General features: G+C 40.5%; 24 protein-coding genes and 3 pseudogenes across 46 annotated transcripts in view; 12 read left to right on the top strand and 15 right to left on the bottom strand.

The window, feature by feature from the left end:
• Window positions 1-2,077, bottom strand: part of LOC140801851 (uncharacterized) — a 3,488-nt gene extending 1,411 nt beyond the window's left edge. For 2 of the 3 annotated variants that reach the window (XM_073157190.1, XM_073157191.1), the window contains exon 1: window positions 1-2,077. This exon is cut by the window's left edge and continues 94 nt beyond it. In XM_073157190.1, coding sequence (XP_073013291.1) covers window positions 265-1,605 — 1,341 coding nt within the window. In that variant the 5' untranslated portion in view covers window positions 1,606-2,077 and the 3' untranslated portion in view covers window positions 1-264. The other variant, XM_073157193.1, reaches the window with a different exon arrangement.
• A 303-nt stretch (window positions 2,078-2,380) lies between these two features.
• Window positions 2,381-5,478, bottom strand: LOC140801850 (pentatricopeptide repeat-containing protein At2g03880, mitochondrial-like). The gene has a single exon (XM_073157189.1). The coding sequence runs from the start codon at window positions 5,412-5,414 to the stop codon at window positions 2,625-2,627; it is 2,790 nt and encodes a 929-aa protein (XP_073013290.1). The 5' UTR covers window positions 5,415-5,478; the 3' UTR covers window positions 2,381-2,624.
• A 6,616-nt stretch (window positions 5,479-12,094) lies between these two features.
• Window positions 12,095-15,448, top strand: LOC140801738 (2-carboxy-D-arabinitol-1-phosphatase). Its single transcript, XM_073157005.1, has 9 exons — window positions 12,095-12,448; window positions 12,574-12,679; window positions 12,858-13,074; window positions 13,163-13,281; window positions 13,714-13,812; window positions 14,326-14,379; window positions 14,456-14,554; window positions 14,641-14,748; window positions 14,919-15,448. The coding sequence occupies exons 1-9, from the start codon at window positions 12,132-12,134 to the stop codon at window positions 15,291-15,293; spliced, it is 1,494 nt and encodes a 497-aa protein (XP_073013106.1). The 5' UTR covers window positions 12,095-12,131; the 3' UTR covers window positions 15,294-15,448.
• Window positions 15,449-19,536: 4,088 nt separating this feature from the next.
• Window positions 19,537-20,439, top strand: LOC140802216 (uncharacterized). The gene has a single exon (XM_073157659.1). It carries the CDS (start codon window positions 19,537-19,539, stop codon window positions 20,437-20,439), a length of 903 nt encoding a protein of 300 aa, XP_073013760.1.
• Window positions 20,440-22,460: 2,021 nt separating this feature from the next.
• Window positions 22,461-24,888, top strand: LOC140801994 (fructose-bisphosphate aldolase 1, cytoplasmic-like; annotated as a pseudogene).
• Window positions 24,889-26,289: 1,401 nt separating this feature from the next.
• LOC140801553 (cytochrome P450 77A1) lies at window positions 26,290-28,151 on the top strand. The gene has a single exon (XM_073156707.1). The coding sequence runs from the start codon at window positions 26,405-26,407 to the stop codon at window positions 27,953-27,955; it is 1,551 nt and encodes a 516-aa protein (XP_073012808.1). The 5' UTR covers window positions 26,290-26,404; the 3' UTR covers window positions 27,956-28,151.
• Window positions 28,152-30,016: 1,865 nt separating this feature from the next.
• On the bottom strand, window positions 30,017-33,011 carry LOC140801727 (stress-response A/B barrel domain-containing protein At5g22580). 3 transcript variants are annotated; one of them, XM_073156978.1, is made up of 5 exons: window positions 32,936-33,011; window positions 31,378-31,426; window positions 31,140-31,246; window positions 30,736-31,050; window positions 30,017-30,288 (listed from the first exon to the last, which is right to left on the bottom strand). In XM_073156978.1, exons 4-5 carry the CDS (start codon window positions 30,852-30,854, stop codon window positions 30,096-30,098), a joined length of 312 nt encoding a protein of 103 aa, XP_073013079.1. In that variant the 5' UTR covers window positions 30,855-31,050; window positions 31,140-31,246; window positions 31,378-31,426; window positions 32,936-33,011; the 3' UTR covers window positions 30,017-30,095. The 3 variants fall into 3 exon arrangements, with proteins under 3 accessions (XP_073013079.1, XP_073013078.1, XP_073013080.1); XM_073156977.1 differs by having other exon boundaries at window positions 30,736-31,246; XM_073156979.1 differs by having other exon boundaries at window positions 30,736-31,426.
• Window positions 33,012-33,260: 249 nt separating this feature from the next.
• On the bottom strand, window positions 33,261-34,600 carry LOC140802054 (uncharacterized). The gene is made up of 4 exons (XM_073157465.1): window positions 34,282-34,600; window positions 33,925-34,035; window positions 33,704-33,784; window positions 33,261-33,565 (listed from the first exon to the last, which is right to left on the bottom strand). Exons 1-4 carry the CDS (start codon window positions 34,540-34,542, stop codon window positions 33,491-33,493), a joined length of 528 nt encoding a protein of 175 aa, XP_073013566.1. The 5' UTR covers window positions 34,543-34,600; the 3' UTR covers window positions 33,261-33,490.
• A 1,007-nt stretch (window positions 34,601-35,607) lies between these two features.
• LOC140801726 (1,4-alpha-glucan-branching enzyme 1, chloroplastic/amyloplastic-like) lies at window positions 35,608-46,478 on the bottom strand. 3 transcript variants are annotated; one of them, XR_012111505.1, is made up of 22 exons: window positions 45,992-46,478; window positions 45,500-45,654; window positions 44,913-45,163; window positions 43,929-44,027; window positions 43,473-43,515; window positions 43,273-43,332; window positions 42,937-43,017; window positions 42,557-42,673; window positions 42,236-42,319; window positions 41,655-41,776; window positions 40,912-41,031; window positions 40,709-40,838; window positions 40,507-40,617; window positions 40,090-40,218; window positions 39,717-39,820; window positions 39,420-39,564; window positions 38,548-38,695; window positions 38,312-38,458; window positions 37,289-37,366; window positions 36,573-36,728; window positions 36,187-36,261; window positions 35,608-36,104 (listed from the first exon to the last, which is right to left on the bottom strand). XR_012111505.1 is itself a non-coding variant. In XM_073156975.1 (22 exons), the coding sequence occupies exons 1-22, from the start codon at window positions 46,110-46,112 to the stop codon at window positions 36,018-36,020; spliced, it is 2,517 nt and encodes an 838-aa protein (XP_073013076.1). In that variant the 5' UTR covers window positions 46,113-46,478; the 3' UTR covers window positions 35,608-36,017. The 3 variants fall into 3 exon arrangements, 2 of the variants coding, with proteins under 2 accessions (XP_073013076.1, XP_073013077.1); XM_073156975.1 differs by having other exon boundaries at window positions 38,312-38,412; XM_073156976.1 differs by having other exon boundaries at window positions 38,312-38,412; window positions 45,792-46,299.
• Window positions 46,479-48,245: 1,767 nt separating this feature from the next.
• Window positions 48,246-51,426, bottom strand: LOC140802181 (tyrosine-protein phosphatase RLPH2-like). The gene is made up of 4 exons (XM_073157620.1): window positions 50,781-51,426; window positions 50,486-50,553; window positions 50,182-50,361; window positions 48,246-48,776 (listed from the first exon to the last, which is right to left on the bottom strand). Exons 1-4 carry the CDS (start codon window positions 51,307-51,309, stop codon window positions 48,618-48,620), a joined length of 936 nt encoding a protein of 311 aa, XP_073013721.1. The 5' UTR covers window positions 51,310-51,426; the 3' UTR covers window positions 48,246-48,617.
• Window positions 51,427-51,530: 104 nt separating this feature from the next.
• LOC140801820 (neutral/alkaline invertase 3, chloroplastic-like) lies at window positions 51,531-55,710 on the top strand. Its single transcript, XM_073157134.1, has 7 exons — window positions 51,531-51,728; window positions 52,277-53,020; window positions 53,371-53,536; window positions 53,640-53,851; window positions 54,125-54,618; window positions 54,705-54,753; window positions 55,159-55,710. Exons 2-7 carry the CDS (start codon window positions 52,358-52,360, stop codon window positions 55,480-55,482), a joined length of 1,908 nt encoding a protein of 635 aa, XP_073013235.1. The 5' UTR covers window positions 51,531-51,728; window positions 52,277-52,357; the 3' UTR covers window positions 55,483-55,710.
• A 122-nt stretch (window positions 55,711-55,832) lies between these two features.
• Window positions 55,833-60,210, bottom strand: LOC140801819 (serine/threonine-protein kinase KIPK2-like). Its single transcript, XM_073157133.1, has 3 exons — window positions 59,944-60,210; window positions 57,656-59,466; window positions 55,833-56,850 (listed from the first exon to the last, which is right to left on the bottom strand). The coding sequence occupies exons 2-3, from the start codon at window positions 59,257-59,259 to the stop codon at window positions 55,992-55,994; spliced, it is 2,463 nt and encodes an 820-aa protein (XP_073013234.1). The 5' UTR covers window positions 59,260-59,466; window positions 59,944-60,210; the 3' UTR covers window positions 55,833-55,991.
• A 1,339-nt stretch (window positions 60,211-61,549) lies between these two features.
• LOC140801725 (probable glycosyltransferase 2) lies at window positions 61,550-65,538 on the bottom strand. The gene is made up of 2 exons (XM_073156974.1): window positions 63,682-65,538; window positions 61,550-61,786 (listed from the first exon to the last, which is right to left on the bottom strand). Exon 1 carries the CDS (start codon window positions 65,070-65,072, stop codon window positions 63,723-63,725), a length of 1,350 nt encoding a protein of 449 aa, XP_073013075.1. The 5' UTR covers window positions 65,073-65,538; the 3' UTR covers window positions 61,550-61,786; window positions 63,682-63,722.
• A 321-nt stretch (window positions 65,539-65,859) lies between these two features.
• LOC140801744 (large ribosomal subunit protein P2B-like) lies at window positions 65,860-67,841 on the bottom strand. Of its 2 annotated transcripts, none has more exons than XM_073157014.1 (4): window positions 67,755-67,841; window positions 67,339-67,427; window positions 66,475-66,704; window positions 65,860-66,136 (listed from the first exon to the last, which is right to left on the bottom strand). In XM_073157014.1, exons 2-4 carry the CDS (start codon window positions 67,424-67,426, stop codon window positions 66,110-66,112), a joined length of 345 nt encoding a protein of 114 aa, XP_073013115.1. In that variant the 5' UTR covers window position 67,427; window positions 67,755-67,841; the 3' UTR covers window positions 65,860-66,109. The 2 variants fall into 2 exon arrangements, with proteins under 2 accessions (XP_073013115.1, XP_073013116.1); XM_073157015.1 differs by having other exon boundaries at window positions 67,630-67,774.
• Window positions 67,842-67,976: 135 nt separating this feature from the next.
• Window positions 67,977-70,143, top strand: LOC140802028 (protein BUD31 homolog 2-like; annotated as a pseudogene).
• Window positions 70,144-70,840: 697 nt separating this feature from the next.
• On the bottom strand, window positions 70,841-73,113 carry LOC140801813 (uncharacterized). The gene is made up of 3 exons (XM_073157112.1): window positions 72,893-73,113; window positions 71,704-71,779; window positions 70,841-71,378 (listed from the first exon to the last, which is right to left on the bottom strand). Exons 1-3 carry the CDS (start codon window positions 72,899-72,901, stop codon window positions 71,017-71,019), a joined length of 447 nt encoding a protein of 148 aa, XP_073013213.1. The 5' UTR covers window positions 72,902-73,113; the 3' UTR covers window positions 70,841-71,016.
• A 1,510-nt stretch (window positions 73,114-74,623) lies between these two features.
• LOC140802206 (uncharacterized) lies at window positions 74,624-76,048 on the top strand. Its single transcript, XM_073157649.1, has 2 exons — window positions 74,624-74,920; window positions 75,135-76,048. The coding sequence occupies exons 1-2, from the start codon at window positions 74,680-74,682 to the stop codon at window positions 75,899-75,901; spliced, it is 1,008 nt and encodes a 335-aa protein (XP_073013750.1). The 5' UTR covers window positions 74,624-74,679; the 3' UTR covers window positions 75,902-76,048.
• Window positions 76,049-77,854: 1,806 nt separating this feature from the next.
• On the top strand, window positions 77,855-79,156 carry LOC140802215 (uncharacterized). The gene is made up of 2 exons (XM_073157658.1): window positions 77,855-78,092; window positions 78,361-79,156. Exons 1-2 carry the CDS (start codon window positions 77,855-77,857, stop codon window positions 79,125-79,127), a joined length of 1,005 nt encoding a protein of 334 aa, XP_073013759.1. The 3' UTR covers window positions 79,128-79,156.
• A 1,955-nt stretch (window positions 79,157-81,111) lies between these two features.
• LOC140802186 (uncharacterized) lies at window positions 81,112-82,573 on the top strand. Its single transcript, XM_073157628.1, has 2 exons — window positions 81,112-81,419; window positions 81,650-82,573. Exons 1-2 carry the CDS (start codon window positions 81,176-81,178, stop codon window positions 82,357-82,359), a joined length of 954 nt encoding a protein of 317 aa, XP_073013729.1. The 5' UTR covers window positions 81,112-81,175; the 3' UTR covers window positions 82,360-82,573.
• Window positions 82,574-85,151: 2,578 nt separating this feature from the next.
• On the bottom strand, window positions 85,152-86,943 carry LOC140801724 (cytochrome P450 94C1-like). The gene has a single exon (XM_073156973.1). The coding sequence runs from the start codon at window positions 86,789-86,791 to the stop codon at window positions 85,271-85,273; it is 1,521 nt and encodes a 506-aa protein (XP_073013074.1). The 5' UTR covers window positions 86,792-86,943; the 3' UTR covers window positions 85,152-85,270.
• Window positions 86,944-92,322: 5,379 nt separating this feature from the next.
• LOC140801928 (uncharacterized) lies at window positions 92,323-97,143 on the bottom strand. Of its 3 annotated transcripts, none has more exons than XR_012111553.1 (14): window positions 96,838-97,127; window positions 96,492-96,603; window positions 96,274-96,386; window positions 95,442-95,564; window positions 95,175-95,347; window positions 94,788-94,863; window positions 94,532-94,618; window positions 94,301-94,381; window positions 94,170-94,202; window positions 94,006-94,059; window positions 93,761-93,802; window positions 93,026-93,161; window positions 92,824-92,894; window positions 92,323-92,742 (listed from the first exon to the last, which is right to left on the bottom strand). XR_012111553.1 is itself a non-coding variant. In XM_073157314.1 (14 exons), the coding sequence occupies exons 1-14, from the start codon at window positions 97,015-97,017 to the stop codon at window positions 92,623-92,625; spliced, it is 1,344 nt and encodes a 447-aa protein (XP_073013415.1). In that variant the 5' UTR covers window positions 97,018-97,143; the 3' UTR covers window positions 92,323-92,622. The 3 variants fall into 3 exon arrangements, 2 of the variants coding, with proteins under 2 accessions (XP_073013415.1, XP_073013417.1); XM_073157314.1 differs by having other exon boundaries at window positions 93,026-93,104; window positions 96,838-97,143; XM_073157316.1 differs by having other exon boundaries at window positions 92,856-92,894; window positions 93,026-93,104; window positions 96,838-97,143.
• A 5,399-nt stretch (window positions 97,144-102,542) lies between these two features.
• On the top strand, window positions 102,543-103,189 carry LOC140802255 (uncharacterized). Of its 2 annotated transcripts, none has more exons than XM_073157717.1 (2): window positions 102,543-102,603; window positions 102,816-103,189. In XM_073157717.1, exons 1-2 carry the CDS (start codon window positions 102,543-102,545, stop codon window positions 103,070-103,072), a joined length of 318 nt encoding a protein of 105 aa, XP_073013818.1. In that variant the 3' UTR covers window positions 103,073-103,189. The 2 variants fall into 2 exon arrangements, with proteins under 2 accessions (XP_073013818.1, XP_073013817.1); XM_073157716.1 differs by having other exon boundaries at window positions 102,548-102,680.
• A 2-nt stretch (window positions 103,190-103,191) lies between these two features.
• LOC140802254 (probable aspartyl aminopeptidase) lies at window positions 103,192-109,013 on the bottom strand. The gene is made up of 10 exons (XM_073157715.1): window positions 108,775-109,013; window positions 108,578-108,671; window positions 108,360-108,495; window positions 107,258-107,530; window positions 107,020-107,170; window positions 106,629-106,868; window positions 106,189-106,321; window positions 105,647-105,828; window positions 105,106-105,218; window positions 103,192-103,429 (listed from the first exon to the last, which is right to left on the bottom strand). The coding sequence occupies exons 1-10, from the start codon at window positions 108,952-108,954 to the stop codon at window positions 103,321-103,323; spliced, it is 1,611 nt and encodes a 536-aa protein (XP_073013816.1). The 5' UTR covers window positions 108,955-109,013; the 3' UTR covers window positions 103,192-103,320.
• A 430-nt stretch (window positions 109,014-109,443) lies between these two features.
• LOC140802047 (CAAX prenyl protease 2) lies at window positions 109,444-118,506 on the bottom strand. Of its 10 annotated transcripts, XM_073157458.1 has the most exons (12): window positions 116,314-116,365; window positions 116,121-116,208; window positions 114,578-114,848; window positions 114,244-114,448; window positions 112,226-113,686; window positions 112,089-112,151; window positions 111,775-111,996; window positions 111,561-111,672; window positions 111,337-111,408; window positions 110,709-110,771; window positions 110,448-110,528; window positions 109,444-109,859 (listed from the first exon to the last, which is right to left on the bottom strand). In XM_073157458.1, exons 5-12 carry the CDS (start codon window positions 112,472-112,474, stop codon window positions 109,726-109,728), a joined length of 996 nt encoding a protein of 331 aa, XP_073013559.1. In that variant the 5' UTR covers window positions 112,475-113,686; window positions 114,244-114,448; window positions 114,578-114,848; window positions 116,121-116,208; window positions 116,314-116,365; the 3' UTR covers window positions 109,444-109,725. The 10 variants fall into 10 exon arrangements, 2 of the variants coding, with proteins under 2 accessions (XP_073013559.1, XP_073013560.1); XM_073157459.1 differs by lacking the exon at window positions 112,089-112,151 and having other exon boundaries at window positions 113,596-114,448; XR_012111580.1 differs by lacking the exons at window positions 109,444-109,859; window positions 110,448-110,528; window positions 111,561-111,672; window positions 111,775-111,996; window positions 112,089-112,151 and having other exon boundaries at window positions 110,708-110,771; window positions 113,596-113,686; window positions 116,314-118,506.
• An 837-nt stretch (window positions 118,507-119,343) lies between these two features.
• LOC140802048 (germin-like protein 2-4) lies at window positions 119,344-120,162 on the bottom strand. Its single transcript, XM_073157460.1, has one exon. It carries the CDS (start codon window positions 120,160-120,162, stop codon window positions 119,521-119,523), a length of 642 nt encoding a protein of 213 aa, XP_073013561.1. The 3' UTR covers window positions 119,344-119,520.
• Window positions 120,163-122,434: 2,272 nt separating this feature from the next.
• On the top strand, window positions 122,435-132,101 carry LOC140801921 (uncharacterized). 4 transcript variants are annotated; one of them, XM_073157296.1, is made up of 16 exons: window positions 122,435-122,801; window positions 123,233-123,775; window positions 123,905-124,136; window positions 124,411-124,712; window positions 125,751-125,930; window positions 126,357-127,133; window positions 127,235-127,329; window positions 127,447-127,509; window positions 127,590-127,678; window positions 127,782-127,847; window positions 128,109-128,783; window positions 129,436-129,510; window positions 130,036-130,106; window positions 130,203-130,260; window positions 130,704-130,896; window positions 131,168-132,101. In XM_073157296.1, the coding sequence occupies exons 2-16, from the start codon at window positions 123,375-123,377 to the stop codon at window positions 131,860-131,862; spliced, it is 3,972 nt and encodes a 1,323-aa protein (XP_073013397.1). In that variant the 5' UTR covers window positions 122,435-122,801; window positions 123,233-123,374; the 3' UTR covers window positions 131,863-132,101. The 4 variants fall into 4 exon arrangements, with proteins under 4 accessions (XP_073013397.1, XP_073013398.1, XP_073013396.1 ...); XM_073157297.1 differs by having other exon boundaries at window positions 122,441-122,801; window positions 123,905-124,142; window positions 125,766-125,930; XM_073157295.1 differs by having other exon boundaries at window positions 122,441-122,801; window positions 123,905-124,142; window positions 127,238-127,329.
• A 1,208-nt stretch (window positions 132,102-133,309) lies between these two features.
• LOC140802083 (uncharacterized) lies at window positions 133,310-134,939 on the top strand (annotated as a pseudogene).
• The last annotated feature ends 477 nt before the right edge of the window (window positions 134,940-135,416 follow it).

The raw sequence follows: 135,416 nt of genomic DNA, 5'->3' as shown, positions 1-135,416 counted from the left end.
TGGGATAACCAAAAGCACAGCAAAGATATTGAAAGAATCACATAATTGAACTGACCAAGACGCAATTATCCGCTTCTGCAAAGAAGGCAGATGTTATATCAAATGTTGCGAATCATCAAGTACATATAAGAACTTTTGACTGAGCAGAAATACTAAGCTTTCTCCAAGACCACTGATTTAAGTGATTCTTTCTATGAACAAGAGAAGGTGGCAAGGACGAAGGACTCCTCTTTGCGAAACAAAACTGATTCAATCATTGTGCTCTCAAAAGATTTTCTTTATACAACTTATTAATCCTTTGCCAACAACTTCATTCAGTTTCACAGGGATTGATCCTCCACTCTCAATGGTATCTGTTCCAACTGGTGAGGCCGTGGCCATAAGAACAAGATTTTCGCCATTTCCAACATCTAATTCATATAACTCGCAAAAAACCTCACGAAAAGTTGCAACCATCCTTCCATAGAAAGATCCATCTGAAGGAATAACGTTCACTACTACAACTCCCTGCTCATGAACAGCCGACTTCACAGCCAAAATAACATTCATTTGCACAAACTCCAGTGGTGGTGCACTTACGCCATTCGTAGCATCTCCAGCATCCAAATCCACCATAATGGCATCAAAATCGGAAGAATTATTGATCATTTCAATTCCATCACCGACACAAACACGAAGGAACTCATCTTCTATCAACCCAAAATGCCGCCTTGCGACGCCAAGAACGACATCATCTGCTTCCACGCCCAGTACATCAAAACCAAACTGGGTTCTTAGAGACATGAGAAGAGCACCACCGCCGACTCCAACACAGAGAGCTTTCGGTCTCAAACCCAACCGAACTCGCTCCTCGACAGCCGTGGCAATAAGAGACAGGCCCGCGACCATCGGCGCGAGGTAAGGCTGCACCAGAGATCCCACCTCCGGCCGCAATGACCCAAACTCCAATGTTGAAATAGACGACGAAGAACTTTGTGGAAGAAGACGCACCTGGGTCTGAACGAGATTGGGCATCCGCTTAAATCGAAGCCTCCGCCGTAGCTCCGGAGGGCTCGGCGAGCGATCAATCGCCACGTCCTCCACCAGCATCTCCCCGACGACGGGGCCGACTAGGGTTTCAACCGGGACGATCCGAACCACGTCGTCGTCGAAAGAGAGGAAGGGGATTTGGGGTATGCCGTCGACGAAGCTGGCCTTCGGGCAGAGAGCAAGGAGGAGGGGTAGAAGGCTACTCTGGAGAGCATCCGAATCCGGATCCGACTCCGACTCGGGTAGGGGACTGGAATAGGATGTGAGAGTAGCTGGTGAACTGGACGGGGTGTTCCCGGCGAGGACGAGGCGGGACAAAGGGAGGTCAAGGGAGAGGAGGAGTTGGAGGTGGCCGGGGGCGGTGGAGAAGATCCAGTCGTCCTCGCGGCCGAGGGGAACGAGCAACGCGGCGATCTGAGGGTGGGATGAGGATGGGGAAGGCGAGTCGAGGACGGCGATCCGGAGCGGGTCGCCGTAGGGGTTAGGTGGGTCGGGAAGTGGGTTGGGGAAGGTGAAGGAGAGGAAGCGGGAAGGTCGGAGGTGTTCGAACTCACCGGGTTCCAGGCGGGAGCCCATCGTTTTATTCCGAATGCTGGCGAGGTACTACCGGGTTTATAGTTCATAAATAAATGGACCAAGTTAATCTCTTCTGGGCCATATCTCTGGTTAAAAGCACCGCCCCATTCATAAATTATAAGAGGAGAAAGGCTTTCTAAATTTATTATAAACTCCTAATAATCCTTTTCTCCACCATTTTTTTCTTCTTTTTTTTCCAACCAAATCCCAGCTAAACCGATCGGGAGCACTCGTATACGATGAGCCTCTTTAATCGTCTGACGATTATCGCATTTGGCCACCAAATTCGAATTCTTGGAAAAGCTACTAAGATCCAACACAATTATTATGATGCAACGAAAAGAACACATAGATGATATAATAAAGTGGGCATTACTTTCACTGAGATGGAATAATATTGCCACACTTTGCAGAGCTAGAAGCGAAGAGATCTTACAAGAATTAACTCTTTTCCTCAAGAAAATGTACTTTTGAAAGTATAGATTCTTCATATTGACCTTTGAATATATTCTACACCAATAAAGTCTTATGATTCATCTAGCATATGAAACCACACAAATAAATGGGAAAAAGGTTTGCTTTCAGGATCTTCTGTTGTACATGGACTGATATCTCTGAGATAAGGCCAACTTGATGAATGGAGGATACCCTCCATTTTCCTTTCCTGAAAACATCCAATGCTTCTTAAGTGTTAATGAAGCACATTTCTTATCCATCTCTCTTCAGAAAATTTCAGCAGCAAATAACTCAAAAGACAGTAAGCCATGAGACTCCCTTGCCAACCAAAGAAATTGAATAACTAATGTCAATATAAACTAATAACACACCAGACGGAACAGAAAAAAAATGCAATAGCTGATCTCTCCAAATCTCATCCAGCGATTTATGGCAGAATCCACCCTGATGAGCTTAAAGCTATCTCCTTGAGTAAAATAGTTCAAACATTCAACTAAAAATATTTGAGCAATAAACCTTATGGAATAGAAATCAATTCTCATTCCACACATATATTCACAAAATCACCAATAGTCTCCACAGGAACATATTCCATCTCTAAAATGGTGAAATCTGTTTCCATCCCTGATGTCAATATCTCTATCGGTGGCCTGGGACACAAACTTGATAAAAGTATGACAATCACCACATATCCTAAGGTTCTTCATGACTTGTATAGGTGTGCCATTTGGTGTAGCGAGGAGGCCGTAAGCAACAGCAAGCTTCTCACTGTGGTGGAGAAGAGCATTCTCCTTCTGCTCTTCATCCACATCATGGAGAACATAATTTGTGTCAGGAACATAACCTGTAGCTCTCAATCTGCTGTACAACTCCTTCAGAATAGCATATATCTCTTCCATCTGCTCGTGCTGCTTATCTCCTGTCACAAATGAGTGCATTTTGTTCTTTATCTGCATCCAGCTGCAGCCTGGCTCTTTTGTTACACCTCGTTCTCTCATAAGTTTTCTCACCTCTTCAACCTCATCCCACATTCCAAGAGAGGAGAAAATGTTCGATAGTAAAACATAATTACCAGAATTCTGTGGCTCCATATCAAAGAGCCTCTCTGCAGCCCTTCTACCAACTTCTGCATTCTGATGAATTCTGCAGGCACCAAGAAGTGCACCCCAAACAACAGAGTCTGGTTCAATTGGCATGTTTTCTATGAATGCTTCTGCTTCATACAGATGACCAGCCCGACCAAGAAGGTCCACCAAGCAGGCGTAGTGCCCTTCTACTGGCATGAGCCCATAGTCTCTGGTCATTGACTTGAAATAATACCACCCTTCATCTACCAACCCAGCATGGCTGCAAGCACACAAAAGTCCCACAAATGTAACCTGGTTTGGCAAGTTTCCTTCAGACTTCATCAGCTCAAAAATCTCAATGGCTTCTCTACCAAAGCCATGCTGAGCACAGCCAGCAATCACAGAGTTCCATGTGACAATGTCACGCTCCTCCATTTGATCAAAGACCCAAAGTGATTCCACACAGCCACACTTGAAATACATTGTTATCAAAGCATTACCCACAAAAAGATGCAAATCTTGGCCTAGTTTGACTGCAAAGGTGTGAATTTGCTGACCTAGCTTAGTGGCACCTAGGCTCCCACAAGTACTTAAAATACTAGTTATTGTTGGTGAATTGGGTAGTACTCCTTCACCCAGCATTTTGACAAAAAGTTGCATTGCTTCATGCCCATGCTCAGCCTGTACATATGCAGATATTATTGACGTCCAAGATACAACATCCCGAATCGGCATCTTGTCAAATGTGATTCTGGCATCCTCTAACATATAATTTTGTGAAAATGCAGCAATCACAGAGTTCCAAGACACAGTATCTCTTGCTCTCATCCGGCTAAAGACTTGAGCTACATCTTCCATGGTTTTGCACTTGGCATACATAGTAATCAAGGAATTATTAACATATGTATTGAACTGAGATCCCGCTTTTATTGCCAGCGAGTGTAGTTGCCTTCCAACCTCGAGAGCTTCAATGTTAGCACAAGCAAAGACACTGCTAGTAAAACTGGAAAGGCTAGGCAACATCCCACTCCTATGAAGCTCCTGCATTAGGTCCAAAGCTTCTTTACTCTTTCCATTTTGGGCATATCCAGAAATCATTGCTGCCCACGAAATTGAATTTCTAAAGGGTGTTCTATTGAAAAGATCTTTTGCTTCATCAAGCATGTTGTTCTGTGCATACCCGGTGATCATGGCATTCCAAGACACAGCATTTGGATTAGGTATCTGTTCAAACAAGAGTCTTGCCTCATGAATCCTGCAATTCTGAGCAAACCCTGTGAGCAGTGCAGTCTGACAAGCAATAGACTTCTCAGGATCTCTCTCATAGAGAGAAAAGGCATCATCGAGGCGTCCAACATGTGATAATGCAGCAATCATTGTCGACCATGAGTACTCATTCCTCTCCCTCATACCCTCAAAGAACCTCATTGCCGTGTCTAATCCATTACTGTCCCTTGTGTACACATTTAGGATTGCAGTCCCAACAACCACATCCCCCTCAAAGTCAGTTTTGAATGCTAGTGAGCGAAGGCTCTCCAACACCTTCAGGTTGCCAATACCCATTACTGCAGAAACAGCAGCAGCGAAGTTGGCCTGGTCTGGTCTCACACCATTGTGGTGCATCTTGCAAAAAACACCCCAAGCCTCTCTATGTTCGTCAATCTGAACATACCCAGAAATCATTACTGTCCAAGAGACCAGATTCTGCTCCGGCATCTGATAAAAAAGGATCTGTGCTTCTCTCATTTGATGATTGTGGCAGTACCCGGTTATCATAGAGTTCCAAGAAGCAATGTTCTTCTCCGGCATTTCATCAAACAACCTCCGAGCCATATTGATGTCTCCATTCTGCACGTACCCACTAATCATCGCATTCCAAGACACAGGATTCCGCTCAGGCATCGAGTTGAAGAGGAACCTGGCATCGCCCAAACGCCCGCACTTGGCATATCCGGAGATCAAGATTGTCCACGTCCTAATGTTCTTCCCCGCGAAGGAGTCGAAGAGAGAGCGCGCCTCCTCAACCATGCTGTTCTGGCAGTAGCCAAAGATCATGGAGTTCCAAGTAACGACGCTTCTGCGAGACATTCCATTGAACAACTCGCGCGCTTCCTCCACATGTCCCAGACGAGCGAGCTCCTGTATCCTGGCGTTGTAAGTGGAGATGTCTAGCACCGGATTCCACTGGCTTGGAAGTGTAGAAGTGGAAATGAATCGAAGAAGACAACGAGCCATTAGAAGGGAAGATAGGTGACAGTTTCTCTTCCATCTCAAGGCAACCACCATGAAACTGGGGAGAGTAACGAAAAGACGGTCGTTGGCCGAGAAATGCTGCGATTTTCCAACTGACCGTAAGTCAATATGTCAATATGACGGTTATGACCCAGATACTGCAGCGGAATAACGAAAAGACGGTCGTTGACCGTGAGTCAATATGTCAATATGACGGTTTTGTCCCAGATACTGCAGCGGAATAATTAAATCGATGACTCCATCATCATTACTGCATGGAGAAGAAGACGACGAAAATAAACTAAATGAGCTCTTGCGAAACAGAAGACGACGGAAATAGGCCCCCAGCCCCTGCTGGAGGAGAAGACGTCCACCTAAGAAGGGCCACGGCGTCCAAGCCAGCCAAAGAGAAGGAAGCCAACCCGCCCCCGGGACCCGAGCAGACAAACCACAGAACCTGGGCCTCAGTAGCAGCCGGCAACAGGCGGCCAAAGGAAAACATAGGGAGGATCCCGGCTGAAATACTTGCCAAACTCAAGCAGCAAACGACTGACTGTGTCATCGTCGACCCCGAGGTGTTGGCCAAATGCAGGGAAAAATGGAAGCGCACCCTCTTTGGGAAGTTCCTGGGCAGAGGACTTCCCCTAGAACGACTCAAAAACATCCTCGCTAGACTATGGTGCGGCATCTCTGGATTCTCCGCCTCTGACATGGATAATGGATTCTACGCGTTCCGGTTCGACAAGGATGAAGACATGGACTACGTGCTGAGCAACGGCCCATGGACGATCACCGGGAAAGTCCTGAAGCTGATACCATGGCAGAACAACTTCAGACCCTCCCTAGCAGCGTTTGACACTGCTCCGACTTGGGTCCAATTCCATAACCTCCCAAAGGAATACTGGGAGTTGGAAGCTCTCATCCGGTAGCGGCTTACTTCGGGAAACCTGCGGGTGTCGACGAAACAACCATGGATCACACCGAAGCCATTTCGCTCGCGTATGCATCGAAATCGATCTCTCGCGGCCGCGAAAACGATAGTGTGGCTTGGCCCAAAAGAAGACGAGCTAGAACAGACGATCATCTACGAAAGTATCCCGGACATACATTACAAGTGTGGAAGGATAGGTCACAAGGAAGAACGATGCAAGGAGCCTAGCAAGGAAAAGGAAACAACCGGAGCGAGCGGTCGGGCGAAGCAACCAAGGAAGAGGTCCTTACGGGTGAAGGAACCACTCCTGTAGGGCCGGAAGCGGCTCCGGCTAGCTCGTCTACGGCCCATGGCTGACGGTGCAAAGGAAGGCCAATAGGAGGCCGCGGGCGAGCAACTAAAAGTCAAGGAGACGGTGCGGCCCGCCCTGTGCGCACCCATATGGCATACCCAACCAAGATTAGGGAGATCACGGCGACGGCAAAAAGCGGCCTGGCTGGCCACCCGGCCAACATGCTCCGTCAAACAACCCTAAACACCACCAAGAGGCCAAGAGGAAACCGCCTAACGGCGGCCCTCGAACAGAGACGGAAAGAGCACTCCACGGCCACAAGCCCGAGCGCGGTGCGGCTCGTACCCCAAGGAAGGCGAAGTACACCAAGAAGAGGAAAGCGGCAAAGCCGCGCCAGGGGAGAACAGCGCCACACACTTTCGAGGCCCTCAAAGAAAGGCGTCCAAGCAAGCTCCTAGACCCAGACGTGAGAGTAACCCTGCTCCATCCATGCAAGCAACCGCCAGGGAGGAACCCACACCCGACACGTGGAATGCTCATTTAATTGGAAGCGATGGCAAGGCGGAAGAAACCGCAGGCTCACATGCATACGTCGAGTCTGTCCAAGCCAGCAGGGTGGCCACCATAAATGGGATTGACATCCGCCTGGGCTCTGGCCACGCTGGGTCCGTTCGCTCCGCGTACGTCAAAACCATCCGAAGCCAGACCCATCCGTCCACGTACCCGCGAGAGATATTTCAAGACGGCATGGCAAGCTTTCGGACCACGCCGGAGCCCTCCAAGGACCCCAGCTCTCAGGCTAGCCACGAAGGATTAGTGCTAACCGTCCGGCAAGCTCTCCTACCGGCCCAACAGCACAATGCCGAATGCAGCATGGACGAGGACGATACCAACTTGCAACTCGCCCTGGTGGACCCAACCACGTCCATGCACTCAGAAGCAGTTTCCATGGAAACGGACGGCAATGCAGTCGAGCCAGCAGCAGCAGGCGCGGAGAGAGCACCTACCTCTAAGCGAGGCAGGTTACACTAAGGTCCCCCACACCTCCAATAGTTTAATTATGAATAAGGCCTTGATATGGAACTGTAGGGGTGCCATGAAAAAAGAGGTCCTGGATAGATGCTAGGGATCTCAACCAGGGAGCACAAGATGGAAATTCTGGTCCTCCTTGAAACACATGCGGGACCAGGCCAAGGCGACCCACGGTGGCCAAAGGCGTGGGGAGATGCTGGTCTTGGTTCTCGGTGCCGCGGTAGGAAGCTCGGGGGATCATCATCTTGTGGAAGACCAAGCTGGGATGGGTTGATATCCTAGCAACCTCACGCTATGCCGCACACCTCGTCTTCACTTCCAAGACCAGGCAACACCACGCTCATGTCGGTGGTCTATGCAAGTAACATCCCGAGAGAACGGCCCAACACCTATGGGACGAGCTCCTCCAGCTCGCCACCATAAACATTCCTTGGGTGGTGGCAGGGGACTTCAACGCCTACCTCAGCATTAACGAGAAGAAAAGTAGCGGAACGATCGAGCTCGGCCCGAAGGGAAAAGCTTTTGCCGACTTCATCGAAGCTGCTGGTCTATGCGACCTCGGCTTCGAGGGGCTGCCCTACACGTGGTGCAATAACCAAGCTGGGAGCCGACGCATATGGGTGAGGTGGGACCGAGTGCCGGCAAACACCGGATGGCTTGGACGGCACCCAATGGCCAAAGTCCGGGCATCTCGACCGCACGACCCTCCGACCATGCACCTCTCCTCCTGTCAACCCCGCTGCCCAGCCCTCCAACCGAGCGTCCCTTCCGCTACGAACTGCTCGGCTAGATTACAAGGAGAGCGAGCGGATAGCGAGGGAAGTGTGGGTTGCGGAAGCCGCGGAACCCCATGCACACCTTCACCCACAAGATCCGCCAACTCCAAGCAAAAATGGCTTATTTGGAGTCGGGACGCGATGGCGACCTTGAAGCCAAGTTGGTCGATATCTGTCAGGAGCTTAAGGTGTCAGAGCAGCTGGATGCCGCCGGAAACCTTCCAGCTGACGGCCTCGGCAGACTCCGGAGCCTCTACCACCATAAGGCAGCCCTCGGCGGAGACGAGATCAGCAACATAAAATGGCTGCAGAGATCGAGACTCCAATGGGTTCAAGAAGGCGATCGCAACTCCAAATTCTTCCACCTCACGGCGACGATCCGACGTCACCGCAATAGGATCTCCGGCATCTTCCAAGACGACGGAAGGTGGGTCCAATCCAAGGAAGAAGTGGAGGCGGCCTTCCACGCGTTCTACTGCAGCCTATGGAGCCCGATAAGTTCAAATGATCCCCAACCCACCAGCTGGCCATCCCTGCCTAGGATAACCCCGGACGAAGCTGAGCATCTCACCGGTGCAGTATCTGAGGCAGAAATAAAAAAAGCCCTGTGGAATCTCCCTCGGGGCAAAGCTCCGGGCCCTGATGGTCTACAGGTGGAGGTGTACATCAAGTTCTGGGATGTCATGGGCAGCGGCCTCTACGAAGCCATAAGCCACTTCTTCCGTCATGCCACCTTGCCCCACCACTGGGGCAGAACCCTAGTAACCCTAATTCCGAAGAAGGACAGCCCCACCTGTGTAAAGGACTTCCGCCCAATCTCGCTGTGTAATGTCAGCTACAAGATCATCTCCAAAATCCTCGTGGAACGCATGAAAGCCCTCCTACCCAAGCTAGTCGGGCCGGAGCAAGCGGCCTTCATTGCGGCGAAGCATCTCGACAATACGCGGCGCCCGGAAATAGCCCATTCAATGCACCACAACGAGAGGAGAGCCACCGCCGCGATGCTCAAGCTTGACATGGAGAAAGCCTTCGACCGCGTCGGTTGGGCAGCGGTGCACCGACGCCCGACTAGAATGGGTTTCCCTGAGCAATGGTGCAAATGGACCATGGCTTGTGTTACCTCACCGAGATTCGCGTTCCAGATCAACGGACAGCAAACCGAGTGGCTGCTGCCACACTGCGGGCTGCGGCAGGGCGACCCATTATCGCCATACCTCTTCATCCTGGTCTCCCAAAACCTGACGAGTCTGCTCAATGAAAAGACTACTTCAGGCCATCTTCAGGGCTTCAGAACGGGGAACGTCCAGCTCACCCATATGCTTTACGCGGACGATCTGCTGGTCACAGCACAAGCCACGCCCCTCACCGTGTCGGCAATCCTCGACTGCCTAGAGAAGTACTCCCGGCTGACAAACCAGAAGGTAAACCTCGATAAATCTGAGCTTTTCCTGCCACAATGGATCAAAACAGAAGAGAAGGAGACTATCTGCAACTCCCTCGGACTCCGACCGGCCTACATGCCCTTCACCTACCTAGGTGTCCAAATCTCAGGCCAACGTATCAAGGTGAAGGAACACAGCCACCTAGTCGATCGGGTGGCGAAGAAGCTCGCGGGCCGGAAAAGAGGTGTTCTCTCGATGGCGGCGGAGCTCACGCTCATCAAGGCCACCATGCTAGCGATCCCCGCACTTGGATGGGCAGCACGTGGTTGCCGGACTCAGTCTTGGAAGCCATCACCAAGAAAGCCAGAGCTTTCCTATGGGAAAATGGCAACAGACGTGATATGCACCTCATCAGATGGGACACAGCCACGCGCCCTAAGGAAGAAGGCGGCCTGGCCATTCTAAAGCTCACGCAGGCCCGCACGGCACTCGCCAGGAAGCTGCTCTTCCAAGTGCTGAACCAGGTAGATAAACCATGGGTTCGCATCCTAACGGCAAAATACGGGGTGCTAAACCCATGGGATCCGAACACGCCTCCCAAGGCCTCCTGGGTATGGCGGGCCCTCTCCAGAACTGCCTTAGCCATGCGAACAGGCTGCCGCAAGCTGGTGGGCAACGGCCGATCATCCCGGGCGGCTGTAGACCCATGGATCACTCCAATCCCGTGGACCCGGCAACCGCGCTGCATGCACCCTAGCCTGCTGGACGAGAAGCTGCTAGTGAGCGACCTGAAGGGCTGGCCAGGCGAAAGACTACTGTCGGACGCCGGGCCGGACCTAGCCTTTGAAATCACCTCGGCTCTCTCGATAAGGACCGAAGAGCCAGACAGATGGATCTGGTGGCCACACCGGGAAGGAGAGCCACGAGCTAAGTCCATCTACACCCACCTTCAACCCGGCAGCCAGCCCAGCTGGGATGGGTGGCGAGCGCTGTGGCAGAGCCCGTTGGCGCCGCGGGTTCACCTGTTTATTTGGAAGCTCTGCTGGGGCAGACTGCCCACCCGAGCCTACCTGTATGGGCTCCGCATCGGGCCAGACGAGAAGTGCGCCCTGTGCGGCATACACCCGGAGACGACAGACCACCTATTCTTCTCATGCGGATACGCGTTGGAAGTGTGGGCCCTGCTAGCTCAGGAGCAAGCCGGGACTCCAACCGAGATAAGCCACGTCGGAGCTGACTGGCTCTGCGACGAAACTCAGGACCCTGCTTGCAAAGCCTTAATTACGGCAACCCTCTGGACGGTGTGGAAACAGCGGAACGCGCGGGTATTCCGAGGCAAAAACGACACGGCGCAAACGGCAGTCCGTAGGGCGGTGCAACTTGCTCGGGACTACGCCAAACCAACCCGGCAACCGCCCAAGCACACTAGACCACGGACCGAAAGCAAATGGGTGGCCCCACCCCCTGGCTGGACCAAAGTGAATGTGGATGGCGCCCACGCACCGGGCGACTACCAAGCGGGAGTTGGAGCTGTGCTCAGGTCAGCAGACGGCGCGCTCCTGCAGGCAGCTTGGGAGCCCACACTGGCCGGTTCGGCCTTACAAGCCGAGGGCATGGCCCTCCGGCTCGGGCTAGTCCTAGCTAGGGACCAAGGGCAGGTGGTGGTAGAAACCGACTCTCTCGAGCTGGTGCGGATCATGAAGTCGGAGCTCGGGCGCCCCCGGGAGCTCGAAACCTAGTTGCCGAGTGCAAATCACGGCTCGGCTCTCTCCCAAACTATCGCCTCACCCACACATACCGAGAAGCCAACCGTGCGGCCGACTGGGCGGCCAAACGGGGCAAGGCTGCGTCACTCTCCGTCCGGCTAAGGCCGGGGGACCCCATTCCCGCGGAACTTTGTAACCGACTAACTTTCGACGCCTTAACCCCACTTGGGCGTTAAGCCAGTTTAATAAAGCTCTTATTATCAACAAAAAAAAAAAAATCATTACTGCATGGAGGCTTAAGATATGATAGTCGACGATTTCGCACCTCAACTTGCCGAATCTAGTCTGAAGTAGGTAGAGCAGGAAACATGACTTGGAGTATGAGATTATGAGTATCATAAGTTTAAAGTCGGCAGTGGTTAACTCAAACTGCCGATGGTGCAACATTGTGATCTTTTGCCAACGACAAAATGAAGATAGCCAAGAATAATAGATAAATCTGCGGAAACAACATGAGAGGTGGAAAAATATTGCCAATTAATAAGTTCTTAATTATTATTTTTTTAAATTAGTCCTTTAAAGGTCGATACTTTACCGCCTTCCCTTTCTACCCCTAGCCTACGGAAGAGGAAGAAGCAGCTTTCTTCCCAAAATGCTCTCTTTGGTTTGCCATCCTCCTCTCTTCTACGGCGCCGGCCGGACAAAACCTAGAATTGCCGGGCCCTCTTTCTCGAGCTTGCGGGAGATGGAGAACTCACTCCCGGACCTCCGGCCGTCGGCTCCACAGTTTCCGGCAATCCGGGAGGCGAAGAGGGTCGCGCTGGTGAGGCACGGGCAGAGCACGTGGAACGAGGAGGGTCGAATCCAGGGGAGTTCAGACCATTCCGTTCTCACGCCCAAGGGCGAATCGCAGGCCGAGACCTCTCGACAGATGCTTCTTGGCGATTCCTTCGATGTCTGCTTCACCAGGTCCTTTCCCTTCTTCTCTTCTTCGAGCTACCGTTTGCTTCCCTCCTTATTCTGCGGTAATTATTCTTATCCATGAATTTGATCGATTGAAGTTGGCTCCTTTGGGTTCTTTATATTGTTTCCAGTCCCCTGATTCGGTCCAAGAGAACTGCTGAAATAATTTGGGGCGCTCGGACGGAGGAGATGATTTCAGAAATAGACCTGAGGGAGATTGATCTCTACTCGTTCCAAGTTAGTCTGGATTCAAGTCAGATTCCAATTTCATTCAGGAAGTCTGTATTGTGATGTAACTAAGTACTGAACTTCTATTTATCTTGCAATGCACGCATTTCATTTATTTATTTATAGACGATTTATTCTTTGGTTCCTTTGCTGAGGTTTTCAATCCTGTTTGATTCATCAATTTCAGGGTCTTTTGAAGCATGAAGGGAAGGAGAAGTTTGGGAGTGCGTATCGTCAGTGGCAGAAGGATGCTGCGAACTTTAGCATTGACGACCATTTTCCAGTAAGAGAACTATGGGATCGTGCAAGATGTAGTTGGAATAAAATTTTAGCGCATGAAGGAAAGTCAGTGCTAGTTGTTGCTCACAATGCAGTTAACCAAGCTCTTGTTGCCACTGCGCTAGGTATGATTTATGTTTTATTCATATTTGGTTATAAAGTTGAAGTTAATTTTGCTTAAAGCAAATTTCATGCGCTTTTATGCCCATTCAGGACTTGGCACAGAGTACTTTAGGATTCTACTCCAGAGTAACTGCGGAGTGAGTGTGTTGGACTTCATCCCACAGATTCATGGTGGCAGTACAAATATATGCCTTAATCGGTTAAATCAGGTGCTTGAAGCATCCTAAATCATTTATATATCAAATTATAATATGCTGAAGTTGGTTTAGAGATGTCCCACTAGCAGAAGCTAAAAATATATGATCATACCACAAGGTTTCTCAGAGTCATGCTTTGCTTTGTCAGCGACTGGTGTTACAGCAGTTATCATTACTTATGAGGTCTTAACTGATCATAAATACTAAATAATAATGCAGTGGCTTGTAAATAATTTCTTTCACATTGCTGATAACTCATGAAAGTAGAACTAAGAAAATATTTGCATGGTATCCTGCCTCCTATTTTACTCTGCAGCCTGCCCAACTATATGATTTTACCATTTCTTCCGTTGATGCCTTGTAAATGTCCTTATTTACATCATTTTGATGGTTTTTTACATAAATGAGTTTACACTAGCAGCTTATGGTATGGCATTTTCACAGACTCCAAATTCTCCCATTGCTGCTGGAATTTCCGCAGGAAGAAAAAGCAACAAGAGGATCATTTTAGTCTGTCAAGGAGCCACACAGAGCAATCCTGAGGTACGGAGGAGGTTGCCTTTCTATTGTTGGTAGATCATGCTTTTGAATTATCAGTAATCCCTGAGATACAGATCTGTTCTCCAGTAAATTACTCCTTTCACAGTTTTTTTTTCTCCAGTGGTTGGTCACCATTTAGCAAATGGTTCTCGAGAGCTAGGTATACTAGGGTCTGTTTATTAGGTTATGCAGTGGTAGGATGGTCTTTTACTTGCACAAGTCCATATAACTTGAACACATCATGTGCATCCGCATAGTTTGTTCTTGTCAACGACGAGATCTATTTTCATCTTTTGACTTCACACAATGAGACATGCTTATGCCCTGTATTTTCTGCATGACTACAGCCTTGGTTTAATGCACTTCGAAGCAGACAGCTGTTTTCCTTTCCCAGTATATTCTCAGGAAAAAAAAAATCTATGTGATGTTTTTATGAATTTGAAGTAGCTCATTTAACACTGTTGCACTCTTAACTTTCCTTTTCTTAAGCAACTAACCCAATATTCTTAAAATCAGGTCAGTTTGCCCAATATGGGATATGAGCCCATGAACATGCTTGGAGTTATACAGGTAGGTCAATTTCGATAAAAATTCTTGTATATTGTGGTGAGGAATTGATTTATGTGCTGTTTTGGAACAATTGCAGTCCCAGAAGACTGCAGAGCTACTTCTAGACTTGAAGGTGGATTGCATTCTCTGCAGTCCACGAATAGCCTCAGTTGATACTGCCATGGCTATAGCTGAGGTGATTATTTTATTCCAAAACTCTTATCAAATAGGCTTCACATAATGGTAATTCTGTTCAACTCAAAGTTGCGGGCCTGATTGCAGGTTCAAGGGGCTGCAGATTGCTTAGGCGCTGACTGTATTCCTCGTGATGTTGAGGTGAAGAAGATACTAGACCTTGAAATTGAACCTATTTTTCAGCAAGCATGGAAGGTTGAGTTCAATTTTTCTCACTTATTTGGTTGCAATTTATGACCAGTTACTATGTACTATTAAACTTCAAAACACATCTTCATATATTATTGTGTGGAAACTATACATCTGATTCGTGAATGCCCAATTGGGTTCTTAAGTACTAACATTGTTTCTCTTTTTCTCAACAGAAATCAACAGGAACTATAATATTTCAATCAGGTTGGTTGAATTGCTTAGATGATGGGGTCTTGCAACAATTATGGAACAAGTCAAAGAACGCTTGGCAAGCCTTGCTGCATGAATTGTTCGATGAATCAGTAACAGATAAAAATTTGGTGGTTGTGGGGCACCCTGCAGTCCATACAGCACTCATAAGCCATTGCCTTAATTTGACAATGGAGAAGATGACATCGTTTCATCTAGATGCTGGTAGTGTCAGTGTAATTGATTTTCCAGATGGACCAGTGGGAAAAGGTGTGATCAGATGCACCAATTACACTGCACACTTAGGGAGATGGTCTATACCTGTGACAAGATCAACAACAAATGACGAAGAGTTCTAGATGAATATTCAGGCATTGGTCTTCTGTTTCTACATTAATCATTTGTAATTCTGAAAATATAAACATAATCTTTCTAATTGATGTACATAATACTGTTCTGATACTAAGGAATATTAATCATTTGAAAGGTGGGCTTCATTCAATGTTGGAGAAAATACTAGCCTTCTTTGCTCCCTGCTTTATTTTAGTACTTAAATGCATTGTTCATCAGGTCGAGAAATGGGCTAAACTATAAACTAAAAGGTTGCTCAGTTGCCTTGTCTCGCAGTCTTTATCTCTATTCTACTTTACATCGAGAAAACTTTTCCTTTTCACTACTGCGGTTATCGAAACCCAGCTGCTTATAGTAGATGACTGGAGAACATATATCCAGCTGCTTATAGTAGATAAATATAATTTACTTTATAGAAGCTTTGCTTTTCTTTTTCTTTTTCTCCACAAAAGATCTGCCGGGTTTGTGGTTAGATAATATTGGTCAAACCTTTTATAATAAACCGAATAATTATCAATACCTCTCGAATTGTTGGTCAAACCTCTTATAATAAACCGAATAAAGGGACCAATATTCTTTATTTCAGAATTGTTTTTTCCTCTATAAAATGCTTCATACATCAGGACTTACAGATATGTTGAAAATTAAATATAACAGCTGACATGTTGGTACTTGCCAATTGACAACAACACATAGGAAATCACCAAGGAGTTTTTTTTTTAATCCAACTATGTGTCCTATGATCCATTGAGCTCACTCAAGTTGTCTCTCTTTCTAGTAGTCAGTGAAAAGCTCTCCGTTTATTCCCCACCCCCTCACAAGAGAGTAATTGAAACGTGGAGCTTGTCTTCATCTAAGTTTCAATGATCCCTAAACGTATGGACCATTTTTGGCAAGGATCTTTAACTTCCCTTGGGAATGCCAATTTTGGCAGCTACCTTTATTTTATCGATCAACTCTCTTCAGCTGCAACCTGTGGGTTCTGTCTCTCATATTTCAGGGTAAATGTTTTCCTTCCTGCCTCCAATTAATTCATTTATCAATAGTACCTAACAGCATTCAGTTCGTTGTCTACTGATCATAAAGTTGTCGACCGGAGTGCCAGAAACGTTGCATTCATTTCCAGCCTGCTCTGGTTATAGGACAATTATTGGTTGGGACTACTGTAATATATGATTCTGAACATTTAATCTCCGAGTAATCTCATTTTATTTTGGAGTGTTTGCCAGTTAATCCTAAACTATTTGTTTTGCTGTTCTGACTTCTAAATAGCCCTCCAGTCCAGTGTCATAAATGAAGTTTGAGAATTTTACATCTCCCTCTATTTCTCTAAGTAATATTGACTGTAATGTTACTACTTTTATACAGATCATTTGCTGAAATCATGCTAATCTCTTATACCAATACAGGACTTCATTAGTTCATTTACTGAGATCATGCTAGGATTTTAATAAGTGCAATCAAATGTAGTTTGATCTGGGGATGGGGTGCTGCACATGCATTTGGTAGATGGGATGCCACAGGTTTAGTTTGATCACAAGGATTTTAGTGAGATATAGCAAGGAAGGTGCTGCCTTTTTATGAGAGAGAGTTCTAGGCACAACCCCAGTCTTGAAACAGGGTATAGATGGAACTATGAACGTGGGGTTGTTGGCTAAGAGTATTAATTTAGCTAACTGATATGAACTAATATATATATATATATATATATATATATATATATAGTCAACGGTTTCGAGAGAAAGGGGAGTACTAGATAGGCTTCAAGGTGCACTTGGGTATTAATAATTTGCTAGGGGACATCTTACTCCAGCATATATTAGTGTGGGCTGTCCCCAAGCTCATAAATAACTAGTCTCATTTTATAATATAGTAACTTAAGAGACTTCCAATCAAATCCTATATGCAGAAAGTGACAGCATTTGTATGAGTCATGCGGTCACCCGTTTGCAGTAGAGGCCTTGAATTATTAGAATAGGAGATTAATTATTAACCTCATTGCATACGAAAGCATGCTGATGTTTTACTTTATCTTTATCTGACCTCCCATTTGTTTTATCCCTTCTATGCCGTGAAGCTGGTTCTTATTACTTTATTACTTAGTATAGAGTAATTGTAGAGAAGAATATGATATTTGGTGTATTTATTTCCAAGTGTATACGGATTCTAACTAACTTTATTGCTAGGTTGCTCTTTATTACTTATTGCAGGAAAACTAAGCAGAGCGTACAGGAGCAATCAAGGACAAGGGATCATTGACTTCGCGGTGTGGTTGATTCACCTGCTTCTGACCTACTCTGTTAATCGCATTATTTAATTCTTCTTCTTCTTCTTCTTTTTAATCTTTTTTAAAAAGAGCATTCCTTTTTCTTGAAAGGCAGCGACTAGCACCAATCTCTCAACCTATTGTTCTACAAGAAAATGAGGTCTGATCTAGACCACAAGCTATTTGGCTGCAGTAAATTAAGACGAATGCTCCAAATGCTACCTTTTGTTTCCTAGTATCTTCAGACTAAGAAGCTCACCTGCTTCTACCACCTACTTTTGAGAAGCAAAACAGTTAACAATCCGGCAGGAAAAAAAAGAAAGTTTTTTTTTTTTTTTTTGTTGGTAATACAAGGGAATACGCAAACTGGTTACTTATAATTTTCTTATGCGTCTGGGATCTACCTCGTATCATTTGGTCATTTACCTTTTACCTTTCCTCCTTCACCAGGGTCACAGTCGAACTAGTTTTCTTCCTCACGCATATTTATCTCCTACTCGTTGACATGCACAAGGTCGTTCCTGATCAGAAGATGGCATGTACCAGACTCGGTCTTTCCTCATTACTTTCCGGTGGTTGTATGCAGAGGTGAGAATACCATCTCATCATGCATTTTGGGTTGTTGTTGTCGTTATAGTAGTACTTAGATAAACCTCTGTCTCTTTTTTAGTTTTTAGTTTTTTTTTGGCTTCGCTTCATTACTATATTATCCCTGAAAGTTAGGAGAAGTCGAGATGAAAAAATAACTAACTGCTAACCTCTGTTAACTACTGCTCTGAGTTTTTAGGAGAGGAGGTCGTTTTCCTGGCAGATTTATTTGACCATCACTGAATGCTTTGGACAGAAGCATTTGATTGCAAGTGACTAGGAAATTATTTTTCCAACTTACTCGATTGCATAGCAGGCTCCCACATGAGCCAGGGCTCCAATAGCCAGGCCGAAGGCTGTTGGAACTTAGCATAAATAAAGGATCTCCCACCAAGTGAAATGATGATATTTTATAATACAAAGTATATAATCAAACACCTCTGTACATATTTTGTCAGCTTTCTCCTAATATCATATGCAAATCTAATCTCGTTCCCAGAAGAAATCAAAGATTGATCTGAATTTACTATTCCAGTATCAACATCTTCGATTTGTCACTTCCTGCGTTGACGACTGAAGAGAAAGTTGCACGCTATATTGCTATGCACTCTGCTTTATTTTACGCCAGAAGAGCAGCCAGCAGCCATGTGAACATTAATGTCAACCAAGGCAAGTGACAATAGTTAGAGGGAAAACACAGCAAAACCATATGACGACATTAATGATAAAATAAAAAGTAATAAGAGCATGGAATAGAAATAGGCAGTTTTTATTTCAAGGTTCCATCCAAGCTCATGTACATCTATCTATCTGCCCTTTCTAGATGTCTTGGCTTTGGGGTTGGTGGATCTGCTCCCAGTTTTTAATCTTGGTGGGCCCCTACTCTACTCTTGGCCCCACCACCCCACCCCCCTCTCCAACCCCACATTGATGAGCCCAATCCAACACTGCACCACCCTCAGGCCTCAGGATTCAGGAATCAGGATGATCAAGGTAAGATTACAGTAGTATCACATAATTCTCCTCCTTAATATTATATATATATATATATATATATATATATATATATATATATATAACAAGAAAAGGAAAGAAGATATGATAAATGTCATTAGGGTAAATAAGGTATAATTTGGATTCTTCCTTCCTGTTACAAGCCAATGTACGTTAAATTAATTCGACCGAGTCCGATACAAATTAAAACCCCTTCTTTACATTAGCAATTGTGTTCTCTCGTTTCTTGTTTCTTGTTTGGTATTTTGGGTTTTGGAATCTGATGTGATACGCAAAAGAAAGGAACTCAAAGAAGAAGAAGAAGAAGAAGAAGAAGAATGGTGAGCAAAGCGAAGAAGACCCTTTTCTCGAACCACCATCACCAACTTCTCCTCCCTCCCTCGATGAAGGACTTCGCCTCCTGCTTCAGCGACCACGCGGTGCGGGTCTCCGACGTGTCGTGCTCCGGAGGCAGCGGCAGAAGCAGCTCCTCCGTTCTCGTCGACATCAAATCCAGATCGATCCAGAGCGCCGTCACGTGCCTCTACCGTACCCGCCTCTCCTCCTCGAACAAGGACCTTCTCGTCCGGCTCGATTGGTCCAAGGGCCACCTGGGCCCCACCCTCTCCGTCGGTGTCGACGACGACCCCTCCCTCCACCAGTGGGAGCCCAACGCCATGTCTTGCCAGCAGTTGCGCAAGAAGAAGGGCACCCGGACCTTCACCTCCGGCAACTCCAACGTTGCTCTCTTCTGGGACATCTCCTCCGCCAGGTACGGATCGGGCCCCGAGCCCATCGCCGACTTCTACGTCGTCGTCATGGTCGACGCTGAGTTCGCGCTCTTGCTCGGGGACACGAGCGACGAGTGCACCAAAAAGTTCGACAGCGCCACCCCGGCCGCCAAATTCTCGATGGTCGCAAGAAACGAGCAAGTCCTCGGCCATGCCTTGTACTCTACCAAGAGTAGGTTCCGCGAGGACGGAAGAGAGCACGAGATCACGATCAGCTACAACAACAATGAATCGGAGCTCTCCGTGTGCGTGGATCGGAAGAGAGTGGTGTACGTGAGGAGGCTGATGTGGAACTTCCGAGGCAACCAGACGATATTTATCGACGGATCTCCGGTGGACATGATGTGGGACGTGCACGATTGGTGGTTTAGCAATTCTTCCGGTGGGTGCGCCGTGTTCATGTTTCGGACGAGGAGTGCGTTGGAGAGCAGGCTGTGGTTCGAGGAGGAGGTGCTCCATAAGCAGCAGGGCGTCTCTGGATTCTCCTTCCTCGTCCAAGCATTCAAGACCCCTTGAACAGATCTCTTTCGACTCTTTCTTTGTGATTTGATCTCAGAAATATGAGCAATCTTTACACATTCTTTAAGGATTAGGATTCGTTTGTTTGAATTAAAAGTTGGAATCAAAGAGAGTGAGTGAGAGAGAAGATGGTAGTTGATCTGAGCTGCAGAATTGTGAATGGTAGATAAATGAAGGTTTTTTTTTCAGAAAATTTAGAGAGTTCCGATGTGATAGATACACTTTTTCAGAAAATTTAGAGAGTTCCGATGCAATGCATTAGCCACCACTTCATCTCTTTTGTCTCCTTTTCTTTTCTTTTTTTCTTTGATCATGCATGCATACAACTGAGCAACGTTTCAAGATCTGTGCCTCCATATGTTCCATTCCTTGTCCTTCTCTCCACTGTGATATATCTCTGTCTTTTTCATGTCGTCTTCGTCTGAAGAAAGATTTACAGGATTCATATTCCCTCTTTTTTTTTTTTTTCTTTTTTGTTGCATTTTGTTAGAAATAATATTGTCAATAGAGATAAGGATGGACAGTCACCTTCATGTTTTAAGATTGCAATGTCAAGTTGGTTCTTGCCATCAATTCTCCCTAAAGATGAGTCTCTTTCTGCAACTCTCAACCTTTACTTGAAACCTCAACTGCTTGAAACAGTCCTGGAAGGATGTTTCACTAAGAAAGAACATCTTGTTGTAATGGTTCTCTCCTTTATTGCCATGACTCGTGAGAGAAAGTGACCTGTCTCAGAATCTATCCTCTTTTAAACTAAATACAAACAGGGATATATAGGATGTGATATTTGATGCCCCATGTGGATTCAAATCAATATCTCTGTCATTTGATTGATACTAGCATTTGTGATTCTCAAATTAAAAATAGAATGTTGCCTAATTGATTGCCATGTATCTTAAAAAATGCCTTACCATATATTTAACTAACATCTTGACCTTAAAAAATTGCATCATCTAATTTCATTCAATGATGTGTAGGAAACAATGGTATGATGTGGCCACCAGAAGCAGCCGGCAGATTCTTCTCTTATGTATGTCTGCATTGCAGTGTTACAATTATTAACAACTGTAATGTGGACAGTATCACAATGGTTCAAGAAAGAGTCCAAATATATTCATTGCAGTATCTATAAGCTCAAACAGCAAATTTTACATTAGCTTTCAGTCTAGGGACCAGAAATGATCCAAGGTATTGAACATTATACGCATGATAAAGACAGTTAGCTGGAAGGGTAGAATGATAATGGACAACCAGCAGTACAAATAAATGATAGAATAAATCAATAAGAGAGGCATGCAATTGGCGATTCTGCGGGTCAGCATGATGCGCGATGGGATTCTGGATAAATTTCTTGAGGGCTTTTAGCTGTTCCTATAAACTTTCCCTCAGCAGGAGAACGAACGAATGTACTGACATCTGAAGTGCTGCTGTTGTTTTGTTTGGTCCCCAAGATGGGAAGCTCATTAGCTGCAGCTTTACCAACACCTATAAAACCTCCCGTTACTCTGGTCTGTGACATTCTACCCAGCAGTTTGCCTTTCAGTATAGAATTATTAACGGCCCATCGTTATAAAGATCTTGCATTTATTAAACAATAAACATTGCGAATGCTACGTTTTGTCTTCGCACCGCCCAAAAGGTTTCGTGTCAAAGTGATGCTACGTAAGCTGCATCATTTTTCTCTCCTTTTTTATTTCATGTTGCAAGGTTAAGATCTCTAATTCCAAGGATAGAAAGTGCTATAATTTAAAGTGTCAATTCCTTGCATTATAGTAACATAAAGTTCTGTTCAATATAGTTATCGTGGTAATTCGACGTGAGAAGTATGAAACTCTGAATCATTTGAATCGTCCATGCGTCAAAAGCGGATGCTAATCTTGTTGGACCTTGGGTTAGTGAGATTCTATATGGGCCTTTAGTGGGCTGTAGAGAGGCCCTATCTTGATTCGAGATGACCGTATCCCCGAAGCTTCTTCTTCCCCAAGCCAACTTAATGGCTGTAAATCCCTCTCGTTATAACTTATATCGCTTCGCTTTTCCCCCTCTGCTCTTCATTTACCCAGCGAAAAGAGAGTGCGAGGTGAAGAAGATCTCTGCTTACTGCGGAAATTATCATGGTAGATAGATTATTATAACTTTTGGGTCTGAAAAAGATGATGAAATCGATCTGTAAACCATATTGCTTGGATCTCACAGAAGTTTCTTTTTCTGTGTTCTTTGGCAAATCGAAGCCTTTCCCTTTTAGATTTGTGAATATGGGTTGACATATTTGTGGTTTCCTTTCCGCTTTCCGGTTTATATCTGATAGATGTTACATATTGTAGGCATGCTTTGCATAAGCAATAGGATTTCAACAAAAACACATCGGCACGGTAAATGTCACTAAATTTTCTTTTCTTTTCTTTTCTTTTCTGTTATATGGGTTTCGACTATATTACTTTATGCTCTTACGTGCTAGTTATGTCATGTCCTGGCATAATGAGGTTGATATTGTGTAAGATAATACATGATCTGCGGAAGCAGTATTTCATTGCAAATACATTGAGAATTATTATACGTTCTTAGATATCGAGCTCAATTTCTTTTGTATTTTTGCATTTCAAATTTGGCATATACCACCTAGTTCCCTTATGTACTAACAATATGGAGTTCTGGCTATCAACTAGAGATTCTACTACGCATATTTTATGATTTGCATAAACAATTAATAATCGTCCTCACGTGATATTTTATTAATTTATTTTGGCATTTGGATAATCTAGGAATCTCGTCCTCATGTGATATTTTTTCTTCAAGTTTTTGACTATTTTAAGTTTGCCATTTTTTTTTTCGTGTGTTTAATTCACATTGAAACTTAAGTGTACATTCACCGATTTATGTTTAAAAGTTTCTATCTTATTCGGAGTTTTGTGATAAAACTTACATAATCTAATATTTAAGTGTTGAAGTGTATTAGATGCATTAAAAGAAAAGTTAAGAGTGATTAAATAAAAAAAATCTAAGATTTTGTTGTAATTTTTAATATGTAATTCTTTCTGTTTTGTCTTCGGTTCAGGTACAACAACTATGTCGTCATAGATGTTGTATTCTAACTTTTTATTGCTATTTTTGTGCTATATAATTCTGAGTTGCCCCCATTTTATTGCAAAACAACAGTTATTACTTTCCCTTGCAGATGAACTTATTGCCACTGCTGCTTACATTGGCACCCCTGGCAACGGTATTCTAGCGGCTGACAAATCCACTGGTACAATTGGGAAGTGTCTCGCCAGCATAAATGTGGAGAATGTCGAGAGCCAACAGGCGAGCACTTCGTCAGCTCCTCTTTTCTACTTCTGGAGCTTTGCAGTACCTGAATGGTGTGATCCTTTTTGAGGAGACGCTTTAAAAATACCAGAAGACTGCCGAGGGAAAGCCCTTTGTTGATGTTCTCAAGGAGGGCGGGCACCGTTGAGCTTGCAGGCACCAATGACGAAATCCCAACTCAAGTCCATGACGACCTCGGCAAGCGCTGTGCCAAGTACTATGAGGCAGGCACTCGCTTCGCTAAGTGGCGTGCCGTCCTCAAGATTGGTCCTAATGAGCCTTTCCAGCTAGCCATCAATGAGAATGCCAATGGTTTGGCTCGCTATGCCATCATATGCCAGGAGAATGGTCTGGTTCCAATTGTGGAGCCAGAGATCCTTGTTGATGGTCCCCATGATATCAACTGTTGTGCCGAGGTCATGGAGCCAGTGCTTGCTGCTTACTACAGAGCACTTAACGATCACCATGTTCTACTGGAGGGATCCTTGTTGAAGCGTAACATGTTAACTTCCGGGACAGACTCAGCGAAGTTGGTACCAGAGGTGGTTGCGGAGTACACCATGCGCACTCTCCAAATTAAGGACCGTCCCAGCAGCAGTTCCGGCCACCGTTTTCCTCTCTGGTGGACAGAGCGAGGAGGAGGCAACCTTGAATCTAAATGCCATGGAACAAGCTTAAGGGGAAGAAGCCATGGTTACCCTCTTTCTCATTTGGCTTGCTCTGCAGTAGAGCACACTCAAGACGGGGGCTGGAAAAGAAGAGAACGTTGAGTAAGGCAAGGACTGTTTTCCTCTCTAGGTGCAAGGCAAACTCAGAGGCCACCCTTGGGTCATACAAGGGAGATGCTGCCCAAGGGAGAAGGGAGAAAGGAGAAGGTGCCTCAGCAAGCCTCCACGTCAAGGACTACAACTACTAATTTTGGCTATTGGGACGTGAGAGAATGTACTATCTTACAAGGAATCTTAGTTGTTTGGTTCACCCATTGGTCATTTGCAGTGCTTTAGGACCTCAGTGGTAGTTTCATGATAGGAATAAGTTGAGGTCGTTTGGTACACTGTGCAAAGTCAAGTTTGTAGACGTTTGTTCTATTTACTGCTGCTGGAATCTATTATCGGGACAACAAAACCTGCATTTCTTTCATCTATTTCTTTAATTCTCTTTCTTTTGCTTTCTTTTGTGCGGAGCATTGATGATTAAGAGGACACAAGGTAGTTTGTATCCTCATTTGTTGTATTGTGAAATTACACAATGGACATCTCACATATGAATATTGTTACCATCACCTCTCCGAGGAGGTATCTGTAATTGTCACGAACTTGGTCTTTTTTGGATATACTTCCCAGTGACTCTGGTGGTATTGGAGGTTTAGCTTATAGGTGGGATTAGTGAAAGCCAAGCAGAATAATGGGAATCGTGCTCAAATATCCTAAGCTAGATCGGCTGAAATCGATCGTTACCCACTGTTTGGGCTTTTGAAACTCGAATCACCGTCGTCTTGAATGCGAATTGTCTTGTAGAACTTCAGCAGGCAGATGGCTTAATCTCAAGGGACAAATGGCTCCAGGTGACGAGCTTGGGAGGTCACGCAGTTCCTCGTGTCACGCTTTTCCTGTTTGCATTCTTCTTCCCTATGAAACGTAAACTACAATCTTTTTTTTTTTCTTTTAAATTTTAATCCTGGACCAAAAATGCAACCGACTTTCTAAATGACCTGTCCAGACTTTTACCTTTCACCTTTCTCATCCGTTTAATTTACCCTCCCGAAACCAAATGGGTGGTTCCCTGAAAATAAACAATTCGTTAAGGTAAAAGATTTCACGGGATACGGCTTATCCATGGTTATAGCTGCTTAACATAATTATTATACGTGGGAGCAATTCACGAACGAAGTCCCTTAGACATTTGGTCCACTATCACGTGACCTACATGACCACATTGCTTTCTGAAGACTGAAGCTATGTGCTCCAGCGCCCAGCGCCCACTGTGTTTGCTTTCCTTATAACCCTAAATCTTAAACTAAGTAACAAAATTTAAATCTCTTCTAGAAGTAGGGTAGAGGAATTAAATTGGTAAACCCAAAAGAGATGCCTCATAAATGATATTGGAGATTTGGAGCCCATCTCTTGCTTCCTCTAATTCTCGTCTATATTCATTCAAATTTCTATTTCCAGTAATACCCCTTCGATGCTCTCCATACAACCCTTCCCCTCCATCTATCCACTATAACTCCCACCAACAAACAGAGGCTTTAAATGTCGATCCTATCTGTAGTAGGGGCGGCGGATTAGAAGGATTTAGAACCCTGCCCCTTTAATTTAATTATTAGATCAATTGGTTTATATTCCCGAACCTAATTATATTAAAATTAAACCCGTTTAAAGCTTCAGGATTGGTTTGGGTCAAAATCAGTTGTGGCTTTCTGTTGTCAAAATGTACTCTCCCAACCAGCTTCGTAGTAGCTGGTGCGGTGACGGTGCAAGAACACTCATATAAATGGTTTCTCCCCAACCATATTTTCCAGCAATACACTACGCGATATTTATTGCAATCCCCCAACCCCTTGTCTCTACTCTCTACTACATCTAACACTCCCCCTCTCCTCTCTTCAGTCCTCACCACCACTACCATCACCATAGCCATCGCCATCACCATCGCCATGGCTTCTCTTCTTCTCACCACCTTCACGGCCACACTTGCCATCCTCCTCTCCCTCCTTGTCGTCTTACTATTCAAACAGAGTAGAAAGCACAAAGGGCTCAAACTCCCACCTGGTCCTCCGGGTTGGCCTATAGTGGGCAACCTCTTCCAAGTGGCCTTCTCGGGGAAGCTCTTCATGCACTACGTACGCGATCTCCGCAAAGAGTACGGCCCGATATTTACCCTCCGCATGGGCGTTCGCACGTTAATTATCATCAGCAGCGCCGAGTTGGCCCACGAGGCCCTCATCGAAAAAGGTCAACTATTCGCCAGCCGGCCAGCAGAGAACAAGACCCGAAACATCTTTAGCTGCAATAAGTTCACCGTCAACTCCTCCACCTATGGCCCAGAATGGCGTTCCCTTCGCCGCAATATGGTCTCCGGCATGCTCAGCAATTCTCGCCTCCGAGAATTCCGCCCCGCGAGGAATTGCGCCATGGACCGCTTCATCGAGCGGCTGAGATCCGAGGCCGCCGCTTCATCCGACGGCGCCTCGGTGTGGGTCCTACGGAACGCTCGCTTCGCGGTGTTCTGCATCCTCCTCTGCATGACGTTTGGCATCCTCGATCTCGACGAGGAGGAGATCGTCCACATAGATGCGGTTATGAAGCGGGTGCTCCTAATCATCGGGGCCCGCATGGACGACTACCTCCCGTTCCTGCGCCTCTTCTTTATTCGGCAGCATGCCAGGGCGGTCGCGGTTCGCCGTGAGCAAATGGAGACCTTGGTCCCACTAATCGACCGCCGCCGCAAATTCCTCCGCAGCCCATCTACCGACTCGGCGGAGGCCCAGGCGCAGGCCCCATTCTCCTACCTCGACTCGCTCGTCGACCTCCGAGTCGAGGGGCGGGACTCGGCCCCGAGTGACTCCGAGCTGGTCACGCTCTGCTCCGAGTTCATAAACGGGGGCACGGACACCACCGCCACGGCCATTGAGTGGGCTATGGCCCGCATAATCGAGAGCCCAAGCATCCAGAACCGCATCCACGAGGAGATCACGGCCCATGTAGATAAGTCTCGGCCCGTCGACGAGAAGGACACAGAGAACATGCCGTACCTCCAGGCATTCGTCAAGGAGCTACTCCGGAGGCACCCGCCCACTTACTTCTCCCTCACCCACGCCGCGACCCAGCCCAATGCTCGACTGAGCGGCTATGATATCCCCACCGACGCGAATCTCGATATCTTCCTGGCCACGATCTCGGATGATCCGAAGCTGTGGGCCAGGCCCATGGAGTTCGACCCAGACCGGTTCTTAACGGGCGGGGAGGCGGCGGACATGACCGGGTCGGGCGGGATCCGGATGATACCGTTCGGGGCGGGTAGGCGGATCTGCCCCGGGTTGGGGATGGGGACCACCCACATCGCGCTAATGGTGGCGAGGATGGTCCAGGCCTTCGAGTGGCAGGCCCACCCGTCGCAGCCGGAGATGGATTTTAAGGACAACTTCGACTTCACCGTCGTCATGAAAAGGCCACTCCTCGCCATGATCAAGCCCAGGAACTACTAGTTACCTACTGCCGACTGCTTCCTTCTAATATATGTATTACATATCGTCTGCTTTTCCAACAATATCTTCGTAGCTTAAATATGATGGTGTTTCACAGTGTTAGTTTTTTTTTTTTTTTTTTTTTTAATTGCAAGGTGAAAGGCTCGCTAGTAAATAAAATATTAGATGAGCTCCCACTGGAGTTCTTATTTTTCTAGAGGAAGAGGCCGATATTCATTCAATAACCGCGCATGTACTTGTTTGCTTTATTTGTCAAAAAAAAAGTACTTATCTGGTTTGAGTTCAAGGAACCTCGTAAATTCATAATGTGATTTAATAATTAAATATTTTTTTTATATCTAATTAAATTTATTTTTAAAAAATTTAAGAATAAAAAATAAGACTAACTAATTAAGTTTAAAATTTAGTCTCAAACCAAACAAGCACAAAAGTATACAAATGATCTAGGTCAGCTCAGATTAAGAGGTGAGTATACACAGTGTTGCTTCTACTATTACTAGTGTAGAAGACAAGAACACGAGGATAATGATTTAGAGGTTCCTTAGCTCTGTCCACTTTCTCCGTAAAGAGTATGTAGACCTACTAATAAAAAAAATGCAACATGGTGTTTGTGTAGAGATGGAAAAAATCAATAACTATTTATTTAACAGTACCCGTTAAATATTTGACAACTATTCCGACAACTTCAAGAGGAAAAGTAAAAGCATTTACGTGTTACAGACATGGTGCGATTTGATTTTTCTTTCTTATTTTTTTAGCCTTCACTCAGTTTTGAGAGAGAGAGAGAGAGAGTTCCTAGATAGTTAGGATATATATATATTATGAATTTACCCGTTGCAATTTATATATAATAAGCATCATCTCATGCAATGATAAACATGTTAAGCAGTCTTTATTCTAACTTCATGCTTATCGCAAGTAGTAGAGGAAATAATATAGTCAGAATATTCTTTGAGATTGCACTGTTCGTCTATCGATACCCTACAAATGCATGGGTTCGGTGGCATTCCTCTTTCCTCATGGGAGATTTTACCCCTCATGACTTCTACTTTTATCTTTCTCTTCCCATTATTTCTCCATTAATTCGGCTCTCTTCCTTTTTTTAGTTTCTCCTTTCTTTTCATCATCGCTTCAAGTCTTGGGTTTCGTGTTGGTGGTGGGGCTCGATCTGCAGTCGACTAAGCTTTTGCCTCCCCTTCCCTAATTCCAACCCACCCATGTAGGTTTCTTTTCCTAACTATAAGGATTCATGCAGTGCAGCTGTCTTGTATTGCTGGACGTAAGGAACACACACAGGTTGATTGGAGGCTTTTTGCTTCTGTAAATCTAGTATGGCTACTTTAGTTTTTGTAATTTATTTGTGCTCTTGGGTTTGATGTTTTGTTCTATTAAATATTGGGGACTAACTAAAGTCTCAGTTTGGCTTGTGCAAAAGTTTTTTTTTAAGGATAACTTTATGTATATATTTTAAATATAAATTAATTATATATGTAATTTTATTTATATTTCATTATTTAATTGTAAAATATAATTATTATCTTAAATAAATTTATATTTAATTACTAATAATAAAAAAGTATTTAAAATTATACTAAAAATCTTGTTTAAAAAATATGCATAATTTTATCATTCTTTCTATCCGTGATAATATTCTAACTTATCACACGATTCATTTTATATATTATTTGACTAAAATATATATAAATATGTGTTTGATTATAAAATTATATTTCATAATTTATAAATAAGTATCATTTATACCTACGACCTTTCTTTTTAAAATTTTTTTTACCTAAATCCTATATTCATTCGATGCGTGCCTCGACAAGAGCAACGGAAAGGACAAGGACCACTACCTTAAATTGCCGCTAAGCTCCACAATTAAGGGAGGGTGGGGATAATAGAAGGCCTACCACTGTGTCAGGGAGAAGCTTTTCCTTTACATGTAGGTCATCGTATAGAAATAGCACTTACCTGCGTACCTTGCAGCTTTTCTCTCGTGAAAGGAATCCATGATTATAAAACGAAAATGCAAAGCATACATTGTTTTAGCACTAAGGATTTAAGCAAACAGACATTTTTATTATTGAATTCAGGCAAACAATACAATATCCCATAGTATACTTTGATATAATACTTTTTAAGGCTTGGCAAGAACCACAGGGTAGTCGAGCAACAGCATCTTCTCAATGGCTGCCCTGAACGTAATCGCGAAGGCATTGTGGCTGGGATGGTTCACATAAATAGCCAGGTCTTCAGCGCTATTGAAGGTTAACACTAAAACATGAGAGAAGCCTTGCGTCAGGATCTCCTTGTTCGCAATATCTTTTCCCCTGCATGAGATGAACATATAGAAGTAGCCGTCACGATTAAAGTACCAAGAACTCATCCATCCTAGTTTGATACGGTTTTCATTAGATGTTGTTGAACGAGGGGAAGAAGATGAGCACCAACTCATTTTTGTGCTGGCACACACTTTTCTAGCGCAGCCAGTGAAATTACTTTCAAGTCTCAACTTACAAATCAATGAATCATCGTCCTAGCCTGTGATAATTACTCTCTAGATTTTCTGTGAAGTATGAAGTAGCTGTAATGTACTAATATCTCTAGAGAGGACACGTACATAGTTCATCTGGCAAGGAAGTTCTCTTAGAAAACAATGTTTCTATCAAAACCAACTTGACATAACTTTATAGTTAAGACAACATCGGCTTCCAATATTTTGAACTTTACTGCCAATAATTTCTTAAATGGAAAAATCATAGCAAGAACAAGCATACCATTCAAATGATTTGATAATGTCCAGCTCTGCAGCAAGCTTTGTCAGGTCTTCCAATATCTGCTGCACCACAACCCCTTCCTTGAACTTCACTATAATCAAGTGCTTGATTTCTCCCATGCTTCAGAACTCAAATAGTATGAGGAAATATGCAATTGCTTGAAATCAAAAGGGTGTTGTTTACCTGAATTTATAGACTCTTCAGTCTGATTACCCATGTGAGAAGCAATATGAACAGACACTTTTCACAGCAGGGACACGTGAATTATTCGCGGTCCCCCTTGAACTGTTGTACACTATGGGGAGGAGCCAACATCTGTCAACTAAAACATCATGGATCAGGCAAAAAAAGACACAACCGACCAGATTATGAGGCTTCTGATCTGCTTCCAAAGAAAATATCACCAGATAGTTTCCAAACTTCATGTCATATAGGAGGTTGTTGCCCTGCAGTTGTCATGTTGCCCTGCACTGGTTATCTTTTTCTTTCTTTACAAAGTGAGGTCATTTTCCTGGACCATGTCAAAGAAATTGTCTGTGAACAGAATCTCTCTCCAAGAACCTCAAAGATATTCATAGTTATTCTAATCACTATAGCCAATTTATATTGCTATTAGCAGGTCTGATTGATGTACAGAATTACCTTCGATTACACAAGAATCATGGCTGATAACATGCTTGCAAGCAAGTTCCTACAGAAAAATGATACATCAGGTGCAGCAGGAACATTTATGGTATAAAATTGTCAAAAAAGGAAGCGCTCCTGTGGTAAAAGTTTGATTTCTCAAGGGTACGAAAAGACCCAAGTAAGACCATATACTCAATTCCCATTTTATTACTGAATGAATAGATTCTCTCCATAATTTGAACAAATGGTTATTTGTAAACCAAGCCCGCAAGAAATTCGAGAATGAACATTCTAGATCTTGGCCAACTTTTGTTAATTGGTGTTAACATCTTAAACTGTTGTTTCTCTAACTCACTGCATTGGAGAACAGGCAGTCACTTTCTACTTATAAGTTCCAGAGTGCTCAAAACTATGATGAATCTCCAAATGTTTCCCTTCTGTTTCTTGGTTAAAAATTTCTTATACTAGAGCAGTTAACGCCCAACAATGTGGGAACACTGTCTCTGACAAAAAAGAAATGGTCCATAAATGAACAGCTCCTCCTGAGAGGATTCTATTATCTTAAAATCTGCCGTCCAACAATATACGCCATATCCATGCTGGAATGAGATACATCTGACTCAAAAAAAAAAAAAAAAAAAAAAGTCCGGGAGTATCGAGGGATCTAAATATATAATGGCTACTTGATGGAGAGGTGGCATAGCACGTTTTAAATCTGACCAAATCTCCTAGTATAAACGTAGAAATGTGGCGTGTCGAGGTAGCATACATGTGAAATGTATGCCCACGAGAAAAATGTGCAAGACATTTTCCTCCTAGTAGACAGATTGCACACCTATAAAAGGTGCTAAGTCTACAATTTCGGCTGCTGATTAGACATGCCACACCATAGAATAATAGCAAATAGAATGTTTATCCAAGGAAGAAAAGAGAATAATGCAGGCTATGTAAGTGATAAGTAAAATCCAATAAGATTTTAATCAGTTTTGGATCTAATATCTACGTGTGCAAGGATAAAGTGGGGTACTCCCTGACGACGCAGGTGTACTACCTGCATCACAAATCTATTCTTACTGCATTTCAACAGATGCTGATCTAATTTTATCTTTCATGCATCACCTTACTTTACAACAAACTTTGGAATAAGACCTATAAACCATATGGGATGATAGCAACAATTTTATCTGTTTCCCAAGATCATCAGTCCAAAAGAAAGAAAGAAAAAAAAAAAAAACGGAACCTTTTCAATCATATTCTTAAGATAATCCTTCCGTTAACGTAATGTAAATTTCAACTAGCATCTTTGCTGTAGTGGCTAGTGAAAGCCCAAAATTTCGATCGTATGCTAACATTTTGACCATTTAGGTGGCACACAATAATACAAGGGAAGACGCATATTTTGTCGATAAAATCCAACAAAAAATTTTGAGTCTTAGCCACGAATATTTGTCGAGCAGTAATATTTCCCCGATGAAATCATTGTATAACCCTTTCGCTGCCGCGGTATTAGAGAAGACGACGATAACCAGAAACATAGTGATTAATTGAGATGGTTTGATGAGAATTAGCGAACCTTGGGGCGATTCGTAGCCGATCTCACCACCGTCGATATTGAATCCGGAGGTAGGCACTAGGCGGGTCGTCGTCTCGAAACCTAAAAGGCGATTCACATTTTATTATATAATTTGTAAATTTATGCTTTACACCCTATTGTTTCCTTAGTTATATTTCAAACCCATAATATTATTCAGAAAATACCCCAAGTTAACCAAAATACTTAATCGACTCGATTCGATGGGTACTAAATGAACCGGGTGTATAAGTATTAGATATTTTCCTTTTCGTTTTCGTTTTCCTTGTCTTTTTCCTTATTTGAGTTGTGCGGTCTATTCACCCATGAGGCCTTTTGCTTTACATTCTCATCTCATCTCATCCCATCCCATCTCATGTTACAACTTTATAATATCCTTTATGATTTACCTAAATCAACATCATGCTGTTAAATGACTCAAATCATAATAAAGCAAACCAAGCAAAAAAAAAAAAAAAAAAAAAAAAAAAAAAAAACAAACAAATAATTCAAATCCAAACAGAGACACCGCAACTAAGGTCATGATCATTATTAGTATTAGCGAAGGGACTCCATTGTTTTGCTCAACTCTTCCAGCCTCCTCATTCTGAGTTGTTCGCTTTCATTAACCAGCTGCTCAGGAATCAGATGCAAAAATTACCGAGTGAATCCGGATATTTACATAGATGATGACAACTTCCATAACTAATTAACTATCTAATTACGTTTCTTAGTAATTAATTCAAGTAATTAATGAATCCAGATATTTACCTCCATTAACTTATTGATTAGTTGAGCCTTCGCCTTGTTCTTCCTATTGAATGCCTCAAGAGCTTCTTTGTATTCCTTCTCCTTTACATTTAATAACAATCAACAGTCATTGGCTAAGCTTAAGTGTAATGCATAGAAGTTTGAGGGAAAAAAAAAGAAATCTCAAATACTTTCTTTTTTCTTTATCCTCCATTTTAGACGGTTTATGATGTGAGCTTCACCTTCTGAAGGCAGCTCTGCCCAATATGCTTCAACTCACGGTTAACTGCATCGATTTTCTTTCTGATTGCGGCAATTTCTTTCTTCGTCGGATCTGCCATTACTTCAAGTTCCTACAAGAATTAATTTCAAGTTGGCATGAACAATTACGGTAATATGTTTGTGCTATTGTTATTATCTTCCTAGTTGGATAACTAACACTAGCAGAAAGATACGCTGTGAACATATTAAAAGTTTTCTAATTATATCTGTTATATAACAGCATGTCAACTGACTTAATTGGTGATGAAGATGGTTAGTGTTCCTTCCCATTGTTTTCTAGAATACGGTTGATGATCATATCTCATGATCAAACTTACTGCACGGATCCCTGCCAAGCGCTTGCTTTCCTCTTCAACCCTGCCTAGCTGAGCAAAAACCTTCTCTGTGACTTCCATCTTCTTCTTCGCGATGAGTTCTTCTTTTGCTCGGAATGCAGAGAGAGCTGACCTCGAAGTTTCCTCCACTTCTTTCTCTTCCATTTTTGGGTTCTCTCCATAGCTGTGCCTAGAGTTCTTGCTTCGTAGAATCTGCTGCTGCTGCTCCTGCTCCTGCTTCGATGCTTGCATTTGATTCTGCATGTCTACGTCTCACGAGCCCCAACTCTTACTTAGCACTGGTAGAGGAATTCAATCGGTTAAATAATTAACTACTTTGGTGGGTTTCTAATATAAAGCTTACGATTTGGTATGACGGTCATCTTCCTAAGTTGGTGCGTTGGCTATGTCTTTAGTTGTAATACGCTTTACGCTTATTTACTTTAACGTCAAAATGACGTGTGTTTGTTTGGAAAACCCTTTTGAGCATGCAATATCTGTTAAATTCCCCCCTCCCCTCCCCTTTCGTGTTAGCTCTCATGAACTCGTGTTTTACGTCATTTTTACGATAGTCTAGTTTGAACTGGACAAAAGACTAGCTAGACATTGTCTCCATGGCTATAGGGTGTTTCTTTATGAAGTCTTGATGTAGAGTAGGGGCAAAGGTGGTTCACCTGATATGGGGGAGAAACGAAGCCGTAGGAACCAAGACACAGCATAGGATGCAACGTATGAGCTAACATTGAATGGCTTCTCAACCTCACCATGATATCACAGTTTTCTTTTTCCTTTATCATTTTTGCCTTCTGCTGTAAAATTCTCTCTCTGCATCCGTTTTCAAATTATGCTCTGCTTGTACGCAATTCAACAATGAACTCTATTTCAGTTTTTCGCATTCCTCAATGTGTCTTGAGAGTAGTCCTTATAAAATTGACAGTTCCTCAATAGCAGTCAACAGCTCTGACCGTTCAAATGAATAATGAATTAAACTATGTTGAGAAAATTCACCTTTTAAAACTAGGTACTTGACTTACGGTACCCCTAAACTAAAAGCACCCTTGACCCTTTTGTATACTCAGTGATTAACCAATAAAGTTTCTTTTCTTTTAAGAAGAATAAAATAATAAAAGCACCCTGCCGTCATTGGGACATTTATAACAATTTGCCGAGTTCCTCACCAATATAAACGAAAGCAACCACTGATCTAAAATGGAAACAGAAATTATTGGTCTCATTTGTTTACAACAGCATGTGCAAATGTGCAGAATTGAGAAAAATGAACTCTGTTTGATGAATACAAAGCATTTTGAAGGCCTTGCCTACACATAATTTAGTCATCCAACAAACAATAGTCATTCACATGATTGATAAACATGTACATTCAAGTAATAGGAGAAAGCAAGTCTATTAGATAAACATGAAACAAAATGCAGAAGGGAAGTAGACATAATCTAAAGCAATTAGAAGATAAAAGATCTGGCGCTGTTAGTTTTCTTCTGGAATGAGCTCAAGTCTTCCAGAGCGCTCCTTCAAATTAGAGGTTAATGATCACTTGAGCATTTGGTACGTTGACCGTCACGGGTCCTCCATAAAGCCCTAGTGCGGATGCCGAAATAGATGAAAACCACCAACCGCGATGTGTGTTTGAACATATTGATGGACACTAGGGCGACAACCTATACATGGAGTTCTTGTGGCTCTTCTTTGTGCAACTGCAGAGTTGCACTTTGATTCATGAGTCAGTCCTCTGAAAGAGCATAGACAACTGCAGTCCTACTTGGGGCATACACTAGGAAGGAACGAGGCCTGTTGTCATGCATCCCTTCCTGGATGACACCAAAAGCTATGTTGTTAGTTCAAGGACAGTAAATATGTAACAAGGAAAAAAGCATGTGGATACAGCCTTACAGCGGTGAAGTACTCCACAGTGTGATCAATTCGGTTAAATCCACCAAATAGTTTATCATCTGAGTCTAGCACAACCTAAAGGGAGGGGAAAGTTCAGCATTTTATTACTACTGTATTTCATATATGCACTATATGGTAAAGGAATAATTAACCTAGTTAAAGCATCAAGCAATAAAAGTCCACCACAACAATATTCAATTGACCATATTAATTTATGAGCAGATTCTATTGTACTTAGATTTTGGGAGTATTATTTAGGAAATACAAATTATATAAATTTTAGTCAGGAAAGTATACTGAATAAAGTTGGAGAGAGAATTTGTAAATGAAACTTCAGTTAGACCATTGGATATCCTAAATTGCCAATCTTCTAGTAAGAACCATACCTTGTATTTTCCGGGCTTTGAGCAGCCAATTTTGTAATCAAAATAGCTATTGCTCCAATGGAAATTGAAAACAAATACCAAGTCTCCACGCTCAAAAACAACCATCTTATCCCCTTCATCTTTCCGTGATATATACTGATGCTCCGCTGTCATGAACTGGAAAAAAAATGTGATGCATAAATATCCATACTTAATCTAATTAGGACGGATGCCCATAACAGAAACCCACATGTAGTATTTAGTCAAGGATAGTTTCAGAAAAGCTGAAAAATTGTCTACCAAATATTCTGGAAAAAATGAGAGCTTTAAATGACGGTTCCTAATAAATGGAACATATTCCATAGCATGTTTCACTTTAAATATGATCAAAGGATTCCTTACAAGCTAGTTTAATGATGTGTCAGCAGCTGTTCTTTTTGTCACCAATGTTCACATTCCTTGATGTTTCCACTAACCAGTTATATGTGATCATATTTGTTTTTATTCATTTATCAGCATTCATGTGAATCAGCATTCATGCGAGCATATGGGAACTCTAAAAAATCAACAGGTACAATTTTTTCACAAGAAATTAACTTGTACATGCTAATATGCTGGTGTCCTTAAGAGATGGTAAAAAGTAGACTAAGGCAGTAGATTTTGTAACATGTTCATCATCTCAACATAAGGAGCAAGATAAGTTTCAGAAAAAAAAAACCCCAAAAAGTAATACATACATTGTATGTCCCCTCAAGATGCTGCATTGCCTGATCAAACTCTTGCATTCCACGATATCTAAGATAATCTGCATCTCCCTGAAAATAAACAGAAAATGATAATCAATTTTGAGAATGGCATCCATAGTTATTTTACCGAAGACAAAGCATTTTTGCTTGGATGTGAATCTTTCTCTAAGTCAAGAAGCAACCCACTTAGAGGGCATATTATTTACACAATTACAGCAAAATTGCTAGACAAGGCATCAAGGCATCCTATCCTAGTTGTAGAAGCATAAGTTATATAAATGGGTTTTACAAATTATGACTGAATCTCAAGAAGGTCTTCTATCCCTAATCATAAAAGATTAAAAGGAACTGTAACCTCTATATATACTTTTTAAGTTTTAGTCATCATTTGATTGAGAGAGTTTACACAAGATCTAGTCCAATAATTCTTCTTTCAGATCAAATTGGAGATTTCTTCAGCAGCTAAGAGAACAACTAAGCGTACGTGAACCATGACAAAGCATTGTCTAGGAGGGCATGCCGCTGCTTTGCCAAATTGTGAGTGCCATGCGCTGCCAGGGTGCATGAGGCAAGCCTTACCGTGTCACAAAATGACACATTCTTCTTGAATTAAGTAGCCACAATATATTTAAATCTGACTATTATGCTTTTGTCCACCGTTATGTTCTACATCATTGGTTTCTCAACCTAAAACGCATGATACATGATATCTTACTGCAACTAACAATATTCAAGCATGCTTCCAGGATGCATAAGGAAAACCTTAGCCATTACACCAAATGATGCATTCTTGAAGTACCTAACTGCGACATATTTAAATCTGACTATTATGCTATTTTAACCTTTAGGTTATGCATCACTGGTTTCCTGGTCTAAAAAGCATGATGCAAGGTGTCTTAGTACAACTATCAATATACAAATTGAAGAGAGAGTAAAAACGAACAGATCCCTATTTCATTTAATTCTGATTCTTTTCTAATTCTCTTTGCTGAAAAAGTCACCCTTCAAACTTACAAGATCAAACCTACGCCGGCATTTATCATAACTGTTGTTATTCCCTGGAATCACTGAACCATTTGGAAGACGTTGCTCGCATCTTGGAAAATCTATCCATTCTGTCAGACAAAAATTAGAGGAAGAGAATCACATCAAATAATGGACCTGTAAGATGAGAAATGTTATAATAGCTGCAGATGATGGCATGATCCAGTTAAGCTTTGAAGACATATGAATGGAGTCGTATATTTTACCTGGATGTCCAAACTCATTCCCCATAAAGTTCAGATATCCTTCTCCACCCAAACCCATCGTGATTAGTCTAATCATTTTGTGTAGAGCTATTCCACGATCAATACGGGGAGTTGATGGTCTATCCAGAGCCATAAAATCATACATGTCCTGGAGGTAATAGCAGAGAAATCATTAAAGGAGAAGTACGCCGTTAAATTTCCAATTAACAGAACTACATATGTGGAGAGAGGGAAAGAGAACAAAAAAGGTTAAGCAGTGATGTATGTTAGGGTGACGAATAAATACTACCTCTTTATTTCTATTATTAGTTTGAACAAAAAAGGAAACAACCTCATCAATAATGAGGGTAATGTCGCAACAATCTTCCCTCCGAAACCCCTGTAGTGGGAGCTTTGTACATTTGGAATTTTGGACACCCCTTTTCACGGAATAACCAAATAAAACTAACACATTAATCTATCACCAATAAGTTTCCATGTTCCTTTGGTCAACCAAGCAAATAAATCATATTAGACTATTATAGAGTTTGACTGCAAATGTAGAAGTGTGGTCATTTAAATGCAACTTGAGAACTGCCGTGTCCAGTTACTGCAACTGGTCAAACAGATCCACATGGAGAAGAAATCTGTATGTCTACTTGCTTAACATAAGTATTTGAGAATATTCATTAGAATTGGTCCCTAATGATGCTGGAATAGCATTATTTCCATCTTCATGTGGAAATAGCAACTGTAAGTTCTCTTACTTAGCATCACTAAGTAGCAACTTTAAGTATCTCAAATAGAAAAAACTACAGCTTACAGATCATGTTATTAAGAAGTTCATAAAGATGTGTAACATTTGTTCAACTGTTCTAACATTATGTGCACACCTTGTCCATTAGCCAAAATGCAATAGTCTTGTCACCAACAAGAGCTTGGTCGTGGCTTTCAGCATAGGCAACACATTTCTCTAACCACCTTCTATTTGTTAGTGTGTGAATAATGTCACCCATTTTCCAATCTTCATCTTTTAACCTGAGGCAAGCAGTAATAGATGCAGAACTTCTTATTGAGTATATGTACTGAGATAAGTGAGAATATAAATGCTCAAAAGACAATAAAAATGCATTAATTTGATCTATTAATAACTAGAAAATGTTTTCAATGATTACTTAGAAAGCACTTACTTGAGAATCTCAATCCACTTATCAGCAATAGCCATATGAAGGCGATAATTAAAGCCTATGCCACCATCTTGAACAGGGATGCAGAATGCTGGCATTCCGCTGACCTGTAAGAAAAGGAATAGAGAAAAGAAAAATTAAAAAGAAAGAAAATTTAAACTTTCTAGTTTCTGAAGATTTGCTTTGTGCGAATGGAAAGACAGAAAGTTGAGAGAATTTCTTTTGGTTGGGCAACATATGCAAGACATAGACTTTACTATAGTACACCTCCATGGTGAAAGCAACTAAAATCACTCAATATTCTACTCTCAATGTGCAAACATGTAGGATTTATGATTATGTGAAAAAGGTACTGAAACAATAACACAGCACTTACATCTTCACCGATGGTGACAGCCTCAGGATAAAGCCCTTGAATGAGATCATTTACCAGCATCAAATAGACAACTGCATCTACATCAGTAGCAAATCCAAAATATTCATTGTAGTTCCCAGTAAATGCTACCTGGAAGAAAGGGAAAAGATTAGCAGATGTAACACACATCTCATACTCATTACTAGAGTCAACATAAAATATATCAGTGTTAAATCCAGCTTATCAGATTGTTTTAACAAATCATTTTAGGTTAGTAGGAGCTACTACAATGAATTGATGATTTCATGTGAAGCCAATGAAGACAGTTAAAATTTATATTTTAAGCACACAAAAATGCCATAATTAGATATCAAGTCAAATTTATGGCACAGAGAGTCATACTACCAAACCATGGAAATTGCAGCAGTGGACCCTTACCTGCAACCCATGGTGAGTATACATCATTGAGGTCACACCATCAAATCGGAAACCATCAAACTTATATTCTTCAAGCCACCATCTTGCATTTGAAAGTAGATACCGCAGTACCTATGTATGGAAGAAAGAAGATAAACAGATATAAGAAAAACGAGTAAAATTTATTATAACAAACAGCTGGGAAACTGCAAATATTTCATACTTCCCAACTTCCATAATTGAAAAGGCGAGAATCCCACATCCAATGGTAACCCCGAGAACCAGAGTGGAAGTAATGTGTATCTGTTCCGTCAAACTGATTCAACCCATCTAAAACGTTGTTTGATGCATGGCTGCATCAAAGAATTATAATAAGACTACAACACACATGACAAAAAAAAATCACCATTAAGAAACTTCTCTCACCTGTGAACAATATCCATGAGGACAAGCAAACCAAGCTCATGAGCTCTATCTATCAAGGACTTTAGATCATCCGGAGTTCCAAAACGGCTACTTGGTGCAAAAAAATTAGTAACATGATATCTGCATTTAGAAATGAATTTGTCATCATCTTTAAAGAAAGGCAAGAAGAAATAATAGGTCTTTCTAAGTGGAAACTAAAAAACTGAATAAGATTATACAATCTGACACTAAGTTTGTTGGTGGGAACATTATAAATATTCATCAAAGAAGATTCTTTGGGCCAACTTTATGACAACCTATGTCAGTAGAAAGAAAATATCATAAATTAATGTGCAACTGTAAGTCTGTAACAGATATGTAGACTACTACCAAGCGCATCTAAATCTAGGTGCAACCTTTAGATTAACAATTCATACTATATAAAATACATGTTATCACATATCAGTAGGTAAAACCCTCATTTCACTATATGTTCAATAATTTTATTGTCATTATTACATTATTTTTTCTGTTAAACAGATTCTTTATTTTCTTCATTTCATGTATTTCTTTTTCAGTTACAGAAATCTCTTCTGTAATCAGTAGGAGAAAAAAAAAGGGATTGAGGGGTTGCGCTAGCACACTTTACTATCAACCACTATGTTCCTAGAACTGGTCACCACACATTCATGTTTGTCTATTTTAATGTAGATAAAATACAAAAGAAACAGCACAATAACAAAGAAAAGGAATCCAGAGAATACCCAAAGCTTGCATAGTATGAATGTTCCTGAATAGCCATTATTTGTACAGCATTGTATCCAAGTCTTTTTATTCGGGGAAGCACATCATCCCTAAAATTAGCATATGTATTAATCTTGGGTTCCTGTATAGCAGAGAAATTGTTAGAGAAAAAGAATCCTTGCATTCAGGAATCATAATTCAAGTACAAGAACCATAATATTTGTGAAACACAATTCATAAACCCTTAGTTAAAACCAACATATCAGAAAAAAGCATGTTACGATTTATTAATGAGATCACTTTCAACATTAAAAATTACAGAGAGATTTAGGGAAATTTGCAGAGAATAGTGGTTATTTTATCATGCAGTGGAAGGTTATCCAGGAGGAACATGGCAGGTTATTTCTTTCAGGAAAAATGCCTCTGATTATGGACATAATCTATATCATTGATTGTAGTATGTGTTTGGTTCCACTAGAAAGAAAATTCTTATAAAATCTAAAATGCAAATCTGCATATGGTCAAAGAGCTCATCAGCTTGTATCCTATAAAATAAAATTTTATGGGTCATTACTACAAATAAAGGAGCGGACCACATTACCGGGCTGCTCATTCCAACATGAGATTCATAAATGCGCAATGACTTTGGAGCTTTTGGTTGAGGGTGTTCAAATACATACTTTTCCTGCAAATGGATGCAATAGCTCAGAACAAATAGGCAACCAATTATTGGAAAAAAAAAGATCCATGTAATTCAAGCTTACAAGATAAACTTATATCAACCAATTAGACTTGTTGAGATCCTATGTTTTTTTTTTTTTGACGGAAAGGTGGGATCCTATGTTAGTAATTTGTAACCATGCAGACAAATTTTTTAACGATATCAGCATGAAGTGAATGCTGAATAATTAAGGAAGAATACCTCCTCAGGTGGGTCGTAGTATATTCCATTGTATGGTATTTCACCTGGGGCCTGGACAGAAAATTTTATCCATGCTGGGATTGAATCTTTGATGCCAGATGGCGTATCCATGCGTATCTGTATAATTCATAAGGTCAGGAAATTGTTTATAATATATGTCTAATTTTCTAAAGATGCAGAAAAGGCAAATTTCATTTTGCATATGAATATTTTATAATATCCAGCAACCACTTGCATGTATTATTTGAAATATAGACCATATAATGAAAATAATCTGCAAATACATAAAGATAAAATATTGAAAACTTGAATATGACCTTTGAATGCATATCCAATGTAATTCTAAAATATAAGAAAAGTTAATCCTAAAAAGACAGTACCTTTACACGCGAGCCATGTGGAATAGGTGGTGACCCGTCTGCATTATTTGGTAGAAAAATCTCCCACACACCAAACTCATTCTGACAAATGAAGAATTCAATCAGTGTACAAGAAATGCATCTGTCATACAAAAAGCTGGATGTTGAAGCACCACATATATAAGAGACTTATCAAACACGAAAAAAGACATGTATAAAGCAACAAATAGATGCTAGAGCAAGAAACTTTCACTAATCTACAGGCTCAATGAGGCATCAACATGTAGTATACTAACCTACAAAGAACAGCACAATGGTAGGCAAAGGATAAAAAAAATTCAAGCTACAGAGACATACTCGGGTCATAACATCTGCATTCGGATTCCAATTGTTAAAATCTCCTATTAGTGCTGCTGACTGAAACAAAAACCATAAAGTTATTTCTTGAAATAGCTGGAAAATACAGGAAGTCTAGGAAAGCAGAAATGCAATAAAATTTGTGTTGCAAACTTGCGAAGAGAACTTAGATATGGATATAGATTACCAAAAGAACAAACCTTTGCTCCAGGCGCCCATTCTCGATAAGTAATACCATCACCACTGTAAACAAATTGAGAAGAGAATTTGAGTCTGTCCCTACCCAGAGCATATATAGCTTCAAGTTCTATATGGGCTAAAATGATACATAGGGATTTTAGTCTGTCCTTAACACAAGAAGATACAGCTTCAATTTCTACATGGAAGAAAAATGATAGATGTTTATTAATTTTTTTTAAAGAAATGATAATACCAGAAGCTACCAGGCTTTTGCTAAGATTAATCAATCCATGGAATAACACTACGTGATATACAAAAAAACCCAACTGTACAATATACTTGAGAAAAATTCTTGTACACAGGTATCCTATTAGCTGAACAGAAATATGGAACCAAGATTGATAGAAAAGAAAAGAACAGTCAAAAAGAAAAGAAAAAAAGGATAGATATGCATGCAGAGATTCAATAAAGTTTACCTGCGGATAAAGCCAAAATTTTCATAACCACGGGAGAATGCATCTAAGCCACCTTCAGATTGATCAATGAGTGCGCGCATTTTCCTGTAGTGGCTGTATCTGTTGTTGACCAGTACAACATATTACAATTCATACATAACATTTTTAAGAAGTGAAAAACCTGTTCTATCAGAATCACTCTCATTGACATTAATCATGTATGGAGATATACTATTATAAGGCTTGAGGCTGTAGTACAATAATTGGAAAAACATCATTTTCTTGTAGTGGTTAAATCTGTTGTTGATCAGTATAACATATTACAGTTCATACATAGTATTTGTAAGAAGAACCTGTTCTATTATAATCATTATCTCATGGAGATATACAATCATAAGGCTTGGGACTATACTACAATAATTGGAACAACATTTTAATTTTCTTCTTTGAAGTTCTTTCTTTCAGAGATATCCTACTTAACTGGTCTACCTTTTTATGTTACTACAAGTACATGATACAGCTGCAGTCTGCAGATCCAGAAATTACTAAGCCTTCTGGAAAGAAACATCAAGTGTAACTTCTTCAATTTTCAAGACATATGGGCCTTGCACAAACAATACTAACGGAGTTTAAAAGGTCTTTCTAAACAATAAGATTACTCATTACTGGTAGTCCACAGCAGTGAGTATAACTAATAGATCTCCATAAGTTCACAATAACTTTATGAAATTCAGTAATAAGCTTATCTCAAGAATGGTACCAAAGTCCAACCCAAACAATGATGGACACAAATTAAGATACTGAGCTAAAAAAGGAGATGCAGAATGAAAGTTTTATTGCTAGATAGACATGAGTTTATGAAATTAGTCTTATCGGCTAAATTGCACTCAGCAAAACATTTTTGCTCTTTTTCACATCAAAGAAATGATTCAGTAAATCTTTAAAAAATCTCCATATCACAAAGAAGTAAAAAGCATAAATACAAAGCGAAAATGAGAAACCTACCGATAATCAAGATGGGTTCTGTGATCTTTCAAAGATGGGTCAATTTCATAAATCTTTTGTCCATTACCAGGTGGAGGAACAATTCTTGGTCTATCTACCTCCTCAACACCTACATTGGCTTGAGAACTAACGGACTGGTCGACACTTTCCTTTAGGCTTCCCTCATCCAAAAATTTCACAGAAGTGCCTGTCTGCCCACTTTTTATATTGTCTTCCTCTCCGATGGACAGAGTAGTTCCCTCCTCCAAAACCTACAAAAGAACCAGAGAATAGTTGCAGAAAAGGGCATCATAAAGAAGCATATTGATCTCAGATTAAGACAATCCATAAACATTTTGATGCCAGAAAACTTTCAATAAGTTATACGAAATGAGAAAAGTAGATGGGCGGTCAGAAGTTGATGAAACTAATAAACCTGAAATACTGTGTAGCTTCCCTATAGTTGGTTTGCTTAGGTCAAACTTAAGACACATACGCCGTAGTTTTCTTGTCAGCGAGCAAAATTCAGAACGAAAATTCTAGCAAATTGAGATTGTGAAATCAACAAAAAGTGAAAGAAAATTTCTCTGCTGCGCATGCTTATTTACCTGTAAGTCACCAGATGCAACTTCGGGGTCCCCATCCCCAGAAGAATCTGCGGACGATGATAAGCCATCACTCTGCCCATCTGCAATCAGCACTTTTCCAGTTGCAGCAACGACCACAGAAGCGGTATCATAAGAACTTCCGGTGAAAATTTTCCCTAAAATGGAAACTTAGTAAGTACCACAAAACAAACCAGCTAGGAAGCAAGAAGACATTTTATTTATCCTTCACTAGAAACAAAATGGGTTCCACGATCTATGAAACTAAAAATAAAATCAACAAAAAAAAACCAACCAAATGTTATAAAATGCTTCTCTGTTCCTTCCCCCCTCGTTAATATATGAAATTTTGCTTCAGGAAAGTTGAACAATCGGTGTAACACAACCGACCAAAGCATGGTTCACGGCTACGAGGCCCTCGGATCATAGAGAATGGGAACAGAGGAGTGAAGACAGCAGAAGAACACAAGAAGGAGAAGCGAGTGAAGTGCTTACTTGGGAAGGGCTCCTTCGTCAGTAGCGAGAGATCGACCCCACTCCTCCGATCCGATCGTGGAGCGATTCCCGGGGTTCGAGCGACGGCGGGGAAACGTACACCCGAGAGAGTAAAGGCCATCGATCAGGTAATGGCGCTCTTCCGCAACCTAGGTTTTTAGAAGAGGAGAGAGAGAGAGAGAGGCGAGAGACTCGGATGCCAGATCCGGAGAGAAGAGTGGGGAAGAGAGAGAGTGATGAGTGGAAAGTGGATCCCTATGGAAGAGGGGAACACGCACTTCTTGAAACAGCTCGGGGGAGTGGCGGGTGATACGTGTGCGGAGGAGAGCTGCATGAAGATAGCGAGCGGGTCCCACGAAAAGTGTCGTCTTATTGGAAGAGGGAAGGGAAGCGAGGGGTGGCGTGGAGTGGAGAGATCAGAAACGAAAGGCTTTTAGAGGCCGCCCTTTACGGCTATGATTTGTTGCCGCTTCCGTTTCCACTTTCCAGTATCTAGAAAGGCCAAAATAAAAGATAAACAAAAAAGAGAAAAGGAAATTTGCTTTTCCGCGAAATATCTTAACGGGTCCGCATATTCCGTTCAAGGAACGGATCACGTGATTCGAGAGTGAGTGCTCGTGGACGACTTCAACCAAGTCCTGCGTGGCAAGCGGCAACTAATTACTCCCTTAATTTATTTTAGGCGCTTGAAAAGCTTGATCTTGAACTTAAAACAAAACTACCCGTGGATGGTAAGGATTCCTGGGATATAAGCTATATAAAATACCCATATTTTCTAATACAAAGGCATCAAGGCCCTAAAACTATTTTAAATAATAGACTAAACAACTCTCCTAATAATAGGTCTAATTAAATCTAACCACAATATCAAACTATTCAATCCAAACTCCACACTAACAGCGTCCTCGAGTCATTTACTCAAAGCCAAACTTTATTGAGCCATTTAGTCCAAGCTACCCTATCATCGACCACTTTAGTCGCTCGTGTATACTTATCCGAAAGCTTCTTATTTGATTATTTACTCCTCCAATATTCGTATGTATATGAATACTCTCAAACCTATGAAATCATTCTAATTATTTTTTAATAAAATCTAAAGCATATAATATATATAATAATAAAGATGCTATTAGTTGAAATTGATGAATGTAAAAATGAATAAGGATACTTTTGTCCTACTATTAAATAGATAAAATAGTTAACTGCTAATTAATTTTCATAGATATCGATACAAAAATCAAATGTTATTACGGGTATATGCACAAATATTAACTATAGAAGAATATATATATAATTAAAAGGGTATACATGAAAAAATAAAATAAAAAAGTCCCTTATAAATTTGCCTATTTATAAACCCACGTAGCGAGGGAAGGAGATGAATCTTGGTGCACACTTGACACTTGAGAGATTTATAGGGATATAAAGACAGCTATAAAGTTCACAGAAAACTATAAGTTGTCAGTAACGTATCAACTGTTACAACATTGTCGCGGAGCAAAACAGAATCTGCGAGATATTTTGGTGGCCCGCGACGCAAACCTTTTTCTTCTTCTTTCTCGATGACAAGCTTTGAATGTGACTGCTCTTCTCACTCAGAACGTCAAATTCTTATTTTATAAGCTCAGAAGGCTGCTCGGTGTCACAGAATTCAAAAGCTAAATGGACGATATCCTTTTATCAGTAATAAAGTCTAATTAAGTAGAAATCACCACCGTTTATTTTCATACACACTCTTCATATTTGTTACCGTGTTGTTTATCACATGCATGTTAAAACACTTTAGGCCATGTTTGCTTTGTGAATTTCTTTTATATATATATATATTATAAATTAGAAAATAAATATTATATGATTTCTAGATTAAAAAAATTATTTAAATTATTACACGGATAGACCAAATTATAATTTTATTCTTGATTTGACTAAAGTTATTTAAAACTCTCTTTTCTATCATCTATCTATCTCAAACCAAAAGTTAATACTTAAATTTTCTATCTAATTTTTTCATTCAATTTTCTCATCTATCTCCCATCTCTTACCACCTACTTATCTATTACATATTTACATGTGCGATATACTACAAATTTGCAATACAAGCAAGGGGACAGTAATGAACTAAAATATTTTTGCCAGCCCGATTGATTCATAGATGGGCTCATGAACAAACGCTCAACCCGAAAATGCCAAACTGATCCACCCGATCATCACCTCTACCCTTAATAAAGCATGCCCTAACAAGATAGACCATGCATTCAGAAAATTCCACTTTTATCAAGTAATTTTTCAGATAATACAGTTTTGTGGCAAACTAGAAAATCCAATACTTTACACTGTTATATGTTTCACTCCATAGAGAAGAATATGTGATTAACTCAAACTCAAGATTTGACACCGCAAAGCTTATAGCTTATTACAAGACATACTTTAACACACTGGTCACGCAGCTGATAAAAGTTGGGTCCATAAAGCTGGCCTGTTAAAAAGATTCACAATGCAGCACTCAAGTGTATTTGGTATTACTCTTTTTGTGCAGTATTTTCTACCCTCTCCAAGAAGAGGAAATGTAATTGGTACTCAAAGAATCAAAGCTGCCTGTCATGACATCAACCCTTGGCTGCTATATCTAGATGGTAGAGCGGACAATTCTCTTGCAAGGGAAAATAATAGCAGCCATTGGCAAGTGTTCCAATCCACCACATTCATCAATAATGAACCTAAGGCCTTCGATGTGGAGTTTCCCATGATGGCCACTTATCACAATTGTTGGCTTCTCACTCAGCTCCTGCAATGAAACACTTGTGAAGTAAGAGAAGAGGCCAATAAATATACTCATCTTCCATGAAAAGTATGTCAATGGTAATGCTGGGTGTCGAACAAGTTCAACCAGGTCCATCTGGATAACCATTACAAAACCTGAGTCGCACTCCAGCCTTATCCTACAGCTAGTGATCCAAGACCAGCCAAAAGATTTGTCTTGCAATATGCATATCCAATTACCCAAATCTTTTTAGACTTATCATCTCTGGTACTAACACATCATTATAAATACATCTTAAATTTGAGAACTTCTTCAGGACTAGCATTCATAGGCTTGATATGGGATTAAGAAGAAAAAGGAATCATCAGCAGATCTTACATAGGATATAGAACTAAAATTGGATGAGTTATCCAGTATACCAATCACTATTACCATATACTTGGTTCTTCAATTTGGTTGTAGATCAAAAGACTGCAAGAGACTCATTGTTAGCTATGTTCCAGCTTCTTACGAGATTAAAGCAATCAAAACAACTGTCTGAGATAAGAAATACTGCCCAAGTAAATGGCTTAATAGGACTATATAAGACTCATAACATGAGAACCTTACACAACATATAGGTCACATCAGTAGTCCATATACAATATCCTATACTTTGATCAAGCATTCATAAATACTAGTTCTTACTTCTAGGCCAAAGTTGCCATTTGGCTTCAGAAATCATCTAAAGCTGAAAATGCATGATTGCCAAACATAATCCCTAGAAAGATGCCAAACATGTATTTGCAGACCATCAAAGCACCATGTAGCCCATTAACAGGCGACCAACGAACGCACAGTCCATAACAAGAAAAAAGAAAAATCACCCCAGGATAAGGGTAAAGGAACAAGAAGAGAAAATTAAGAAGACAGAACATACTTAGGGTCTGTTAAATTTTAGCATAAAATACAACTCAACAAGATAATCTGAAGTTTGAATTCCAACTCTGCTAAAGCAAGAAACATACATAGCAACTATGAAACAATGAATCTTTAACGAGCTGGTCATCAACATACTATCTCATTCCCACTTCAAATATATCTAGGCTAATACATAATACAGAAGAATTACATAGAATAATGATGTCATTTCACTCACACATCTAAGCTCCTCACATAAAGCTAAAGTGTGCATCTATTCAACTTTCAATATGTCATGTAAAAACAACGAATAGATCAACTGAGATAACAACTTGGATAGTTTATCTGCCAAATGGTTAGTAAAACGAATGACACATAACTTTCCCACCTGCTGTCGTCCCACTTTCCTACTATTATTACTATTATTTATCCATTCCTAATATTACTTATATAGGTATAAGGTTCACCAGGTAAACATGCATTCTATATGTCTAACAGAGACATAAAGGAAAATAAAAGCTTGCATCACCTTTGGTATCTCCCAGACATTAATCCTCCCACTGAGGTCTTCAACCTTCGGCAACCTCGTATCCCTGTCTTTCAAAGCTTTTAGCTGCTCAGCAACCCCTTTTGATTTCTCTAAACCGGCATGAACAGCAATCAGTTCACAGCAAATTCTTCCTTCATCCGTATCAATCAAAATATCTTTCTGCAACGTTCGTTCATCCAAGGAAAAAAAAGTTAAATTTTCTTTCTCTACATTCAACAAATAAACCAAACTTTCCAAAAACCACGCAAGCGTATCGCAAAGCAATTTTTTATCCAAATAGTACCTCCTCATGAACCCAAACCAAGTTTTGTAGGAACGTCTTATGAAGAGCAGGAACTGCTTCAACTAGCTCTGCGATAAAATCATAGGATAACCAACCAACATTAAATCAGCATACAAAGTAATTTACTGTTTGAAAACAACTATTGAACATTTTAAACATAAAAAAAATTCCTTTCTGCTAGAAATTGAAGCTCGAGAAAAATAGAATTTTTCTGAAAAAGGTACAAGAACTTGAACCTAAAATTCGAACAGAACAACCAATCATTGATTTTAAGGAGAAAAAAAAGAATTCTCACCGGCCGATCCGTGGGGGACGCCATAGGACTCGAAGGTCGGTCCGGCATCGTAAATCGAGCCCTTAAAGGCCATCCCCTTCTTGGGATTCCACCGACCTCCCATCGAACCCCCCCACCGCCTCCCCTGCACGTGCATCTCCTCGTATCCCTTCCCCTTAAACCACCCCTCTCTCTCCTCGTTTTGCTCATACTCCGCCCACGTGGCGGACAACGCCGAGCCATCGGGAGTCGGCGGTAGTGCGCCGACGAACGCGGCGAAGGCGAAGTCGTGGTTGCCACAGAGGTACACGTGGCGCTGCCGCGGGTAGCGGGAGGGGAGGGAGATGAGGAAGTCGAGGACATCCTTAGTCTCGCCGCCGCGATCGCAGTAGTCGCCGAGGAAGATGACGAGGGCCGTCTCGAAGGCGACGTTGCCTACGGAGGCTTCCAGGTTGGTCCAAAGGGATTGAAGCTTCCAGAAGTAGCCATGGATGTCGCCGATGCAGATCACCGTCCGATCCGGATCGGATGGTGGAGATAATGTGGCCATATGGGCTCTCTTCTTCTCGACCCTTTCCGATCACCAGTTGACAAAAGATAGCGAGAAGGGAGAGTCCTTCAGCTATTTCCTTTTGCTGCGGTCATGTTTGATCAGGTCCACTTCAACGCACAAAGATACAATACTCGGCCCAATTTATGCTCGGCCCAATCGAGCCCAACTATACTCACCAATGAGATAACATCGTGTGCACAGTCGTAGGATATTTTTTTACAACCTTATTGTAGGGGATCTTCCATTTTAAATGAGAGAGAGAAGCTATTGCACTTTTCCTCGGATCTTATTTCGAGCGCTAGAGATTATGAGCAGTTCTCCTTCCGCGCTCGAGAATGACGTCTCTATATTAGGGATAGGGCTCTCCCTTTTCGCCCCTTGGATTCTTGAATTATTTGCCATGCCTCATAGGCCAGGTGAGATTTCCTTGCGACTTGATGGATATTTCGTGAATTAGGTTTTCAATGTATTCCTAGAAGTAGATGCCATTAATCTACTCTTTTATGTTTGCACCTCGTGTTTTTTATGGATCTTGGTTGCATATGAGCTCATACAAACTTGTTGTTTCGATTCGGGAATATGTTGAAGAGTCTGGTTGGCGATGTCACTTGTGATCGAGCGGCTTGTGGCACCGTTTGCTCTCCTGTAGTGGATAAGATAACATTTCCTGTTACTTTGATTTGTCGAGTTAGGTTATTTAGAGACGTATTTTGCACTTGAATGATCTGAGATATCATATAGTGAAGCTCCGCGTATTACAAAGCATCGCCACTTTATGTCAATTAATTGCATGATACAGGATCAATTTTGTAGGCTTAAGTTTATAGTTCGTTCTACGAGATAAGAGAAGTAGCTTGAGCTTTTAGAAAAATGAAAGTTTTTGTGATTTTATGAGAAGCAAATGTTGATCACACTAGTTTCTTTTATTGCCTAACTTTGTCTTCTATGTTCTTATCCCCCTCAGGTCTATATATATAGTTACACTAGCAGTTGCTCTGTCAGATTTACTTGGCAATTGGAGTGAATCCATTTGACTTCTACAACAATGGGAATATCTCACGTAGCTCCTCATGTCATGGTTGGGCCTGTACGAGGCCATTCTTCTTCGGGTTTACTCTTGAGCACTTCACCCTTTACTTTGACATCCAGAATTCATGGGAGGAACAAGAAGAAAGGGCATCCTGTTCATCTGAGAGCATGCTCTAAAAGAATGGTGCAAAATTGCCCTAAAGTTTGTGGGATCATCTCTTCCTATAGAGCAGCTGATTCTGTGAAGTGTCAGTGCCAGCGAGTTGAAGGTTTTGGTGAGATCACCACTGAGGATGGAAATGGCAAATGGGGTAGAGAGGCGGTGAGTAAGGCAAGCCAAATACTAGGTGATGTGAATGCACAAACTGTTATTGGCTTGGATAAGGGATCTACTTCTAATGATGAAAAATCTGTTCATGCTGGAGCGCCAAAACATGCACCAAAAAAACGAAGAGGAAATTCTGTGGAAGATGAGGCATGGCGCCTTCTACGCGAGTCGGTTGTCTACTATTGTGGTAGTCCTGTTGGAACAATTGCTGCAAATGATCAATCTGATGGCAACTTATTGAATTATGATCAGGTCTTTATTCGTGACTTTATACCTTCTGGAATCGCTTTTCTTTTGAAGGGAGAATATGATATAGTGCGGAACTTCATTCTTCACACTCTTCAACTTCAGGTAATATGCATGTACCTTTGGTGTAATTGTCATGAATATTGTGGGCTAATATATACATCCCTGGATACAAGTATAACCAACCTTCCACTAGAATCCGCATGTGAATATCATGGGCCATTTGTGGCATCATTTACATCCAGATTACCATCGATCTCTTTTCCTATTCTAGGTAGTTTATGTCGTGATCAAATGTTCTCTCGAAAAAAATAAACATCTTTGTAGCCTTGCTCCCTAAAATGTAATATGATACTGGGAAAATAAGAATGAACCTTTTTAATTATTGCTGCAAAGTAGTAGATATGTAAATAGATTTTTGAACATGGGCTTAAGCCTTGAAATTCATTTTGCAGAGCTGGGAAAAAACAATGGATTGTCATAGTCCAGGTCAAGGGTTGATGCCAGCCAGCTTCAAAGTCCGAACAGTTCCACTGGATGGTGATGACTCTGCAACTGAGGAGGTGTTAGATCCTGATTTTGGAGAAGCTGCAATAGGCCGTGTAGCACCAGTTGATTCAGGTAAGTTTGCTGTACATAGCTGTTGATGCTTCTTAAATTTCTTATTATCATGTGCTGATTGTTCCTATAGCACCGAGGTTTTACTGATCGCCTTGTGTTGCAGGGTTATGGTGGATTATACTTCTCAGAGCATATGGAAAATGCTCTGGAGATCTGTCAGTTCAGGAAAGAATTGATGTCCAGACTGGAATAAAGATGATTCTGAAGCTTTGTTTAGCTGATGGCTTTGACATGTTCCCTACATTACTGGTAACAGACGGCTCTTGCATGATAGATCGCCGAATGGGAATTCATGGCCATCCACTTGAAATTCAGGTAAAATGACTATGTCAAATGAGAATCTTCTTACCTTTTTTTTTTCCCTTTCGGATTAGCATTTCAATGAAGACAGATGTGAGTTGGTAAATACTTTGTTTATCTCATTTAGGAATAGTTGCTGGATCTTGATGAATTAACAGATATAGGTTTCTTTTCAACTCAAGGATATGTTTTGAGGAACCATTGATGCACAGACACAAATTAAAGGATTGCTTCTTTTCTTATAATGATGAGTTCGATAAACTGATTAGCTTTTTCACTTTGTTGCAGGCACTCTTTTATTCAGCACTTTTATGTGCACGTGAGATGCTTGCACCAGAGGATGGATCGGCAGACCTTATTCGAGCACTAAATAACAGGCTGATTGCATTATCTTTTCATATTAGGGAATATTATTGGATTGACATGAGAAAACTTAATGAGATATATCGATACAAAACAGAGGAGTACTCTTACGATGCTGTTAACAAGTTTAACATTTATCCTGATCAGATTCCTCCATGGCTAGTGGAGTGGATGCCTGATAAGGGTGGCTACTTCATTGGAAATTTGCAACCTGCTCACATGGATTTCCGTTTCTTTTCTCTGGGAAATCTTTGGTCTGTGATTAGCAGTTTAGCCACAACACATCAATCACATGCCATTTTGGATCTTTTTGAGGGTAAATGGTCTGATTTAGTTGCAGATATGCCACTAAAAATATGTCATCCTGCTCTTGAGGGTCAGGAGTGGCGAATCATCACTGGCAGTGATCCAAAAAACACGTACAGTGTTCATGTTTCTCTTGTTCATTAATTTGCACCTCTTTCTTTTCTTCTTTTGCATACTGATATGTGTACCCTTGGTGCAGGCCTTGGTCATACCACAATGGAGGCTCTTGGCCAACATTGCTCTGGCAGGTTACTGGTTTCTTCATTTTTCCCAATATTCTTTAAATTCTGACGATTGGTTTTCTATTAGCATCGATTTAGTGATCAAATATTATCTTGGTATACTACAGCAATGACTGCCTTGTTAGTTTCCATTTTCTTACAAACCCTTGCAAGAGGTCACCACACATTTTGAAAGGTTTTGAGTAGCTAGTTAGTTTTGCTTGTCGATCCAGGATGAGAAATTTAAGAGAAGAGGTTAAGATCTAGATCCTGACGCCAGATTGGACATACTTATGTGTGCATGCACACATTCCTAGGTATGACAGAGTTGTACTGAGGAAAGAGTGTAGGAGAACACTGGCATGTACATTTTGCTTATTATTCATGTGTAACCGCTCAAAGTTTTCTAAGATAATTTTTAATGTGTTGCAGCTCACAGTTGCATGCATCAAGATGAACAGGCCAGAGATTGCTGCAAGGGCCATCAAGGTTGCCGAGAGGCGTATAGCAGAAGATAAGTGGCCTGAATATTACGACACCAAGCAAGCTCGTTTCATTGGTAAACAAGCTCGCTTGTACCAAACATGGTCGATTGCTGGATTTCTTGTTGCAAAGCTGCTGCTTGACAAACCGGATGCTGCTAGAAGTCTATGGAACGAAGAGGATGTAGAGATTATCAATGCCTGGAATGTCATGGTCGACACCAAACCCAGGAAACGAGGCAGGAAAGTATTGAAGAAGACTTATATAATATGACCGTGACGAACTTTTATTGGTTATTGCTAACTTTACGAGAAAATGGCACGAGGTATTTGTTTAAAGGTTCGTTATACACATTTTATGTGAAATAGCTGATCAAAGGTTAAGTTATAGATACGCTCATTGTTGAAATTGTGTATATGCATTGTTAATTGTTAGACAGGTTAAATATTTTGAGATGGTTGTTAATTATGAAAAGTTCCACTAGGAAGTTTGTCGTGCCACTGAAGATTTTCTCAATCTTTATATTCAAGACAACTTATTCCCTGCTAACTGCAGTTTATTTACAGCCCGGAAGTCTAAAAGGTGGATCACACTCTCGGGTGCTAACATTGCTTAGACATCTCTTGCATCAGAAGGGCATTATCATATTATTAACAAGGAAAGAAAACTTACGTAATATAAGGATATATATTTACATCAACAGCTATCAGTTACAACAACGAGAAGCTTGAGAAATGGGCTGGCAACAGCTCCGACATACTCCTCTCCAAGCAGAAAATTTGCTAGAAAATCTCGAACTCCACTTCCTCTTCACTAGTCCTGAAATCGAGACATTTACCTTCTCTTTTCTTGCGCACTGCTATTGGAGTCCCAGGATCAAATCTTCTTGGTGTCTCAGGTGGTGCAGCACAACGTATCAAGGCCCAGTTTAGCCCTTCAAAAAATTGATGCTGCTTGATCTCAGCGGCCCCTCTGATAGATCCCAACCTATTCTCTGGCTCCTTCACTAGCAATCCTCTGATTAAATCTCTAGCATGACAGCTAACATCTGGGTTCTCAGGAAAATTCAAGCTCTGAGAAACCACATTGGCCAATGTTTCCTCATTCCCAGGTCCCTTGAAAGGTGTCCTACCAAAGAGTAGTTCATAAAGGAAGATCCCATAGGTCCACCAGTCGACAGAACTTCCATGCCCATCTCCTCTTATAATCTCTGGGGCGAGGTACTCATGGGTGCCAACAAATGAGTTTGAGCGTGCATCAGTGGGCTCAACGACAAGTTGCGGAAGTGGGTTTACCTGGTTTCCTATGTCAGATTTAAGCTTCCTCGTCTTGGGTGCAATGGAAGACACCGATCGAGGTGTGAAACAAGAAACCTGAACCCAAGATGGTTGAAGGCATAGAGGATCAATGCAGCTATTTTCGGCACAGGGTCCTGATAGCCTATTCTCATGTTCTTCTATTCCTACAGATGAGGAACTGAGAAGCATTGGGTGTACTGAGCACCTCAGAGATAAGTCAAAATCAGAGAGCATGATGTGGCCATCTTCGCGTACAAGTATATTTTCTGGTTTGAGATCACGGTAGATCACACCTAACATATGTAGATACTCCAAAGCTAGGAGGACTTCTGCAACATAGAACCTGAAAAATGAATGCACCAGGTTATGTGTGGCTTTGAGATTACAACATAATGAGCATTGCAACAGAAGATGCATATATTAATAGTGACTATTTTGATAATGTACACTGCAAATCCAGTAAACAAAAATTAAAAACTGTGGATGCCAGCATGAAGGAATAAGAACTTCCAAGGTATGTTGCAGACATTGTTTACCAATAATCTTCAAAAGAGATGAGCAACAAAGGACTGCTATTATTTTGCATAGGATAGTCAATCAGTTTGGGGGACACTTGTCTGGATAAATGCGCTGACTAGAGACGAAGTGAAACCAATCAAGGAAAAGTTGACTAGAGAACAAATTTTGTCTGGATTTCACAAGCAACTGTTGTTGAACAGGAAGCAATTACAAATTATTCACAAAAACCCAGTCAATAAATATTTCATTCAGATGTTATATATCATTAAAAAAACCATATGAATAAAAGTTAAGATTAATAAGCCTAATGGGTCTGTTAATTCCAGATTATATTCATGCTAAGTAGCACATCTACTTTCCAGATAGTGAGGAATATTCAATATGTTTGATTAACTTTGACAGATTCTCTAGAAACCTGAAAACCATGCATAATTCTGACAGTTCATTGATTGGTACATGGCTCTTTAGAAACCATGCATAAAACAGTTAATCTAGAAGAACACAATCAAAAGAATGAAAAACAATGGCAATATGGGTTACCTCCAGAATGGATTCAGATACTTAGGAAAAGCTTACCCCATAGATAAATGCATCTTGTTAAAATGCAATAAATAGTTCAAGGTATCTACCTGGCAGCTGGCTCAGAGAAACATCTGCCAGATTGTTTCTGTCGAAGGACATGCAGATCACCACCTGGACAGTACTCCATAACTAAACATGAGAGATTATCTGTCGTAAAATGAGCATATAGGGTCGGAAGGAATGGATGATCTAGCATTTGCAATATTTCCCTCTCGGTTTGTGCTCTCAACATCTTTTTCCTGCTAACGAGGAAGTCGATATCCATCACCTTCAATGCAAATAAGCAATCTGAACCAATCAGCTCCGCTAGGTACACAGAGCCGATATCTCCGGAACCAAGCCTTTTGAGAAGCTTAAAGTTCTTCAATCCTAAGCTTCCTTGTTGCATCACTACGTGGCGGATAGCTACCCATTTTACATCTTTTGACATGTGAGGCTTGCTACCATTACCACTAAAACCACTGTTACTCTCATCGCTGAAACTTGTGCTGCTGCTATAATCACCAATGCTGCTTTTAGAACTTTGGGAGCACTCGCCTTTTTCCCTTGATCTCGTGCATTCATTCAATTGTGCACCAACTGCTCCACCATAACTAGGGCTGTTTGAACATAAAGCAGGCTTGCTAACACGACCGGTAGTTGTCTCTGCACCTACAGAGCTAAATGTATTTGTACCACTGGAACCAGGAGAGAGAGGCATTTTTTGACAACCCAATTTTGTTTCATTGGAAAGGGAATCTGATTTTTTGAGTTCCCCACATCTACTGGAACTAGGTACTGGAACTGGTTCTGGTTTCACTTTCTTCTTAATACAGGTCTTGTTCTGCTGTAGAGGCTTGGTCAGGTGTGACCGTAACATTGGTTTGCTTGAAGCAGCACGTGTTTGGGAGCTAGCAGGACAAGATTTTGAAACAGCTTTTCCTACCATTTCTGCTTCTCCCACAGCACTAGAATTCTTGCTTATTTCTGTAGATTTACTGCTGAGCACATCTTGGATTCTGATCTTCGGAACCCTGGTCGAGATGGAGGTTACAGAATGCAGAGAATTAGCTGCATTTTTGTTAGTTGACCCCAATTTATGCACTTGCTTGAATTCGGCGGCTCCTTTTGATGAAGTTGCTACACTTTTTTCAGGCACAATACAATTTTCTACCAATTTTCTTTTTCCCTCATCTTGCAAATTATCAGATCCACTGGGTTGGACCACCACAGAGTCATAAAGCCTTTTTATTTTTCCAGCTTCAGAAACACCAGACAATCCAATCGGCTTGGACAGTCTCTTCATTGCAGCCATCTCCGATGCCTGGGAAATGCATAATCTTCTTAGTGCCTGTTTCAAGGTCACAGATTCAGTTATCCCGGCTCCTGATGTTTGAGATATACCAACTTGTAGTGGCTTCTTACAGGCATTCTTCCGCAGCAAGTCTACTCCTGTCTGATGAGAAGGGGCAAGAACCTTGGACGACGCCCTTAGGTCAATCGCCTTAAGAAGCTGACCAAGATCATCATCTTCCACCAGATACTCATGTAACGCACTATCTCGTTCCACAGCTTTCACCTTGACACGCAGTGGATTGGAAACATTAAAGTGAACCAAATTCAGTTCTTCATTTGATTCAACAATCTCAGAAGTATAGCTGGATGATGCCATTTCTGGCAGTGGCTCAATCAGCTACCCAAATAGACAAAATCTTACAGCTAGAGTACAAATACAATTATTAGCCCATCTTCAACGAGCCACCTGATGCTGACAATGCAACATTGGAGACACCCTTAACATAAGCTTATCCAGGCTTAACGGATACTGTACTTGAAAGGAATGCATAACACGTTTCCGCATAAAAAATTCATCATATTCCTGCAAGATGAGATAGCAACACATCAACAATGGGAGACATGGCAATGTCCTAGATACCTAAGAAGCACATAAATGGCTGACGAAACCTTGAGATTCCGATGCAAATCTTACTTGAACCAGAACATGAAAGCAGAACTAAGAGTCTACATAGCAGTAACTTCGGTTTCCTTATTTTACCCTTAGTCTATACTCAGCATAAAAACAAAATCTTTAAATTCATACAGAAACACAACGAAACCGAAAAGAAGAAGAAGAAGAAGATTTGCAAGCATTACAAGCGATTTTTTCACCCTCAGTTGCTTAAAACTTTAAAACAAAAGATCAATCTAACCTTAGATCAACTAAATGTGCAACAAAATGAAAGCTTTAAGAAAGAGAAGACATCTGGTGAAGACCAAAAATTTACCAACGGAAACTAGTAAAAGAGACGTAGAATCTGTACGGGAGAGTAAGAGCGAGAGGGAAGAGAGCCATTACCAGCAAAAGAGTCCACCAGTGACGCGACCGAGAGCCCGAGAGGGATCGGAGAAGAGAACCGGTCCGAGAACTCAGAGAGCGACGGAAGAACCCTCAAACTAGGGTTTGGATCGGAGAGGGAGGAGGGTGGAGGTTTAACTAGGGTTAGGGTTTGATGGAAAAGCGGCAGAGAGGAACGCGCATCACGAGGAAGAGCACAATAGTAGTACGCTGCACTGTGAGCTATGTGATAAAATTTAAGAAAAAGGAAAATAGTAAAAATTAAACTGCAAGAGGAAGAGTGCATGACTGATGACAGACCACCTCTTATTACTCCCGCAGGGTGTGGGCCCACCCACCGGCATCCCTGGACCCTGGTGTGGGTGCTAGAAAGTAGAAAATAAATGGGACCTACGTTTGTATAAATTACAACCTTTGCCACCGTAGGCGTACTCCACATATAAAACTAACTTTGAGAAGTCCGTGTTCCTTTTTATTTTATTTTTTTTGCTTATTTACGCACAGCCACTGGGAATATAAACTTTGAATTTAAGGGCGCGGCGCGCCAAAGTAAACCCAATCTCCGGCATCTACGGAGCTAGCTATCGTGCAGTGCACGTCTTTCAAACAACAAGTACACGCTGTTATCTTGCTCAAATTTTGAAAAGTATTTATATTTCCTTTTAAATATGATCAAGTTTACGAAATATATATTTTAATACAGTAGCTCATATTCAATGGCGTACCAAGATACAGATCATCTATGTCACCCAATAGAAAGCCTCTCTAGTTGTTTCCTTTCACAGAAAAACTAGAGCTAAGTTTAGAAAGGAGTTTGTTTGTGTGATTGATTACCGCAGCTAAAGCTGCTAATAAAGAACTTTGGCTTTGGAATTTCCCACTAGTCCAATCTTTCAACAGCTTCCTGCTGCTTCCTAGGGCAAGGTAGATATCATAATACCTCCTCGCTAAGTACTTTATATGTTTTAAAGTACATCCAATCACGACAATCAAGAGAGTAATTAATGCTATATAATACTACTTTTTGCCATAAGAACAAAGCAAATCATGTCGTGCTGGTACAAATTTAGCAGACAGGCTTATTACTTCGCCCCTTGCGAACTTTCGATGACTGGTTTAAATCAGCAGCTTTTCTCGACCTCTGGTCCTTCCAAAATCCTAGAGAGGATTCTGCTATATAAGATCGTCCACCTTGACCCCGAACAACACCACTGGAAACTTTCTGATGACTATGACAGATTACCATCAAGTGCATAGATAGCCCTATTTATTTCAAATCTATATAGCTAAGCCACGTCATCAGTAAGATCAAACTCTCCATCACCTAACTAAGCAGAGTCAACATTGCTGGGAAACAACTTTGTTACTACAATCATTACCGTTCCAGTATTGCCTCACTGGGATGGCACAGAATCATCAATGCACCCACCATAAGCTGTCAGTCTGTCACACTTTCAATCTTTAAATAATTCAAATCAGATGGCCGTTCTGATCTGTTACCAAACAACAGCAGCCTTATCTATGAGGAGATTGCAAATTTTGATGCCAAGTAATAGTTGAGTCGTGCAATTACCCTTAACTAGAAATGAAGAAATAAAACGGGGAATTTGGAATCACAGAGACCCTTGTTATATTTCAGCAGTACTTGATATCAGCAATTTTACATCTTCCTTCTATTGTTACAAAGCAAAGTACAACATCGAGCTCCTTGACAAAAATTTCAAGCAGTACATTTGGCAATTGCTCATAAGAGTTCGCGAGGGATCTTCATGTCAAGTGAACAAATAATTACCAAGACGGTCATTTAAGGATCTGTGACATAGACAAATTTATGCACGTCGGCCTGTAAGGTTACCAAATAAGGTTAAGCTTTTACTCAGGAAAAAAATAAAATAAACATGTTCAATCAGAGACAAATAAATGAATGATTATGATCAAGCAAGCTACTTGCTTGAGATGTAAAGTTACTATCACCTGTTTCTTCAGCAATTTATGCAAATGATCAAGTAGTACTGCATATATATCAATGGTATTTGAATGGGAAAAAGAAAACCTTATAATCGATCGTAGTGATTTACAGTGATTCAAGCCTATACTTGTCCATGATAAATATCACCGCTTGCTTACATTTAACAATAAATTGAACGCAGGGAGGATGAAAGGTACATGCTCGCTGAAAGTGAGGACCAATTCCACTAATCATACTTGTTTACGAAGGGACTAAATTCATCACAAACAAAGAGGAGTTCCAATGAAGACATTGCCTTACAGTTTTTTTACCCATAATACCGCAAGGAGAGAAATAGATACTGCAGTGAGAAAAGGAAAAGAAAAAAAAGTACTACACCATCAATCTACTAAGATTCTATTTTAGGATGTAAGTCAGCATCTGATCCATGGAAGCATAAGACTTGTAAGCTTCCATTTTCCAATGGATATTTTCCAGGGATGTCAATATTGAGTATCCAATGTCCAGTAATTTATAGATTTATGTGTACCTAATATATGTATGCAAGGATGCATAGAAATTAATCTGATATTCTCATTGCTCCTTAATTTTGTGAAATCTCAGAAACATATATAAACTCTTAAATGTTGGATGGTAATATTTTATGCAGGTATAGAAAATGTCAACACATAATTTTATCAATTGAAGAGTTTACTGTGTCTAAGCAAACAAGATGCTAAGAGAAAGACTACCTTGATCTCCTGCCAAACCATCAGTACCAAGAGGAGACCTTTGAGAGTCCGAGACCATGTGAAATGGAAAAACAAGTGTTTGGAGGAGATTTATATCTTATCAATTACAAAATTGAGATATGGAACACAATATTTGTGTTCCTCTCATCGAGCTACTATTTTAACAAATTTACTACTAACAGTTAAATAACTTTTAATATATTCATTTTTGATTCATTTCAACTTCTCACGTACCTCCTTTGTTCATTTAGACACTCTATTTAGATGAGTAAGTAGCATTTAGCAGAAGGCATCTGTAAAGATCTAAAAGTACTTATGTAGTTATGTCAACACAAGTATCTTGGTATTAAAAAGGGGTCAGGCAACCAGACAGCTTCCTTAAGGAAAGCTGCTGAGAGGATGCTTCAATGACCACTAGAATAACATCTGTTCCTGAACTGATATTAGATGGTGCTAAACTGAGATCAAGCTTTAAGATAAATGTTCTCCTTGTGTTGACAAATTAGTAATAGTTTCATTTTCTGAGAAGGGAAGATGTGGCCGGGAACCTAGACCTCTCTGTCTGCCTGCATCCTAGGGTCTGGAGGCTGCCCTGTTAGGTATCTGCCTCTTATGATCTCCAAGTTTAATGACATTGTTCAAATATGGACACATGAAAATATTATAAAGACAAAAGAAAATCTCTCTACAGATGCTACCTAGTACCATTTGAGAATTGACATTGTTAAAGATGCACCTGTTTGTACTATTCCAGAAAAATTCTCACCATGAACTAATGATCAAGAGCGTCTAGCATTTCATAATAAAAGAATAGACTACAGTTAGGTGGTCATGAACTGAAAATAAAATTGACATGTATTTCCTTTCCCTTCTACTTAGAGAATTCCATTACAAGAAGAGAAACCACTCTTACAAAATCCTTCCACAAAGTGTAACTATCATACTCTAGAAATAACAGTTAAAATCCAATTCTTGGTAGTAAAAGATGAAATAAACTTAAAGAACATCCTATTGCACAACAAATGCCATAAACCTGACCTCTAAAAGCAGCAGAATTCAGTTGCAGCAGGCCGGAAAGCTCATCGAGTGGTTATTCTCGCTTCGAGATTCAGGTGTTCTTTCACCTCCAGAGGGTTCGCCGTCTGATTCCTGATCCTCTTAATCTTGGGGCTCAACAGCGCCCTGTGTGCAAATCCATAAAGCCTGAGCACTTGGTTATCCGCAAAATTGAACGCTCTCTCCATGCTATTAAGGCACCTTTCCACCGGGTAATCCCCGTAGCTGCCGCATGGCTTACAACCGACGAAATGGGTAACAAACGGCCACCTCTCGTCCCCGAGCCCCGGGTGGTGCTTCTCTATCATCTCCTCATACTTATCCACCAATCCAGCCCAGAAGCCATGGAGATAGTAAGAATTCTCCACATATACCTGATCCACCCACTTATCCTTCTGCGAGAGGAGGAGATAGATAAGCGCAGATTGGTCGTCGGCCTCAAACGCCGGCCGCCCCTTGAGATTAGCAGTAAGAACTTTCCCTGCCTCATCGCGGATAAATCCCTTCGGGCCCATCGGAGCCCAGACATCGAGCAGATCGAGCGACCACTGGCAATTCCGGAATAAGAAGCTGCCGGTGTTAAGCGCGATCCAAGAGTGCTGCTCGAATAGGAGATCCGGATAACCATGGATAACGAGGTTGTGCTTATCGTACCGAGATAGCGGGATCTCGAACGCCATGTCGGTGAATAACGCGTCGCTATCCATCCACCAGATCCACTCCACCTCCGGGTGGGATAGCATGAGCTTTCGGATCAAAGGGAGCTTCGCCCAGTAACCCGCGAGTTCGCGGTCGAGGTGGGCCATGTTGTACACGATCTCAATGCCATGGAGACGGCAGTAGTCGATCTTGTTCTTGATGGCCTTGAGAAGGTAGTGGTCGCCCATGGGATTATCGCACGGGTTTGGTGGAGATCCGGTAACGAGGAGTATCCTCGACTTCCCACCCGAAACCCGGTCAGGGAAGCCGGGGTTTTGGATGAGCCAACGCCGGCGCTGCTCGTCCCAGTCCGAGATCCTGGGGCCGAGGGTGTAGTTTTTGGCGGGGGGGACGGAAGTGGAGTTCAGGGATTGGGGGAAGTCGAGGGCGTCGTCCGGGTCGGAGTCGGAGCGGATCTCGCGGAGGATCCGGTCGATGTCTTCGATGACCTTGGAGTCGGCGTCGGACGAGGAGGCGCCGCCGAGATTGCCGACGCCAATGGTGCCACGTAGGACGAGGATGGTGACGAAGCCGCAGAGGACGGTGATCTTGAGGTTGTTGAAGGTCTTCTGGATCTGACGGCCGCGGGGAATGCGAGATCGGACAGTCGGGAGGTTGGACCGGTGGTCCCTCGTGGAACCGCCCTTGTACCCGATCCCTTCTTGCCCCATCATGAATTGAGAGGTGTCTCTCTCTTGCTTTCCTTCTAGTCTGCGTTTGTTTTATGTCTCCTTCCTGGATCTGCTACAGCCTACAGGGGACTGCTCAGATATGTACTCGGGGAAGGGGAGGAAGAAAGGGTGGTTAGCTGGATCCTTTGAGGAGGAGAGGGAGGAGAATGGGAACTCGGTTCGGTAAAAAAGGAAGTACGTGGCAGATTTAGGACCGTCGCGGCTCTGTTAAAAATTCAACAGATTAGTTTAGGACATAGCTTTAGGATTCGTGTTGGGATCGTCGTGATGAGAATGCTCGGGGCACGACATGGAAGCCGGCTGTCGGCAGTTGACTAAACTGATCGGTGCAAAATATTATCGGGTGCTGGTAAGATCGTGCGAATCTCTAGTCTTTCAACGCAGGGTGGGACTTATTTGATTTGGATATTTATCGATAATTTATTGTTGAAACGTGAACACATGCACTTGTTCATACGAATTGTAACCAATTTTAGTACAAAATATCTTCTGAATATCTTTATATTTTATGAGACAATTTCAAATGTAAATTTAACAAAATTTACAGACTACATTTTGCACTTCATCTATGGAGGACAATCCTTCTCAAAATCGAATAATTGGAACAGGTTACAAAAGTTGAGACCTGTCAGATTTAGCAAACTTGCACTACTCCACAAGCAAAAGCTTGATTCTTGTCATACAAAGCCAGTTTCATAAGAAAACAATAACCTGTAATTTTGATGATAAAGTTAATTAAATTAAGATTCAACCACACGAAAATGCCACATTAAACCAAGTAAGAAACTAATAATCATATCCGTAGGTCACCAAACTGGCTCATAAAAGCAAATTCTCATTCCAAAACAAACTAACAATATGAACCTCCTTGTGACTCACTGCAATACAATAGAGTTACAGGCCCGGTGCCTCATTTAGACAAGAAAAAAGAAAAAGAGGGATAAGCTAAACTGAAGCTCTATGATAGAAATTTTAGCATATTGCTCGTCGCCCTGGATGCTGGCAATAGTTCCAACTACTCAGTCGAACAAACTGAAGCCCATATCCTGCATCAAGTTGATCAAATTTATCAGCAATACATCTTATCAGATGGAAAGCTCAAAGGCTGACATTTCTTAATTCAGAGTTTCAAACATGACCATGCAAACAGGTATATGCTAGATTAGTCAAAAAAGCCTGGGATAGTGTGAAAGAATTTGTTGCACTAAAAATCCAGTTTAGAGGAGGCAAGAATCTGATCCTGGTCTTTCAAGGAGCATATGAGGGATAAGTGAGTATAATTGCCAAAAAGCACAAGTTTCAAACTAGAATATGATATTTGTAGAATTACTAACAAATAATCCATAAACAAACAGAAGATTGTATCCATAAACGAGCATCTTACATCATCAGATTCTTCCTTCTCTTCCACTTTCTCTTCTTTTTTGGCCTCTGCTGCAGGAGCTGCTGCAGCAGCACCACCTCCAGCAGGAGCAGCCACCGCAATGGCAGCACCACCGCCAGAAGGCACTGAAGCAAACTTTTCCCTCCCAGCGGCAATAAGTTCAGTTATGTCTTTACCTTTAACTTCAGCTAGAAGGAACTCAATCCGATCTTCATCAGCTTCAGCTCCAACTGGTTAAAAGAGGAAACACCATTTAATTTTACCAAGAGACATAACATCATAAAAAATAATCCCAAAACTCTCAATTTATTAAAGTTCACACGTTTGTCGCATATTAGCAGCATTATCAAGACAATCAGCAACACATTTCTGAGAAAACTAATGAAAAGCTCCATTTTTGTATTTGGTTCAATATTGTGAGAAATATTATAAATACTGCTTAAGTAGTTGCTTAACCCGTTAAGGCCAATATTTCTAGCAATTTCTATATACTAAGACAATCGGGAGTGAAGATTGGCTGTTTTCTTGTTGCCCTATACCCTCATATTCGATCATTTTGAATACATGAACTAAATATGAAACACTTCAATGTTCTCGTAAAAGAGATTACAGAGGCCTTATATAACAAACCCATTGGAATCAATTTAGATTGTTTAACAACAAATCTACAACCAAAGTAAACTCCTAGTACATATAGCTGTTTTTTTTTATTGAAAGGCCTAAGCCCAGATTCATTTCAACTTTAAACAGTTAATCACAAAACGAGAGATTAACAGATAACATGTGTGGTACATATAGCTATTAGAGAAAAAAAAATGATTAACCATAGATGACACTATAAACGAACAGAGGAAAGAAAAGTACCTGATTCTAAAATAGCCTTCAGATCCTCGGCAGATGGGGTAGTGTTTCCCCCCAAAACAGCAAGCAGATAAGCAGCAATAATCTTCATCCTAAGCAAATCAAAAACAAATATTGGAAGAAGATATCACGTGTAGTTATCAGCAAAACAAATATTCTACTGCATAAAGGTATAGCAACACAAACTAAATATTCTCTTAAAGAACCATATGAATCTAATAGTATCGCACGGAAACAAAATTAAGAAACTACGACATACATATATTACGAACACAAAGGAGCCAAATTACATACTTGTTAAGAAAGAGAAAACAGATCTACAGTGTAAACTTAGCAACAATCGGGATTCCCAGAACAAGTTAAACACGAGAATTAATGGAGAAAGAGAAGAAGTAGAGAAGAAAAGAGATGGAGATTACTTGAAATAATAAAGATCGCCGCCGCCGAATGTGCAGAGAAATTTAGATGCAGAGGAGGGTATCGACTAGGGTTTGCACACAGGAAGGGGAGCCAGTAATGAACTATATATTAGACTCTTAGGGTGCCATCTACACCGTCCGTAGTGGATCAAACGGTCCACATTCGATCATTGCCGCGTTCGCTAAGTTCTTTAAATCAGGACCGCGAGTTTTGCAATCAACGAATGCGATTAATTGTGTTCTCTGATAGCGTCTCCTGACTTTCTCTCGTTACTCCTTTGTAACGACCCTCTTCTTCTCCGCCGATTCGCATATGAATCCTAAACCTAGCCCGGGAGATCATCATATTAGTGGTAATCGCAGACTTCAATCCTACTAATTCGACATGATCTTACCTCTTTGTTCGAATTGAAACCTTGGCCCCATTGATGTTCGCTGTACATCTTAGATCCTCGTGAATCGATGACTTTTAGTGGTTTTTTTCTCAGTTTGTATGCACTACTTGTTTGGAAATATTTGACCTTTGCAGCTCACCAATTCTGATCGCTTCATGCAATTTGAGTTAGAGTTGTTCGAGTTCTTTTGAGATTTTTGAGATTGTTAGTTTGCACTCGAAAGTTTTGAAAATGCATAGTGTGGCGATACAATCAGGGTATTACTTTCTCATGGATATATTTTCCTTAATTTTTACTTACCATTGTCACATTCATGTATTCTTTGGTGTTAGAACGCAACCTTTTTTGCCTTTGCCAAATATCCAGCTTTCCTCAGGCAACTATTGTTAGTAGGATTATTGTTTCCTTGCATGAGTACTTATGCATGTAATGAATTATCCTTTTCAGAACGGCTTAATATATAGTTTTTGTTGCATATGCAGATCAATATTAACTATTTGAAGGCATAAGGTGGAAATAAGTTCTACAATATGCCTAAAATAAAGACGAGCCGCGTGAAATATCCAGAAGGATGGGAGCTTATTGAGCCTACCGTTCTTGACCTAGAAGCAAAGATGAGAGAAGGTTCTTAAATATTTCATGCTCATAATTAGTTGTGTAAATAGTTAAATGCTATGCGTATAACATGTTCCATGCTGATATCCAATTAATCACGGAACAGCCGAAAATGATCCACATGATGGGAAGAGAAAATGTGAAGCACTGTGGCCGATCTTCCAAATTGCTCATCAGAAAAGTCGCTACATATATGACCTTTACCATAGAAGGAAGGAGATATCAAAGGAGTTGTATGAATTCTGCCTCAATCAGGGATATGCAGACCCTAATCTGATTGCCAAATGGAAAAAGGTAGACTTCTACTGCTATATTTAAATCATCCTATATAGGCTTTGACAACTCACGTATCTATGATTGCCCTAAGATATCTAAACAGGAAACCTTGATTCAATTCTTTTAACTTATGTTGTGCTTTCAGTTGTTTGGTTAACAAATCTATGTAAATACTGTTGACAAATAGCAACCAAATATGACACTGAAGAACTATAAAAATGTTTACATATGTGTTTATCTTTGTGCCTATAAATATTTAAATATATATACTTGTAGCATCTAGCATGACCAGATTTCGTCTTACTATTATTTGGGCAAATTTAGAGTACATTATCCCTGTGAAGAGGTACTTTTTTGGTGTCTTAAGCTTTTAGAAACCTTGTATATGGGAAACTCTTTTGTATTAACCATCTAATATTTTCCAGCCTGAGATGAATTTGTTCGACCAATGGACGCACATTCTTCTGATATAATTTGGCATTCATATCAGATCCAAAGGCTTATATTCCAGTTCAGAAAGGCTTGTGAATGGAATAATGGACACGTAATTAGTTGCCTTTTTTTGGAACTAGTTAAGAGGCTCTTCTTATATCAAGAGGCTTGCAATTGGAAGATTTATATGACACTAAATATTCCCCAATTCTCCTATTTCAGTTCTACTGATGTAGTCGCTACGTAATATGGGTGCTTCTATCCTTGTCCTTCTAAATAATTTATCACCCCTTTTTTAACTTCTGTCCTGAAATATCTCTTTTGCTTTTTTCACTTTACATTCTCAAATGATGCTGGTTTTTTTCTTGACCATATGCAGCCTGGTTATGAGCGACTTTGCTGCCTTCGCTGTATGCAAACACGAGATCACAACTTTGTCACCACATGTGTCTGTAGGGTTCCTAAACATCTGAGGGTAGAAAAGGTTATAGAATGTGTTCATTGCGGATGCAGGGGTGTGCCAGTGGTGATTGAGGGTTGTGTTCGAGCATATTTGCTCCTATGTATCTCCTTTCAAGAAACCTGCTACTGGACACAATATGTAATTTTAAGCTGTTGCAGAAAAGGGGGAAAAAAACATGCCTTCCCATGCCTAGTTGGTGTTTGCGTCATGCAAACTATGTCTTGGCTTCTGGTTTCATTTTCTTTTTTGCTTTTCTTTTTAATCTCAAAACCTGCTGTAGGGAAAATGCTGCCAGGTGCTTAATCCAAAATAGATGAATAAGTCGTTCTTTATTATTGGATTTGGATAGGCTGTGATTTTGTCTTGGTGCCAGTCCCATGAGGCATCTAACAACAACCATCTAACTGATCAACTTCCTGGTTCAAGTGGAATTCTGACCTACTTTACGTTCTACTTTTGATTGTTAATCGTAAAATGAGTTTCAATATATTTTCATACTTCAGCAACAGATCTACTCTACTTTGTCATATTTGCCAATTTCCCTAAAGAACTGTAATGAACTTAGAGCATCCTTCTACCCTTGTAGCTACTAAAAAGAATCATTTGCATCTAATTTTTTTTGGAGAATCTGGTTTCTTTCCCCGTACGTTACTCAGCAATGAGCGAATTCCCCTATTAAAAGATATAACAAAAACAGATTTAAACGACTAATCTTGGCGGCCAGTTGGTTAATATACTCACTTGCAAACCAGAACGGTTCAGATTTAGCTAGCTCCCTCTACCAAACAAGATGATCTGAACGTGGATCAGATTTAACTAGTCCCAGATGATCTTTGAAGGGTGTGGTGCAGCATGAATTATGAATCAGTTTTGCCTTGCATCTCATATCAATGACACTGTGACAATTATTTCAGGAGGCTTTAAATAAGAACGTTCTTGACAACTAATTCCTTAATGTGGCCACACACACTGCACTCACACATAAAGTGCTAAATTATTTGCATGAGCATACTGCTGCTAAAAAGGTCAGAGGATTTTCTACATGAAGATGCACATGGTTTTAGAGCCAGCAATGTAGCTATCATGCAGTAGCAGAGGCAGTAGGAGGAAGAACATCGTTGTTTGCAGCAGGAGCTGCATTTTCTGTTGCAGCAGGAGCTGCATTCTCTGTTGCAACAGTAGTTGCATCATCTGTTGGAACAGGAGCTGCAGTCTCCTTCACAGCAGGAGAGGAATCCTCGGTTGCAGCAGGAGCAGCATCCTTGTTTGCAAGAGGTGAATCCTCGGTTGCAGAAGAAGCAGCATCCTTGTTTTCTGGTTCGACCTCCCAAAAGATAGTCTTCTTCCCTGTCTTTGATACAGTCTCTAGAACTGCATCAGGTTTTACATTGCCTTTTACAGTCACCTTCTGCTCCTTCAGGTCCACATCAAAGGACTCAACACCTAAGGAAATGAAAAGAGGCATTATTACAAAGGTACATAATTGAAACCTTAAATGGAACTTTTTTGTTGCCTTAATTTACATTATGTAACCAATTCTCAAACATATGACATGTTGCCAAGCCGCAGAGTATTTGTATGGAATCATGATATACAACTTGAATGTCCTACTTACCAAAGAATACTTCCATACTTGAAATAAGTGATACATAAGTCACAAGAACATATCGGAAAGAATTTTGCAATTCTTGTTGAACTAACTTGTGGGGATAAAACCTGTTTGCTCAAAACAAAAGTTGCAACTGAATATATATTATAAGGAACCTACCTTCCATTTTGGTGAGCGCCCTCTTGACAGCTCCAGCACAACCTTGACAGGACATAGTAACCCTCAGGACAACTGTCTGCAAAATGATCCAAACATAAACATCAATGACAAGTTTAAGTATCACTGGAATTGTTCTCCAACACAACAAAACCGTCGTGCTTTGTTATTGCTTCTAACATGGAAAAACAGAAAGTCGATCAGTACAACCTTTTAATCTTAAAAAGGCGGAGAGGGACCATTATCAAAGGCTGTTCTATGTGACAGAAGGAAATAAGCAGTCTCTTATTCTGACATGATTAGCGATATTCCAGAACAAAACTCAGAAAACCACCACGAAAATATAGATGTCAATTTTTAAGCAATAAGCTATAAGAAAGATGTCAATAGAGAGATGCCAAATGTTGAGCGGGCATGTTATATGAAATAAAGGTCAAGAAAGGTCCTGTTACATGGAATTCCACTGAAATAAGGTGCCATCTCAATGAGTGCATGTTAAAAGCTAATAATTTCCTCACTTGCTTTTCTAGTTCAACTATGTGTGGCAAATAATCTCAGTAGACTGAGCTTAAGTATAGCATTTTACTGAAGCCATGAGTCTTGCTATAACAAAATTGCAGTTTTGAGAATATTGTTAGCAGACATTTGAACACTCCTATTCAATAAAAGATACAAAAAGATGTATAATTCGCAACAGTGCTACTTGTGATGGAAAAGTTGTAAAATTATTTCCAACTGCATGAATAACTCTCGTCATAGGAGCAAAATTAGCTTAAGATTAGTATCTTCCAAAGACAAACAAATTATAAAGAACCATGAAAAGAGATAGTTATTAGATATAAAACAGTACAAAGTAGACATTACTTTATGAAAACTTTTAAATTTGCAATCCCGAATCATTACCCCGACATATATATATATGTTCCCTTTTTGTTTGCACAACTTAATTATCTACTGCTATTACATTACAGGAGGCAAATTTAATATGAAAACCAACCAATAAACCAAAAAGGGGACCAAAAAGATTTCGAAGATTTTGCAGTAGAATCCTGACCCTACCAATAAAATTTCTTTCCCAACTCTATCCGTTAGTCTATAGGCATAATCCTCCGAATCTTAGAAGACATAGGAAGGAGGTACCTCGAAACCCTAAGCATCGAAGTGTAAACCGAGGCGTGCTGTAGAAAATTACCTCGGCCATGGCGTGGGATGGAACTGCTAGGTATCCGATCGAGATGCCGATCGAGAATTCCGAAGTTTAAATAGAGGAGTTGGGGAGGAGAGGAGAGTGGTGGGTAAAAGAAAGATAAAGAAGAACCCTGGAGAGTGGTTATCGTGCGCCGGATTAGGTGTAGTGCGCAGTGCGCTGGATTAGGTCCTGTCTGCTCCTCCTCCTTTTGTCGATGATCATACAACGGCCGCTCGATTCATCCTAGCTTATACGATAAGATTCGTGAGGATGGATGGCCCCCCATCGACTTCCTAACCATAGCCCATTGCCCATCATTGCCCATTGCCCAACATTGCCCACTGCCCATTGCCCATCATTGCCCATTGCCCATTGGCGTTGGTTTCTCGTACTGAAGTACAAACTTCTAGTACGAGTTCGCCAACTCTCCAATATTTGCTTTTACTTAAGCGTAAACAAAAAGAAACGACGAATCGTAGTGATTCACACTTCACTAGTGCTTGTGATTGTGTGCGTGGATTTCGACTTTTTTAGCTTTATTATAGTTGATTGCCATGATAAAAGTATATAATTCAAAAGGAGAGATCTAATCATCGTCCAACTTGGATGCAACTCTTGGACTATATGTATGCATGACTACGCGAGCGCAGAAGACATCCATCTTCGTCACCAAGCACAATCTCCACTCACTGCTAAGGCCTAAAACTAAAAGTGATCAATCCGATAAGAAAATTAATTCCTCCACTTTCTTGGAGTTTATCTTACATAGTGCTTTTTCATTAGAATGGTGTATGGATGGATATATATCCGCATTGGTCTAAACTAAATGAGGCTATACAAGAAAAGGCTGAGGAGTTACAAGGTCTAAAAGTATTCGAGTAAGATGCATGCGTACGTTGCCACGCAGATCAATCTCGTCCTCTAATATTAGTTCAAAAACGAATGCTCTCCTTAATCAATCACATCGGCCCAGCTCAAAAAAGATGTACTACCCAAGTATTGGCCCAATAGCCCAATAACTTTTGGATGTGAACTTTTTTCCTTGTGCATTAATATAAATTACGAGGCTCCACGATTAGGGAGATCTCCCGTTACTGAAAATAAACAGTACAAGAGTTTAAACCGATCGAAGCTTTTTATTAGAGATCGCATTCTACTTAATTAAGACCATTTATGTAACGCTACGTGTCACTTTTAATTAATTAAAATGTTACGCCGACGAGCGAAGACTAACTTTGACAGGAAGATAAATCAGGTAACATGCTAACACAAACACCTGGCAACCCAAAGCGGATTCTCGTACCGCGGTTCCACATGGTTTAATTTCCTCGTTTCCTAGCTAGTAAGTTTTCCGGATCATCCGTCGCCTCGGCATTGAGTACAATTACAAAATAGTATTGTTTTTTTTTATTTATCTTCAATGCTTTGAGTACATTCAATGCATGCATCCTTTGCGAGTACATAGCTAAGGATGCATCATGTATATATATTCGCATCCTCTAATTTATAGACACTTGGTACAAAAAACGCCGACAACAAACGTAGAGAAGGGAAAGCCAATCAGATGCAGGACATGCACGTAAGTTAGCCTTTCAAGCTAGGTATGGAATGTACCGCTCATACTCATGGCTAGGCAAACCTTATCATATTTTAATAGCAAGTATGAGCACCTCTTGGTCAACTCATTGGCATAAGCACTCGCCTATAAATAGAGCAGTACATGCACAACCCCATATCAACGATCCAAAAAGCCCACAGGATAAAAGGACAGTATCCATCGATCCATCCAAATGGCGAGGCCAGCATTGGGATTTATCCTGGTGAGCTCCCTCCTCCTCGTGGCCGTGGCAGTGGCTGCAGCTGCGACCCCGAAGCCAGCGAAGCCCCCGAAGCCTCCGAAGCCACCGATGAAAGTCAAGTGCAAAGAGAACAAGAAGTTGTTTCCCTACTGCTCCGGTAAACAAATGTATTGCCCCACGAGGTGCCCTCGGTCGTGTTATGTCGACTGTGCCTCTTGCAAGCCTATTTGCGGTAATTATTAAGCACATCTCTAAGTAAATTACATGTAAAAATTATATATATATATATATCATGCCGTCTCAGGTAGTTGCACGCGAACAAAGCACATATATATTGCAACAGGATAGAAATTTTTGCTATATAAGAAATCGACATAAATCTTTAACTGATAGGAAACATTATGTATTATAGCTTAAATTTATATGAATGATCTACGTTCGAGCAGTATGCAATTTGCCGGGAGCCTGTGGTGACCCCCGCTTTATCGGCGGCGACGGCAACGCCTTCTACTTCCACGGCCGCAAGGACAAGGATTTCTGCATCCTCTCCGACTCCAACCTCCACATCAACGCCCACTTCATCGGCAAGCGAAGCCCCACCATGACCCGAGACTTCACCTGGATCCAGGCCATTGCCATCCTCTTCGACGAGCACCGCCTTTATGTCGGTGTTGAGAAGACCGCTACGTGGAACGATGACGTGGATCGTCTCAAGATCACCTTCGACGGCGAGAGCGTCAACCTCCCAGAAGGCGACGATGCCGAATGGACGTCAACTTCCGTGTCGGCGCTATCGATATCTCGAACGAAGGCGGCGAATGGAGTAATAGTGACGCTGGAGGGAAGATTCAAGATCATTGCCAACGCAGTTCCGATCACGGAGGAGGAGTCTAGGGTTCATAACTATGGAATGACGTCAGACGATTGCCTCGCCCACTTGGACTTGGCTTTCAGGTTTAACTCACTCACGAGCGACGTGCATGGTGTCGTGGGGCAGACATATAGACCCGACTACGTCAACAAGTTTGACGTAACAGCTAAAATGCCCGTAATGGGAGGCGAGATCAACTTCTCATCCTCAGCTCTCTTCGCCACCGACTGTGCCGTTGCGCGATTCGGGCATGAAGCGAGTGGCATCGACTTGGTCACTGAACACGCCGACGTCACATGTTCCAGTGCCTTGGACGGCCCTGGTGTGGTGTGCAAGAAGTAATTAACTACTAGTCATCGTGCTCTCTACTAAATAAATACCACTCTCTCTCTCTCACTCTCTCACTCCCTCGAATATGTCGTTTCCCCAAAGGAAAAATAAGTAACAGTGTCGTTCATTTGCAATGTTAAATTTGTAAAATAATAACTACATCATTTGATGGTAGTCTGATGACAACGAATATAGCACCTCACTTTCTGTGTATTCTTGTTGATAATTTCGAACGTAACCAGTTGTGGATCTGATTAAGTTCATGGATTTTAAGCTATTGTAGAATACTTTTGACGGTTGTTTGAACTTAAGCCAGACCTCTCATCCACGTCGGCTGGGTTAGATTCCGGCTAGCTAGAGGTACTACGTTCAATTCTTGTTTAACTATTACGTATGCCACTTACACTTGTTCTCAGGTGTCCATCGGAACGGGCTCTTCCTCCCCTCCCCTCCCCTCCCCTCCCCCCATAACTCCTGCTGCTGTCCATGGACAAGAAGGCTCAGACCTGACTATTTTACAATAGTCTAAGTGCCTACAAATATTAATAAGCAAGAAACATATTAAAAGATTAGAAATGGGACCAGCGAATCCATGGTGTCCAACAAACAAGATCCCATCAGGCCCAACTTGGCCTTGGCACCGTTAGACTTGAAGGCACTGCTATTTGTTTCCACGATATATAAAAGGAAAATTTAATATTTATCCTAACATTAGGTAGGTTTAATATCTTTTCCTCTTAATCAACTATCACTTGTTACCGTTTTGTCGAGGAGGCGCTGTAAGGTGGTACAATCATTACACGAGAGAAACAAAAGGATATTATTGTTGTCCTGATCGAGAATACAAAAGGAAAATAAAATGATAAAGACATTTGTAACATTTATCTGAGCTTAGTCAAACTCTTTTTCATTCATACAGCTACCATGTTTTAGTCGTTCGGGATCAAAATGGGTGGGGTGCATTGTGCAAGCATGCATCGCTCCCATTAATCCCGTTAGGGCAGCGACGTCATAAAATTAAGTTATTGTCTGTGGATTATTTTTCTTAAGCATTCTTCTTTTCTTTTCTTTATTTCTTATGAGTCCATAAGCTATTCATAGATCCATCACTGTATCTTATTGTAGAACTGAAAGTAATCAACACTAAGGCGTGAACTTGGCACCTCGTTCCACTATGAAGCTCAGGAATCGTAAGCCCCGGGCAAAATCGTCCAATATTATTATATTTGTCAAGCATCGAAGGGCGGTTCCTCTATCATAAGTAAAATGTTTGCATTGGCATCTACTCATGTTACGCCGGCCCAGGCTGCTTTTGACTTCAAGAAATCCAGTAGTATGCTAAATTGCTAACACCTAGCAATAGTCGGCAATAAAGAACCTATTAATACTTCCGTAATAAACAATCTCAAAATATTCTCGTACGAAGTCTCCACATGCATGGTTTTCCTCGTTTTCTAGCAGTAGGTAGGTTTTCCGGATCACCCGACTTGTCCATCGCATTCGCCATCTTCTTATGTATAATATTAATTAAACATACCCCGTGTCCCATGACTATAATTATTCTATTATCTTCAATACTTTAGGTACCTTGAGGGCATCCTTTATTGAGCTGGATTACAAATTCTATAGCTAAGGTCTAAGGTTGCATTTATTGAGCTATGGATTCTTGGCCCACATTATTGTACAGATTAAATTATATAGGATTGCACCTCTTTCGATCCGGAAGGACATTGACTCTCAAATCGCCGACAACAAACGTAGAGAAGTGAAAGCTAATCGCATGCAGGACGTGCACGTAACCCTACACTTTCAAGGTAGAGAAGGGATATATCGAGTGTATGCTCAAATTGGCACAAGGACTCGCCTATAAATATGAGATTACATGCACAAACCCATATCATCAATCCAAGAAAGGCCATAGGATCAAACTAGACTAGCCTAGCAAGGTAATATCCATCCATTCAAATGGCGAGGCCAGGATTGATACTTTTCCTACTAAGCGCCCTCATCCTTGTGGCCGTAGCAATGGCAGCAGATGCGAACCCAAAGCCGGAGAAGCCCAAGCCTGGAAAGCCACCGAAGACTGTCAAGTGTAAAGAGAGCAAGAAGTTGTACCCCTACTGCTTCAATAAACACATGTACTGCCCCACAAGGTGCCCTTATTCGTGCTACGTCGACTGTGACTCCTGCAAGCCCGTATGCGGTAATTGAGCACGTCTCTACGTTGTTACTACGTATACACAATCTATATTATATTATTATGCATGCCTTTACATGCCCTCTCGTGCGATCTCTATTGACTGAAGTTGCATGCGGAAAATGGACGTGTATATGATAACAGAATAGTATACTTCTGCTCTCGATAATGCCATGCCATGCTGTAACACTTCTTGACGGTGAACGTAGTCACAGATAACATTGGATTTATCTACTTAATTTTGTTCGCTAACATGATACTTTTATTCGAGCAGTCTGCAATGTGCCGGGAGCCTGTGGTGACCCCCGCTTCATCGGCGGTGATGGCAACGCCTTCTACTTCCACGGCCACAAGGACAAGGACTTCTGCATCGTCTCCGACTCCAACCTCCACATTAACGCTCACTTCATTGGCAAGCGTAGCCCCACTATGACCCGAGATTTCACCTGGATCCAGGCCGTAGCCATCATCTTCGGCGAGCACCGCCTCTATGTCGGTGCTGAGAAGACCGCCACATGGGACGATGACGTGGATCGTCTCAAGATCACCTTCGACGGCGAGACTGTTAACCTCGAAGAAGGCAACGACGCCGAATGGACGTCGACTTCCGTGCCGGCGCTATCGATTGCTCGAACGAAGGCTGCAAACGGAGTAATCTTAAAACTGGAAGGAAGATTCAAGATCATAGCCAACGCAGTTCCGATCACGGAGGAGGAGTCTAGGGTTCACAACTACGGGATGACGTCAGACGATTGCCTCGCCCACTTGGACTTGGCTTTCAGGTTCAACTCACTCACGAGCGACGTGCATGGGGTAATTGGCCAGACGTATAGACCCGACTACGTAAACAAGTTTGACGTGACGGCCAAGATGCCGGTGATGGGAGGGGAGACCAACTTCTCTTCGTCCGATCTCTTCGCCACCGACTGTGCCGTTGCGCGATTCGGGCGCGATGCAACTGGCATTGACTTGGTCACCGAGCACGCCGACGTCTCGTGCTCCAGTGGCTTAGATGGCCCTGGTGTGGTGTGCAAGAAGTAATAATACCAGGTGATCGTGCTCTGTAGTAAATAAATAACACTCACTCTGTGAGAGACGTTCATGCAGTAATGTCGTTTACTGGACAATAAATAACATATAACGAATAAACATGTCATTCTTGTGTGGGTTTGATGATAACTATCAGTTGTGAGTTTGATTCGAAGTTTTGGAATAAGTCGTTTATGAATTTAAGCTGTAGAAGAACTAGCTTTGTTTGTCAATCGCCTGTGCTAGATCTCCACCCTCATTACTTTACACGCGCCCCTTCATGTGTTACGACTGGAACTTGATTGGATCTAGTGTTCCATCATGTCGACCTTTACAAGTCGACCGACGGATCGCGCATGCAGTTCGCAAGAACAAGGAAGTCTTGCCTGCTGCTCTCCAATGCTACCTTCCACATCAAATGCCTATTTCATTGGTCACAGCACCCCTCCTATGGGCCGAGACTTCACTCGGCCTACCTTACATGGGCCCGGGAAAAGGCCGTGACGTGGGACAAAGATGCCGACCGACTCAGGATATCCTTCGATAGTGGGCAAACCTAAATAACGACTCAGGACAATGCCAGATGGCCATGGGTGCCCAGATCTATACGTACCTACGTTGTCGACTACGCGAACGAGGTTAACCAATGGATTAGTGGTGGAGTTGGAAGGGAAGATAGCTCTCCCTCGCTCAATGGGGTCCTCTGCAGGTAGGCCTTACTACCACGCCGGGTGGGAGAGGCCCCTCTGGGTGGGGGCGAGGGTCCCAGAGGTTAAGTGCCAGGACCTGCTCATAGTAATAGTTTGTGTTGCCCGCGTTTGAGTTGTTTGGATATAGATGTAGTGCTTTTTGGCGGTCCCTGGTTATAAATTTTGTTTACTCTACAGATGAATTAGGGTGTATTTGGCTTTCTCCCTTTTTTAATTTATGTTCTAAGTGAGTGATCTATTATCCTCCTACATTTTTAGATTCCCAGGGTTGTGTCTTGAATGGCTGGACTGAAAAAACCTATTGTTATTAAGGTAAATAATGTTGAACTCAGAGACTATTTGCTCCTAAAAATCTCTTGAGCCTTTTTTATTTTATTATTATGTTATGGCATTGGGCTTGATACTCAAGGTTAAATTATAGTATTGTCTATTGTAAATCAAGTAAGAAGTTTGTATCAAAAAGTTATCAATCTTTCTCTTATATTTTTTGTGTATTAGGTATTGCTGTTGTAAAACTTTGAAAGTTAATGAATTATTTTTACAACAATAGCATTTGTGATTATAAAATGTTTAATTGATTTAGCACCTAAAATGTTTTCAATTACCATCGAAGCTAAGAAAATTGTATTGAGTAGGTACTTTTTTCCGCCAAACCGTACTGCAGTGGAGAGGTCACGAGTTTAATAGCTCGGGAGAGCATTCTTTTTTCACTTAAAAAGTTACATGATCTTCCATATAGCGGTTTCTAATTTCGTTTTCAATTAACACGACCTCTTCTTGACCATCACGCATGGCCATCTACTGTGTGTAAAAGGGTAAGAGACGATGCAAAGCTCGAAATATTCAAGCGGGAAACACAAGAGATTCCTCCCACATGGTCCTCTTCATATTTCCATTATAATATTTTTCCTGCGTCACCTTCCAGTGTTATAAGCAATGCAGAGCCGCTGACATTCTAGTGAGAACCCAATTAAGTGATGCATAAAATTTATTACATTCATATATACTTTCCAGTCCACAAATGGCTTGGAAATTGATGAGCGAACCAGTTAGGCGGTGCCAAGTGTTCAGGTATCAAATTTATCCCGTCCCGGATGCACGCCATCCGAGAACTTCGTTCTCCTGCAGGTGGCCGACCCATTAATAGTTGACCCGCAAATATAGCAACTATAAGATCTATAGAAAACTAAAGCACGCGATTGGATCCAGCTGAAACATTTGACTACGAAGTCAGAAGATTGGGTAATCGAAGCTTTATAAGAAGGCCAAGATGCGCATTAGGAGCTACTCAACTATCTCATAGGCAGCTAGCTGACAAGGTTTAGGCTTAACTGCGTCACTTTGCTTGCCATGGCTGTCTTAGCTCGGCCATGCACTCTTCTGTTGGTTTGCTCCTTCGTACTCGTGGTGGCCGTGGTTGCCCAACCTGTCCCGCCAAACTTTGTTACCATCCAACCTGGCAAGTTTAGCAAGCGAAACTACGAGATAGTGTGCCAAGACAAGAATAAAAAGAAGCCCGGGTGCCAAGTTAGTTGTCCTTCGAAATGCCCCGACGAATGCGTTGTCCACTGCCCATCATGCAAGGCAATGTGTAGTAAGTAACCAAAAAAAAAATTGCATTTATATTTAACTAGTTTAGTATCTTCTTGATTCTCACTTCGTCTTTTGGGATGTTTGATTGCTAAAGAAGTTTCCGCCAAAAAAGAAAAAGGGTATTATGTTCGTTATAAAGACTGTCACAAGGTTCCTATAGTGCTTTGGTAGGCTAACTTTAGTAATTCAAACTTTGATTTAATAACTTTTTTTTTTTTTGGTATGGTGCAGTGTGCGACTTACCAGGTCAAGTGTGCGGAGATCCGCGCTTCACCGGCGGCGATGGCAACACCTTCTACTTCCACGGCCGGAAGGACATGGACTTCTGCCTGCTCTCCGACCCCGACCTCCACATCAACGCCCATTTCGTTGGCAAGCGCAACTCCGCCATGAACCGAGAATTCACCTGGGTCCAGGCACTCGGCATACTCTTCGCCGATCACCGGCTCTTCATCGGTGTTCAGAAGACAGTGACATGGGACAACGACGTAGACCGCCTCGTGATCACCTTCGACGACCAGCCGGTTTACATGCAAACGGAGGAGAAAGCCAGATGGGCGTCTTCCTCCTCGCCAGCATTGTCGATTACAAGGACAAAAATGGCTAACGGAGTCGTCGTTGAGCTTGAGGGGAAATTTATGATCATGGTTAACGCGGTTCCGATCACAGAGGAGGACTCGAGGGTTCATAACTATGGCGTGACACCGGATGATAGCCTGGCTCACTTGGACTTGGCTTTCAAGTTCTACTCCCTTAGCGACGACGTGCATGGTGTGCTTGGCCAAACGTACAGGCCTGACTACGTAAACAAAATGGACGTAAGGGCCAAGATGCCTGTAATGGGTGGAGCCCCCAATTTCTCCTCGTCAAACCTCTTCTCTGTTGACTGTCACGTCACACGTTTCGGTCGTGGAGCAGCCGCAGATGTCGCCGTTGTCTAAGGAGCTATAGAGCAACGTTGCGTGCATGGAGTCATCGATCTATGTTAATTAAGGAACAATTAAAATAAATAGCACATTGGTGCTTGGTAGAGTAATATTATATATGTTAGTCACTACTCTCTAGGGCCTAATATTATGTCATGGTAGTATACCTTTCCGCTGTATCGTTATGGTTGTGTCGTGCTATGCTATGGACGAGTAATTTGTTAGATAATTCATCTATCGGTATATATGCAAGTGCATGTGTTACGATTTGAGGATATGTCTTGAAATTTGCGAGTTAATCTTAAGGAAGATTAATTAATTGCGGCCCTATGTATTGACTATGCATATAATTAGATTGATTTGAACATCTATTTAAAAAAATTTAGGTCAACTAGTCTCAATTCGTACATAAAGCTTTTATATTGATCATTTGTGAAACCTCCTTACAAATAGCATCATTCCGACTAAAAAGGCCAATCCCTTGTTTCAGTCACATAACCGGGAGTGCTTAGTACGTGGATAACATTTTTGAAGAATAGTTTTATGTGCAACTAACTCTTAAATGCAAATTACGTAACACTATAATTTTTATTATATTTTGTTGTTAAGTTGTAATGATTAATTTGAAAAAAAAATTATATAAACATTACTAAATCGTGAAAAAGTACAGTCAATGTGACCATTTTAAAATTAAAAAAAAACTAAATATCCTCATAATAAATAATATAAAGTTGAATGCGAGAAGATAAATAACAACAAATTGTTATGCAATGATGATTATTTTTGCTAGTCCTTTTTAAAAATTCACAAGTATTTTGGTCATTGCTAACCGAATTTTGGATAAAGTTTCTCCGCGGCATGAAGAAAAGAAGAAGAAGAAATTGGCAGGTGGAAAATAGTTTGGTATAGAGGAAGGTATTTTGGTCATCTTATGCTAATAGAAATCTTATTTTAAAAAAATATCATTACTTTATTGCACCTCTCCACGAGATTTTGTGTATCTAATCACATAATTTAACTTATGCAAGAATTGATCAAATATATATAAGTGAGTGTTTAGTTGCAAAATATTTTAAGAGAGATGTAATTTATGAATAAATATACCCTATATATGTCATATTTTATTATTGGAAGAGCTACAACTAGCCCAATTGTAAAAATGGACCCAGTCTGCGTTAATATCAAATTGGGCTACTACTAGGAGCGTAAGCTTGAGCAAAGCTTTTAGTTTCCTCAACCATTTAGCCCAAGGATGGGCTACGGCCTAGAAATTGGTCCCTAGACGCATTAATAGCATGCACTTAATTCAAATAATTTATATAAGTCCTTCCACGGTTTACATTGATCGAAGAGGCCAGCAACTTTATCTTATTTGTTTGCTGCAAGATCTCCCATCATGGCTGTCAAGGATAAGAATCCTTCATTAATTAGCTTAATAAGTTACCTTGTCCACTTGTCACATGAGTGAAGGAGACTATTATCGTCCACACGAAAGAGATGACGATAACATCCAAAGTTCCGTCAAGTAGGCTGATGCCAACGGAGGGAGGACGACTATATATTCTAGTCCTTACTAGAGGAGGTGACAAAGATTTACAGTTCTTTAACTCTCCTTTACTTGGATAAGGAGATGGCAACCGATAAGAGTTGTCAAAAGTCGGCGATCTGATGCATTCCATTGGCATTTCTGGAGACAAGTAGTCATGAGTCGTCATCAAAGTTGGATAGCGGTTGGTTGGTTCTATCAGTCCAGGCCCAAGGGGATTTCGTTGGAGGAGATCAAGGTGAACAACTAAGCTGACAGAGATTTAATTTGTCACGTTGTTGAACGCGGATTGCAACTCGGTCCAGCTACTAAATGGTCCTCAAAGCAAAATTCAATGTGCTTGGATCTTTTCAAGTTCGAAGCTGATCGATCACCATAAGAAAACGAAAGAATCTGGAACTCTTCAAGTTCAAATTGAGAATGCATACATATTCCATATTTATTATACCTTTGCTGTAGGATCATGTGGATCTCCGGCCATTCTTTGCAACTTCAACTTCAAATATCATATATACTTTTATTTTTCAAATTAAACAAGGAGTTGAAAAATGAGATCTATGATGCGTTACTTCTCTCGAATCTCAACTTAATTAATTGTTAGGAATAACCCGTTGCGGTTGGTGGGCATGCAGCTGCATTCCACCTCGATGCAAATCGATGATAACTTAGTCCTGGCCCTTGAGCTGGCTGTTTAAAATAAGTACGGGTACGGGCACAGTCTCCTGCTCCTTACGTGTCGTCTAGATAGATAAACTACTGGGACGGTGTATAATTATTATTATTGTTTCTGAAGCCCAACCAAGAAACAACATACTTGATGAGAGCAAATTAAAGAGATCGACAACGTGTGTAAACTGTTACAACACAATGGCGATCGATGTACCTTAATTACTGTAGCTAATTTCTAGTACAAGGAAATTATATATGGTATCGACCGTTTTGTACCACCTCGTCCCTGCTCTGCTTACCCACGATAAACAGCAAGCATCGATCTCATTAATTTATGTGCTCCTAATTAACTGATCTCAGGAAAACTTCTTCTTCTTATTGATCGACTCTTTCAGTATTGCCCACGCTTCTAGCCTTCTGATTAATATAGTTTAAAACTCACAGTTTTTGGGGGTAATTATATTAACAATCCCAATTAATTTTATTTATCTAATTCGTACCTCATCCATTCGTACATAAAAAAACTTAAAAAGTTACACATGCCGCAGCACTAACTAAAATAAGACTCGCTCCAGAAGTAATGAACGGCTAATTACTAAAATGGCTTAATTTATAAATATTTTTCCTTTTTTCTGTGAGATTTCTCTGTACACAGCAGGCGCAAATTAGCCACATCAGATAGTTACACGCTAACATGTACCGAAGACAAGACTATCCACTTCTCCTCCGGCGCTTAACGCTAGCCCAAAGCCCGCCGCTGAGGGAAGCGGTGAGCCCCGGCGCGAACTTAGGTTGGCCATCCCGAACGCAAACACGGAAGTCGAACCTTTGAACGACCGATACGATCACAGTCTTCATCTCCAATATGGCGAACTCCTTCCCAATGCAAACACGTTGCCCGGCTTGGAACACCGGGTACTTGAACAAGCTCTCAGGTGTGAACACACCGTCTCTAAGCCACCTCTCCGGCTTGAACTCCTCGCAGTCGTCTCCCCAAATGCTCTCCATCCTCCCCATGGCGTAGGGGTGGTAGGTCACCCTCCTTCCCTTACTTACGAACGTGCCGTCTGGGAGAACGTCGTCGTCGACGCAGAACTTGGAGTCAAACTGGACCGGCGGGTACAGCCGCATGCTCTCGTAAATCGCCGCGTGGAGGTAATGCATCCCCTTTATCTTCTCGTAGCTCGCTAAGGCATTGCCGGGGTCTGATCCCTTCATGACGTCATCTACCTCGCCGCGCACGGCGGCCAGCACGGCTGGGTTCTTGGATAGGAGAAGGAAGAAGGTGGTGAGGACCGATGCGACGGTGTCGCGCCCGGCCAAGAGGAAGCTCACGACGATGTCCCGGAGGTACTTCTCGTCGTCGCCGTTGACCGAAGCCAAGAAGCGGGAGAGGAGGTCCTGGTTCGACTCGAACCCGAGTTTCCGACGCTGTCGTATGACAGCGACCGCTAGGTCGTTGATTAATCCGATGGCTTTCTTGAGCTCCCTCTCCGATCCCACGTTAAGCCATCTCTTTATCTTCCACACGATTGGAGCCGTGGCGGCGCCGCGCCACGCCGATAGCCTGGAAGCGGTGTCGAACGCCATCGCGAACTCCGACATCGGCAGCGAGATCTCGAGACAGGCCGGATCGAGTCCGAAGGAGATCTTGCTGATGGTATCGAAGGTGAATCGACGAAACACGTCTTGGAGGTCAACGGTCTTCTCATGGCTATCGGCTACCGAAGATAAGAGAGGGAGGAGCCGGCTGTTGACTTCGGCGGATACGATGTCGAACGCGTAGGATCGGACGGAGACGCTGCCGAGCTCGAGGCTGGCCATCTTGCGCTGGAAGAGCCACTTGTCGCCGTCGACGTTGAAGATGCCGTTGCCGAGGAGATCCTGGAGGATCGAGGAGAAGGGCTTGCCCTTGGGGAAGTTTTCGAACTTGGTCTTGAGCATGTACTCCACGTTGACCGGGTTGGCCGTGATGGTGCTCCCGAGCACGTGCACGTGGATAGTCCCCGTGGGTGACTCGCGGAGTAGGTGGGTGTACCAGTCGGAGAGGTTGGTGAACTCGGCCGTCCACGACGAGCTCAGGTACCCCTTACACACGTGGCAGTTGCACCATGGGCGCAGCCTCAGCAACAAAAGGATCAAGCTAAAGCCAACGAACACGGCGGTGAAGGAGAAGAAGGTGAAGGAGAGGCAGCTCTGCACTGCTTCTTGCGTTGGCGTCTCCATGGTCATCGTCGTCGTCGTCTTCTTCTTCCTCGGTTTTAAGTATCGAATTGGAGTATATGGTAATGGAAGCAGCTAGCTAAGGATGGTCCTTAGTTTTATATACGGCAAAAAGAAAATTAAATTTTTTTTTTTTTGGTTTTCTTATTAATCAAAACGAAAATAAATTAATTGTGGTGGGTTTAGTGAACTAAATTGGTTGCCTTCTTTTGGGGGCAATAGTGGTGATGGTTTTTGCAAACCAATGGGTGAGAGACAGAGAGAAAGGAAGACAGCGGTGGGAGCCGCACACACATACATATGTGCATGCATACATTCATAATACACATAGAGGTATAATAAGAGCACGAGCACCTCGTGCGCTAAATAAAATAAAAATATATCTAGCTTCACTCGGTCTTCCGTGGCAACGTCACGACCTTTCGAGCTACCTTTTAATTATTTTTTCTAATTTTTTCTTCTTTATTACCCCACCTTTTACTCACGTGTTCTATTACTTTGTCGACCAAGCTAAAAGAACAATATTAAAAAAAAAAATATTCTTCGAATTTTGGGGCTTTTCTTTATAACTGACCTCTTCTTCCATATGACAAAAAGAAAAGAGATCCAACCATTAATTTACTTTATTTCTATCTAAATTCTGATCTCATATGATATGAAGTATAAGATCCAACCATTAATAATTTTATTAGTTTTCAAGTTATCAATGGAGTGTCATAACTGAATTTATTATCTTAATCATAGAAATAGTTGGGTAGTTGACTCCCAAATTGGGCATCATAAATGGATTGTTATCTTAATCATAGGATAATTTAGGAGACAATCAAGAGAGGGTGCAGTTGGGGAAGTGATTCCGTTTGTATATTGAATTTTAATTTCGGTTTTAGATAACGGCGTTAATTTTCACATGGCAGCATCGTAAAAGGGATTGAATGGCGAACCCTGTGCACATCTCAAGGAAGCAGATAGCTTGTGCAACTCAAGTCGTACGAATTTTATTCGAATTCACATATCGATATAAATTTGAATGCAACCAATCAATTTACGAAACGTATTGGGCGAAGAAGTCCCTGCAACGGGATCATAGACGATCCCCAAAACAAAAAAAGATGCAAGTGGACGGACACGAATGGATTCCAAATGAACCAACAGCTCACATCATTCTCGTTTTTTCCATTAAGATACTCAATAATTAGATTATGTCGATCCTCCTTTGACTGATGCTTAATTATTTGTAGTTTATTGCTGTCATAACCCTAACCCTCGAGGTGCTTAGAAACTTGTGGCATTTTAATCCAACAGAGGTTGACAACACGTTTGATTCGATTTCCCTTCCATTAAAGCGATTCAGGATACATCCTCAACTATCTATCTATGTTTTATTTTTGTAAAAAAATTACTATTCAACGTATGTGTAAGTGATTGATTTACAACTCTTTTGTCCAGTGGAAGATAAATCTTCTTGTTAAAGCCCTAGGATTTTTTTATTTATTTTCTTTTGGGGGTGGGGGATTCACATACTTATCCACAGAAAGAAACATATGAGGAAAAGGATATGACTTAAAAGACATGACATTCATGGGTCCGAAAGGAACAGGCCTGAGATTGTCGTGTACTTACTTAGATAAGCACATTTTCAGAAAATAAAAAATAAAAAATAAAATAGTTAAGATGAGGTGATCACAGCTCATCTGGAGCAGCCTTTGTCTCTCATCCTATATCCAGATCAATTAAAAGAAAATGAAAGATGTCCATGTGCGAAGCATGCGAGTTTGAGATCAAAATAACATCCGTTGCATGCGAGACACGTAAGAAAGATTGAACTGATATAAATCCGACGGCTGTCAGTGTCCTGTTCCAGAGGCGCAAGTGGTCCACAACAACGTCGGCACATGTGACATCACACATGACGTAGCCCTAATTTATCACACAACTATTTCTATTTTCTGAGACATTAAATTAAATTAAATTCAAATATTACTTTTAATCACACAATTTTATTAGCAAGACTAAATTCTGAGAGAAAAAAAAAGAAGGAAGAACGTTAAAATTTAATTCTTATAAAAATTATGATTGCAAAAGGATCAATGACTATATCATCAAATTCCTATTAAGTATTTTTAGGGTATCTCTTGTTGATCTATCAATAAAACATGTTGTTTATTGTACAATTACCCCCCTCAACCATTTTATTTATTTTTATATTATAATTAACGTTCCATCGTAAGACTATTCATCATTTGAAAATTTATATTTTTTTTATCATCTCAAAATACTCACCAATTAATTTATTTTACCTACTGTTAACATGTGAGTGAATAAATTTATATAACTATACATATTTTAATAACCATAACACCCTCAAGCTGCTCAAGGTCTATATATTTTACAAGTGATAACGAAAGAGTTAAAGGATAAACTTGTAAATTATAAATGGAGTTTAAATAAAAACACAGCAGTTTAAAAGGTGCGAGGGATGGAAACTTTGGTGCCTCGCCGAATTGTTGGTGTTCACGGCACCAAAAAAGTAAATGCCAACGTGTTGAATTAATTTCATATATAGATTTGTTGACTATTAGGGTAAATGATTTGATAAGCAATCAATCAATCAATCAATCTTTTAGACTATTAGGGTAAATTAAGGGTACGTATTACCAGCATCATTGAAGGTGATAAACTAATCTGGAATATTCTCGAGGACAAATGAAATAGGAAAATAGTACTATGATATATGATATCTCACAACTTTCATATTTATACCACCAACAACAAGGTCCAGAAAATATCTACTTCTTATGTGCCACATTTGGTTAGCGTAACATAAAAATTAAAAGTCTTCGCCCACTGTTTACTCGCCCCCATCCACCCCCAATGATGTATTCACTTTCAGACGTCTTTATTGATTTATGTCGGCATGAAGCTGGGCCAATCCGAAAATTAATTACTCTTTACTCTCTAACTAAAGAGGACAACATGTTTCCACTAACACTGGGGCTTGTGGCTTGTGGCTTGTGGCTTGTGCAGTGCACTGGCCCTCCCAAAAGGGAACTTCACCAAAGCTCAAGTTGCCTCCCGAGAAAAGCCAACTTACATACTCGCCAAACTGCAACATGTCGATCAACTTTGTTTTCTGACCAAAATAATAATAATAATAATAATAATAACCTGATTATAATTATAAAAGGAAAGAGAGAGAGGGAGAGGGAGAGATACATGCATCTTATCACGAATAATAAGGAAAAGATAAGAATATAGGTAGCAGAATTGGAAAGTAAGAAAAACCTCGATATCCGTACTTATTCCGAGAGCAAGTTGGTTTGCTAGTTACAATGTCACGGTCCCCCTCGCCTGCAGGGTTACGAATAGCAACGACACTCTTATCGAAAGGATATAAGGATACTGTTGTATTGATCGGCTTCACAAGTGGATAAAAGCTCATATGTCTAGTTTCTCAATTGACCTCATTGACGACATGCGTTGGTAGTACAGAGACTCTTCTATTATTTAATAGCAACTAAACTGTTGAATATATATATATATATATATATATATATATATATATATATATATATATATATATAAAGCAGCATCTTTCAGATTAGTGGTTAGTATATACTACATGTTTGGTAAACAATAAAATACCTGCTAGAAAATTTTCTTGTCCACAATTACTATCTCAAACACGCAATCCCTGACATTTCAATTCCAATATCTTGTGCAGATTCTGGCAAACAAGACAATCATCAACAAAGACAAAACCCATTCATTGATGAATTAATTATTGAGAAAATTGAATACTGTAGCTGTTGAGTTCTGCATCTATTGTTCGGAGTTGAATCAGCATCCTGAAAGATCATAAAAGACGGAAAAAACATTACATCTCAACAAGATTTTTTTTTAAAAAACGATGGGAATATTAATTCATAAACCTAAAATTCATTTAAGATATGTGGAACAATACAAGGTTCAACTTAATAAGCAGCAGTGTGATACAATGGCATGTGGCATGTCTGATAGAAACATGCCTACATCTATTTGTGTTACAGTGCATATGGACTGCTTGCAGAATGGACCATAACTGCATGCCACTGAAGAGGCCAAAAAGAAAGAAATATTAAGTGATTCGAGGTTAAGATACAATAACAATTGCAATGTAGTGATATAAGAAAAACAGCTTAAATCAATTACTAATCCGATCTTCACACTAGTTGCCTCCAAAAAAATGCGAGTCTGCCAATTTTAGAGGAGAACGTTTCAGACAAATTATAGACTAAGAGTGTCTGGTGTAGACCTAAAATATTTGTTTATGACTGAAGAAATTTCTTCGAGTAAGAAACCAGAATGATACGCTATATATCTGACCAATAATAACAAGAGAACCAAAATCAAAATTCTCCCCATTAAAGAGCAATGCCACTCTTTTCGTTTGTTTGCGTGCTAGTTACAATGTCACGGTCCTTCACCCCCACCCTAACAGTGTATAGGGTTTTAACAGCTAGGAATATCATTATTTCAATGCTCCTCTTCTCAAAAGGATACGTAGAGACTGTTGCATCGATTGGCTTCCAGTGAAAAAGGCAACCAATCTTGTTCTTGTGCCAGCTAAGTAACTTGGGCTGGCTAGCTTCGAGGCTGGGAGTGGTTTCTTGTCTAGAAACTAGACATGAGCACAGGACAGTGTGAGAGGAAGAAGAGTATGGGCATAAGTCGTTGTTTGTTAGACTCAACACTTTGACTTCAGTGGTAGCTTATGAGCTTATTGGATGTCACCCCAATTGCGTCTATTTTGCTGATGATATCAATTATGAATGTTCTGATGAAATTTTAGAAGAGGACGTGATATAGAGTCTATAGTTTGGCAAACAATAGCATCCAAAAACATTACACTGGACTGGAGCATCACAATTGTCATATTCTACGCCTATGTCGGTGGTATCACCCTTTCTCTGGTGATCACAAGCCAAGGCCAACTTGGTTGTCAGTTTTTAGTAGTGATATGATGGTTTTGCTTGTGTATCGTAGAGCATTCTAATTATTTTCGTTTTTTTTTTCTTCTTTTCTTAGTTAATTTTGTTTCCGCTAGCTTGTTCTTAGATAACCTACCTCCCTTATACTATTTTTCTGTCATTAATGTTTTTTCTACTTAATCAAATCTATAATTTAATTTAAGAAAAGCCGAATTCAAATTTGACGGAAGTTTAATTCAAATTAAACATGAATACACACATTTATATTTCTATAAATCTCTCCTCATCTTTCTAGTCCTCTTCTCTTTCTATCGCAGAGCCGGAACATTCTGGAAGCGTCTCGATCCCGTCGACGGCCTATCGGGTTCAGGTGCCGGTGTAGGCCACGTGTCAAGGCCGAGAGGAGATAAAAGATCTAAAAGATATTAGTTTTCCTCCTTGTATTGCCATCTTGTTTTCTCTCTTCTTATTTCCATTTAAAAGAAATGTTTTCTATTACGGAGATATTGAATGAAGTGTGAGATATTATATCAGTTTTAATTCGTATGTCTAAAGATGCAATAAATCAAACTATTTAGTCTCCAAAACGACTTCTTTGAGAGCTGTAAAGCATAAGCAAACGGATACCATGTACACGCCTAGATGTGGGAGGAATTAGAACAAATATGGAAAGAGAATTCAGTTCCCTAGACTACTATGCTGAGAAAGGGATGCCCAATGGAGCAACTTTGCAAGCCCAAAAGGAATAAGAACATGGCCCTCCGAGCTGCTGCTCTGCTTAAAAATTACACCTCCATATGGACATGTACGCAATACCTCACATTTAAATTAGCAACGAAAGATTGGTTGCACAACAAGCATTATATGCTGCTGTCACTTGTGTAGCAAGAGAGGTGCTTCAGGCGACTCATCTCGATGCTCTGGAGTCTCAGAGACTGGCAATTTATGCGGAGATTCAGGATTTAGAGTCCAAGCAAAGCCCAAGGAGATTACCTACATGATAGTATGAACTAAGTTACACTGCACATATTCAACTTCATATATCTATGGACATTTGCGAGCGAGAGGTGAGACCATGAAGATTGAAGCGATAATAAAGCTGAAACCTTTGCAGTCGAAAGGGGCCTTGCTTGAAATGAATAGGGCTGAAACAGTTAAACAAAGGGAGATCAGGATGCTGAAACAATCCAAAACATCTCTCAAGAAGAAAATGATAAAGTGACTGCTATTGTCAAATTACTCGAATGGATTCATTCAAGCTAACATGTACACTTACAGGTTAATGGACTCATTATAAGTGGTGATAACAAGCTGGCCATTGATTGCACAGCTGCAATAAATCCTTGTGCCTTTCCCTGCGGAAATCACATCCTTCTTAGATGCAACAAAGTATGACAATTAGACAAATAAACCTGCAAAATGTGAGATTGGTGTGACCCAATTTGTGCTTTAAATTTCATTGAATTCTAGGTAATTTGAAAAGTTCTACATTTCCATGAGTGATCAGAGTTCACAATATAATGTGACCTAGTAATTTTAGCCAATGGTCATAAGTTTGACTATAAAAGTCAGCAAGAGGAATTTGCTACACTATCCTTGAAAAATTCTATTCCAAGTCATGGATAGAGATTTCAGAAATTTGCTGCATGCTTGTCAGGATTGTGAATCACTTGAAACAAAACGACCAAAGATCCAAAACATAAGGAACAAATTGGCAGTGGAACTGTAAAGCGCCAAGTTTCATCATACAGGATTCAGGTCAAATATATGAATAATGTGAATGGACAAAATAGCAGATTGGTGATATCTTTTAGGTTCTGAACCGAAGGAACCTTTGTCAGGTTTTTGGGTAAGATTTGGGCCTGTATCAGGTCCTTGCCCCAAAGGAAGAAGATCATAAATCCCATAGGCTTAGTTGTTGTAATTGAACCTAAGCAATTGGGTTCATTTTGGCAGCTATCAGGCAGTCATATTGAACTTGAGATATCGAAGTCATGAAACTAAAACATACCTGGTTGGTTGAGATGACCGACTTTGAAATGATAGCATAAGTCTGCAAGGTGTAGAAAATCTGATTAGAATCACTTTTGAATTATGGTAAAGCTGAAATGAAATGATGATTACCACTATTGGCTGCAGTTTTCACAAGGGAACCTAAATTGATATAATGAAAGTATACTATTTGAATGTCTAAAATAGAATCATGCATCGCCCGTCATAGTTTCTTTTGCTGGTTGTAGGTCGCTGATTACTTACAGATGGTTTCACAAGAACATAGATGACACCAAATGAAGCGCTGAGGTAGGGAACCTGCAGAATAACGCCATTGGTTCGTATGTTAACAGTGCCATTAGCTAGTAATTGTTATAGGGTTGTCAGGAAAGCAAGAATATGTTAGTAATTGGAGCATGAATACATACCCAACGAGCCCATGCCAGACCATAAAGCAGAGCCTGTGAAAAAGAATATCATAATGTTCACTTTTGGATTAAATGTAGGAAAACAACAAAGAAGGTCCTGGAAAACTGACAAGTCCTCGTATAAAACCTACATAAGCAATTGCTGCAATTACTGCAATGCATAATACACCCCTTTCTCCAGTAAATGGATTGATAAGAGGAAGCACCAAAATCTGCAATTGAAAAAAAAAATCAATCACTTGATATTATACCGGTTGAACTGCATTCGGTTTTAGCCAACTAAACTCAACTATTATGCATCTTTCAGTAAGAACTTCACTGTGCCAATTAATAGAACTTAGGGAATTAGTAGGTCTTAGAACCTGAGAAAAGATAGAGCCAACGCCGACCACCATTAGAATCTCAGAGAACTGATTTTTGTTGAAACCAAATACTGACTTCAGATAGTACTGCAGAGAAAGTTGTAGGCCAATTCTATGTTATAAAAGATCATGTGAATCACAAAAACGAAATATAATATTTGCAGAACATTAGATGAGCCAATGACAATACATATCAGAAGGAAACAAATGAAATGGATTAAAAAAAAATCTAGAAAAGAAGAGATGAAAAAATTACCAGCAAAACACCGCTGATGCCAGACATTCCCAACTCATAAAAGAAGGAAACAAGTGAGATGCCTTTAAGAGTTTCACTGAAAATAAGAGAAAGGTTAGGAAGTAAGATAATACAATTTCAATGTGATACATGTCCAACACTTGCTCAGAAAGTGCAAACCTATATATATGGACCCCTTAAAGTATCTAGGCACTGTTAAGAAATTCTGTTTCTGTACTACACATACAGAAATGTGTGGAATGCTCATGCAAATTCATGTTCATACAACTATTTCCTTGACCAAAGCAAGAATACTTGATTACACACTTTTTGAAATTGTTGTGCGCATGCATAAAAATGGCTTAGCTACAAGTACACTTTATCCATATATCACATGACAAAAGATACCTATTAGTGACAACATGTATATTATCCTTCATGGAGTTCCAACGTTCCTGTAAGGCCCTTCGAACAAAGGATGAATATGATACATAGGGATGTGGCGAGGGAGCTTCGCTAACTGTCTCAACCAGAAATATTTTCAAGTAGAGAACAGAACAGACCAGTAAAGTTATTGACACCTGAGTATACAGCACAAATTATTAGAGTAACAAAAAATAGCAGGCGACTGGGTCATTGATAAGGAAACTCAAATAGGAACTTGACATAACATGCCTCAAAAATCCACCCTTCAGGAAGAAAACGAGCCAAGACATTTCCCAGAACATGAGAGGCAGAAAAAAGTCCAGTTATGAATCCAAATGCAACAGCTCTCTTGTGGGGTTCCACTACATCTGCCTAATTAAGAAAGAAAGATCTGAAGTTTTGAACGAGTGCAAGATATCATTAGAAAGTCAGATCTAAATGAAGCACTTTGTTTACCAGTTATACAGCGACCAAGTAAAGACAAACCAGTTTCAATACCAGAGCTGATCTAAGTGCTATATTTATTTATTTATTTTTAACTTTTCACAATAATTAGACTCTAAGAAAAGAATGATAACAGGAAAGGAGCTGATCTAAGTTAGCTCAAGAAAAATAAACAGGAATACAAAACAGCATTGCACAACGACCGTGCAGCCTCATGTTTAGTAGAAAATAAATATAACGATATTACCCACTGCAATTCATTTCAGAATACATTAAATCATCATGCTAATAAGGCTCCAGAAGAGTTTACAACATTTTAGAACTGGTTATCTACCCTATAGACATTGGTGATGAATATCGAGCCAATGCAAATCACTTGTAACTTACAACTAGTGCAACCTATGCTGAGACAATAATAAATGGATATATGTCAGCAGTAAGCAACTAATTAACTAAATATCAAAGTTAAAAAATCTATTGCCTTTGCAGTGCACTTATTTTATGGAACCTAAGATGTAGGTTATCTAAACAATATGTTTGACAAAGCAAAATTGTAACAATTATTATGAATTAGGAACTAGAATGTAGTAAAATTTTCAACAAAAAGTAGCAGATTGAATTTTAATGAATCTTTTACCGCATAAGCAACCGATATGCAAAATATGCTTCCTTGACTTAGGATATACGAAATTGTGCGAAGGATAAGGTATACGTATACAGCAGTCCTCGACTCATTCCAAGCAAGCACAACTAAAGACACATCATCAAGGAGAAACATCAGAACAAGCAGAAACATATAAAATCCGAAATAATAATCAAAAGATCTCACTTGATACAAAAATTTGAGAACCATACAAAATGGAACTATAGACGTTGATAGAGTGAGGAGAAGCAAAGGTTTCCGCCCGCACTCATCTGCAAGCTGCCCCAATATGGGAAGCACCAACATTTTAAATATTCCGACCACCTACGATGATATCAACACAATTAATTCCCCAAACAATAAATACTACAAGGAAATAAAGGTACAGGTCGATTGAAAATTCTAGAGATTATCTCATCAAAAGGAGGATTCCTAACACCTGGCTAACAGAGCTCAAATCACATATCAAATTTTGCAACTTCGAATCGGAATATAACATCGAATCTAGTAAAAAAAATGCATCTAAGGATTCTAGAGAGAGAGAGAGAGAGATGAGACCGTTTGTTGAAGACCGGTGAGGTAGATGGCTTCGGGGCAAGACTTCTCGCCGGGGCAGAGAGCTCTGGTGGTGACGTCCACCAACACCGACACTGTCATCTCCTCCGCGATCCAGTGGATGCATAGAGAGACCAATAGATGCACCATAGGCCTCAAAACCCTAATCTCTCCGATCTCCATTGCTGAGAGAGAAGGAGATAAGCGAAATGGAGACACTATAAGCAACGGTTCTCTGTCTCTCTAATCTCTTTTGTTCGTTTCCTTGGTAGGTTGTTGAGAGCTAGGAGAGATATAATTTGTGGGCCCTGTACCCCCGCCTCCTTTATCCTTTATACTACAAGGAAGGAAAAGGAGAAAAATGTCAACCTAAACCCTATATTATCTTTTTATTCGTGATTCAAACCCTGCAATGTTCGTATTTTCCAAAAATTAAACTAAACAGTATAAGGGTTTATTTGAAAATTTCCTTAGAGACAGGCTGGGAGAGATGACCAGTAAGAGGCCCGTGCTGGGCCTTCTCCGGCATGTGGCGGAACCTGGTTGCGCGCGTGGCTGTCGCGTTCTTCGCGTGCTTGGAGATCAACTCAATCAACGGACCCGATTACGCCAGTGCCTCTTAGCGAACAGCTTACGTATGCGACCGTCCGTATTATATTGATCTATGCGACACGTGAGCACGATGGGTCCCAACGAGCCATTTTAACCAATTAACCGTCCAGTGGCTACTAGTGGATCAGCTGTAACATGCGAACAGCAAAGTTTGGATGCATCATAACATTGTGCTCAACTGTTATATATTATATATTTATTTATAGTATTTATTCGGTCAATGTTAAGTTGACGTCACATGGCATGAAACATTACATTGTCCGATAAAATTAATATCGCGGCATCTTTCTGACAATGAAGTTTACGTATTAATAATTTTCCCTAGTGGGATAAGATTAAGTTGTTGGGTTCTTATTAATTCTTATCGATGGATCCATTAGGGAGGTATCATTTTATCCGCATTACCCACTTATCAGAAAAATTAACTTTGATATTCTAACCCTGTTTGGAAAATTGCAAGTTATAACTTCGTCAGTTTAGTTTAGGCCACGTAAATCGATCCTATGCAATGGATATTATATATCCTTCGGACCATATCCAATTCTCTCTTGGACTTTCAGATCCTATCGTAAAGTATTCTCTACTAATGATAAGCTATTTTGATGGATGGTCGAGTAGTTGAGGTATCTTGTCCAAATACTTGATGAATTTAGTAGAAAAGTAGAGAGGACTACAACAATTGACAGTGACAGTGATAGCTAACACAAGCTCGAACATTAAAAACATGAGAGGTACTCCCAAGTCCTAAATTCTTCGATCTTTATGACACAGATAATTTAATCTTGGCCATATCTACATGAATAACTCTCAGAAGTCAGCAGTCACCTATCAGGCATCAATTTTAATCCATAAATACTAGATGGATACTTGAATATTACTTATACAAACAATATTAAATAGATACCCTGACGGTAACCACAATTTCTACGAGTCAGCTTCAAGTTGGCATCTTTTCGGAGTTTATTTGAAGATTCCGTTAATTTTTTTTTTTTTTAAAACAAATTCTTGTTCTGCCGACTTCTTCTTCTGTGGCAAAGGAAGAATATACCGGCTTGGCTTTAGGAAGCCACCGATGGAAGTACAATCGCCGAGACCTTCGTCCGTGGGATACGGTCGCGACACACCCGATATTGCCGTATCTAGAAAAGGACGTGATATTTCCTGCCGACTTCACTATAGCGTGCGGAATCAAATGGGCCGGGCCCATTAAGCAAGCAAAAGGCTTGGATTTGCTGTCTAGAAGCTGACCGAGTCGTAGCTCAGTAAGTAATCAAGAAAACAACTCTCTCCCCTTCTCTAATATATGAACCTTTAATCACATTCTAATATGGTTCTCTTTCATTATACATTTGCTATGTCTTGGTTTCACTTGGGCTTGTTGTTTCAATAGACATTCTTTTGTTTCCAGAGAGATCCCATGTGTGTAGTATTACTAGTGTCTTTCCATGAGATAAGTGCACAAAGGAAGGGATCATACTGGTCCAGACTCAAACCACCATTGAGAATTAACCAGGCTGGTCTGCAATGCCAAAATTAATCAAAAGCAACCATAGTTGGTATGGCAAAGCATGCAGCATGGGTGAGCATGCATGATGAGTAGGGGTGGGCATGTGAAGGAAGGCATTTAGTGATGTGAAGAACTCAATGGCACCTGCAACAACTCTGAGCAAATGCAATCCTACCCCTGTGAGCAAAGATTACATTCCCCATTCCAAAGTCTTCTCCTGCAATGAGTTCCCTTACCCAAAACTAAATAGTATATCACATGCTGACCTCTAGCTAACTTACATATGCAAATCTTAGGTAGGAGTCAGCATGCAGCAGTAATCTACAGAGGGCTCAGCTTCCTTCGTCCCCTCCGGTCATCCCCAAGATCATACTTAGATAGAATGAGCCATTCCATCCTTATTGATGTAGTGCCATGTCCATGCCCAAATTGGAAGGCCATCATGATGATGAAAAATACCAAGATGCCCTTCTAAGAAGCTGCCATAATTGAGGTGGAAGGAGGAACACCAAAAGAATTTGACTAGTTATGGAGTGGGGGCAGGGCACTTGAATGCTTACTCATTCTTTTGTTCTTGGAGCCATGCAAGCAAAGATCCAGAGGAGATCTAGAGACATCAAGAATGATGAATACCTGCACAATCCTATCTTCTGGTCATAAACATAACCAGACTTGCATGTGAAAGTCTTGCCTCTGCCGGGGAAAGCAAGACTCAAATGAATTGAGGTTTTATTTCTTAAATGGCATCGAATTCGAACGACCTCTGCATCATGATAATTTACTAGCTACTCTAAAAATTTAAACGGTTCAAAAATATATTCTAATACTTTGGAGAATTCTAAGTAAAAATTTGTTTTCTTCACTGCTGTCAGTAATTGTTTCATTTTTCTTCAGGAAATTCTAATAAAATATTGGAATAAGAGTGCCGAAGTTGCAATGGGTTGTACCTAAAGGGTGAATCTTTTAGACCTGCGGTCGAAAACATTATTATTTTCCATGAGAATACTACGTACCTATTTGGCTCGGAGATACCTTGTTTTTAAAAAAAATTATCCTAAATGTGTTTCTGATTTTTTTTTTTTTGGGTGTGTTCTTCGATGAGCAGTGAAAAAGGAGTCATCTATATTTTGTGAGTTCACCTTGAGCAATGATCGTTGTATCCGTTGACATCTTCCATTCTTTGATCTTAAGGACGTCGTGATGGGGATGTGGCGAGAGCAACTCGTGAACGAGATATTCGTGATATAAATATAGATAGCAAATTCGATTATTGGAGTAACAACATACTGCATAGATTGCCAGAGAGTAAAGAGGGCTCAGCATGCTGACCTCTTAACATTATATACGCAAATCTTAAGAACCAGCGTAATCTTCCATGCATCCTAGAATGAGCCATTCCATCCTTAAATCTAGTGCCAAATCTATGCCCACATAAAAAACATTGGAAGCATAGGAGCAGAAGGGAAGGTAAAAGTCTATCGTGATGATGAAAAATACCAAGACGCCCTTCAAAGAAGCTGCCGTAATGATAATGAGGTGGAAGGAGGAACACCAAAAGGATGACCAGTTATCAATTGGGGCACTTGAATGCTCGCTCATTCTTTTGTTCTTGGAGCCATGCAAACAAAGATCCAGAGGAGAGAGAGAGAGAATGATGGATACCTTCACAATCTTTTCTTCAGGTCATGAAGACATCCAGAGTTGCATGTGGCCAGGGCGTAAATCCTGGACTTCAATACTCTCTCTCTCTCTCTCTCTCTCTCTCTCTCTCTCTCTCTCTCTCTCTCTCTCTCTCTATATATATATATATATATATATATGTGAAACTCTCATGTTATTATGAATTTCTTCGATTGCCCAAGTGTAGCACTTAGGGGTACTGGTCTCAAATGGAGGAAGAACAAAGAAAATAATTTAATGGCTGGCACCATCATTGAGACTCTATCCCCAAGTAGATTGTAGAGGATTTATTGCGCCTAATCCCCGAGCCTTAGAACTTTATTATAATTCCCACTTCTTTAAACTAATTTATCTTGCAGTAGATCAAATGCAGCTCCCGAGCTTGTGATTCTAAAGCTACATATATTTTTCCACTTTTTTACTAACAACTTCAACATGAGTGCTAATTTTAGCATGCGTAGCAACAAAAAGATGTCACAAAAAAAGGAAGAAAAAAACATTTAGAATAGATAATAGTAATAGCGACCAACGATGGAATTAAGGAAAGCCAAGTGTCTTTCATCAGGCACCAACGAGGCGAGGCGAGACGGCCCGGCCCCCACGAGGTTTCTGCCCCCCAACCATAATACCCAAGGGCAAAACCGCCATTTCCAATGGCGATGCTCACGTTAAGCACCACCCCTGCGCCACCTGGCCCAATAGAAAAGTCCATTTAGCACAATTCCATGAGAAGCCTCATTAGTCCCGGAAACGGTTATACTTAACCAACGAGGCCCATGAGAGCCCAGGAGGAGGAGGAGGAGTAAACCACACCCGAGCCCAAAGGGCAGTTGAGTCATTTTGGAGTCATACCAAACTGTGAGAAAATGAGGGCTTTGCCCTCCATGCTCCAGCTCGATCGATCTATGGTTGGATTTGGATCTCCAAACTGGATCGAGATTTAAACTGAGAGAGTAGAGAGAAAATGGAATGGAATAGAAAGGGGGTGAAATTAAATGAGACGGGGGGGGGGGAAGGGGAGGGGGAGGGATAATAATTAGAGGTAGTAATAATGGGAAAAAACCAAAAGAGCATCGATGAGGGGTGATGATGGGAGTGGAAGGAGAAGGGGAAGGGAGGGGGAAGGGGGCAAAAGGCCCGTAAAGGCCATCATTGCGAATCTTGGGCCGACCGAACTCATCATAATTTGGAAGGGGTACTGGAATTCCCGAAATACCCCCCCAACCCCTTCCTCCCGGTGACTCATCATCACGTGACGCCAACCTCCACCCCCACCTCTTTTCAAGTTCCAACCTCATCATTTGCTAACATTAAACTCTCGCCCCCTACCGGCCGCCTCCTTCCTTTGCTTGCTTGCTTACATACATACATGCATGATTTCTGTGGCAGTAGACACGAGATAGATAGATAGATAGAGAGAGATGGACTTTCTCTCATCTTGAGCACTATAAATATGCCCACACCCCACCAGCCAAAAGCCCATCTCAAACTACAAAGATACAAGTCTCTTTCTTTCTTTCTTTCCTTCTTTCTAGCTAGCTACCTCAAGTCCTCTCATCCTAGTATCATCTTTATCTTTCACAACTTTGAAGGCCAGCCACCCAAAAGGTGATCACTTTGGATGCTTATCTTATTGTCTAGGATTCTTCCTTCTTGGTGAGGAACTGAGGGTTGGTGGTACTTGTTATGCTTTTCTTATTTTAGCATGACTGATGCAGGATTCATTTTTCCCTTTTGGTTTCTCTCTCTCTCTCTGTATTACGTATTGGTGGGCAGGCATATACAGAATTTGGTATTCAAAAGAACCACTTATTTTTCTTCTGTGTAGGGCCTTGCTACTCTGTTCCTTTTTTTTTTTGTTTCCTTTTCCTTCCCCCCCAATATTTAGTTCCTTTGATCCACCTCTTTCATGGATGGTGTGCAATGGCACGGAGCCCAAAGCCTTTTGGGCTCTTCTTTTGCTTTAGAAGGTTCAGTTATGCAGGTTTTGGGAGGGGTTGTGGGTCTCTCAATGCTGTTGCTTTTTGTTCCTTTTGGCTTTTCTTAGGTTGTAGTGCACTTTGCTTCTCCCTTTTCATTCTTGTGCAAAACTTGCGTTGTTACATGGGCACAACTCTCAGAGTCGCACAGAGATATACTTAGTCCTAATAAGCTCCTGCCTCTTTTTGGTGTTTGTTTGCAGGATATTATTGTTCGGAACAAGTCATGGATAGGCTCAACTCCAAGTTGTACTTGCAGAACTGCTACATACTGAAGGAGAACGAGAGGCTTAGGAAGAAAGCACAACTTCTCAACCAGGAGAACCAAGCCCTCTTGTCTGAGCTGAAGCAGAGACTGGCAAAATCCAATGCAGCTCCCAACGCCACTCCCATCCCTGATCTGAATGCCTCCCCGCCAACAGCAAATAAAAGCCCTAATGGCAGCAAGCCCATGAACTAACAGGGACATGTTGGAGGTCCTTTTGGATGCTTTTGGGTATATCTTTAAGATATATGTAATCTGATCACTTTGGCCTTACGGGCAGCTTTATAGATAATATATAATCTTCCTGTCAAATCTAATTGGAACCTGAATTGTTCTTACTGGCTAATGTATTGATTACATTATCTTATCAAATTAGCAATTAACTCCAAAAATAAAAATAAAAAAAACATTTAAGAGAGGGAGTAAAAGGAATGTGAGGTAACCTAAAAATCCACGCTTAACTTCTTATCGATATCTGAGAACGTTTTGAAGAAGGCCATGAAGTGCTTGTAAGCAATATCCACGTCTTCTTTGCCGCAAATCTCCCGCACGCTGCATTAAGTACCGAGATAAAAAGTCTAACGAGATGAAATGGCAAAGAGAAGGAAAATTAACACGCTTGTGCTAATTAGTAATTTCTAGTTTACATAACCAAAATTATAGATTAAAAGAAGAACCCATCAACTTTGCATACCTAAAATCACAAGCAACAATATTCTTAGGGAATATTGGACAGTAAGAAACTACCTCAAAAGAATGATAGCGGGTTGATACAACTAAAAGGAAAAAAAAAAGACATTTAAGTACAGTATCTTTTACGTAAGCTCTGCTACGTTCACGTTATTATTGTTGGATTCCCTTTGACAGATGGAGGTCCTTTGTCTGAAATAATATTGCCTCGATCTGGTGACTGAGATTTCCGGTCACACATTAGTGGTAAGCGTAAGCACCCATACATAATAAGGACAAGGAAATTTTGATCCCTAACATTGGTCTATATGCCTATCTGCATCTTAGGAAAGAATTGGCTCCTTCTCAAATTCATTAAAATAAAGCCTTTGTGGGTTCTAATTACCAGAAATGATAATAATACGTGAAATAAGGCTAGAGAGGGATGATGAGTCAAAGATAAATGTCTGAGATTCGACGTGAGGTCAATGTGTATCTAAAATATATAAGTAAGACAATAGCGTTACATCAAAGAGAGGCATGATAGATTAGTCCTTTCGTACCCGCTCGTTTGACGATGAGCCAAAATACGTCATGTGCACTTGAGTTACAAGTCCCGTCAGACGTCTACTTGAACTCATTTGCAATGATTATATCATTCAATTCAGAAAGAAAGAAAAGAAAAGAAGAGCTCTTTTTTTTTTCTTGCTATTCGGCATTGACGGATAGTCAACGACGACTCAAGTAAGGGCGGATGCGGTGCTAATGGAGTCCAACAACCACCGATTCGACCTGACCTGACCTGACCTGACCTGACCTGACCTGACCTGGAACCAATATATCGAGTCCGAACCCGATAAATCCGGAGGGGATTCCCCACAATCCGCGTTGCACTAAATTCCTCCAGCCTATGCGTGGCTGCCTGTATTCGGCTGCCCTCCGACTTAACAGCCAATTAAAACCTGCCAAAGTCCCATGACTACATAACTACGTTGCAGCTGAAACTATACTGAGTTGGGGTTGGGCATCTATTCCCCTAGAAGGTTACTAAACTAGCTACAATCTTTGAAAAAAAGAAGACTAAACTAGCTACGAATTAAGTTAGGTCCATTTCAAAAAAAGAAAAAAACCATACAAGTTAGGTAGCTCACTATTGTAGTTTAGAGAAGTCTTGAATTCAATTGGTATTTAGTAGATTTTTTTACTTCGTTTTATTTAGACATGTTGCCCGTTTCTTAAAGGGGATCACCTAGTTGTCTAAATATAATGGAGATGACTAACATTTGTTTAGTCATTTTTCAGCCTATAATTAAACTGCGGACTCATAATTAATCGAAGACACACAAAATAGAAAACAGAAAACTAACTGCAGCTTGAAGAGGCTGGAATATTGTGAACAAGATGGGGTTGACATGAATGGATATCAGAAGCTGAATACAACAGAGCATCGAAACGTTTCTTTTAAAACAAAACGATCTCCAATATTTAAGACTTTAGTTCATTCATTTTCTTCCTAATTGCATGAACATAACAAAGAGGTCAGATTGAGATGAACAAACCTGTGCATCGAGAGCTGAGGAATTCCACAATCTACGGTCCGTATACCAACACCTGAAGCAAGTATGGGGCCAATGGTAGAACCACACCCCATATCATTTCTTACAGCAAATTCCTGCAAAGATTTTTCTTATGTTATGCTCGTTATCAAACGTCATCTACAGCACAAGCTAAATACAATTTTCAGATGTACTGTAATGAGCATCCATCTACTTGTCTATCTACATCTTTACGATAAACGTATATACAAAGCACACTGACACTTGTCACATGCAAAGGACACGGTTGATGAAAGTTTGAGTACAGATCTCATCAAATGGATAGCATTGTTGCAGTTGTCCCAATATTTATCAAGCACATGACATTAGTGTTAATTATTTCCATCTTATAATAATAGAATATGCTGAGTAACCATTTTCCTGAACCTGAATATCTACTTATTTTAGCTAACTCGATTGTTGGTAAACAAAAACATGACATAATGAAGAGAGATTCACAAAGTTCAGCTAGCGATGATAAACATATATAGTCTCACGGCAATACCTGAACTGGAAGATTATGGATATTTGCAACTTCTTTGAAAAGAAAGGCTGTTACAGCACTTGTAGCATAGCGCTGATTAGCATTATGCTTAATGACAAGCCCCTTTTGCAGCTCTGGTCTGTGGTGCTCTTCGTATTTCTCAGGAAAATTAGGGTGCAGACCATGAGCCATGTCTGCAGATACTGAGCAAAAGAGAAAAGAAAACATCTCATTATTGATAGTGATTGATTTAATATATAAAATTCTTAATGTTGATTGACCATATAGTGTACCATTAAAAACAAGTTTCAGTATCCTGGCTTTTTCATCAGACATATAAATGCAGTGAATACATACATTGTGCCATTAAGTACTAGAGGTGCAGAAGATATCTACATGTTCTGACCAGGCAAAATGCAGAGGTCACATTCTCTAAAAAATAGCCGAGAGTTCACAGCCACTAAATCATTACTAAGTGTGATTTTATTATAAGAGCTTTATAGTATAATACTATACAACAACTTATTTACAAAATTACAAGACATTAGAGGTTATCAGTATACCAAGAAAAGAAGAGTGCACTGCACGCTCCAAAGCAGTCTCCCCAATGGACTGATGAACCAAAGAGTCAACAATACGTCTCATAGCCTGGAACATGGTTGGTGCTCCTGCGCCTTGAATTGAATTTGACCCAACCTAGAAACTGAGACTTAGTACCATGTGACATCCGAAAAAAATAAAGGTCGTGAACCTACAATTTGGATGAAACATTAGACTTACAGACCAACATGACCAAATTCAATATAGTACTTGTTGCCCAACAGGAACAACACATACAACTTTGTTCGGCGAAATCGATGGCATAATGTTTTGACACAGTCCAAAGAGAAAGTAAAGGAAAAATAGAGAGGAAACGATGCGGGAAAAAAAGGAAGGATGGAAAAACTGCCTATGTACAAGAAAAACAGAACATAAGAAAACAAAACAGATAGGATGAACATACCTCTTCATTATCAAATAAGGCGATCATTCTGATAGCCTTCTCATTTGACAAATCCCCAGGCAACTTACATGAGTCCACGAGAGATCTGAGTGCACAAAAACTAGAAGCAAGATTATCAAGCCTACCAGAGAAGATGAATTCATTATTTGCACCACCGAGGCAGCTGGGTTGAGTATCGCATACATTCAACTCCATACCAATTATTTCATCAGCATTGCAGCCAAGTTCCTCAGATAACACCTGAAAGGTAGGTAGATATTATTAAGCACAAATATCACCTTCCAACAGCGAGGACAGACTATCATGATATCATCATTACCAAATCCACCATACTGGCAATAACAGAAATCTCACTCTGGTTAACATAACAAATAATTACAATGGAAATTACCTGCAAAAGCAGTGAGTGATGGGGAACTTTTGGAGAGCTTGATAAAGTAGCTTTCTCTTCAGATTTTGTTTGCGTCTCTTCTAATTTTGTTGCGATTAGTGGACAAAGGTGATTCTCTAGGTTTGGCTTAAATCCGTCAGAGTTAACTGAGCTAAAAGGAGGAAGAATAAGTCAGAGAAACAAGAGAAAACGACGCAAAATTCCAAATTCATATCTTAAAGAGGAAATAAGCAGCAACCGGTCAAGATGTATGGCTAGTGTCGGTACACGTAGCAAAGGCCTCTTCACTTTAACAAGCTTATGCAAAAACGAACCATCCCCAGTTTTCAGGATGACTCTTCCAGCTAAGCTTAGGTCTCTATCAAACCATGTGTGCCATAAGCCACCTCCATATGTCTGTACGTTTACCATCAGGTACCCAGACTTTGTGGATGCAGACCTTGGTTTCAATTTTAAGCATGGGCTATCTGTATGAGCAGCAATAACGTGAAAACCGTTGCCAGCTCTATATCTGCAGAACAAAGGCAACAGCACTTTATTAGTTACAAGGATTTATTGTAACGGATGCTAAACCAGGAAACAAACTGAGGGAAAAAAAACATAAAGAAGCAAACTAAGGAAGATCATACAACAAAATTGTCTGAGGCACCTGCACCAACTATCTTATATGCCAATTTCAGTTTTCCTACTGCAAAGGGTTTAGGACAGACTAATCATCATCCTACTACTCAGATCACACTTTGTACCAGGCTTGATATTTTCGAAACTAAGATGCCATAGCCTGCCACAACCTACTTGCTTGACATGCATTCAAGCACTACTATTACGTGCATTGTGGACTAAAATTGCAGAGTAAATCTGCTAATAGCGGGCCAACACAGGGAAACCATAATACACGAGATCTGACATTAATGTACACCGAGTTTGTTTGTTCCCTTCTATCTTCAGACCAACTCTTAATGTTCTCAGTTCTTAATTTATTCCTAGAAAGTAACACCACTGTACGAACGGCAGGCACTACCAAAAAATACCAACCACTCCATCTACTTTTAGTAAGCTCTTCTGTGATTAATTATGTTAATCAAAACAAACTGAGCAGTGCAGCTAATTCACAAATGTTTAAGAAGCTACCAAGAGTATCACATAATCCAAAATCCTACTCAAGGGTTATTGCTGTACAACAAGTGGGTCTGCAAGTCACTCTGGAAATTAGATGCTAACAACATTAACTTTCTACACTTCCTGATTAAACTCTAACTGCATAACCTTAACTTGTTCAATAACTTCATCGCCCAGCTGACATATTTACAAACTTGAAGAGGAGAGGAATAAGGACTCACTTTTCTCCGATCGCAAACGCGACCAAACAAGACATGTTACGCGTGAAGAAGTATCGCCCACCAGGCTGCAGATCCCAATCATCATTCTCATTCAGCAAATGGAATCCAGCGGCAAGCAATTGCCTTTTCGCTTCAGCTGGCATTAGAAGAAAAACACGACACAAGATTTAACTGAGTCCATCATACAAGTAAATTGATCAAACAATTTGCATGCAAACCAGTGGCGTGGAACTGAGTCCAAGACTCGTTCAGGTAATCCAAAAGATCCCCCACGATAGAAGACGGAAGGCTTTCCCCCGTGTTGGAATCTTGCTGCAGGACAAGCGAGCATTGAAATCGAAATCGAAATTAGAACCCTAAGCAAGAAGTAAGAAGAAACGAGAAATAGATGGTGAAGGATCCGGGGGACACTAACTTGGGTTGGGCGATCTGAGCTAGAGCAGAGGAGACGAGAGGCGGAGAACCTCCTAAGACCTCGCCGCCATGACGGGTGAGAGATGGAGGAGAGCGGTGAAAGATAAGTTCTTGGCGGGGAAGAAGAGAGAGGAAGCGAAGGATGCGGAGGTCTTAGTAGTTGGAAACGACTCAGAGCCATCGCCTAATAACTTTGCTCAAGATGAGAGGGGCGCGTTTCTAATATTAGATAGATTTCGCGGAGGAAGAGGATTTTTTTTTTCCCTTTATACCTGTACGTCGGATCTGAAATCGCAGATCTCAAGGCATTTGCGTACGGAACTACACCCAAACTACTTGTTGAGTAGTATAAACTCGAGTTTTTGACCGTATTAGCCTTGTTTTTTTTTTCTTTACCGAAATAAACTACCTCAAACTTATTTATCAAATAAAATCTAATTCATTATAATAATTATAAAAACGCTGAACTGCATTTTATGTATATAATTTTTTTTAATTTAATCATTCAGTAGTTAAGAGAAAAAAACTATTATCAGCATTTTTATTAAGACTACAGTAAATTATACCCTATTTGGTAATAAGTTTGAGGGACAATCTATTTTGATTATAAAAAATGGGTTTAGTTGATAACTCATGCAAACTCACCATAAAACTGAAGTAGAAACAAGTCTGGGAAACCATCAGGCATCAATTACAATAATTTCAGGTTAAATTCTTTCTGTGAACAAGTAAGAATTGCTCGAGACAATCAACAATAAGTGAGTCAATTAGTATGCTAACAACTTAACCTGCACCAGAGCTCTTCCCTCTTGTCTCATCGTATACCATATCAACCAGAATAAGCATCTCAATCAACAAAGATTACAAAACAAGGTAAAATCTTCTAATTAATTCAGTTTTGGTCATATCGATTGTCGTGGGAATTGCTGCTCTCTACCATGCAGTGGCAGTATTACTCCCAATAGCAATAGCCATGCCAACAGCTACAGCCATCTTTTCTGTAGTTGTAAATATCCGGAGTAGTGGCTGGAAAAAGAAGCCAAAAGAAACCCACAAAACCGGCAGCAAATGCTATAGTCGCCAGTCCTGCAAGGTAGAAACAAAAACAAACTCAACCAATGTTGACAGAGTTCTGAAGAAATATTCTCAGCTGTGGAAGAGATATAAACACATGCTTTGAAAGTGACATCTTGAAAAGCACTTGAAGGGAAAGGGTGAAATTTATAGAATCACTCTGAGATGTCTCTCATTTCATTCAATAATTATTATTGCAATCAATTTTAGTAGAGCCCCTGTGGTTATAGCCTTATAGAGCATCATAGAGTTCATGAATAAATGTGATGGCTTACATGGCAACCATTACAACTAACGACAGCAACCGACTAAAAGTAAATGGGGTAGCTTGAGGAGCAATTTCAGGTCATGTTCAGGCTGATCCAAAATATTGGAAAGGAATCAAGATGAAGTTCATCATGAACAAGAGATAACTAGGTGTATCAAACATGCATTTGATGTGGGAATAGATGAGCTTCAATAGTTCTCATGATAACTGTGTTTAAAAAGCATATTTGCAGACACATCACCCAAGATACTAATTAGAAAGCTAATTTCCACCAAATTATAAGCAATAGATTCCCCCAAAATACCGAGTATCATGAGAAATAGTTGACAAACCTCTTGTCCGCGAAGCAGATAAAACAGGTAATCCCATCACATTACAGAATACATGAGCCACAATTGGAGACATCACATTGCCTATCCATGATAAACAAATAATCCTCATGTCAGCATACCTAACCAATTCCATAGACTTTTAAAGAAAGCCCATGGAAAACATCAAGGAGACCTGGTTTAGAGCAACTAAACTAGAGAGGAACTGATTCATAAATCACAATACATATATCCACGTTGAATGAAAAGTATGGGCAACCAAACCTGTTCGAGTGAAGAGAAAAGATGCATACCACCCAAAAGCCACCGTATAACCTAGTTGGAGACCTGGCGAAAACAATTGCTACTCAGGATATATAACTAAGAAAGAATAAAGCATCCAAATATTAACTTACAATGTTTTACAACAGTGAACCAAGTGTACTTGCATTCCATTGGAAAACGAGTAAAAGAGATAGTGGAAGATTTTTTTTCAAGAAAAATATTCCAAGATATTTAAATGATCCACACATTCTATTATGTTCTAGATAGTTTACCTCTTGAATTTCTTAAAGCTGCATAAGCTTGTAGATAGGCACAAATAGTTTCAAATATTCTACATAATGTAAAATTAGAGGAATAGCGGTCAGAGAAATGTTTCTCACAAGTAGAATATCTTTGCATTGCATGTCTGAAGTTCAAACCAAGCAAAAGCTAAAATCAATTTTGTAAATGAGAAACTCCTTAGTGATCTGGATGCTAACAGAATAAAGTAGACCTCGTTACCACATAATTTAAGAAAACTAGATAACAAGGCCCCTTATGGCAACACACAACACAAAATACGGTGTATATTGCCAATTATGATTAATTGAACTTGGAAAAAGGCCATCGAGCAAAGAAAAGAGGGTACCTACAATCAGGAAAGCTTTCCAAAGGTCATATCCTTGCCAATAACGAAGCTCCAGAAAATGATTTAAGTGTGCTGCCCAAAAGATAAAATTTACAGCGTGAGTGCCCCACAACTTCCACAGTAGGAACATCTTACTGCATAGAGAGTGGAAATTACAATTACAAGCAATGAAAGAAATTTAGAAGTTTAGAGATACTCCATTTGGAATAAAGATACATAATTACCTAAGCTGAAGAAAACTGGGCTAAAAAATATGATATTGTAAGTTTTAAATCCTCCACAAAGAAGTAGAGGAATCATACATGCTCTAAAAACCAACTCCTCCGTAAAAGGTGCCTGTTCAACAAATGTCCCAACAGTGAAAACAAAATTCATAAAAAAAACCACAACAAATCAAGGCAAAGTAGAAACCAACATCAACAAGGGAACGGTCCTAACCACTACATAGTTCCTCCAAGCCATAACATCACAAGCACGCGATGAAATCCAAGCAATACACTTCTGTGCATAGATCCCAACTCGCTCGTACGAACCAACTCTACGGCAAGAGCTCACTCGACAATCCCCTCTCCATGAATCAATCAGCAACCACAACTTGAACACCAGCGATCCAGCATAGAGAAGAGACGTCAAAAGCAGAGGAATCACCACAGCTTTCAACTGCACGCATCATCGTACCACATCTCACTCACAATGTCAAAATATTTCCTAAAACTTTTGGAGTCAAAGAGATCAAGAAACCAACAGCTTACCAAGTGGTCTCCTCTGACCCCAAAGACGCCCAATATTTGAGAAACCTCCTCCAATCTCCCTAACTAGTGAATGAAGTCTAACTTAAGAAGAAGTGTGCGAGAGATGGTATAGAGGAGGAGAGGAAGGAGAACCTTACTCCGAGGAGAATGGAGGTCGCGATGACGGAAACGATGGAGGAGACGATAGCGCAAACGAACCTTCGGATCAAGAAACTTTCGAGGGAGGTCGGAGGCGGGAGGCGAAAGATTAGGGTTGGGGAGTATAGGATGGCGACGTAGAAGAAAGCCATGGCGGCGCAAGCCGATATAGCCGACGATCCCGATATGGAGCTCGATGCCGCCATGCCGGTGGTTGCTTCTCCGATACTAGGGCTCAATAACGCCATTAGTATCAACTAGGAGACGAGTCAATGTAGAGAAGGGATCGAGGAGACATAGATCCGCACCAAAGATCTCGGCCTCGCTAACTCTTCCCCTTTTCCTGTCCTATTCTTTTCGTCTCCTTGTAGTTTTCCACTATAAATTGCCTTTTTATTTTTGTTTTCTCGTTCTTGTTACAAATGATCATTTGTTCGAGTCGCTTGACAAAAACTTGACCACCTTATTTTTCACTTCTTTGATAACTCTTCTTAAATTAAATAATTTTTTTTTAAAATTTTAGTATAAATTAGGAGACCAAATTTAATCCGATGCGAATTTATGGACTCAAAAGTCTCAACTCAATCCATTATCCATCAATCTGGTAAACGAAATAAAAACTTCGAGAATTATGATTAATTCCAAAGGGAGAATGGACTGCGAAGGAAGATAAGACTTGCATAAAAGTAGAACATAAATTTCAACCCACTTGCAATTTGACAGGCGACTGAAGTGGTTGTAAGAGGTTACAACTCGTATGTCACTTTCACGATCCTGCTTATACCTACCTGCATCTAACAAATCCTTCTGTATACAGCCTTACATTCACAGCAGATTAGAAACAATGCTACTTTGTCCATATGAAGAATAACAAACTATATTCTACAGCAAACTGAACTTAGAGGATGCAGATCACTCAAGATGGAAATATGACTATTATAAATGAACTAAGAAATCGTCAAGTCATAAATGAAGATATTCAACAGTTAAAAGAGTAATACATCAAGAGTAAAGCATCCAAAAGAGTGGACCTCCGGATCGTCTACTGATAAGTTTAGAATATCAGGGGGACTATTTCTTACTGGTAAATTTAGAATATCAGAGGACTATTTCCTACTGATAAATTTAGAATATCAGAGGACTATTTCCTACTGATAAATTTTACTTCACTCTTGTTGCAAAAACAAAGTTGCACGTGAATTAAGCAACCAACCAATGCTAATCTTCTTAGTTCACTTGGGAAGATCATTTACAGAACTGGTCAATGCTATGATTTTCATCAGTGAGCAGCTTTGGGTCATTTCCAATTCTAGTGCAAATGCAGTAACTAACATCACCACTGAATTTTGAAGTAAAACCCTATCCTTACTTTCAGGTGGTGGTGGTGGCAGGGTTTCAACATCTCTTTTAGAGATTGCATATCGGCTTCATTTAGTACTGATTTGTCTCCAGGCACATAGCTGAAAAGAAAAATATACCACATTAATTTTTTTCATTGTAACAAAAAACTAACAAATGAAGCCAAAGCATGCCTAGCCAAATCGCTATAGTGTGGAGAAAAATAAAATAATAGCCTTTGAAGCAGAAGTGTCGCAGCCTTATGATTTTCTTCACACATCTGGTTCTGCATCAAACGTCTGTGCCACCTGACATAGGCATGACAATATCTCCAGATTCTTTTATCAGCTAACTTTTGCAAATTGTTGCATGGCATTAAAATATTTTCTAAAATCTTAGCAATGATAAGCTGCATATTGTGAAGGACTTATGCTTCAATTTTTGTCTGTCCTATGTGATGGCAGCATGCAGCGGATAAAAGTTTGTAACAAGTAGAGAGTTAAGACATATATACTAATGAAAAATAAGATATTTTTAAGCAATGGCAAAGCAAATAAAGTGTATCTGATTGACCATTTACTTAGCCAGAGTTACAAAAGTGTAACTACTCCACAATATCACATTGTTGCTTGTAATGTCAACTGATGAAGAGCAAATCTAAGAATATTGAAGAACTTACTGGCCAAATTAAAGATTGGACCAAGGCTCCCTGTGATCAGAATTCTGATGGAAGGTTACTCAGTCTGATGGTGTGTGATATACATAACAAACAGGCAAGATGACAAGAAGATATCCTCTATTCTCATTATTTAGTTGAGGCAAGTATCCGCTGACAGATATGAGGAAGTCCATAACATATCTGTCTTGTTTCAGCTGTACAATTACTGCCAAAAAGGAAATGGAAAAAGAAAAAAAAATTGTCACAAATATCAAAATATGACGGCTGACTTTAAACCAGTTGCAAACTCACAAAGATACTGAAAATAAACTTGCAGGTGGTGCACTTGCGATACCTGTCATCAAACCAGAAGTGACCTTCTCTCTTCTTCAGCTTCCGAAAAGAAGCACTCAGATACATTCAACAAACAAACAAGATATTTCAGAAGATGATGGCAATGCCAAGACCACTCTGATACATACAAGGGTCTCGCCCCCATAAACAGCATATTTATCATCTTGCTCTGGATGAGCAGCCCTTTTGCTGAGTCCTACAAAAGATGCACTAGTAGCCAGTAGCCACAAATTACGGCCATCCTCTAATCACTTGTTAACATCACCCTCATCCTACACCATGTGCAAACATAACACTAAAAATAATAGATATAAATCATTACTGACATTGAGCAAAACAAAAGTTAGCTTCCTCTTTTACCCTTTTTCTGTACCATGAGGATGTTATTATTCAGGATAAGAATACAAAATTTGAAAATACTCAATTGGGCCACTACCAAAAACTCTCTTTAAAGTTGATTTCAGCCTTCTAGCCATCGGTTTTTTGCTTCTCAAGATCTAAAGAAAGTAATGTCAAATGTCTCTGTGTAACTTATCTTCTTACTTAATAAAAAATTATAAAGACACCTCATTTTACAATGTTACCGAAAGTGTCAGAGAAATGTTTATTTCACCAAATTAAGCAAAAGAATAAATAGCCCACTAGAGAAAGAATTAAATGAAAATTTCCTGATGCAAGAGGGTCTAGTCTATGCAGGTTCTGCGGAGAACAAGATGTAATCAGTTTCACCTAGCCACAAGGAGTACGATCCTCCATGCTTCACTAAACTTTTGTATTAAAAAGAAATATAATTATTTGAATTGAACCATCGAAAAGGAGCATAGTCCACACTTTTTTAAGCAGTCCCTACTTTATAGCTGCATTACAACATGCAGAAGGGTAAAATGCAGGATTGATTTCCATATATCTAGATGTTATATTACTGCAGACATCGTGGTTCCTCAAATTGGATGCTGAGTCATCAGTTTCAGTTTAAATGACTAATACCATATATTAGCAACAATAGCTCATAGGGTAAATTGGACTTCTTAATCAAATGAGGATAATGAGATGCTAGTGGAAACTAGAATATCTTTTAAGCAGTGAACTCAATTACAGAAAGTTATGCGCACAATTATGATGTGTTTTTCAAAACAATTATATATATATATATATATATATATATATATATATATATATATATATATATATATATAAATGAGTCAACAATTAAAAAAATTTTAGGAAAACAGTAGCATATTCGACAGATCACCATACTCATTGCATCTTTGTCATATAACTGATTGTGATACAATAAAAATTATTCATTGTATACAAAATTTTTGGTAGGTTTTTACCAAAAGCCAATTAATACATTACACAGCAATATGCCATTTGATTTTTGCAGTTGATTAATAGATGACACACAGTTGGGCTTTTCTAGTTCCTCTGTTGCCCCCCTTATTAAAAGTGCTGCTCCAGTGCAGTAAGATAGCATCACAAGAAACAACTATAAATGCTACTTCATTCTGTAGCAAAGAAAAGGAAACTGCTAGAAGGGGCACCTGTAGTCTTTGACTGAGTTTTCATGGCGTGCAGCTGCTACTTGCCTATAGACCCTTGTCATGAGCTATCATTGAGAAGTTATCTCAGCTGAACTTGAGAAGCGTAAATGCGCACAAATCAGAAGGATGATCAAAATCAGAAAGAGGGAGTTGAAAAGGGACTGAACAAGAGAGATGAAAGTAAAAAGCTTACAGATTTGTCGCCAACCAGATGAAATTGCATAATTGTTGGGTTAACCTATCAACTGCCAAAAACATCATTCTCCAAATATTGAACTGCACGATGCTTCTGGTCTTCACTAAATCCCTTAAATAAAACACTGTGTGTACAAGAATCTGGATGAATATCTTTCTCATGCATCTCACCATATAGCCTCATTGCTTCACTCCAGTTACCTTCATTGCAGTGCCCATCTATCAGTAAAGTGTATGTATACTTATTTGGAGTCAATCCCTTGTCCTGCATCTCAAGAAAATGCTGATAAGCCAATTCAGTTCTCTGTTTTCTGCATAGACCATTTATAAGGGCATTGTATGTTATCTCATTGGGTTGCACGTCATCCTCCACCATTGTCTGTAATAAGTTATATGCAGCTTCAAGGTTACCTCGCCTGGCTTGGGCATGAATCAAAACAGTGTAGGTCACAACAGACGGAGATAAGTTATTCCGAATCATGCTATCAAATATGCCCTTTGCTTCTCTGAGGCGGCCCCTCTCACAATGGGCGTGAATTAGGCAAGTGTAGGTCACACAATTTGGCTGAAAACCATCACTAATCATCTTCTGCCACAATCCATATGCTTCTTTCAGATTTCCCGTCTTGCACAATCCATCAATTAGAACATTGTAGGTGACCGTATTAGATGAGATGCCCCTTGCTATCATCTCCTCCCGCAACTGGAAAGCTTGAGAAGTGACACCAAGCATCAGCTCTCCAGCTATCCTTGCAGTGTAGGCAAAGCAATCTGGCTGCAAACCTTTGCGCAACATCTCATCAAAAAACTCCTTCGCCATTGCAAGATTTCCCATCTTGCATGAGCCGTTTACAAGAATAGTATATGTATACACATCAGGCAGAAACCCAGACTCAATCATCTCCTTCTTAAATTTCTGAGCTTCCTCCAATGAACCTGACCTACAATGACCATCTATAAGAATGTTGTATGTTCGTAAGGTAGGCACAATATGCGCATGTCTCAAATGATCAAAAAGACAAAGAGCCTCCTTTAAATTTCCCATTCGACAATATCCATACATCAAACAGTTGTAAGAAACTACATCCTGCACCAAATCCATCTTCCCTATCTCGAAGAACTTCTCTCTAGCCTCATCCATTCGTCCACATCTACACAACCCATAAATCAAAGCATTATACGTTGCAACACTTGGCGTCACACCCCTGCCCTCCATCTCATCCTTAAGACCCAATGCCTCCTCAACATAGCCTCTCGTAAATAACCCGCTAATGAGAGGGTTATACGTATAAACTGATGCTTTCCCTGACCTCTGCATCTTTTCAAGCAACCTCTCCGCCTTGTCCAGCTCCCCTTTCTTCGACAACCCATTGATGACCACATTGTAAGTGATATCATTTGGCAAGCACCCAGCATCCTTCAACTCCATTTCTCCGAGAAGCTTAAGTGCCTCCTCTGCCTTCCCTTCCTTACAAAATGAATCCAGCATGGTGTTATAAGTGACTATAGTGGGCTGTATTCCAAGCTTCACCATCTCTTTATAGATTCCTCGCACCTCAACCCACCTATCCGTGTCGCGCAAAACCCTAAGAATCCTATTACAATTCTTGATGTCAGGTGAGAACCCATTTGCCGCCATCTTGTAGAAGGTTGATACGGCGCGCTCCACCATCGAGCACTTGGTGTACATCCACAGGAGGAGGTCAAGAAGCTTCCCAGTTGCCTCGGAATTAGCGGACCCATCGATTAAGAGGTCTACGATCCCATGAAGACCCAATCGGAAGACCCGTTCCGCGATTGAATAGGTGGCACGCATGAGGTCGGCCTCGGCGAGAATCTCCAGAACAGCACAAAACGCCATCTCCGACCGATGGAATCCCGGTTGCCTCTCGGCCCAGCGAAAGAATCTGAGAACGATGCGCGGATGACCACGGATTGAATCGAGCGCGGAGAGGAAGAGTTCCCGATCGGAGATGAAGGGCTTGAGGTCGTCAGGAGCGAGGAATCCGCGGGTGAACGCGTTAGGGTCTGAAGCGATGATAGAAGAGACAAGGGAATCGAAATGGGGGAGATTAGGATTCGTAGACGAGAAGGTTTTGAAAGAGAGGAAGGGGAGGAGGCGGCGAAGGAGATTGGAGTTCGATAATGCGGTAGAAACTAGGGTTTTGGATGTCGTGGTTGAGAAGAGCATGAGGTAGAGGGTGAAGGGGTTAGGATTAGGTTTAGGGTTACCTTATTCGCCTCCTCCCCATTAGCGAAAGCTGCGGAAGGAGAAAGAAGGGAGGAGAAAAGAAGACTTCGAACGTCGAGGATGTTCACTCTTGTGAGGTGGGTTTTGGTAATTATACGAGTCTCAACAGGGCTACGCGCAAATGTTACTTAAATACTGCACCACAAGGGCATTCTCTTCCTTTAAGGGAATTTGCGTGAAACCCCTCGGAAAGTTCAAAATTAGACAACGATCTAATGTGGTCTTATACAACTACTCTCGATAGGGCTGCGTGCAAATGTTACTTCAATACTGCAACAACCGGAGAGGCGTTTATTTAAAGTCGGCAAGTTAAATATTTTCGTAAAACACCTCGGAAAGTTAGATATTAGATAAAAGTTGAGCTGGTAGAGGAGAGTTAAACTATAGTCGACTAAATAAAAATGAAAATTTTCTTTTGCAGTGCTGTCTGAGATGACTGATGATGTTAGCTTATTCTTACTCATATATAAAATTGTGTCCCAATTGATGTACATTATCTCACGGATGACATAATCAAGCGCCAACTAGACTCGTATCTTATCCAATGGGGATAAATATGGTCGCATGGGGCCAAAAGTTTTAAGTCAGTCAAAACGAGGAGCTGCTCGTATAGTAAACCTCTGTATATATATGGGCGTGGTCCTCGGCTATAATGCTAAACGATGCACTTTCTGATTCGTTTTGAGCCCATAGTTTTGGGCCCAAGTAGGCCCAAAATTTATAAAAACATACTCATCCAAAAAAAAAAAAAAAACGGCCCAACTATAACAATAACCATTTTGCTGAAATACCCAACAACTACTACTCCATTTTTGTTTTGTTTTGTTGCGCTTTACAGCTCAGGAGGAGTGACATTTTGATCGAAAACTCAAAAAGGCCTTAGAATCGATAAGGACGCATAAATTCCCATCAGAAAAAATCCCAAATAAATATAATTTATATACCTCCTCTACCCTAAGATGGCCTGAATCTCTTCTCCAGCTTCTCCAACTCCTCCGGTCTCAACCCAAACGCTTTCTCCAACACCGCATCCTTAATCCCGGATCCGAACACCGTCCCCGGTATCCTCACCAACCCCGGGTTCTGGCTATTAAAGCTCCCAAAGATGGTCGCTCTGGACTCCCCAACGTTCATCTGGAAGTGCACCAGACCGCGCGGGAACACCATGACCTCCCCCTTCTCGAGCACCTTAGCGTAGATCCGACCCGCGGAGTCGACGAACCCGGAGTAGACCCGACCCGTTAAGACCAGCGCGGTCTCCGTGGCCCGGGGGTGGTAGTGGGGCGGGTTGACCCCGCCCTGTTCGAAGTCGGCCCGGGCGAAGGACATGCCCAACGTGTTCAAGCCCGGGAATTGGGTCGGATTTACAGAGATACCCGCGAACCCGGTTTGGTTCGAGAAGTTGCCGGGGAAGCGGATCCCGGAGAATACGAAGTCGTCGGCGGAGGCGTTCGAGGGGTTCTTGCATGGGTATGTGGAGAGATGGGTGAGTTGGACCGGGTTTGGACCCGGGTCCGGGACGCAGAAGTCCTGGACTGGGTCGGAGTCGGCGGTTGCTCCTGAGACGAGGAAGAGGAGGAGCAAGATGGGTGCCATTGTTTTCTTTTGGTGTTAAAACCCAACAAAGGTTCTAATGAGTTTATATAGGATCGATTATCTCGCTTTATATAGTTTATATTACAGGCTGGCCATCACCACAGTGGGTACAATTTACAAGTCTCGATCGGTGGACCCAATGTTATAGCTCGTAGCCAGCCAAATCTGACCGAATTTATTGGATTTTGGATCGTCCAAGTAATTCCATAATTGCGATGTGGCGATGGGCATCATGGACGTGTGAAGATCATCGCTGTTATCTTTGAATCATTCGTTCGTAGCGTAAGAGTTTCTTCTCCTCAGATAAAAAGGAGGAGGGGGTGGGTGGCTTAGGAATTAAGTCGGCATTTTGCTCATGATTGCGAAGGGCGTGAAATTAGTAATAAGCACATGTCGTCTCATATTTGGTCGGTGGTACAGCTAGGAGAGAGACTCCAATCAACACAAGTTTTATTGATCCATCGCACGCAGACGCAGACTATAAAAGAAGTTCATATCACTCCATCAGCAGCAACTCGACACTAAGAAATTGTGAACAAGAGATGGTAGAAATCTCTGATAAGAATTGGGTTGGAGCGGAGGAGTCTTGAGAAGGACAAGAGTATAGAGAAAGAGTTAAAAAGAGGGCGGGGTGAGAGCCATCGTCAGTTCTTTACTCTCTCTACTGAATGGAACGGAAAGTGAAGGTCAGGGGGCAAATTTATATTTTTTTTTCTCTGAGTGAAAGAAGAGCTCAACTTCATGACCGCCTTGCTGAAGTAATAAGCTAGCTACTACCCAATCTTCCTCCACCCTTTTATAGCCGGTTGTCCGGTTGAAGGAGTAGCAGTTACTTTGGCATTTATTATGTAAAACAAAAAATGACCTGAAAATTAGTTCACATGAGATTTAATCTTTGTTGTTCATTTTTTATTTTTTGGTTTAACAAAAAGACCGTAATCCCATTTCATTGAAACATAAAACATGTAATTAATCTCTAGACTCTAGTGGAAAGATTAACCCAAACAACAAACTAATCATTACAGATACATAACAACATCAACAAAAACTAACAAATGTTCCACAGCAACACAATAGGCAATCATGTTTACCAGTAACAAAAATAAAGTTCATCTCTGGCACAAAAATATTCAAAACAAAACAAACAATAGAGAAGTGATTGAATGATACCAACACATTCAACAGTCATCTAAAAACACTGGGTTCTCTAATTTCAGTCCAACTCTCAGCACGCACCAGCCAACTAGTCTTCTTAGTAGCCTGGATTCTTGTCCAACTCTGGAAAAGAGAGATTACTAGTATTTCAACTCCTCCGAGCTTTTAAAGCAATCAGTGAAAATTATAATATTTCTTTCAAGCTAGATGCTTCAAAGTCCAAACTAAAGCAGCAACCTAGATTAACCACGATTTAAAAATAAATAAAAAAACTCCTGGCTCATCTTTCTTTTCTCCTCCAGGAACCAAAGACCACATTTACTTCTTTTAATAAATTTTTTTTTTCACATAGGAACACTTTAGGAAGAGGTTTTTAGCTTTTAACCCACTCTTCCTTAGCCACGTTATTAAAAATTCTATTATGGCATATTAACTTTTAAAGAGATTTTTAGCTTCCACAGCATTCATTTTCTGATCATATATAATGTCATTAACTATAGCTGCTAACTACACAAGAAAAAGTGTAGTTAGTAATGGGAAGCTGTCCCCCCTTTAACTATTCCGGTTATCATAAGACACATCATTTTCAAGCCTTCTTACACATCATTTAGGGAAGAAAATTAAGCTACTAATTAGTTGGCTAATGTTGGTGATTAGTTTTCTTGTTAGATTTAGGATGTGCCGGATCCTTTGCTATATTATTCTAAGGGAGAATACGTCCTCTCGAGGATTGTCTCGCAAGTCCCCATGAGTTGTAAATTTTATGGCTTACGCCTTCTTAACATAGTTTCTCTTAAAAAAAGAAGAAGAGAGTTACTACGAGTTACTTATTGCGAGCAATCATTAGCTACAATTAACACAGTTAATTAGTCAATACTTAAGTCAAGTCAATGGGTTTCCCAACATTTGACTTACTTGCCCAAATCAAAGCCGTAGTTAGTTAGCCAACCAATCGGAAAAGAGTCGGAAAAGGAGAAAAAAAAAAGGCGTCCCCAAAATTTGCTATCCTTTTCACCTCAAACACGGCGCCTCTCTCCGGGTTTTATTTTTATTTTTTATTTTTATTTTTCGAACAAATTCGCCGACCCTTTTTATCGGAGATTTCCTCCTCGACGACGGCTTTGGGTATCGATAGCGCGTCTCCTCCCGCTTAATTCCCTCTTTTCATTGCCGAATTGGGAGCCGATCCAATCCAATCGTGGAATGCAGCTGATTGAATCGGTGGTGAAACCCTAGAATTGGGGAAGAAGTAGGGTTTGCTCTCTCGCTCGCGTCCTGGGATTTGATCTGCAAGGGTTTTGTTACTTGCGTCCTCTCTTACATCTTTCACTGATCCGGTCCTCAATTTGGAGTATTGAGCTCGTGATCGGCAGGGTCAAAGGGCGTTCTTGTTCATCTGGTGCACATTTCTAGAGCTCAAGTTTCGAAATCGATGCAATTTAGGTGGTGATTACGCTCTCCGGATCGCGGGGTTCTGGTTATAGGTAAGGTCTAATTTCAGCTTTTGGAGAATTTTCTGTTAATGCTCTGTCTGTTTACAGTTTGGAGTCGTAGTTAAGTTCATTAGATCGTTTGCTACTTCCAGTTGGGGCTTCTGTCGTCGGTTTTGTTTTCCTGTGGAGTCTGGGTATTGGGAAGTAATGCAACCTTTCAACTTCCTCTGTGTCTCTCTATCTTGGGCAGTTTCTTTGTAATTGTTACTGCATTTGCTCTTGTTATTACTGGGTATTTGTTAAGTTTTTCACTTTGAGCCTTCAGTTGAAAGGATCAATGATTTATTTCTGTCGCTGTTGATATCATCTAACTCGTTATCTATATCGCTTTCCATCAAAATTTTCTTCAATAAGGAAATAGTAGTACTTACTCTTTGAGGGGTGTCAAAGTTTATATTTAAATTTGTACGTTTCTTTTGTAGCCTATTTGTGAAGCGGTCCTTTTATGCATGAGGAATTAGATCGAATTGTGCATATTTGATGGGGGTATCCAGGAGAGGATGGCTGATGTGAGTAAGTAGAGTAGAATGCGGAAGCAAGCTGTTATGATTGGGTAGAAAAGGAATGGCTGGAAGCACAAGAGCAGAACTAGCTTCAAGTAATTTGGATGGATCAACATTTTCTGCCACATATTCAAATGGGCAGCGGGGAGCATATTCAGGTTCCAATTCGGATAGGTCTGGAAGTTTACGAGAGAGCTTGGAGAATCGTGTTTCAGTTTCTGCACCAGGCGCATCCAGAAGTATGGCTTCACCAGTTGAAATTCCACCAGTAACACAGTATCTATCATTGGAACCATTTTCCATGGGAGAGCAGAAGTATACTCGCTTGGGAGAGCTTCGAAGGGTTCTTGCAGTTCCTCTCGAGGAACATCCATTTGGATCCTTACAATTAAAGCCACTCCCTCTGATGGAGGATGTTAAGCGCTTCAAAGCTAGCCTGCTAGAATCTGCGACCAAGGCCAGGTACTCTGACATGCTTCCTGCCCCTCATTCTTGCGCATTGTATATTATGCATCGATGTGAGTTGCAGGTGGACTCAGTAGTAGACCACCGTTCTCTGGTTGTATGCTGAATTGGCATCTTTTTGAACAGGGATAGATCAAAGGTTCTAGATGAATCAATTCTGAAATTAGATAAGTATCGCAACATCTTGTCAAGGAAGCGCCAAAGAAGTGACTTGCCAACTGAGAAGTCAGGTAGTTCAAATCTGTTGAAGATGGGAACTCAGACCCATCAAAATCCTGCAGAACTTTTAGGTCAAAGACTGGAAGACAGGGCAAAAAATGTGGTTCCAAATAAACGTGCTCGCTCCTCTTTGGCGGATGTACGGGTTTGTATTTCTTATGCAAAGAGTGTTGTTTTCGAAATGCTGTTGCTTTTTATCATTCTCATTCTTTTCCATATTATGTGCTTGTTAATTCTGAAATGGAAATCTGATCACTCAACAATTATTTATTATGTACATTTATATCTCCTATATAAAGGTAGCATATATGATCCTGTAATATATATATATATTCTTTATGGAAACTATACTCATGTCATTGATGTGTGGTTAGTTTGTATTTTAAGTTGAATGTCCCCTTTGCCTGCTTCAGTTAGAAGGCCGATGTCATGTTCCTATGAGGCAAGGTCCAATAATAGACAAGGAGAAGAGTTTGTTTTTTGATAAGGACAAGGGTATGTTGAAAGCTTGCAATGGAGGGCAAGTGCTGTCGGAAGACAAGCTCAATCCATTCTCTCCTGGAGGTGAAGGATGGGAGAAAAAATTGAAACGTAAACGTTCTGTTGGAACAGTGGTTAACAGAGTCAACGATGGTGATCGACAGGTCAAACAGACAACTCAACAGAGGACCAATAGTGAAACTCGTCTGCGTGCTAGTGATAGCCTCGGTCTCAGGTAATCTCCTCAGTCCTTAGTACTGATTCTTGTTTCAATTATCCTTAACTTACCTTCATCTTTATATTCAGTCTTATAGATATTTTACTCTAAGAAGGTGCAAAAACAATTGTGGACTTGCTCGCTCTATGGGTTACTAAAGCCTTATGATTTGATAACCTCTACTTCTCCCTATCAAAGTATAGTATCCACGTGATGGCTCCAAATAGTTGAAAGAAGTTGCTTCTCATTGTTGTTGATTTCTCCATTTCTGGAAAAGTTGCTTAAGGACCTTCAGTGTTCCTTTGCTTTCATGCTGTCTCAATTGAGCTTTTTATTATTATTTAAGTGCAATAATATTCACTTTCGTCGAAATTGCAGGAATCACTTTGTGATAAACTGAAATTACTAGGAAGAAAATATGTGGATGTTTTATGAAGTTAAATATGTAATTGAAGAGGTCAAATGTAGTAGGAAGTGAGAGTGGTACATATTTTACAAAATAGGTGATAGGATGGCTTGAAAGGACTCTCTCCTCTCTTCATTTCAGGCAACGATATTGATCTTTTCCCTCCTGCAGCTAGTATTTGATAGAAAATGAAATAGTAGGATAAATGAAACCGGTCAAGTTACAAACACAACCATGAAGGGGGTACTATTGATAGGCACTGTTAATTTAGCTCATGACTTTCACATCTGGAACTTGCACACAACTTTGTTGAGTTCAATCTTCTTCTATTGGGCATCAGTAAAATTCTCTGGACTGAGTTGATTCATATAATCCATACATCTAGCATCTTTCTTCCAGCTCTTGGGTAGAAGGATAAAATTCTTCCAGTAGTTATGTTTTAGTTGCTTCAAAAGTTACCATCTTGATACTACTTTTTCCTCACTCCATAAGAACAAGAAACAACTTTTGCAATTTAACTTGCTAGATTATTGCTTGTCTATTTAACAATTTTTTGCTTTTCATCAGGTTATGTTATTTGCTTCATTAAGTTTATATGATATATTCTGACCATACATTTGGAAGATGATCTTTGACTTCTCACTTGACAGAACTGGATCTTCCAGTGGGGTTGCAGGAAGTAACAAGATAGATGGAAGTTTCCAACAGAGTGGTGCTGGTTCCCGAGTCATACCCAAGACTGATATGGATAATGGCCCTCTTCCAAATGAGAGAAGGGAACGCCCTGCTGGACTAGATAAGGAGCGGATTCTAGCTAAAGGAAACAATAAGTATGTATACTTCCGCAACATTCTTGAGCTTCATGTGTCTAATGATACTTCTTCTCACTTTCGTCTATTCTATTATGCAAAAGGACTCCTTAATGTTAATACATCATTCAACAAATATGGCTACTTCTTTGGTCTCGTGATATAACCTGCAACTTCCATTTCTTGGTCTTCATAATCAACAAACTTATCTAGGAAGGTTCAAATACAAGATTGTGTTGATCTATTTATTGCACAAATTGTATTTTCACTAAGGTAGTTATGTGAATTATGTCATTACAACCTTGATACATCACATGCTGTTTTAAGATTGACCTATGACATTACAGAGGTAGCTTCACCCCTTTTCTTTATGGAGATCCTTGAATGTCTTCTTCCTTGTGTTTCATCATACTTGCTTATCTAAATGACAGTAGCTGTGCTATCCAGGCTGAATATTCGTGAGGATGTTCAAGCGGGAAATCAAAGTCCTTTGAATAAAGCAAAAGCATCTAGGGCACCAAGGACTAGTTCTGCTTTTGTCATGAATTCATCATCTAATGTCCCTCGCTTGTCTGGGGGAACTGACGGATGGGAGCAAGCCTCTTGCCCGAATAAAGTCCAGCCTTTATCGGGGGTGACCAACCGTAAGCGTCCCATACCCACTGGATCCTCATCACCTCCTGTTGCTCAATGGGTGGGTCAACGGCCACAGAAGATCACTCGCACAAGAAGAGCCAATGTGGTTTCTCCAGTCTCAAATTTTGATGAAGCCCATATTTTACCTGAGGGATTCACACCTCCTGATATTGGAGCCAGACCAGCATCTTTGGAGTCCAGTGGGCTTTTAATTTCCAGGGGCATTCCTAATCCACTTCAGCAATCAAAATTGAAACAAGAAAACATTTCATCTCCAGCCAGATTATCAGAAAGTGAGGAATCAGGTCCCATTGACAGCAAGTTTCAGGAAAAAGGAGTTGGTAATGTTGAAATGGAGGATGGTGCCACGAATGTTGTCCATAAAGCAACAACTTTGGTTTTGCCGATGAAGAAGAATAAAATTCTTTTGAAAGAAGAAATTCGAGATGGTGTTCGGAGGCAAGGAAGGAGTGGAAGAGGTTCAGTACACGCAAAAGCATGCCTACCTTTATTGAAAGAAAAAATGGAAAGTTCAGATGCTACCAAGCCACTAAAAAGTGGAAAGTCTGGTTCTGACAAGAGTGAAAGGTGCTAGACTATTTTGACTTACAACTGATGATTATATGGCTCTTAGTTTTATATTTTTATGGCATTTGTGCTTATCTTAAAATAGTAACCCATCTGTGCAGTAGGGTAGGTCGTCCTCCTTCGAAAAAAATGTCTGATCGCAAAGCTTGTGCTCGACCTGGGCAAGTTGCTCAGAGTGTAACATCAGATCTGACAGGTATGATGCCAAACACGGCTTATTATTTTGGCATCCTTGTGTATTTATGCTTAAGATATTTTCTTTTTTCTTCCTTTATTCGGAAAACCATGCATCTTACTCTCTTGTTTCCTGTAGTTGAAACAAATGATGATCGGGAAGAACTGTTAGCTGCTGCAACTGCTGCTCGCAATGCTAGCTGTGTGCATCCTTCCTTTTCTATATTGGTTTTGAGGATTACCTACTTTTATTGATTAATTTAGAGTCTCTTGCTGCTGCAGATGCTGCATGTTGTAGTCCTTTTTGGAAGAAGATGGAACTGGTTTTCACTTTTGTCACTATGGAAGATATAACTTTCGTGAAGAATCAGGCTAGTTTTATATCGATTTTAGTGTTAAAGATAATTTGAAATATCTTGGTTTGACTCTTATACTAACAAACTCTATAACTTGATTTTTTAACTATTGCTTCAGATTACATTGGTCGAGGAGCTTGACAGGAGCACACCTAACTTTTTTGATGCTGATGATAAATTGATGGTATCAACTTATCTCAATGTTCTACTTAGGGTTTCATTCTCTCCTTAATAACATGTGTTTGAAAATCTTCATTTTCTTTGAATTATGTATCGCATTTAGACTTGTATTTTCATGCAAATATATATATATATATATATAATGTATGTATGCATTTTTTGTCATAGTACAACAATCTCTGTCCTACACAAACATATTTGGAAATGCCAAGTATCATTTTCTTGTGTCTACCTTAAGGGTTTGAATCTAATTTTTATTTTTCAGGATGAGCTTCCAGGCCAAGTGCTGCCTTCACCTCTCTCTTCTTTCTTTGTAGAAGAAAGTGTAACAATGGCTGGTCCAAATAAGCCTGTTGGAATTTCGTTTCCAGATCCTGACTTACAACTTGTCAAAATGGTATCTGGAAAATTATCAGCAGACAAATGTTTCGAGGAAGTGGTTCCATTATCCCAGAAACTTCTTTCGGCTTTCATCATAGAAGAAGAAAATGAATTACTTGACTGCAATGAACAGGGAAATACGTTACTTCAGTTTTCAAGCGATTATTTCCCTCATGCTATTAATAGCCATGTGGAAAATCAAAATCAGGCACTTACGAAATCCGATTTTCAGTTGGATTTAGAATTCGAGAATTCAAAAAATCATTCAGCAGATAAGATGCTCTGTAATGGACATACGGTTTCAAGCAACTTCAGGAATCCAAACATTCAGAGTTCCTTTTCTGGTGATGATCTACTAGCTGATAATAGTTTTGTTCTACATTCAGAAAATGGCCTTCTATCTCGATTCATGCCAACCAATTCAAGGCAGTTGCACAGCCTTGATACAACTACAAGTTTTTCTGGCACTTCTCCATGTGAGGGTCAGTTTGAGCATATGTCTCTGAATGAAAGAATCTTGATGGAGCTGCATAGCATCGGGCTTTATCCGGAGAAAGTGGTATCAGTTTTTCACTCTCATAGAATATCTTCATCTTTGAATGCACGCGCTTAGCTTCTACTTTATCTTATTGCTAATTGTTAGAGCCTTAGAGGTTCACATATTAATAGTTTATGAGAAATATAGTTAATATGATACCTTTGAGTAGGAGCATTTGTAGATCGATCATAGAAACCACAGCAGGAACTGTTGTTGCAGTTGGATTGCTAGGCCCCTTCTTCTCTTCCTGTCCCTTGTGTACTCTTGCACTACCTATGCATCAATTTCATTCAATCCTCCTACCATGTCCACTACTAATATGCTGAATGATAACAAAACAAAGAAGACGAAATACCAATAACTCCCTTGCTCTTAGCTAGTATATTCTGGTACTCATCCATATTTGCTATCTCCTATTTGTTATCCTCTTTTTCCCTCTGCCCTGGAACTGCATGTGCACTAAAAACCTCAATTTAGCAGTAGAATCCACTCACCCAAGAGGAAAAAGTAAACCTAGAAAGAACAACTTTGTTGTTAAATTTCTTGTTGATGTACTTAAAATCTCCTTGTATGTTAAAAGTCCAAACTACAATCTCTCTCTTCCTGGGATAGCTGGCTTGTAATCATCGTCTTTTCTAGTTTTGCGCCTTTTACCTGGTTTTTTTTTTTGCAGCCTAAGCTAGATGAGGGAGAGATTGGGGAGATCGATAAAGCTATTTCACAGTTACAGATGAAGCTCTGCCAGAAGGTTTCTGTCTATATTTGTTATACTTAAATAATCTATTCAGTCTGTTTTGATCGGATACAGAGTCTTTATGGATCTTTAATATTTGGTCAAGGCTTTAAGCCCATGTTCATGTTGCTGAATTTTTAAACTCAGTTTGCTAGCTCATTTGAACTAAACAAGTCAAATTTAAATCAAATCAAATCAAACAAACTTATCTAACTAATAATCCAATTGAAAAAGTGCACTAGTACCTAGGTCAACTCTTTTGCCTGTACACTACCTTATATGGTTTTACCTATGATCTGGCATGCTGTGGACCAGAAATGGAGCAATGAGGTCGCTTTTCCTAATATAAAAAGTGTAATATTCTACTTTCTATGTATGATAAAATAATTCATTCGATATTCTCTATGATCTACACTCTTTGATATAATCTAGTTGATGCATTAATCTATCCAGCTGATGCCACAGAAGCCTGGGCATCTTATTCTACCATAAACAATCTTTGTCTAAAAATAATTCAATGACTTTTTGCTTATTTTATAGATGAAGCAAAAGAAAATTCAACTACAGAAGTTAGATAAAGCTATTCAAGATGCAAAACAAGTTGAGGAGAGGTAGATCAAGTTCCATGTTAATGGGCTGTAGCATCAGAGGTTTGCTTTTGTGCATTCTTTTAGGTTAACCTGTGGCTTCAATCACTTAATTTGCAGGAATCTTCAGCATCTTGCGATGAACAAGCTTGTTGAGACTGCATACAGAAAGTTAATGGTAACTATTCTTTTTAATCCTAGTAGTTGATTACTGTTTCTTTGCTCATGGCAAAACAGGATAAGGAATGTTAGTGAGACATTGTACTGGTCAACTTTATGTTTGTGTTCTATGTAGAGAATTTTATGCAGTTAGTTGTATTGTTTTTACTAGGTAACTAGGTCTAGTGTTCGGGGTAGATGAGCATTATAATTGATCACTCTAGTCCAACTGCAAAGTCAAGACCAGTTATAACTTATAAGACATCTTCTCGCATTTAATGTTATACTCAATGGTGGTTGATTAGCCTTCTTTGAAGGTTGCCTATATCTGAGCACATAATATAGATATTGGAGGTCTGTTTATTTGCACATTACATAAAGTAGACACCTTGGATGCTATATCTAATGTACGGCCTTGCATGCGACCAACGGAAATACTTCTGAAATCCGCTATTTTTACAGGGTGGTCGAGGTGGTTCAAGTCATAAAGGTGGTGCCAGTAAGGTTTCAAAACAACTTGCCTTAGCCTTTGCAAAGCGAACTCTTGCCAGATGTCACAAGTTTGAGCAAACAGGTCAAAGCTGCTTTGATGAACCTACCTTGCGAAACATTATCTGTGCACCTCTGCACAGCAGTGATTCTAAATATGTCGAAGGTACTATATCTGAAACTGCCTCTGGTGTATTCAAGATAATGCAGTTCTTAACTAGCTTCTTGAGTGATAGCTCTGCTACTGAGGATCTTATTTACGAAATCAAGCACCGCACAGATATTGTCCTGTTAGTTTGTTTTGCCTCCTTTGCATGATTATAGCATTCCTTTGGCTAAGTGTTTTTCTCTTCTAATTTCATCTATGTTTATGCAGTTTGAATTTTTTTTTTCTATATTCAGGTTAATGGATGAGATTTTCTAATTTATATTTGCAGTTTCCGGTGCTTTGGCTTCTGGTCTGACATCTATTGGTGAGAGACCTGGACTTGGTCATAAGCTTGACAGGGTTTCGTCGGATCCTTATCAAGGTGACTTGCCTGAGCAAACTTCAATTAGAACTGAACCAATAACAAATAGAGGGAGAAAGAGGGAGGTACCACTTGATGATGTAACAGGTTCTGCTTCAAGAGCCACCACAACTCTTAGCAACCATTTTTCAGGTGGTCCGAAATGGAAAAGGACTGAGAGAGACAGGGAACAAGGCAAAGATGCATCGACAAGAAACTCAACTGCGAAAACTGGCCGTCTATCAGTAAGCAGTGGAAAGGTTGAACGTAAAACAAAGACAAAACCAAAGCAAAAGATAGTCCAGTTATCCTCGTCTGGAAATGGTCTTGGTAGAGTCACAGAGACAGCCAATCTTGCGACACCTTCGATGCGGGATTCTGGTGAAACCATGAATACTTCTGACACCAAATTTGACCAAGAAGTTGAGATACAGAGTGCAGCTAATGTTGCTCAGGATTCATCAAAAGAGATAGATGATACCATTTTGACAAGTTTGCCATGTGGACAAGATCAGGATATCGGTTCTTGGTTGAATTTTGACGATGATACACTACTGGACCATGATCTAGTGGGCCTAGAAATCCCTCTTGATGACCTCTCTGACTTGAAATTGGATTTCTAAGAGAACCAGTTATACTCCCTGTGCATATCCAAGAGTCTAGATCAGAAGTACTGTAGCACAACTAACCAATTAAATTATCTCAAGCAGCTTAGAGTTTGTAACTAGGCCAGTCCATTCTTTTGTATACCTTTTCAAGTTATTGGCAGATCCCAATTGTCTTCTGTCACTTGAGAAAATCGATTCTTGTACCAAGTACAATCTCAATTGAGCATTCAGTCCATTTGTATTATTTCAAGCTAGTGTTCTTGTCTTTTACCTTCTCATATGGCCGTCAAGCTCTGCTTGTTCTTTCTGGAAATATTGCGCACACAACGATGAGTTATCTTTCTCATTCTTCATATTATCTTCATTATTGTAGCATAAACAAAATATTGTGTATAATTTCTACATCATCTTATTTTCTTTTTAGTTCTCTCAAAACTTTATAAGAATCTTTTCAGCTACTATGAGGGGGTGTGAACTTGGAGGAAGAGAAAGAAGAGGATTATACTTTTTGGCACATAAAAGAAAATAGTTTATTTTGAGATAATCGTAGAAACTAAACTTAATTGGCTAATTTGTGAATGTGGTAAGATTTTATTGCCACACTTTATTTGTAGAATTCTCTACAACTCTATGGATGATATATTAAATTATTCTTTTTGAGCGTTATATACGTGAGAAACACCTCCAAGAAAACACTAAGCCAAAAAGGGCAAAAAGAAATCGAAATAACAAAAATATCGAGTTTTACTCGTCGTAGGTAGATTTTTGGTGGCTATCAAGGCGTTTACCTTTTTAGTTTGTAACTATACTGTTTCAAGATCTAATTAAAATAAAACTATAGTTTGTAATTATACTGTTTCAAAATTTAATCAAAATAAAACTAAAGTTAGTTTGATCAATAATGCTTGTGTGCTACGAGTGTAGTCGCATCTAGATTTTTATATGTCTTGCGAGTCTGATGCTTGTTTTTTTTTTTATGTAGCGCTGGCAGTGGGGTTTTTTAAAACTTATATACTGTTGCTATAATTTCTTTTTTTCTTTAAAAGAAAACTGTTTCGTTTATACCAACTTGGTCCTTTTGAATTTTTCTATTCTACCCTTGGAGAAATCCTATATATATATACTTCTCACGTCCTTCTCGGTAAACGAGGAATCCATGAGGAGCTCCTCTTCCAACGGCTGTTCGACTCCAGTGTTCCTGAGCCCCTCTTCCCCTTACGAGGTATGTTGATTTCAAAATCCCTAATTTTATTAGAGATCGAGAGTTCCTTATCGTGTTATTGAATCGAAATTAGGATGGGAGTATAACTTTGAGTCTTGATCTCGGTATGGGTTTGTGAGGGTTGCGGGTTATCTAAGAGATGCTTGTATCATGATTTCGATTCTTTGTAATCTGGAAACTTTTTTGGAATCTCAATTCTTACTGTAGTTATTATGTTATTCTGCTAGATTCTAGGTGAAAGTTACTTGAAGAAACAATCATGGGGATATCCAAGGTGGTCGGATCGGCAGCCACTATTTTGTTCTTAGTATCTATTTATATTTAAGGAACCGGAAAGACATTGGTTATGATACCTATTCTGGTTAATTCTTTGGTTGCTTATTTGGTTGCCATTTCATCTCATAATGCGGTTAATTTTCCCCTCATCTTGGGAAAGAACTCAGATGGTACTTTCCCTCTTTGGTCAAAGCTCCTCTTTTGCCCATTTCTGGTACTTGTTCGGGGATATGTGTTCTTGAGAAGATTGAAGAGCAAAGAACCTGTATATGGTGAGATTCCAAAGGTTTGTATGTTGGAAGATGGCCTTCTTCCTTAGATCAATTACCTCCAGGTGGACCGGCGATAATTGATTGCACATGTGAATTGTCAAGAAGTTCTTTTATTTCAAAGGATGAATACCTTTGCATTGCTACATGGGACACCAGATCACCTCTCGCTTCGCAAATTGAATCTGCAATTCTTTGGGCATGCAGTAAAAGGGCCCAGGGAAAACCCGTATACATCCATTGTGCACTTGGTGAGTAGGTTCATCATCTCTTGTTTTGTTTGCTTTGTGAAAGTTTGTTAAATTTCCATCCTTCGAAAATTTCTTTGTGCATAGAGGATAGATATGTGGACAAAAATAAGCACCATTTTATGCATGGCCAACATTCCTGGTGGATGATGCTTTTTTTTTTTCGGACTTTGATTCATGATATGAATGTCGTAAGGACATTTCCCAGTCATTTAGAGTTCAAATCCTCTTTATATTTCTGGTGCACATATAAGCTAGAAGTACAAGGGTGAAGCCTTCAGTAGTCCATCCATTTTTTCTCTTTATATTCAGCATTTTTTGGACACATCGCATGCTACAATTTCTAACTATACTTGATCTCAGAGAACAAAAATAGATAAAGCTTCTTCTAAACTCTATTTTAAGAAAGTTAATAATGTAGTTGATCAGAAGAATTAATCTATTATCTATATCAGTATTATCCTATTTCTCTGAAAGGTGCAGAGCTAAATGTTCTTTCCAGAAAATTTTTGATAGAGTTGATATGGATTCTTTTATGATGATCGTTGCTGTGGAGTGCACATTTTATTACAACTATTTTTTCTCATTTTCTATTTGGCATTAGCTTGCTATTGCTATTCATGATTTACTTGAATAAGGCTTTGTTAGATTATGCACTTCAACTCCCTTTCATTTTTCTTACCATTGTCATATCTATTATTATAATATGGTTGGCGGATCATGCAACAGGTCATGGAAGAAGTGTCTGCGTCATGTCTGCACTTCTAGTTGCATTGGATGTGGCTGAAAGCTGGAAAGATGCTGAGAAGATTATTTGAGAAAAACAACCAAAAATTCGGATGAATGTTCTTCATCGGAAGAAGTTGGAGGAATGGTCTAGACATTGGCTGTCAACAATAAAACAATAGGATTAATATAGTTTTACACTTCCATCATTGTGATTCTCTATGGGATTTTAGAAGTAGAGCAGTCAAAAAGTCCAACTGCGATGTCGTCCAAAAACAGGGAAACTATACTGTAATTCCGAAAATGAACAGAGCTTTTGCAAATCGTTCTTATGCATTTTGGTTGTAAGAAGGGCGAACAGATATCATAAGCCTTGTGTACGTGGCCATTCGATCCTTGTGTTAGTATATCTTAAATAGCTCACTAGTTTCTTTGCGACTAGAGTGGCCGTGCTTAAGGTTTCTTGTAGCTGAATTATTTATGGTACTTTTTGTTTAGCCAATCCGAGGCAATTATATGTATTTTTTCTTCTTTATTTTTTGGCTAAGAATATATAATCACCTTTTGGAATGCAAGTATACCATAGTCTCTAACTCTGAAGTTAAATGAAGAATTACTTGATGAATGGAATGGCTTTTTTAATAAAAGAAAAAAATACTATCCAGGCTTTGATGAGGTCAAAATTGCAGACTATAATATCACCAACCGTATCAGTAACCTACGATTATTGGTTCATAAATAATTAATATTTGCATATTGAATTTAGTTCCAACTCTTTAGTCCAAGTACAGGGAAGAGAGAACCATTGGGAAACAGGGCCGTATTCTT

This window comes from Typha latifolia, chromosome 15 (genome assembly GCF_019914945.1).
Source record: "Typha latifolia isolate L0001 chromosome 15, TyphaL0001v2, whole genome shotgun sequence".
Taxonomy (NCBI): domain Eukaryota; kingdom Viridiplantae; phylum Streptophyta; class Magnoliopsida; order Poales; family Typhaceae; genus Typha; species Typha latifolia.
This window is presented reverse-complemented; position numbering and strand designations above follow the sequence as displayed.

Bases quoted from the DNA above. Each gene is read 5' to 3' on its own strand.
- LOC140801819 (XM_073157133.1), bottom strand. From the start codon at position 59,259: ATGGCATCATCCAGCTATACTTCTGAGATTGTTGAATCAAATGAAGAA. The intron at 56,851-57,655 runs GTAGATACCTTG...TTCATTTTTCAG, and splicing joins TTCTCTGAGCCAGCTGCCAG to GTTCTATGTTGCAGAAGTCC.
- LOC140801820 (XM_073157134.1), top strand. From the start codon at position 52,358: ATGGGAATATCTCACGTAGCTCCTCATGTCATGGTTGGGCCTGTACGA. The intron at 53,537-53,639 runs GTAAGTTTGCTG...CTTGTGTTGCAG, and splicing joins TGTAGCACCAGTTGATTCAG to GGTTATGGTGGATTATACTT. The intron at 54,754-55,158 runs GTTACTGGTTTC...AATGTGTTGCAG, and splicing joins GGCCAACATTGCTCTGGCAG to CTCACAGTTGCATGCATCAA.
- LOC140801724 (XM_073156973.1), bottom strand. From the start codon at position 86,791: ATGACCATGGAGACGCCAACGCAAGAAGCAGTGCAGAGCTGCCTCTCC.
- LOC140802048 (XM_073157460.1), bottom strand. From the start codon at position 120,162: ATGGCACCCATCTTGCTCCTCCTCTTCCTCGTCTCAGGAGCAACCGCC.
- LOC140802206 (XM_073157649.1), top strand. From the start codon at position 74,680: ATGGCGAGGCCAGCATTGGGATTTATCCTGGTGAGCTCCCTCCTCCTC. The intron at 74,921-75,134 runs GTAATTATTAAG...ACGTTCGAGCAG, and splicing joins CTCTTGCAAGCCTATTTGCG to TATGCAATTTGCCGGGAGCC.
- LOC140802255 (XM_073157716.1), top strand. From the start codon at position 102,557: ATGGCACGGAGCCCAAAGCCTTTTGGGCTCTTCTTTTGCTTTAGAAGG. The intron at 102,681-102,815 runs GTTGTAGTGCAC...GTTTGTTTGCAG, and splicing joins TTCCTTTTGGCTTTTCTTAG to GATATTATTGTTCGGAACAA.
- LOC140801726 (XM_073156975.1), bottom strand. From the start codon at position 46,112: ATGGCCTTTACTCTCTCGGGTGTACGTTTCCCCGCCGTCGCTCGAACC. The intron at 43,516-43,928 runs GTAAACTTTATT...ATTTGTTTACAG, and splicing joins AATTTTGGCTTTATCCGCAG to TGGTGATGGTATTACTTATC. The intron at 37,367-38,311 runs GTAAGTTTGAAG...GTTTATTTTCAG, and splicing joins GCCGGCGTAGGTTTGATCTT to GGAGATGCAGATTATCTTAG.
- LOC140801727 (XM_073156979.1), bottom strand. From the start codon at position 30,854: ATGGGAGAAATCAAGCACTTGATTATAGTGAAGTTCAAGGAAGGGGTT. The intron at 30,289-30,735 runs GTATGCTTGTTC...CATCTCATGCAG, and splicing joins ATTATCAAATCATTTGAATG to GGGAAAAGATATTGCGAACA.
- LOC140802186 (XM_073157628.1), top strand. From the start codon at position 81,176: ATGGCTGTCTTAGCTCGGCCATGCACTCTTCTGTTGGTTTGCTCCTTC. The intron at 81,420-81,649 runs GTAAGTAACCAA...GGTATGGTGCAG, and splicing joins ATCATGCAAGGCAATGTGTA to TGTGCGACTTACCAGGTCAA.
- LOC140802181 (XM_073157620.1), bottom strand. From the start codon at position 51,309: ATGGCCACATTATCTCCACCATCCGATCCGGATCGGACGGTGATCTGC. The intron at 50,362-50,485 runs GTACTATTTGGA...CGAACGTTGCAG, and splicing joins TGGTTTGGGTTCATGAGGAG to AAAGATATTTTGATTGATAC. The intron at 48,777-50,181 runs GTGATGCAAGCT...GTTTCATTGCAG, and splicing joins ATGTCTGGGAGATACCAAAG to GAGCTGAGTGAGAAGCCAAC.
- LOC140802215 (XM_073157658.1), top strand. From the start codon at position 77,855: ATGGCGAGGCCAGGATTGATACTTTTCCTACTAAGCGCCCTCATCCTT. The intron at 78,093-78,360 runs GTAATTGAGCAC...TTATTCGAGCAG, and splicing joins CTCCTGCAAGCCCGTATGCG to TCTGCAATGTGCCGGGAGCC.
- LOC140801744 (XM_073157014.1), bottom strand. From the start codon at position 67,426: ATGAAGATTATTGCTGCTTATCTGCTTGCTGTTTTGGGGGGAAACACT. The intron at 66,705-67,338 runs GTACTTTTCTTT...TCTTTTAACCAG, and splicing joins GAAGGCTATTTTAGAATCAG to TTGGAGCTGAAGCTGATGAA. The intron at 66,137-66,474 runs GTAAGATGCTCG...AACTTGATGCAG, and splicing joins AGAAGGAAGAATCTGATGAT to GATATGGGCTTCAGTTTGTT.
- LOC140802047 (XM_073157458.1), bottom strand. From the start codon at position 112,474: ATGGCGTTATTGAGCCCTAGTATCGGAGAAGCAACCACCGGCATGGCG. The intron at 111,997-112,088 runs GTAAGCTGTTGG...TGATGCGTGCAG, and splicing joins GGGTCAGAGGAGACCACTTG to TTGAAAGCTGTGGTGATTCC. The intron at 111,409-111,560 runs GTAATTATGTAT...TCTTTTGGGCAG, and splicing joins CCCAGTTTTCTTCAGCTTAG to CACACTTAAATCATTTTCTG.
- LOC140801738 (XM_073157005.1), top strand. From the start codon at position 12,132: ATGCTCTCTTTGGTTTGCCATCCTCCTCTCTTCTACGGCGCCGGCCGG. The intron at 12,449-12,573 runs GTCCTTTCCCTT...TATTGTTTCCAG, and splicing joins TTCGATGTCTGCTTCACCAG to TCCCCTGATTCGGTCCAAGA. The intron at 14,380-14,455 runs GTAGGTCAATTT...GAACAATTGCAG, and splicing joins ACATGCTTGGAGTTATACAG to TCCCAGAAGACTGCAGAGCT.
- LOC140802216 (XM_073157659.1), top strand. From the start codon at position 19,537: ATGAAGGACTTCGCCTCCTGCTTCAGCGACCACGCGGTGCGGGTCTCC.
- LOC140802254 (XM_073157715.1), bottom strand. From the start codon at position 108,954: ATGGCTCTGAGTCGTTTCCAACTACTAAGACCTCCGCATCCTTCGCTT. The intron at 106,322-106,628 runs GTATGTTCATCC...CTCAGTTTCTAG, and splicing joins CCTTATTTGATAATGAAGAG to GTTGGGTCAAATTCAATTCA. The intron at 103,430-105,105 runs GTTTGTTCATCT...TACTTAATGCAG, and splicing joins CCTCAGCTCTCGATGCACAG to CGTGCGGGAGATTTGCGGCA.
- LOC140801725 (XM_073156974.1), bottom strand. From the start codon at position 65,072: ATGATGGGGCAAGAAGGGATCGGGTACAAGGGCGGTTCCACGAGGGAC.
- LOC140801553 (XM_073156707.1), top strand. From the start codon at position 26,405: ATGGCTTCTCTTCTTCTCACCACCTTCACGGCCACACTTGCCATCCTC.
- LOC140802054 (XM_073157465.1), bottom strand. From the start codon at position 34,542: ATGCAGAATCAAATGCAAGCATCGAAGCAGGAGCAGGAGCAGCAGCAG. The intron at 33,785-33,924 runs GTGAAGCTCACA...TTAAATGTAAAG, and splicing joins GGCAGAGCTGCCTTCAGAAG to GAGAAGGAATACAAAGAAGC. The intron at 33,566-33,703 runs GTAAATATCTGG...ATTCCTGAGCAG, and splicing joins TAATCAATAAGTTAATGGAG to CTGGTTAATGAAAGCGAACA.
- LOC140801850 (XM_073157189.1), bottom strand. From the start codon at position 5,414: ATGGTGGTTGCCTTGAGATGGAAGAGAAACTGTCACCTATCTTCCCTT.
- LOC140801813 (XM_073157112.1), bottom strand. The intron at 71,379-71,703 runs GTAGGTTCCTTA...TCATTTCCTTAG, and splicing joins GGCGCTCACCAAAATGGAAG to GTGTTGAGTCCTTTGATGTG.
- LOC140801921 (XM_073157294.1), top strand. From the start codon at position 123,375: ATGGCTGGAAGCACAAGAGCAGAACTAGCTTCAAGTAATTTGGATGGA. The intron at 125,931-126,356 runs GTATGTATACTT...TGTGCTATCCAG, and splicing joins CTAGCTAAAGGAAACAATAA to GCTGAATATTCGTGAGGATG. The intron at 130,897-131,167 runs GTACTATATCTG...TTATATTTGCAG, and splicing joins TGATTCTAAATATGTCGAAG to TTTCCGGTGCTTTGGCTTCT.
- LOC140801928 (XM_073157314.1), bottom strand. From the start codon at position 97,017: ATGGAGATCGGAGAGATTAGGGTTTTGAGGCCTATGGTGCATCTATTG. The intron at 95,348-95,441 runs GCATGTTATGTC...CTGTATACTCAG, and splicing joins CTGAAGGGTGGATTTTTGAG to GTGTCAATAACTTTACTGGT. The intron at 94,203-94,300 runs GTAGGTTTTATA...TCTTTTTCACAG, and splicing joins TAATTGCAGCAATTGCTTAT to GCTCTGCTTTATGGTCTGGC.